Genomic DNA, 119,911 nt, shown 5'->3' with positions numbered 1-119,911 from the left:
GGTTTGGGGTTGTTGGCATATTAAATCAAAACTCAAGATATTATTATTTAGTAGTGTTTTAGTGATGTTAGGGTTTTAGGAATTGTATTAGATTCAATTCAAGTTATGGTAGTTTTATTATTCAGGAAATAGTTTGTTATTAGGAAATTTCTTGAGGTGTAAGACTTATTTATCAAATCATCTAAATCTATAAATAGTTACTCATATTAATGCGTGAGTCGAGAGAAGAGTAGAGTGAAACTTTAAGAGACTTGTTATTATGGCATGCGATTAATATATTATTGTTTATATTTATTCTTCTTTTCTAAATTGCCTCCCGTCTACATTAGTTCTATGAAATTTATCTCATCTATTTTTTTGTTAAAATGTTTTGGCTTCTACAAGAAATTGATCTTGGGGTGCCTGTGAACATTGAAAATGGTCCCGACTATGAGGTTAGTTCTGAGTGCTTTCCATTGTCAAAGTTAAAGTATAAGAATTACTGTGAAGAAATTAGTTGATCGAGTTAACCCACAAGGCTAGTCAGGGAGTATGCAGTTGCTAAAAATTGGACCATAAGATTGGTCTGAGAATTGCCAAATTGATTGTGGTTGTGAGGACAGAAATCATAAAAGAATCCTATCTGTTGAACTGTGATTATGAAAATCACAAAATGATGAGTTATTGACAATCAAACTGTCTATTGAACTATGATTATGAAAATCACAAAATGAAGAGTTATTGACAGTAAAATTGTGCGACAAAAACTTCAAAAATTAGCAGGAAAACTTAAAAAAAAAAAAATTTGAGCGTTGGTATACTCATTCCTCAATATTAGAAAACTATTTATTCTATACTTCTTTTTTTTTCTTGCTTTGAAGGATTTATCTGACCACTTTCAATATTTTTTTTTAGATTAATTTGGACTTGGAGAGATGGCTGCATTTTTTTTCCAGGTGAAAAAAGATGGTGGAGATTGAAGAGGAAGTGATGATGATTTTAATGGAGGTTTTACATTTTTCTGTTGTTCCTGATGTTTTACTGAAAGGGTGGAGGTCTTTTCCATCATTTCCTATCCCTCATTTCTCATCTCTCCTTATGTTCTCCTTGGCAAAATGGTGTTATCCAGCTTCGTGAGTCTGGTAAAATCATATTCTTCAGAGATCATAAATCACTAGCTTTTTACTATCTTTTCTTTTTATTTTAAGAAAACTTTCTCATAAAATTCATTTTTTTTTGTTGTTGCAGGATAAGAGATTAAGATCTTCGAAGATCTGTGGAATTTGAAGAATTTGTTGCATTCTTCCCTCAAGGTGAATTTTTTTAAGTCTATTTTTAATTATACTCAAAAAGTTAATATGTTATTCTTTTGTAATATTTCTTTGCATAGATACATATGTATATCTCTTCTCGTAACCGGTGTTCTTATTATAGTAAGCGCTGCAATATTCTTCTCAGAGATTTCCTTTAAAAGATGCAAAAGGTGTTGCCTATCTACATAGAAAGCTTACCCTCTTCCACACCATTACCGGTGGATGCAGGAGGTACCTATATCTACCCAGCCAGTTGTGAGTTTTTTCAGCTTTTTCCAGATAAAGGACTTTCTTTGAAAGAATCTGTCTTCCTTAGCCAGATTCTCGAGGGCGGAGCAATCCTATGGTTAGGAACATGACACATCAATCCTCTGTACCGATGGGACCTCCTATCTCGACCTTAGGAACCTATTTGCAATTAAATTAGGAACCTAATTGAAAGAAATCAAAGGTTTTAGAGCCGTAATATAATTAATGATAAGTACAGGGATCATTATGAAATTTCGTAACCAGATTTCTTCAGCAAACAGGCCTCTGGGCCATTTCTCTTTTTTATTTGGGCTGAAAAGCCTCCCAGACCAACCAAAACCCAACTCCAAAGGAGTGGGTCAGTCAACCATTCTGACCCTAAAATAATCCAACAAACAGATGGGCTTTAACCTCCATCCAAACCCAAAAACCTCAACAAAAAAAAAAACCAAACCCACTCATAAAAACCCAACCGAATATTATTACCCAAAACCTAAACCATACTACCAAAACCCAACAAGAAAAATAAATCAACTAAAATTATTAAGCCACAATTATAACCTGAAATCCAGAATTAATCTACCGAAAGACTACTTAAAAATATAAAAGGATGATTAAAATTTAAAAAGGAGAAATTGGTTCAATTGAAAAAGTGTTTGGGCCATAGTGAAATTAATTAAAACTTGGAGGGCAAAAAGGTAATTTTTGGAAAAGAGCATGCAGCCTGTACGAATAAGCTTACTTCTTCCTGCGAATTCTTCTGCAACTTTGCTTTCTCAGCCCAGACACATTTATGCGAAGGAAACTCAAACAACAGCCAACAATTTATCAACTAAATCAACACAGAGGCCTCAACCCATTTTCTCAACAAAATTTCATAACAAAAGGTTCCATTCGAGGGATTCAAAGCTAGATATTCTTTTTTTATAAATATTCTTTTAGATAATTTAAATTTTTATAATGATCATAAACCTAAAACTATATATTCACATTTAATTAAGTAGAAAAGATCTAGCAATCTATTTTTTTTCATCAATAAATATTTAGTTTCCAATAATATTGGTAATTCTGTCAGTGTAATAATTAATTCTCTTTTTTACACTAAATTATTTCAAAATTAAGGGAAGAGATGATGAGCAATTTAAATACTAATTAATGATATGGTGATGAAAGGAAGTAATTTATGGAATATGTAAGATTTTAATAATTGTAATTTAAAAAAGGCTTTACTATAGTTATATGTAATAATTTGATAGAAAGCAGATATCATTAACATAAGATTAGTTATTTTTTAAAAATTATTTTAGATATCATTAAGATAAGATTAGTCATTTTTTAAAATTATTTTAAAATTAGGGATAATTTTTAAACATATATTATAATATTCAATATGGGTAAAAGCCAAATTACCTATAACCCGTTAATTCTCATCAATTAAGCATATCACATAAGAGTGAGAAACACTCTAATTAACTACTTTCATATATATATATATATATATATATATTCCTATATACGTGGGCCACTCCTTATTTTTTAAATTCAAAAGACACGAAAGGATATGTAACAATTTAAAAAATTCAAAATTCTATAAAAAAAAAAAGGAATGAGGAGTTATAAGAATTCCGATTTAATCATCCTAAAACCTTTCCCTGCAATACATATAGATATAGATTCGCTTAGTAGTTCAAGCTATCTTTTTTCTTTTGTTAGGGTTAATTACAACTAATTTTATTGATTACTTTCTTAGTTGAATCTACGATCCAGTCAAATAGTTTCTTTTCTTCATTTTTCAGACTCGGTGCTAGGGAAAAAGTTCACCTGCAAAAAGAATATTAAGAAACTGAAGTTGGATTTCATGTGTTTTGAAGTTATTTTTTATTTTCTCTAAATATTAGATCTTATTTTTACTGCTCTATTGTAGTTTTACTACTAAGCCTCGTATTTTGATTATGAATTATGTCTAAACAAGTTGGATATAATATCAATGAACTTCCTTTCAGCATGTTCTTGGCCATTTTGGATAGGGAAAATCATACAAAACGTTCCTCACATTTTACAAAATAATTTTTTTTGTCCTTCACTTTTAAAAATGTAATTTTATATCCCTTACAAATTCACATTTGTCAAATTTGGTTCCCACTTAGGTTTTCGACTAGTTTTTGGTCGAAATTCACCACGTGCCTTGCATGTGATTATATTTTAAGGGCAAAATTGTCAAATCAAATTTTATATAATTCAATTCATAATCCCTCACATTTCATAAAATAAATTTTGTCGTCCCTTACATTTCACAAAATGAATTTTTTCAACCTTCACATTATTCAAAACGATTTTTTTCATCTTTTATTGATCATGTGTGTGAATAATTTTTTTTTAAATCCATGTATATATCTATTTGATTTCACTTTAACAGTACGAATAACATGTGAAATCAAATAGAGATATATTACATACTATTCGTAGTGCTCAAGTGAAATCAAATAGATATATACATGGGTTTAAAAAAATTGTTAGTTTTTCACTTATATTCATTTTCTTTTACTCGAAATTTGAAAATAAAGAGCACATTTAATCCTAAATATTATCGAGTGTTTATATCGAATTAAATTTGGATAGAAAAAGTAAACAAAAGAAAAGTATGACAAAAAGAAATAAGTGATTGGCACTTTCAAATTTTAAGACAATCACAAAGCAAATAATTCAACTGTTGGTCTTAAAAGTGTCGAATAGAAATTTCAGATTTAAACTAAAATTTGTCAGCACAATTATAGCATTCGAATTAGGACCCATTAATTAGATTACCTTATTATACAATTCAATAAATAAATTATTACCAAATGAGAAAGGTCACAAATATTGAATAGGTTCAAATGATGAAATCATATAAATATATACATGGGTTCCAAACAAAATTATTAGTTTTAAACCCCTATATATATCTATTGAATAACATGTGTATAACTACGATTAGCATGTTTAGATGAAATCCAATAGAGATAAATTACATGTTATTCATACTGTTCAGGTAAAATCAAATGGACATATACGTGGGTTTATAGAAAAAAAGCTATTCGTACACATGATCAATGAGGGATGAAAAAATTCATTTTGAAAAATGTGAGGGATGGAAAAATTTATTTTTTGAAATGTGAGGAACGAAATAATTCATTTTGTAAAATGTTAGGAACAAAAAAATTTATTTTGTGAAATGTGAGCGACTATGAATCAGATTATCTAAAAATTTGATTTAACAATTTTGCCCTTAAAAAATGATCACATGCAAGTCACGTGGTGGATTCCGGCAAAAAACTAGTCGAAAATCTAGGTAGGGATCAAATTTGGTCAATATGAATTTGTAATGGATGTAAAATTATACTTTTAAAAGTGAGGGATGGAAAAAGTCGTCTTGTAAAATGTGAGGGACGTTTTGAACGATTTTCCCTTGTGGATATATCAACTCAGGAATCTTACAGGTTGAATTTCCCTCACCCCACAGCTTCTAAATCTCCTTCTTTCAGTGTATATGGGTGGAAAGTTCCGTTCGCCTCCTTAATTTGGAGGATCCAATGCTTTTGGGGCTGATTCTTGTGATTTTGGACCTATATTGTTGAAATTTGGTGATTAGGATATTTGGGGATTGGTTTTGATTAATTCTTCGGTGAGTTTTGGTTAATTTTTTTAGTGAATTTTATCAATTCTGGGACCTTTTCTTTTTATGGTTTAGGGCTAATTCTGGTGAAATCCATTCCATTGTTCATGTATTATTTGGAGATCTTGTTAATTATTCGGTGAATTGCATTAATATTAATGCTTAGTTTGGAGAAATTTTCAATAAATTGGTGATATTAATAAAAGGTGGATATAATGAGCGATAGTAGTACTGATGTGTTATGTTTATTGTGGTAATTTAGTGATAAGTATTCAGTTAAGAGAGATTTTCCTTGAGGAAGGTAAGAAAAAGCGAAGAATGTTAATTTGGGAGGAATAGAAGAAAAAAATTTTAAACAAGAGCAAAATGTTTTATGCAATAAAAAATGTTTATGTTTAATTATTCTTAAAACAATATCATGCATCAAACATATTTTTGTTTCATTCATAACAATAAAAAAAAAATTAGATCAAGTGTTTCATTATATTTATGTTAAAGAACACAAATGGAAAAATATGAACATTACCAAGCAACCTGACAGTGTATACACTATCAGCGTTGGATGATTGACAGCTATGCAAAATTTGAATTTGAAATTCAACTTTTGCACACATGTTATGAATCCAACGATGATAGTATATACACCGTCAGTGTAGGAAAGATTTACTCTTAATTTAAATGGTTTCAATATTTCTAGGTGAAAAGATGTTTGCCCAGGAGTGAGAAGTCTTAGCTACTAGATTCTGAGCTCAGGCTAGAATTGGGAAATGAATTATCATTTTGCTTAAAAACTTTAAATAACCTTTTATGTTTCTGTATTCGTACAAGAAATGGTTTTGTTTGTATTTTCAAGTCATGTTTTTACTCAACTAACCTGTTTGGTATGATTCCTTTCTGGGTTAATTGAAGTGGATCATGATAAAGCTTGAAGAATTAGTGATGGTAATTCTGTTAGAAGCTTTAAGATTCGTTTAATCCACTCAAAATGCGTTCAAATTGAATAGCAAGAGGTAACATTTTTAGATTAAAATTGATTTGATTATTTAATCTGAGATATATAATTTTGTCAAAATACACAGTGAAAGCAGATTTTTCCTTCCTTTCAGATTTTTTTTTTGTTCTCTCACATTTAGCTAAATGCGAAAAATCTTCATTGTGTAGTTCATTTCTTTTTTTTCACATTTCCTGAATTCCCTGTCTCACACTTGCCAATCATTTTCTTGATATTCAAGGCATACAATGATGCATACAATTTGCTGGAGACAGATACAATGGCTAAATGGTAATTATCATCTTAAACATGTTATCTTGTTTATAGTAGAGGTAGCTTCATCTTAGAGCACCAAATTGGCCTCTCTCAAGGACATGCTCTTTGTGCGGATGATGTTGAGTTAATCTGAAGTTCATCAAGTTCATTGCTGTTCGCTACGTAATGCATGCATAAGTTTACTTTTCATTACAACTGTGTGTGTTGGTCTATTTTAGTAAACTATTTAATGTAGATGACACGAGTTAGAATTATGACCACTCAATATCTTGTTTTTTGTGTTAATGCAACTATATTGACAATTAACAATTTGCTGCTTTCTAAATAATTACATGACAATTTGTTTGGATAGAGTATCTAGTCATAGTGGTTTGTGTTAATAAATTCTCATTTGATGGGATTATCATTGATGAGGATATGTTTGACTGCCATCAGTAGATTTTAATAATTTTCTTTTGATTAAAATCTGAATTCATTTCCCTTCCCCTTTCTTCTGGTTTTGTTAGCTAGATTCTTTATGAATTTTTAGAAGAATATGAGGTTATTAAATTATATAGTGTTAATAAATTTTAACTGCTCCTTTTCTTCCCTGGGATTTTGTTTATGGTTCTCCATAATTTCTTTCTACATTTATGTTTCCTAATTTTTAACCTTTCAATTCCCCAGATTAGAGAAACTTGCACAATGTTCTCTGAAAGTTTATTTTCTTCTTGTATGTGACTTGATCAGAACTAAAAATTACAAGGGAGGTTTAATCTTTCATTGAAGGAGTATTGTTGATTGCATTATTGATATGGGAGTATTTTGTGTTCACTTCTGGCAGAAGAAGTTATTTGAGAATTTGGGGTGTCAATAAAGCACTACAAACAAGAGTACAGTTAGCCGTTCGAAATAGCTACTAGAGTACTTTTGGATCAATGTGCCTTTTATTGTATGTCTTATTTCCTCCAGACATGATTGAAATTTACATTACTAATGTGCTTTTGAATCAACGTAACTTTTATTGTGTCTTATTTCCTCGGGACAGGATTGAGATTTACATCCATAAAGCCAAATTCAATGTAACTTGTATGTTATTTAGTAAGTTTTGATTTATGCCTACAATGGTGTTTTGTTTGCATGAGTAAGATGTTTGGTGTGCTACATGCATAGGTCTCTGAGTTTTAGCTTGTATTATATTTTAAGGACCTAAGCATGTTGAAAGTTTTGCTGTTTCATTGGTGCACGAAGACTGCACTATTTAGGAAGTGACAAGTATTTGACTAATTAAGTGGATGAAATGGTTTAAACAATGTCTTTTTCTAGAAGGTGAGACATAATCAAATTATTCACCATAGAAGTTGTCATTTTCTTTTTACTACAGTGTTCATTGTAAGTTTTATTTGCCTTTCTTCTTTTCTCAAATTCTAATAAGAATTTATATACTTGTAAATATCATAATTAGGGGTACAGAAATTTGGTTGATTAATATATTGTCCTTTTCTGGGAACACAAGTGAGATTTCAAAATATGGTTTAAAGCAATTCTAGGATTTTAAAGTTCTATAACTTCAAACATGAGATACAATTTTTCTAGGGATAATTTCAGAAATCTCCCTTGAGGTTTCTGACTATTTCACTAGCATTCCTCCAGGTTTTGGAAATTACACCAATCAACATTGAGATTTATTATATTGTAACATTTTGATCCAACCACTAATTAAAAAGCGATATTAGAAGAAAGAAGATAAAATGATTCCACAATTGTCTCTCAGCTACTAAATTGTTTAGTTACTTTAATACTTGCCCAAACGTTAAAGAAAATACTAGAATTTGTTATTTATCATCAGGGATTAAATCATATATAGTATCAAAAATAGTATATTGTTTTATATATTTCACTTGATGTAAAATTCAAATTGCTATTTTTAGTTACAAAATTATTATCAAACATGATCAACAACAAATAATCAAAAAATCTGTAACCAATATATTATAAAGAGCAAACTTTCATACCATAAAAATCTGAACAACTAACCTTAATATATTAACAAAAATATTTATGATGTTAAACTTTGTTCTCTGTAATATTGTGATTACAAATTTTTGATTATTTGTTACTGATCATATTTGATAATGGATATATAATTGAAAAGAGTAATTTGGAACTTGTATTAAGTGAAAAATATAAAATGATATACTGGTTTTTGATGTTATATGTGATTTGATCTCTAATGATAAACATCAATTTTATTATTTTTCTTTAATGTGTGGGTTGGTATTAAATAATGTAGTAAATGAGGGGTAATGATGAAATTATATTACTTTTTCTCTCCTAATATCACTTTTTAATTATTAATTTGACCTAATTGTTACATGATAATTAACCTTAAGAGACGTTAGTGTAATTTTTAAAATCTGAAGAGAAGTCAGTAAATAGTTAAAAATTTTAAGGGATGTTTATGAAATTATCCCATTTTTCTACCCAAAATTTCGCTCGGCCAAATAAGTAGTTGTGTTTCCTGAGCCTCATTTTGTACTGTGAATCTTTCTACGAACAAACATAAAATTGTATCCCGCATTGCCTATTGATATAATTTTGTGCACCATAATTTTGTAGAACTTGTTGGTTTAGTTGCAAGAAAAATTGTCACGCCCCTAACTCTTACGTGTCAGTTACGTGACATCCGCCATATCCTCAAGTCACGCTCAAGAATACAAGGCCACATTGAACTAGAATAAAACTTAGAAAGTACTAAATAGAATAACTAATTATGGTGCGGTACAAATCTCAAATAGGAGGTAGTCTACGAGTATCCAATAAATTCGTACATTTATTTTTTAGACGAAACAACGTAAAAAACATTAAATAAGACTAATAACCAAAAGCAGCTAGACTGCTAATTTCTATCCACTTAGCGCTAATAAAAATCATCCTTACGGTATTCAACGTAAACCAATTCATACTCTTCAAAATCTACAAAAGCAGTAAAAATGGGTTGAGCAACAAATCGCTTAATAGGTAGCGTCTACCCTTTTGTTGGATCATGCAACCATAGGTTACATGTACATAAAATATATATATATATATATATATCAAATTATTTGCACACAATTCACATGCATAATTATTGAAAATTCATTATTCGTAAGACAGTCAATAATAATGAGTGATACAGCAACTTGTAGACATCCTATACATAATCGTACATGAAAGCCATATAGTCATAAATCATTTCATAGCAGCTCATAACAAGTACATGCAATGTCCAACTTCTGAGTACTCAGTCTAAAAATTAAATCCCTTCTAGGTGGGTGACCAATGGGTTACATGACTACCGATTGGTCTCATTACATAAATTGGTCAATCGGCCGGACTTTATACCAAATTACTATGACATTCAATCGGTAGGATTCTATACCGAACTATCATGATCGTCAATCGATCGGGCTCTATACCGAACTCCCATGGCTTTGTCAATTGGCCGGATTCTATACCAGACTACCATGATCATTAGATAGGACTATAGCCCCTACCGTCTGTTCCATGACTATTTTGAACTTTACTTGACATAAATTCATTTCACACGTCAAATGTATAGTTTTTTTATTCCACAAAAGATGCCACTTATTTTGTATATAATAACATTCCAAAATGCTTCAAATAATTCACATGGCCATCTTTATTTACCAAAAATAGAACTTGCATAAATATTCAAATAAATCATTTAATCAAGTAAATTTCAAATTGACACATCAAAATAGGATTATCAATAAAAATTTCACTTAGAACTTTTGAAATCTCAGAAAAGTAAGTACCACCTACCTCAAACTACTTAATTGAAAGGATTCTTAACATGTCCGCGAACTCCTTTCAAACCTATAACCAGTGACATATGTATACCTTGATTACTTAGTAAGTCCAACTCTTAAGGTGCTTATTCCTATATTAAATAACGCAAGGAAGCATGTCTGAACCTTTTATAAAAAGTATTTAATAAGTTTCCTAAAACAGAAAGTTTTCCTTTGTAGAAAGATTCCTAATTTAGAAGGTTCTCCCTTTTTAGAAGAGGCCATAATTTGGTATCCATAAATAAGTGCTATTTATTTATTTATTCATTTAATTTACTCATTTATTTATTTATTGTAGAAATGGCCAGCATTATTTAAAGTCAATTTAAATATATGTTTGGACCTAGAGCTGTGTCCAACCATAAAAATATATTTCTTTTTGTTCAAATAGAACTTAAAAGAAAATCTTGAATCTTTAGTATTGTTATTGGGTCTATTTGTCAAAACTTAAATTATTATAATTAAATTTGGGTTTTCAAAACTTCCTTAAGAATTAATGTGTGCAACGAGTTCAACCCTAAGATTCCATGATCAAAAGTGAGGCACGTATAGAAAATACTACACTCTTGTTTTTAAGTTTTATAAGATATGTTCATTATATTTGTTGGGGAAAGTTTAATAAGTCCAACAAAATATCCATTAAACCAATTATCCGGTCAATTATTGATTTTATCCTAACAAAAAGTGATACTAGTTTAACTAAAGCCTAATTCTCTTTTGGCCTAAATCAACCTTTATTAATAATCAACCTTAACCCACAATTTAATGTATAAGCCCATTAATGCAAGATGCCTTGTTTATTTTTTTGTATTTGGATTTAAAATTTTTATTTGGGTTATTAATAGAGTCCCTGGATTTATTTAGGTCAAAATGGTTCTGTTATAATAAGATTGGCTTTATTTGAAGAAACATTAGGTTTGATTAAATTATAATTATAGGGTCATTCTTAAAATAACTTATTTTCAATTTAAGCAGGAAGGCTATTTAATTTGAAATTAGTCCAACTCCAAAATTTTTGAACCACAATACAAGTTTTTTATATACTTTAGCTACCCTATTCTAATTGACCCAGACTTCAAGGGCTAATTTGCAATTTGCAACAATTCCGAAAACTGGACCAAATCAGCAGTCTTCTTCTTCGTCTTGTTACTAACAAACCATCCCCACGAAAACAAAAGACATGACCAATCTTTTATTTGTATTGAAAACTTAGGAACAGAATAACCTTAAGGTATTGAACTATTTAATTATTTTCTTCCTCCATTCCAGCAGTAAAACCAAGAATTAACCACCAGTACTTTGTCCTCTTAATTCATATAAATGGTGGCCTTGCCTTCAAGTGCGCCTTATGCCATAAAATTCCCTCTATTCTCTAACCAAACCCCAATGACAGGCAGAACCATAGAGGTAATTCAAAAAAGGAAATCATCAATTCCTCTCGAACATTATATAAAGCATGGTCCAGTTACTTTACCTTTTTCATTGGTTTGAGCATTCTTCTGACTTTTTACAGTCAAACTAGTAGTATTATTAACCAGAAGGAAATCGCATGGCTTATGAATTTTCATAATTTAAACAAAAACACTTAGATAACTCACAAAACTTGTACCGAATATTTCAGGATTGCTGCAATGGTTCAGACTCGTATAGTCGCAGCCCTACAATTATGGGCACAAAAGGGCAGACTTGTAGCATATAATGAAGCTAAAAATGTTGCAAGTTAAATACAAAGATTGCCAAGAATTCACGCATATACAACATTGAATATAATGTCTAGACCTCTGGTGTTTTGTCTTTCATTTTCCGCCTTCAGGTCATCTTTGAGAACATCGGTAAATATTTTGTGGGCTTTCGGCCAGGTGAGGTGTCCATTTGGAAACCCTTGATAAGCTACCTCAGGAAATGGTAAAAGGATTAAGAATTCAGCCTATCAATTTTCCAGGGTCAGCTTGTGTAGTTTTCATGTTTGCTCTTATAGTGCTAACAATGATTGTTAATCCAATATGCAGTATATGCTGCTCTTTTAAGAGGGTTAAAACCACTAGCGGAACTAGAAGTTAAGAATAAGGTTTTAGACGCAATATTAGGAAGGCTGTTCTTTTAAGAAAATACTCTTGTATATTTTTGAAAATTTGTGGGGCAAATTCTAATATTGAGATGAAACATTTTAAGGAAATGTTGAAGGATTTAAAAAATTTGGGGCAATAAAATCTAATTTCTACTAGGTATAAATGAAAATTACTATAATTTTAAGGGCCACCAATGGATTTTTGAAATCTTGGGGGGGGGGGGGGCAGCACTCCCTCCCCGGCCCCATTAGAACGGCCGATGGTTAATACCACTAACAGCTTTATGTATTACACATAAGAGAGGATATTGTTAATTCTTGACAATTAAGTATTTAAATTCTTTTTCGTCTTCCCAGTTTAGTCCAATTTGCAGTTTAATCATTGTAAATTCTTGATGCCATTTGCGTTGCAACGGAGCCAGGATTTTTTTTTGGGGGGGCTAAAAGTTTTTCCTAATAAAATTATCTTAATATATTATGTTCAAAATAATTTTCTTCTATTTAAATATATGACATCTAAAAATATCAAATATTAAATTTAATTATAAAGGTATGTCTATTCATAAATATGCATTACAGTCATAACAAAAACTATCAAAAAAATAACTTTTGATTAAATATCTTATAACATCACAAACCATCCAATTTGCATATTATGAGAAGATGCTCTCCAATATGTCACTTGTGCAATATATATATATATATATATATATATATATATATATATATATATATATATATATATATATATATATATATATATATATATATAACCATGTAATATAAATGTAAATATTTTCAATTGAAAAAAGATAAAAGTTATGATAACATACTTTGAAATTTCAACATCTTTTCTTGGAAGTAAATTGAGTTCTACGCACTTTCATAGAACTAAATTCATCTATGATTGAATCACTGCTAAATTTTTCAGCAACTTGCTTTTCTATATACACAGTTAGACAATCATTCAAAAAATTATCTTCCATCTTGTTTCGGAGCTTTGTCTTGATTATTTTCATAATTGAAAACGCCCGCTCTGTAGTTGCAATTGATATAGGAAGAGTAAGAACAAGTTTAGTCAATCTGTCAATAAGAGGATATATCACTGATTTTCTTATCTTCACCAAACCTTGACATAACTCATGAATACCAGATAATTCATGCAATTCAGGATGATTTGGAATGCCGTGCTCAAAATGTTGAAGTTCTATTCTTAGACGTACTAGTTCTTGCTCCATAAAATCATTCGGATAGAACTTCTCTGCAAGTTTACAAATATAATCAATCTTGAACAGCATAAATCCATTTCTAGGATCTAAAGCAGTGCTCAAAATAAGCAATTCCATGGTATGATCATTAAACCTGCTATGTAACTCTTGCAATTGATAATCAATTGTTGCAAGAAATATATCCACTCGATGACTAATTCATATATATATATATATATATATATATATATATATCAACTCTCGTAATATAAACTAAAATTATAAAAATTTAGGGGGGGTCAATTTTATTTTACACATATATTTACATATTATGAATTAAAATTTTCAAAACTGAGGGGGGGCCATGGCCTCCCTCTGCCCCCCTTGGCTCCAATAGTGTCGAAAGAAAGCCATAGCGATTTTCAAGGAGGAGTTGGAAAAGCGTAAGGATGGCTGGATGGAATGAGGCAAAACCAAGAAACGATTTAATGGATTATGTGGGCTGTGTATTTTATAGGCAAATATACCCCAATGTCTTGAAAAAGCTTCAGGTACATTCTTGTTATCACACGTTACTTAATTCTTTATTTTATTTTATTTTTTCTTTTATTTAAGGAGAGACTCCAAATCTTACTTAATTCCTTGTGGAACAGTCGGGATTGTCTAATAATACCCTGAAAACCCATTGAAATGCAGGAAGAGCACAAATTTATCACAAAAAATGGAGATATGATTACTAGTGATGGCATCCAAAAAATGAAATGCACAAACAAGGTAATATATCAAAAGATTGAACGGAATGTATAAAGTTTCAGAAATTCATTCCCTTCCATATCAACTTTGCTGATCATATATAGGATTATTGGTGCATTTGAGCAGGTTGTGGTAGAAGCAAATAATAAGATTAGCCAATATTGCTATAATTCCTGTTCCGGACAGCACGAAAAGAAGTTGACTACAAAGGTATTATAAATCTTCCTCAGTTGACTGTCGTCATCCGTTAGGTATATACATAGGGATTCAAATAAAGAAAAAAAAATTATTTTCCGTTTAAGGCTTTGATTACGCATGCATATAAGTAGGGGTGGAGCTGAGTCGAGGAGCTCGACTCGAGCTCGATATGTGCTCGTCCAAAAGCTCGAGCTCGATCTCGATCTCGAGCTGCTCGATAGAGCTATCGAGTCGAGCTCGAGCCCATAAATTTGATACTCGAAAGCTCGACGAGCTTTATCGAGTATCACATAAAAATTTAAAAAAAAATTATATATAAAATTACTAATATTATTAAATAAATTCTGAGGAATAATTATGGGTGAAGTGATAATTATACTAAAAAGAATAGTCAAGTTCCTACTTCCCAATTCAGTTGCTGTGGTCATTCTGCTGTTCTCAGTTGGAGGAAGCCAAGACAAGGCCATTTCGCTTGACACAAGCTATCCCTGGGTCCAAGTCCTTGGACTACAACATAGATTTAACATTCGAGGCATCAGGGCTTGCTAACTCCATGATATCAGTTACATGGGAATGAAGACAAGGTTCAGACTCAGCGGCTAAAATTGTGCCAAAAAGCCTCTGTTATTTGACTGCTGTAATCTTGTAGTATCCCTTCTTTTGTTGCTATTTCCTGACTTTTCGAGTCTCTTGGAAGGGAAGGCTGTGGAATGATTGAAGTTATACGTTGCCCTTGCGTATCATGTAAATATTGGACAGTGGATTTTCTATATTTATATACACATATATATATCTGAGAGTTTTGCTCAAAAAAAAAAAAAAATTCCTACTTCCCGCCCAGACTTCCCATCGCTAGCCTTTCTAGCTTTTCAGCCTTTCAGTTTCAGCCTTTCTAGTCTTTCTGCCTTTCTAGCCTTTCTAGCCTTTCTAGCCTTTTAGCCAGTTCCCACTTCCCACTTCCCATTTCCCATTTCCCATCGAGCCTTTCTTCCTCTTTCCAACTCCCAAGTCGTGTCTCTGTTGCTAGCTCGTTGAAGCTTCCCAGAGCAGCTATTGATTTGCTTATCCATCGCCGGTAGCTTTTGAATCCGCCTGTAAGTTCAGAATCTCCTTCTCCTTTTTGAATTTATGTATTAAGCATGCGGGTAAGAACTTGGTTGTATTATGTATTAAGCATTTAAGCATACTGGAAAGGAAAACGTGAGGAAAATTTGTATTTTAAGCTTGTTGCTGAAATTGTTGGTTATTGTATTTAGATTTGGTCACCACAACCCGTGCATCTGATATGAAAGCCTCCTCGTCTTCTCCGACCTTTTATTTTTTCTTCTCCTTCTCTTGAATCTCTGCCACCCACTGGCTGTTTAGTGAAGAGTCTTCAAAGAGAGAATTTTGGGTTAAAGATTGATTTATTATTTCTGTCTTTCTGTGCAATTTCTCATAAATTGGATACGAGCAAGGTTTTTTTTTTTTTTTTGCTAGAGGAATCACTTGTTTTCTCTTGAGCCTGTTGGCAAAGGTCTGAATGCTGCCAAGGCACGTCAACAGCATGATACCCAGCAAAAGCTAAGAAACAACCATATTGATTAATGAGCATTGCTGATTTCATATTGTTCATGTTTCTAAGAATGGAACTCCTAAAGTTTTTCTTCAGTACGTGTCATCTGACCTCCATGTTAGCATATCTAGAACAATATTTGAACTTTCTATAATTGGTTTAGTTGGTCCTAGCTAACAAAAGTATAAAGTTAGGGATGAAGCAACACAAGTATAAGGGCAGGTATGTATGGATTTGCCAAGTATGATAAAAAGCAGGGATGAAGCAACACAAGTATGAAATTTCTTTTCCCTTTAGCGTAAGTCAAAAGATATTTGAGACAGTTGAAAGTTGTTTTTATTTTAAACCTTTGAAAAAAATGTAGGAAGAGTATATCATAGCATCTGATTACTGTGATTAATACAGATTTATACATTTGTTGATGATCAAAGTGTGATTAATGAAATGTAGCAGGTTTAATCTTTTCATTACTGAAAAGAATTATAAGCAGAACCTCAAAAAATGTATTCTTTATTTAATTCATATGCCTAAAACTTCTCTAAATAATTATCAGAGCAAGTTTTTTTTTAAATAGTTTTGTTTACACCTTAAAAGTCTCTGAAATTCATGGTGAAAGCCTCCGTTAATGGATGTGTCTTTCTTTAGCTTGAAAATTTCCTTGCCCTGATTTGAAAATTTGTTGTTTTTCTTTAGCTTGGAGCCTTGGACTGCATGTGTTTATGGACTGATGTCAACCCAAGACAAGGGCAGTCAACCCGAGATTTCTTGTATCCCACTGGTTTCCAATACTGATTCATGTACTCCATTGATATTGGACAACCCAATATTTGTCTCCAATGAGTCAACGATGAATCCAGGAAACATGATGACTAATCCAATTACACAAAGTACTCCTTTGGTAATATACAAGAAGGACAAGAAGCTGTGGTTATTGACGATAACAATGAAGAAGGAGAAAATGATAAATTAGATGAAGATGATGAATTCCATATTCCAAAACGGAATAAAACTTCTGAAGCTTGGGAGGACTTCAACGAATTTGAAGAAAATGGCAATTACTATGCCATTTGCCGTTACTGCAATAAAAAGCTATCGAGGGGTAAATCAAAGCAAACAACTAGCTTGTGGCGGCACCGAAACTCATGTCCATCTAGAAAAGAAAGTTTAAGACAAGCTGCACAACAAACGAAACTGAACTTTCAGCCGGCTGATGATGCATTTCCTTCTATACCACCGTTGCATACCGGAAAATTTGACATGGAGAAAATGAGAGAAGCCGCTGCACATTGGATTGTGATGCACGAACATCCCTTCACCATTCTTGAAGAAGAAGGTTTGAATATTTTCCTAAAGCGTGGCATGCCCGAGTGGCAAAAGATCATTAGAGGAGTTGCAAAAAATGATTGTGTGGCAGTCTATGAACTTGAGAAAAAGAAGCTGAAGAAAAAGTTAAGAAATGTGAAAAAGGTAAGCCTCACAACCGATCTTTGGAAATCTAAAAATCAAAAGATCGAATATATATCGTGCTTCCCTTCATCCAGATACGGTTCAAGTGTTGTTGTGTGCAGGGGACTGGTGTAGAAAGCTTCACGGGATCTCAAAGAAAGTGAAAGTAAGTTTTATTGTTTTATCATTCAACTTTTGTGGCCAAGTTCAACAAGTTATGACTTTTTTTCTTTCTAAATTATTTGCCTTGGGTGGTTTTTATTGTAAATGCAGGAAGCTAAAATAATCAAAGAAATTGAATTGCCCAAGATTTGAAGGTCTATTGCAAAGGGCTCATTTTGAATCAGGTCTGGCATTGTGCGTTATCTAGAGTTCTCGATAATTTTGTACCTTAATTTGATTCATTTTTTTGTCTTTGGTGATATTTGACAGGACTTATATTTTTTTGGTTGGCAATAGGTGTTAGAAACTTGGAATTTTGGAATCTGAACTCTATGCAGTTAACATCTCAAATGACTTGTCTCAAATCTGTACAGCTATAGTGAATTTGGTGACTTTTTTACTCAAGCGAATGTTGACACTTGACAAGCTGTGGTTGCCAGTTGTGTTTTGACTTTTTTGACTCAAATCTGTACAACTTTGGTGAATCTGGAGATTTTTTTGACTGTTGACAAGCTGTGGCTGCCAAGTTGTGTTTTGACTTTTGACTTTGGACTCAAATCTGCATAGCTATAGTGAATCTGGTGATTTCTTTGACTCAAGTGAATGTTGTATAGATACTACCAGTTTGTATTTTGATTTTTGACTAAAATCTGTACATGAGTTGCTGTATAGAATCTTGGCAATGGATCTTAATAGAATGTTGTACAGAGAACTTGATCTCAAATGATACAGAGTTCAGTGTATTGTGACTAAATGCTATTAATATCAAGTTCTCTATTTCTTTTGCTTACATGGCTATTTTGGCTATTGAGAAACTATCATTTTTTCTATTATATTAACTAGTTTGATAATGTTGCTTTTAGAGTGCTTGAATCACATGGTTGGCATTTGCGTTGAAATGAAGCAAAATGCATGTTTTAATATGAATTGCTATATTGAAGGATAGCACAGTTTTTTGCGCTCAATTTTTGCTGAATTCTGGTTTAGAAAACAAATATTTTCGAGCTCATTTTACGAGCTTAGTTCGAGTACTCGAGCTCGAATCTTATACGAGTTCGAGCTCGAGTTCTCTTTAATTACATCGAGTCGAGTTCGAGTTCGAAGTTTGAGGCTTGTTCGAGCTCGAGCTCGAGCTCGAGCAGTACTCATAACCTTCGAGCTCGAGCTCGAGTATGGTACTACTCGAGCTCGACTCGGCTCAACTCCACCCCTACATATAAGTATGAAAAAGAATCGGAGAACTTTTGATATTTTAGTTGATTCCGTTATAAAATATAAAATTCGTCGTTTTGACATTCTAGTCCAAACTATAAAGGGTTATATATAACTTTCGAAACCATGCGAACATAATTCCTTTGTCGTTAATATAGAGCCAAAGTGTGTGATGTTTGCTTGAATTTTTTGACTACCTGTAAAGAAGCAAATTTTAGATGTAGAAGACTGTTTATGCAGCAAATTTAACTAATGATTGATATAGGTGCATTTCTCAGTGCTGTGATCAATATTAGTGGCTTTGTGATGGTTTGGCAAGTAGAAATATATTGTTCATTTTTTATGACGTACTTCTTGTTATTTTGCTGGTTGCTGTCAATAGGGTTGTGCATCGAATTCGAATTCGGTAATTCGAAAGTTTGAATTCAGAATTTTATATATGTTATAAAACGAAATTCGAAATCGAAAATGTCCGATTTCAAAAACTCCATTATTGAATTCGAACCAAATTCGCATAATTCGAAATCGAAAATTCCAATTTCAGTGCCAAATTCCAAATTACCGATTTCAAAAATTTCGAATTCGATCGTTAAATCGAAATTTTTTGATTTTGCACACCCCTAACTGTCAAGAGGGAATATATCAGTATTGTGTTTTGAGTTTTTTTTTTTTATGAGCATGAAATTTGGTTGCATGACTTTATTTTCTTCTAGGTGGTTTGTGACTTGTAATATCACGAGGGTCAAAAATATAAAACTTTTTATTGACACTACTAAGCATGTCACATAAGAGGGGATAAAACTAGGGGTTTGTTTGGATTGAGGATTATTTGTCAAAATTTATTTGCTTACATCATCATTACAATTTCCAACACACCTTTTTATCTTCCCAATTAACTTTTTATCTCACATACATCATATCACAAAAAGTGCTACAGTAAAAATATCTTAAATAATTTACAATCCAAATAATTAACTAGTGGTTTAGCAACCTTTTGTGTAGGGGTGGAGCTGAGTCGAGGAGCTCGACTCGAGCTCGATATGTGCTCGGCCAAAAGCTCGAGCTCGAGCTCGATTAATCGAGCTCGATCTCGATCTCGAGCTGCTCGATAGAGCTATCGAGTCGAGCTCGAGCCCATAAATTTGATACTCGAAAGCTCGACGAGCTTTATCGAGTATCGCATAAAAATTTAAAAAAAGATTATATATAAAATTACTAATATTATTAAATAAATTCTGAGGAATAATTATGGGTGAAGTGATAATTATACTAAAAAGAATAGTCAAGTTCCTACTTCCCAATTCAGTTGCTGTGGTCATTCTGCTGTTCTCAGTTGGAGGAAGCCAAGACAAGGCCATTTCGCTTGACACAAGCTATCCCTGGGTCCAAGTCCTTGGACTACAACATAGATTTAACATTCGAGGCATCAGGGCTTGCTAACTCCATGATATCAGTTACATGGGAATGAAGACAAGGTTCAGACTCAGCGGCTAAAATTGTGCCAAAAAGCCTCTGTTATTTGACTGCTGTAATCTTGTAGTATCCCTTCTTTTGTTGCTATTTCCTGACTTTTCGAGTCTCTTAGAAGGGAAGGCTGTGGAATGATTGAAGTTATACGTTGCCCTTGTGTATCATGTAAATATTGGACAGTGGATTTTCTATATTTATATACACATATATATATCTGAGAGTTTTGCTCAAAAAAAAAAAAAAAATTCCTACTTCCCGCCCAGACTTCCCATCGCTAGCCTTTCTAGCCTTTCAGCCTTTCAGTTTCAGCCTTTCTAGCCTTTCTGCCTTTCTAGCCTTTCTAGCCTTTCAGCCAGTTCCCACTTCCCACTTCCCATTTCCCATTTCCCATCGAGCCTTTCTTCCTCTTTCCAACTCCCAAGTCGTGTCTCTGTTGCTAGCTCGTTGAAGCTTCCCAGAGCAGCTATTGATTTGCTTATCCATCGCGGTAGCTTTTGAATCCGCCTGTAAGTTCAGAATCTCCTTCTCCTTTTTGAATTTATGTATTAAGCATGCGGGTAAGAACTTGGTTGTATTATGTATTAAGCATTTAAGCATACTGGTAAGGAAAACGTGAGGAAAATTTGTATTTTAAGCTTGTTGCTGAAATTGTTGGTTATTGTATTTAGATTTGGTCACCACAACCCGTGCATCTGATATGAAAGCCTCCTCGTCTTCTCCGACCTTTTATTTTTTCTTCTCCTTCTCTTGAATCTCTGCCACCCACTGGCTGTTTAGTGAAGAGTCTTCAAAGAGAGAATTTTGGGTTAAAGATTGATTTATTATTTCTGTCTTTCTGTGCAATTTCTCATAAATTGGATACGAGCAAGGTTTTTTTTTTTTTTTTGCTAGAGGAATCACTTGTTTTCTCTTGAGCCTGTTGGCAAAGGTCTGAATGCTGCCAAGGCACGTCAACAGCATGATACCCAGCAAAAGCTAAGAAACAACCATATTGATTAATGAGCATTGCTGATTTCATATTGTTCATGTTTCTAAGAATGGAACTCCTAAAGTTTTTCTTCAGTACGTGTCATCTGACCTCCATGTTAGCATATCTAGAACAATATTTGCACTTTCTATAATTGGTTTAGTTGGTCCTAGCTAACAAAAGTATAAAGTTAGGGATGAAGCAACACAAGTATAAGGGCAGGTATGTATGGATTTGCCAAGTATGATAAAAAGCAGGGATGAAGCAACACAAGTATGAAATTTCTTTTCCCTTTAGCGTAAGTCAAAAGATATTTGAGACAGTTGAAAGTTGTTTTTATTTTAAACCTTTGAAAAAAATGTAGGAAGAGTATATCATAGCATCTGATTACTGTGATTAATACAGATTTATACATTTGTTGATGATCAAAGTGTGATTAATGAAATGTAGCAGGTTTAATCTTTTCATTACTGAAAAGAATTATCAGCAGAACCTCAAAAAATGTATTCTTTATTTAATTCATATGCCTAAAACTTCTCTAAATAATTATCAGAGCAAGTTTTTTTTTTTTAAATAGTTTTGTTTACACCTTAAAAGTCTCTGAAATTCATGGTGAAAGCCTCCGTTAATGGATGTGTCTTTCTTTAGCTTGAAAATTTCCTTGCCCTGATTTGAAAATTTGTTGTCTTTCTTTAGCTTGGAGCCTTGGACTGCATGTGTTTATGGACTGATGTCAACCCAAGACAAGGGCAGTCAACCCGAGATTTCTTGTATCCCACTGGTTTCCAATGCTGATTCATGTACTCCATTGATATTGGACAACCCAATATTTGTCTCCAATGAGTCAACGATGAATCCAGGAAACATGATGACTAATCCAATTACACAAAGTACTCCTTTGGGTAATATACAAGAAGGACAAGAAGCTGTGGTTATTGACGATAACAATGAAGAAGGAGAAAATGATAAATTAGATGAAGATGGTGAATTCCATATTCCAAAACGGAATAAAACTTCTGAAGCTTGGGAGGACTTCAACGAATTTGAAGAAAATGGCAATTACTATGCCATTTGCCGTTACTGCAATAAAAAGCTATCGAGGGGTAAATCAAAGCAAACAACTAGCTTGTGGCGGCACCGAAACTCATGTCCATCTAGAAAAGCAAGTTTAAGACAAGCTGCACAACAAACGAAACTGAACTTTCAGCCGGCTGATGATGCATTTCCTTCTATACCACCGTTGCATACCGGAAAATTTGACATGGAGAAAATGAGAGAAGCCGCTGCACATTGGATTGTGATGCACGAACATCCCTTCACCATTCTTGAAGAAGAAGGTTTGAATATTTTCCTAAAGCGTGGCATGCTCGAGTGGCAAAAGATCATTAGAGGAGTAGCAAAAAATGATTGTGTGGCAGTCTATGAACTTGAGAAAAAGAAGCTGAAGAAAAAGTTAAGAAATGTGAAAAAGGTAAGCCTCACAACCGATCTTTGGAAATCTAAAAATCAAAAGATCGAATATATGGTTATTATTGGCCATTGGATTGACTCAGATTGGAAGCTACAAAAGAGAGTGCTCAACTTTGTTCACATACCACCTCCTAGACGAGGGGTTGAGATTGCTGCTTCACTCTTCAAGTGTGTGAAGGATTGGGGTATTGAGCAAAAAATACACACAATTTCAGTTGATAATGCTTCAGCCAATGATGTGGCTATTAGAGTTTTGCGGGATGATTTTAGTAGATCGAAGAAACTATTAGGTGGCGGCAAGTTGTTTCATGTTCGATGCTGTGCGCACATCTTGAACCTTAGGCCTTTCTGAGATTGCGGACATTGTAAACAAAATTAGGGACAGCGTCGATTTTGTCAATCGCTCAGAGACCAGATTATTGTTGTTCGCTGAGATTGCACAACAACTTCAAATACCCGGGAAAAAGTTGCTTTATGATTGTCGAACAAGATGGAATGCCACCTTCGAAATGCTAAGCTGTGCTATGAAGTTCAAAGATGTTTTTCCTCGTTTTCAAGATAGAGATCCACTCTATGATTCCTGTCCAGCTTATGAGGATTGGGAAAAGGCAGAAAAAGTGTGCTCTGTGTTAGAGAAATTTTGGGCAGCCACGCATGTGATATCCGGGAGTGAATATCCTACGAGCAATTTATTCCTTCAAGAGGCTGTGAAAATTAAGAAACTCTTAGATTCTCGAGAAAATGATGAAAATGACTTCATCCGAGCTATGATTAGAAAGATGAAGGCCAAGTTCGACAAATAATGGGGCGAATGCAATTTGTTAATGGCTATTGCTGCCATTTTAGATCCAAGGCAGAAAATGAGAGTTGTTGAGTTTGCCTTCCCTCAAATGTTTCCATCTTTTGAGGCACAAGAACATATTTTCAGCGTGAAGAAAGCTTTATTTGAGCTTTATGATGAGTATGCAGATTTGAATGCAACTGGAAATGAAAATGCAGTCCACTCATGTGCTTCAGAAGGGCCACAAAAAAATGCAACATCTTCTTCTAGGTGGGTTGACTTTGATGAGTACTGTGACGAAATGGAGACTACTGAGCCACAAAAATCTGAATTGGTGGATTATTTAGAAAAGGCTCGCCTAAAGACTGGTTCCAACCCAAATGCCTATGATTGTTTGGAGTGGTGGAAAAGCAATAGGGTTGCGTATCCAATATTGTCCGAAATGGCGGCTGACATCTTGGCTATTCCTGTAACTACAGTGGCATCTGAGGCCACATTTAGTGCCGGAACTCGAGTTATTGATAGCTATCGTGCTTCCCTTCATCCAGATACGGTTCAAGTGTTGTTGTGTGCAGGGGACTGGTGTAGAAAGCTTCACGGGATCTCAAAGAAAGTGAAAGTAAGTTTTATTGTTTTATCATTCAACTTTTGTGGCCAAGTTCAACAAGTTATGACTTTTTTTCTTTCTAAATTATTTGCCTTGGGTGGTTTTTATTGTAAATGCAGGAAGCTAAAATAATCAAAGAAATTGAATTGCCCAAGATTTGAAGGTCTATTGCAAAGGGCTCATTTTGAATCAGGTCTGGCATTGTGCGTTATCTAGAGTTCTCGATAATTTTGTACCTTAATTTGATTCATTTTTTTGTCTTTGGTGATATTTGACAGGACTTATATTTTTTTGGTTGGCAATAGGTGTTAGAAACTTGGAATTTTGGAATCTGAACTCTATGCAGTTAACATCTCAAATGACTTGTCTCAAATCTGTACAGCTATAGTGAATTTGGTGACTTTTTTACTCAAGCGAATGTTGACACTTGACAAGCTGTGGTTGCCAGTTGTGTTTTGACTTTTTTGACTCAAATCTGTACAACTTTGGTGAATCTGGAGATTTTTTTGACTGTTGACAAGCTGTGGCTGCCAAGTTGTGTTTTGACTTTTGACTTTGGACTCAAATCTGCATAGCTATAGTGAATCTGGTGATTTCTTTGACTCAAGTGAATGTTGTATAGATACTACCAGGTTGTATTTTGATTTTTGACTAAAATCTGTACATGAGTTGCTGTATAGAATCTTGGCAATGGATCTTAATAGAATGTTGTATAGAGAACTTGATCTCAAATGATACAGAGTTCAGTGTATTGTGACTAAATGCTATTAATATCAAGTTCTCTATTTCTTTTGCTTACATGGCTATTTTGGCTATTGAGAAACTATCATTTTTTCTATTATATTAACTAGTTTGATAATGTTGCTTTTAGAGTGCTTGAATCACATGGTTGGCATTTGCGTTGAAATGAAGCAAAATGCATGTTTTAATATGAATTGCTATATTGAAGGATAGCACAGTTTTTTGCGCTCAATTTTTGCTGAATTCTGGTTTAGAAAACAAATGTTTTCGAGCTCATTTTACGAGCTTAGTTCGAGTACTCGAGCTCGAATCTTATACGAGTTCGAGCTCGAGTTCTCTTTAATTACATCGAGTCGAGTTCGAGTTCGAAGTTTGAGGCTTGTTCGAGCTCGAGCTCGAGCTCGAGCAGTACTCATAACCTTCGAGCTCGAGCTCGAGTATGGTACTACTCGAGCTCGACTCGGCTCAACTCCACCCCTACATATAAGTATGAAAAAGAATCGGAGAACTTTTGATATTTTAGTTGATTCCGTTATAAAATATAAAATTCGTCGTTTTGACATTCTAGTCCAAACTATAAAGGGTTATATATAACTTTCGAAACCATGCGAACATAATTCCTTTGTCGTTAATATAGAGCCAAAGTGTGTGATGTTTGCTTGAATTTTTTGACTACCTGTAAAGAAGCAAATTTTAGATGTAGAAGACTGTTTATGCAGCAAATTTAACTAATGATTGATATAGGTGCATTTCTCAGTGCTGTGATCAATATTAGTGGCTTTGTGATGGTTTGGCAAGTAGAAATATATTGTTCATTTTTTATGACGTACTTCTTGTTATTTTGCTGGTTGCTGTCAATAGGGTTGTGCATCGAATTCGAATTCGGTAATTCGAAAGTTTGAATTCAGAATTTTTCAAAATTTTGGCATAGAAATTACCGATCGATTTCGATTTCGAATTCACCAGTTCCAATTTCGATTTCGATTCCGAATTCAATTGGGAATTCGGTAAATTCCGAATTCACCGAATTTGGAAACCTTTTTTCCTTTTTTTTCTTTTTTGTTAGATGTATTGTTATATAATATAAATTATATATTGCATATATTATAAAAAATATTATTATATATATAAATATATATTAATATACATATTATAAAATGAAATTGAAATAAAAATTATTATTATATATATAAATAAATATTAATATATATATGTTATAAAACGAAATTCGAAATCGAAAATGTCCGATTTCAAAAACTCCATTATTGAATTCGAACCAAATTCGCATAATTCGAAATCGAAAATTCCAATTTCAGTGCCAAATTCCAAATTACCGATTTCAAAAATTTCGAATTCGATCGTTAAATCGAAATTTTTTGATTTTGCACACCCCTAACTGTCAAGAGGGAATATATCAGTATTGTGTTTTGAGTTTTTTTTTTTTATGAGCATGAAATTTGGTTGCATGACTTTATTTTCTTCTAGGTGGTTTGTGACTTGTAATATCACGAGGGTCAAAAATATAAAACTTTTTATTGACACTACTAAGCATGTCACATAAGAGGGGATAAAACTAGGGGTTTGTTTGGATTGAGGATTATTTGTCAAAATTTATTTGCTTACATCATCATTACAATTTCCAACACACCTTTTTATCTTCCCAATTAACTTTTTATCTCACATACATCATATCACAAAAAGTGCTACAGTAAAAATATCTTAAATAATTTACAATCCAAATAATTAACTAGTGGTTTAGCAACCTTTTGTGTAGGGGTGGAGCTGAGTCGAGGAGCTCGACTCGAGCTCGATATGTGCTCGGCCAAAAGCTCGAGCTCGAGCTCGATTAATCGAGCTCGATCTCGATCTCGAGCTGCTCGATAGAGCTATCGAGTCGAGCTCGAGCCCATAAATTTGATACTCGAAAGCTCGACGAGCTTTATCGAGTATCGCATAAAAATTTAAAAAAAGATTATATATAAAATTACTAATATTATTAAATAAATTCTGAGGAATAATTATGGGTGAAGTGATAATTATACTAAAAAGAATAGTCAAGTTCCTACTTCCCAATTCAGTTGCTGTGGTCATTCTGCTGTTCTCAGTTGGAGGAAGCCAAGACAAGGCCATTTCGCTTGACACAAGCTATCCCTGGGTCCAAGTCCTTGGACTACAACATAGATTTAACATTCGAGGCATCAGGGCTTGCTAACTCCATGATATCAGTTACATGGGAATGAAGACAAGGTTCAGACTCAGCGGCTAAAATTGTGCCAAAAAGCCTCTGTTATTTGACTGCTGTAATCTTGTAGTATCCCTTCTTTTGTTGCTATTTCCTGACTTTTCGAGTCTCTTAGAAGGGAAGGCTGTGGAATGATTGAAGTTATACGTTGCCCTTGTGTATCATGTAAATATTGGACAGTGGATTTTCTATATTTATATACACATATATATATCTGAGAGTTTTGCTCAAAAAAAAAAAAAAAATTCCTACTTCCCGCCCAGACTTCCCATCGCTAGCCTTTCTAGCCTTTCAGCCTTTCAGTTTCAGCCTTTCTAGCCTTTCTGCCTTTCTAGCCTTTCTAGCCTTTCAGCCAGTTCCCACTTCCCACTTCCCATTTCCCATTTCCCATCGAGCCTTTCTTCCTCTTTCCAACTCCCAAGTCGTGTCTCTGTTGCTAGCTCGTTGAAGCTTCCCAGAGCAGCTATTGATTTGCTTATCCATCGCGGTAGCTTTTGAATCCGCCTGTAAGTTCAGAATCTCCTTCTCCTTTTTGAATTTATGTATTAAGCATGCGGGTAAGAACTTGGTTGTATTATGTATTAAGCATTTAAGCATACTGGTAAGGAAAACGTGAGGAAAATTTGTATTTTAAGCTTGTTGCTGAAATTGTTGGTTATTGTATTTAGATTTGGTCACCACAACCCGTGCATCTGATATGAAAGCCTCCTCGTCTTCTCCGACCTTTTATTTTTTCTTCTCCTTCTCTTGAATCTCTGCCACCCACTGGCTGTTTAGTGAAGAGTCTTCAAAGAGAGAATTTTGGGTTAAAGATTGATTTATTATTTCTGTCTTTCTGTGCAATTTCTCATAAATTGGATACGAGCAAGGTTTTTTTTTTTTTTTTGCTAGAGGAATCACTTGTTTTCTCTTGAGCCTGTTGGCAAAGGTCTGAATGCTGCCAAGGCACGTCAACAGCATGATACCCAGCAAAAGCTAAGAAACAACCATATTGATTAATGAGCATTGCTGATTTCATATTGTTCATGTTTCTAAGAATGGAACTCCTAAAGTTTTTCTTCAGTACGTGTCATCTGACCTCCATGTTAGCATATCTAGAACAATATTTGCACTTTCTATAATTGGTTTAGTTGGTCCTAGCTAACAAAAGTATAAAGTTAGGGATGAAGCAACACAAGTATAAGGGCAGGTATGTATGGATTTGCCAAGTATGATAAAAAGCAGGGATGAAGCAACACAAGTATGAAATTTCTTTTCCCTTTAGCGTAAGTCAAAAGATATTTGAGACAGTTGAAAGTTGTTTTTATTTTAAACCTTTGAAAAAAATGTAGGAAGAGTATATCATAGCATCTGATTACTGTGATTAATACAGATTTATACATTTGTTGATGATCAAAGTGTGATTAATGAAATGTAGCAGGTTTAATCTTTTCATTACTGAAAAGAATTATCAGCAGAACCTCAAAAAATGTATTCTTTATTTAATTCATATGCCTAAAACTTCTCTAAATAATTATCAGAGCAAGTTTTTTTTTTTTAAATAGTTTTGTTTACACCTTAAAAGTCTCTGAAATTCATGGTGAAAGCCTCCGTTAATGGATGTGTCTTTCTTTAGCTTGAAAATTTCCTTGCCCTGATTTGAAAATTTGTTGTCTTTCTTTAGCTTGGAGCCTTGGACTGCATGTGTTTATGGACTGATGTCAACCCAAGACAAGGGCAGTCAACCCGAGATTTCTTGTATCCCACTGGTTTCCAATGCTGATTCATGTACTCCATTGATATTGGACAACCCAATATTTGTCTCCAATGAGTCAACGATGAATCCAGGAAACATGATGACTAATCCAATTACACAAAGTACTCCTTTGGGTAATATACAAGAAGGACAAGAAGCTGTGGTTATTGACGATAACAATGAAGAAGGAGAAAATGATAAATTAGATGAAGATGGTGAATTCCATATTCCAAAACGGAATAAAACTTCTGAAGCTTGGGAGGACTTCAACGAATTTGAAGAAAATGGCAATTACTATGCCATTTGCCGTTACTGCAATAAAAAGCTATCGAGGGGTAAATCAAAGCAAACAACTAGCTTGTGGCGGCACCGAAACTCATGTCCATCTAGAAAAGCAAGTTTAAGACAAGCTGCACAACAAACGAAACTGAACTTTCAGCCGGCTGATGATGCATTTCCTTCTATACCACCGTTGCATACCGGAAAATTTGACATGGAGAAAATGAGAGAAGCCGCTGCACATTGGATTGTGATGCACGAACATCCCTTCACCATTCTTGAAGAAGAAGGTTTGAATATTTTCCTAAAGCGTGGCATGCTCGAGTGGCAAAAGATCATTAGAGGAGTAGCAAAAAATGATTGTGTGGCAGTCTATGAACTTGAGAAAAAGAAGCTGAAGAAAAAGTTAAGAAATGTGAAAAAGGTAAGCCTCACAACCGATCTTTGGAAATCTAAAAATCAAAAGATCGAATATATGGTTATTATTGGCCATTGGATTGACTCAGATTGGAAGCTACAAAAGAGAGTGCTCAACTTTGTTCACATACCACCTCCTAGACGAGGGGTTGAGATTGCTGCTTCACTCTTCAAGTGTGTGAAGGATTGGGGTATTGAGCAAAAAATACACACAATTTCAGTTGATAATGCTTCAGCCAATGATGTGGCTATTAGAGTTTTGCGGGATGATTTTAGTAGATCGAAGAAACTATTAGGTGGCGGCAAGTTGTTTCATGTTCGATGCTGTGCGCACATCTTGAACCTTAGGCCTTTCTGAGATTGCGGACATTGTAAACAAAATTAGGGACAGCGTCGATTTTGTCAATCGCTCAGAGACCAGATTATTGTTGTTCGCTGAGATTGCACAACAACTTCAAATACCCGGGAAAAAGTTGCTTTATGATTGTCGAACAAGATGGAATGCCACCTTCGAAATGCTAAGCTGTGCTATGAAGTTCAAAGATGTTTTTCCTCGTTTTCAAGATAGAGATCCACTCTATGATTCCTGTCCAGCTTATGAGGATTGGGAAAAGGCAGAAAAAGTGTGCTCTGTGTTAGAGAAATTTTGGGCAGCCACGCATGTGATATCCGGGAGTGAATATCCTACGAGCAATTTATTCCTTCAAGAGGCTGTGAAAATTAAGAAACTCTTAGATTCTCGAGAAAATGATGAAAATGACTTCATCCGAGCTATGATTAGAAAGATGAAGGCCAAGTTCGACAAATAATGGGGCGAATGCAATTTGTTAATGGCTATTGCTGCCATTTTAGATCCAAGGCAGAAAATGAGAGTTGTTGAGTTTGCCTTCCCTCAAATGTTTCCATCTTTTGAGGCACAAGAACATATTTTCAGCGTGAAGAAAGCTTTATTTGAGCTTTATGATGAGTATGCAGATTTGAATGCAACTGGAAATGAAAATGCAGTCCACTCATGTGCTTCAGAAGGGCCACAAAAAAATGCAACATCTTCTTCTAGGTGGGTTGACTTTGATGAGTACTGTGACGAAATGGAGACTACTGAGCCACAAAAATCTGAATTGGTGGATTATTTAGAAAAGGCTCGCCTAAAGACTGGTTCCAACCCAAATGCCTATGATTGTTTGGAGTGGTGGAAAAGCAATAGGGTTGCGTATCCAATATTGTCCGAAATGGCGGCTGACATCTTGGCTATTCCTGTAACTACAGTGGCATCTGAGGCCACATTTAGTGCCGGAACTCGAGTTATTGATAGCTATCGTGCTTCCCTTCATCCAGATACGGTTCAAGTGTTGTTGTGTGCAGGGGACTGGTGTAGAAAGCTTCACGGGATCTCAAAGAAAGTGAAAGTAAGTTTTATTGTTTTATCATTCAACTTTTGTGGCCAAGTTCAACAAGTTATGACTTTTTTTCTTTCTAAATTATTTGCCTTGGGTGGTTTTTATTGTAAATGCAGGAAGCTAAAATAATCAAAGAAATTGAATTGCCCAAGATTTGAAGGTCTATTGCAAAGGGCTCATTTTGAATCAGGTCTGGCATTGTGCGTTATCTAGAGTTCTCGATAATTTTGTACCTTAATTTGATTCATTTTTTTGTCTTTGGTGATATTTGACAGGACTTATATTTTTTTGGTTGGCAATAGGTGTTAGAAACTTGGAATTTTGGAATCTGAACTCTATGCAGTTAACATCTCAAATGACTTGTCTCAAATCTGTACAGCTATAGTGAATTTGGTGACTTTTTTACTCAAGCGAATGTTGACACTTGACAAGCTGTGGTTGCCAGTTGTGTTTTGACTTTTTTGACTCAAATCTGTACAACTTTGGTGAATCTGGAGATTTTTTTGACTGTTGACAAGCTGTGGCTGCCAAGTTGTGTTTTGACTTTTGACTTTGGACTCAAATCTGCATAGCTATAGTGAATCTGGTGATTTCTTTGACTCAAGTGAATGTTGTATAGATACTACCAGGTTGTATTTTGATTTTTGACTAAAATCTGTACATGAGTTGCTGTATAGAATCTTGGCAATGGATCTTAATAGAATGTTGTATAGAGAACTTGATCTCAAATGATACAGAGTTCAGTGTATTGTGACTAAATGCTATTAATATCAAGTTCTCTATTTCTTTTGCTTACATGGCTATTTTGGCTATTGAGAAACTATCATTTTTTCTATTATATTAACTAGTTTGATAATGTTGCTTTTAGAGTGCTTGAATCACATGGTTGGCATTTGCGTTGAAATGAAGCAAAATGCATGTTTTAATATGAATTGCTATATTGAAGGATAGCACAGTTTTTTGCGCTCAATTTTTGCTGAATTCTGGTTTAGAAAACAAATGTTTTCGAGCTCATTTTACGAGCTTAGTTCGAGTACTCGAGCTCGAATCTTATACGAGTTCGAGCTCGAGTTCTCTTTAATTACATCGAGTCGAGTTCGAGTTCGAAGTTTGAGGCTTGTTCGAGCTCGAGCTCGAGCTCGAGCAGTACTCATAACCTTCGAGCTCGAGCTCGAGTATGGTACTACTCGAGCTCGACTCGGCTCAACTCCACCCCTACATATAAGTATGAAAAAGAATCGGAGAACTTTTGATATTTTAGTTGATTCCGTTATAAAATATAAAATTCGTCGTTTTGACATTCTAGTCCAAACTATAAAGGGTTATATATAACTTTCGAAACCATGCGAACATAATTCCTTTGTCGTTAATATAGAGCCAAAGTGTGTGATGTTTGCTTGAATTTTTTGACTACCTGTAAAGAAGCAAATTTTAGATGTAGAAGACTGTTTATGCAGCAAATTTAACTAATGATTGATATAGGTGCATTTCTCAGTGCTGTGATCAATATTAGTGGCTTTGTGATGGTTTGGCAAGTAGAAATATATTGTTCATTTTTTATGACGTACTTCTTGTTATTTTGCTGGTTGCTGTCAATAGGGTTGTGCATCGAATTCGAATTCGGTAATTCGAAAGTTTGAATTCAGAATTTTTCAAAATTTTGGCATAGAAATTACCGATCGATTTCGATTTCGAATTCACCAGTTCCAATTTCGATTTCGATTCCGAATTCAATTGGGAATTCGGTAAATTCCGAATTCACCGAATTTGGAAACCTTTTTTCCTTTTTTTTCTTTTTTGTTAGATGTATTGTTATATAATATAAATTATATATTGCATATATTATAAAAAATATTATTATATATATAAATATATATTAATATACATATTATAAAATGAAATTGAAATAAAAATTATTATTATATATATAAATAAATATTAATATATATATGTTATAAAACGAAATTCGAAATCGAAAATGTCCGATTTCAAAAACTCCATTATTGAATTCGAACCAAATTCGCATAATTCGAAATCGAAAATTCCAATTTCAGTGCCAAATTCCAAATTACCGATTTCAAAAATTTCGAATTCGATCGTTAAATCGAAATTTTTTGATTTTGCACACCCCTAACTGTCAAGAGGGAATATATCAGTATTGTGTTTTGAGTTTTTTTTTTTTATGAGCATGAAATTTGGTTGCATGACTTTATTTTCTTCTAGGTGGTTTGTGACTTGTAATATCACGAGGGTCAAAAATATAAAACTTTTTATTGACACTACTAAGCATGTCACATAAGAGGGGATAAAACTAGGGGTTTGTTTGGATTGAGGATTATTTGTCAAAATTTATTTGCTTACATCATCATTACAATTTCCAACACACCTTTTTATCTTCCCAATTAACTTTTTATCTCACATACATCATATCACAAAAAGTGCTACAGTAAAAATATCTTAAATAATTTACAATCCAAATAATTAACTAGTGGTTTAGCAACCTTTTGTGTAGGGGTGGAGCTGAGTCGAGGAGCTCGACTCGAGCTCGATATGTGCTCGGCCAAAAGCTCGAGCTCGAGCTCGATTAATCGAGCTCGATCTCGATCTCGAGCTGCTCGATAGAGCTATCGAGTCGAGCTCGAGCCCATAAATTTGATACTCGAAAGCTCGACGAGCTTTATCGAGTATCGCATAAAAATTTAAAAAAAGATTATATATAAAATTACTAATATTATTAAATAAATTCTGAGGAATAATTATGGGTGAAGTGATAATTATACTAAAAAGAATAGTCAAGTTCCTACTTCCCAATTCAGTTGCTGTGGTCATTCTGCTGTTCTCAGTTGGAGGAAGCCAAGACAAGGCCATTTCGCTTGACACAAGCTATCCCTGGGTCCAAGTCCTTGGACTACAACATAGATTTAACATTCGAGGCATCAGGGCTTGCTAACTCCATGATATCAGTTACATGGGAATGAAGACAAGGTTCAGACTCAGCGGCTAAAATTGTGCCAAAAAGCCTCTGTTATTTGACTGCTGTAATCTTGTAGTATCCCTTCTTTTGTTGCTATTTCCTGACTTTTCGAGTCTCTTAGAAGGGAAGGCTGTGGAATGATTGAAGTTATACGTTGCCCTTGTGTATCATGTAAATATTGGACAGTGGATTTTCTATATTTATATACACATATATATATCTGAGAGTTTTGCTCAAAAAAAAAAAAAAAATTCCTACTTCCCGCCCAGACTTCCCATCGCTAGCCTTTCTAGCCTTTCAGCCTTTCAGTTTCAGCCTTTCTAGCCTTTCTGCCTTTCTAGCCTTTCTAGCCTTTCAGCCAGTTCCCACTTCCCACTTCCCATTTCCCATTTCCCATCGAGCCTTTCTTCCTCTTTCCAACTCCCAAGTCGTGTCTCTGTTGCTAGCTCGTTGAAGCTTCCCAGAGCAGCTATTGATTTGCTTATCCATCGCGGTAGCTTTTGAATCCGCCTGTAAGTTCAGAATCTCCTTCTCCTTTTTGAATTTATGTATTAAGCATGCGGGTAAGAACTTGGTTGTATTATGTATTAAGCATTTAAGCATACTGGTAAGGAAAACGTGAGGAAAATTTGTATTTTAAGCTTGTTGCTGAAATTGTTGGTTATTGTATTTAGATTTGGTCACCACAACCCGTGCATCTGATATGAAAGCCTCCTCGTCTTCTCCGACCTTTTATTTTTTCTTCTCCTTCTCTTGAATCTCTGCCACCCACTGGCTGTTTAGTGAAGAGTCTTCAAAGAGAGAATTTTGGGTTAAAGATTGATTTATTATTTCTGTCTTTCTGTGCAATTTCTCATAAATTGGATACGAGCAAGGTTTTTTTTTTTTTTTTGCTAGAGGAATCACTTGTTTTCTCTTGAGCCTGTTGGCAAAGGTCTGAATGCTGCCAAGGCACGTCAACAGCATGATACCCAGCAAAAGCTAAGAAACAACCATATTGATTAATGAGCATTGCTGATTTCATATTGTTCATGTTTCTAAGAATGGAACTCCTAAAGTTTTTCTTCAGTACGTGTCATCTGACCTCCATGTTAGCATATCTAGAACAATATTTGCACTTTCTATAATTGGTTTAGTTGGTCCTAGCTAACAAAAGTATAAAGTTAGGGATGAAGCAACACAAGTATAAGGGCAGGTATGTATGGATTTGCCAAGTATGATAAAAAGCAGGGATGAAGCAACACAAGTATGAAATTTCTTTTCCCTTTAGCGTAAGTCAAAAGATATTTGAGACAGTTGAAAGTTGTTTTTATTTTAAACCTTTGAAAAAAATGTAGGAAGAGTATATCATAGCATCTGATTACTGTGATTAATACAGATTTATACATTTGTTGATGATCAAAGTGTGATTAATGAAATGTAGCAGGTTTAATCTTTTCATTACTGAAAAGAATTATCAGCAGAACCTCAAAAAATGTATTCTTTATTTAATTCATATGCCTAAAACTTCTCTAAATAATTATCAGAGCAAGTTTTTTTTTTTTAAATAGTTTTGTTTACACCTTAAAAGTCTCTGAAATTCATGGTGAAAGCCTCCGTTAATGGATGTGTCTTTCTTTAGCTTGAAAATTTCCTTGCCCTGATTTGAAAATTTGTTGTCTTTCTTTAGCTTGGAGCCTTGGACTGCATGTGTTTATGGACTGATGTCAACCCAAGACAAGGGCAGTCAACCCGAGATTTCTTGTATCCCACTGGTTTCCAATGCTGATTCATGTACTCCATTGATATTGGACAACCCAATATTTGTCTCCAATGAGTCAACGATGAATCCAGGAAACATGATGACTAATCCAATTACACAAAGTACTCCTTTGGGTAATATACAAGAAGGACAAGAAGCTGTGGTTATTGACGATAACAATGAAGAAGGAGAAAATGATAAATTAGATGAAGATGGTGAATTCCATATTCCAAAACGGAATAAAACTTCTGAAGCTTGGGAGGACTTCAACGAATTTGAAGAAAATGGCAATTACTATGCCATTTGCCGTTACTGCAATAAAAAGCTATCGAGGGGTAAATCAAAGCAAACAACTAGCTTGTGGCGGCACCGAAACTCATGTCCATCTAGAAAAGCAAGTTTAAGACAAGCTGCACAACAAACGAAACTGAACTTTCAGCCGGCTGATGATGCATTTCCTTCTATACCACCGTTGCATACCGGAAAATTTGACATGGAGAAAATGAGAGAAGCCGCTGCACATTGGATTGTGATGCACGAACATCCCTTCACCATTCTTGAAGAAGAAGGTTTGAATATTTTCCTAAAGCGTGGCATGCTCGAGTGGCAAAAGATCATTAGAGGAGTAGCAAAAAATGATTGTGTGGCAGTCTATGAACTTGAGAAAAAGAAGCTGAAGAAAAAGTTAAGAAATGTGAAAAAGGTAAGCCTCACAACCGATCTTTGGAAATCTAAAAATCAAAAGATCGAATATATGGTTATTATTGGCCATTGGATTGACTCAGATTGGAAGCTACAAAAGAGAGTGCTCAACTTTGTTCACATACCACCTCCTAGACGAGGGGTTGAGATTGCTGCTTCACTCTTCAAGTGTGTGAAGGATTGGGGTATTGAGCAAAAAATACACACAATTTCAGTTGATAATGCTTCAGCCAATGATGTGGCTATTAGAGTTTTGCGGGATGATTTTAGTAGATCGAAGAAACTATTAGGTGGCGGCAAGTTGTTTCATGTTCGATGCTGTGCGCACATCTTGAACCTTAGGCCTTTCTGAGATTGCGGACATTGTAAACAAAATTAGGGACAGCGTCGATTTTGTCAATCGCTCAGAGACCAGATTATTGTTGTTCGCTGAGATTGCACAACAACTTCAAATACCCGGGAAAAAGTTGCTTTATGATTGTCGAACAAGATGGAATGCCACCTTCGAAATGCTAAGCTGTGCTATGAAGTTCAAAGATGTTTTTCCTCGTTTTCAAGATAGAGATCCACTCTATGATTCCTGTCCAGCTTATGAGGATTGGGAAAAGGCAGAAAAAGTGTGCTCTGTGTTAGAGAAATTTTGGGCAGCCACGCATGTGATATCCGGGAGTGAATATCCTACGAGCAATTTATTCCTTCAAGAGGCTGTGAAAATTAAGAAACTCTTAGATTCTCGAGAAAATGATGAAAATGACTTCATCCGAGCTATGATTAGAAAGATGAAGGCCAAGTTCGACAAATAATGGGGCGAATGCAATTTGTTAATGGCTATTGCTGCCATTTTAGATCCAAGGCAGAAAATGAGAGTTGTTGAGTTTGCCTTCCCTCAAATGTTTCCATCTTTTGAGGCACAAGAACATATTTTCAGCGTGAAGAAAGCTTTATTTGAGCTTTATGATGAGTATGCAGATTTGAATGCAACTGGAAATGAAAATGCAGTCCACTCATGTGCTTCAGAAGGGCCACAAAAAAATGCAACATCTTCTTCTAGGTGGGTTGACTTTGATGAGTACTGTGACGAAATGGAGACTACTGAGCCACAAAAATCTGAATTGGTGGATTATTTAGAAAAGGCTCGCCTAAAGACTGGTTCCAACCCAAATGCCTATGATTGTTTGGAGTGGTGGAAAAGCAATAGGGTTGCGTATCCAATATTGTCCGAAATGGCGGCTGACATCTTGGCTATTCCTGTAACTACAGTGGCATCTGAGGCCACATTTAGTGCCGGAACTCGAGTTATTGATAGCTATCGTGCTTCCCTTCATCCAGATACGGTTCAAGTGTTGTTGTGTGCAGGGGACTGGTGTAGAAAGCTTCACGGGATCTCAAAGAAAGTGAAAGTAAGTTTTATTGTTTTATCATTCAACTTTTGTGGCCAAGTTCAACAAGTTATGACTTTTTTTCTTTCTAAATTATTTGCCTTGGGTGGTTTTTATTGTAAATGCAGGAAGCTAAAATAATCAAAGAAATTGAATTGCCCAAGATTTGAAGGTCTATTGCAAAGGGCTCATTTTGAATCAGGTCTGGCATTGTGCGTTATCTAGAGTTCTCGATAATTTTGTACCTTAATTTGATTCATTTTTTTGTCTTTGGTGATATTTGACAGGACTTATATTTTTTTGGTTGGCAATAGGTGTTAGAAACTTGGAATTTTGGAATCTGAACTCTATGCAGTTAACATCTCAAATGACTTGTCTCAAATCTGTACAGCTATAGTGAATTTGGTGACTTTTTTACTCAAGCGAATGTTGACACTTGACAAGCTGTGGTTGCCAGTTGTGTTTTGACTTTTTTGACTCAAATCTGTACAACTTTGGTGAATCTGGAGATTTTTTTGACTGTTGACAAGCTGTGGCTGCCAAGTTGTGTTTTGACTTTTGACTTTGGACTCAAATCTGCATAGCTATAGTGAATCTGGTGATTTCTTTGACTCAAGTGAATGTTGTATAGATACTACCAGGTTGTATTTTGATTTTTGACTAAAATCTGTACATGAGTTGCTGTATAGAATCTTGGCAATGGATCTTAATAGAATGTTGTATAGAGAACTTGATCTCAAATGATACAGAGTTCAGTGTATTGTGACTAAATGCTATTAATATCAAGTTCTCTATTTCTTTTGCTTACATGGCTATTTTGGCTATTGAGAAACTATCATTTTTTCTATTATATTAACTAGTTTGATAATGTTGCTTTTAGAGTGCTTGAATCACATGGTTGGCATTTGCGTTGAAATGAAGCAAAATGCATGTTTTAATATGAATTGCTATATTGAAGGATAGCACAGTTTTTTGCGCTCAATTTTTGCTGAATTCTGGTTTAGAAAACAAATGTTTTCGAGCTCATTTTACGAGCTTAGTTCGAGTACTCGAGCTCGAATCTTATACGAGTTCGAGCTCGAGTTCTCTTTAATTACATCGAGTCGAGTTCGAGTTCGAAGTTTGAGGCTTGTTCGAGCTCGAGCTCGAGCTCGAGCAGTACTCATAACCTTCGAGCTCGAGCTCGAGTATGGTACTACTCGAGCTCGACTCGGCTCAACTCCACCCCTACATATAAGTATGAAAAAGAATCGGAGAACTTTTGATATTTTAGTTGATTCCGTTATAAAATATAAAATTCGTCGTTTTGACATTCTAGTCCAAACTATAAAGGGTTATATATAACTTTCGAAACCATGCGAACATAATTCCTTTGTCGTTAATATAGAGCCAAAGTGTGTGATGTTTGCTTGAATTTTTTGACTACCTGTAAAGAAGCAAATTTTAGATGTAGAAGACTGTTTATGCAGCAAATTTAACTAATGATTGATATAGGTGCATTTCTCAGTGCTGTGATCAATATTAGTGGCTTTGTGATGGTTTGGCAAGTAGAAATATATTGTTCATTTTTTATGACGTACTTCTTGTTATTTTGCTGGTTGCTGTCAATAGGGTTGTGCATCGAATTCGAATTCGGTAATTCGAAAGTTTGAATTCAGAATTTTTCAAAATTTTGGCATAGAAATTACCGATCGATTTCGATTTCGAATTCACCAGTTCCAATTTCGATTTCGATTCCGAATTCAATTGGGAATTCGGTAAATTCCGAATTCACCGAATTTGGAAACCTTTTTTCCTTTTTTTTCTTTTTTGTTAGATGTATTGTTATATAATATAAATTATATATTGCATATATTATAAAAAATATTATTATATATATAAATATATATTAATATACATATTATAAAATGAAATTGAAATAAAAATTATTATTATATATATAAATAAATATTAATATATATATGTTATAAAACGAAATTCGAAATCGAAAATGTCCGATTTCAAAAACTCCATTATTGAATTCGAACCAAATTCGCATAATTCGAAATCGAAAATTCCAATTTCAGTGCCAAATTCCAAATTACCGATTTCAAAAATTTCGAATTCGATCGTTAAATCGAAATTTTTTGATTTTGCACACCCCTAACTGTCAAGAGGGAATATATCAGTATTGTGTTTTGAGTTTTTTTTTTTTATGAGCATGAAATTTGGTTGCATGACTTTATTTTCTTCTAGGTGGTTTGTGACTTGTAATATCACGAGGGTCAAAAATATAAAACTTTTTATTGACACTACTAAGCATGTCACATAAGAGGGGATAAAACTAGGGGTTTGTTTGGATTGAGGATTATTTGTCAAAATTTATTTGCTTACATCATCATTACAATTTCCAACACACCTTTTTATCTTCCCAATTAACTTTTTATCTCACATACATCATATCACAAAAAGTGCTACAGTAAAAATATCTTAAATAATTTACAATCCAAATAATTAACTAGTGGTTTAGCAACCTTTTGTGTAGGGGTGGAGCTGAGTCGAGGAGCTCGACTCGAGCTCGATATGTGCTCGGCCAAAAGCTCGAGCTCGAGCTCGATTAATCGAGCTCGATCTCGATCTCGAGCTGCTCGATAGAGCTATCGAGTCGAGCTCGAGCCCATAAATTTGATACTCGAAAGCTCGACGAGCTTTATCGAGTATCGCATAAAAATTTAAAAAAAGATTATATATAAAATTACTAATATTATTAAATAAATTCTGAGGAATAATTATGGGTGAAGTGATAATTATACTAAAAAGAATAGTCAAGTTCCTACTTCCCAATTCAGTTGCTGTGGTCATTCTGCTGTTCTCAGTTGGAGGAAGCCAAGACAAGGCCATTTCGCTTGACACAAGCTATCCCTGGGTCCAAGTCCTTGGACTACAACATAGATTTAACATTCGAGGCATCAGGGCTTGCTAACTCCATGATATCAGTTACATGGGAATGAAGACAAGGTTCAGACTCAGCGGCTAAAATTGTGCCAAAAAGCCTCTGTTATTTGACTGCTGTAATCTTGTAGTATCCCTTCTTTTGTTGCTATTTCCTGACTTTTCGAGTCTCTTAGAAGGGAAGGCTGTGGAATGATTGAAGTTATACGTTGCCCTTGTGTATCATGTAAATATTGGACAGTGGATTTTCTATATTTATATACACATATATATATCTGAGAGTTTTGCTCAAAAAAAAAAAAAAAAATTCCTACTTCCCGCCCAGACTTCCCATCGCTAGCCTTTCTAGCCTTTCAGCCTTTCAGTTTCAGCCTTTCTAGCCTTTCTGCCTTTCTAGCCTTTCTAGCCTTTCAGCCAGTTCCCACTTCCCACTTCCCATTTCCCATTTCCCATCGAGCCTTTCTTCCTCTTTCCAACTCCCAAGTCGTGTCTCTGTTGCTAGCTCGTTGAAGCTTCCCAGAGCAGCTATTGATTTGCTTATCCATCGCGGTAGCTTTTGAATCCGCCTGTAAGTTCAGAATCTCCTTCTCCTTTTTGAATTTATGTATTAAGCATGCGGGTAAGAACTTGGTTGTATTATGTATTAAGCATTTAAGCATACTGGTAAGGAAAACGTGAGGAAAATTTGTATTTTAAGCTTGTTGCTGAAATTGTTGGTTATTGTATTTAGATTTGGTCACCACAACCCGTGCATCTGATATGAAAGCCTCCTCGTCTTCTCCGACCTTTTATTTTTTCTTCTCCTTCTCTTGAATCTCTGCCACCCACTGGCTGTTTAGTGAAGAGTCTTCAAAGAGAGAATTTTGGGTTAAAGATTGATTTATTATTTCTGTCTTTCTGTGCAATTTCTCATAAATTGGATACGAGCAAGGTTTTTTTTTTTTTTTTGCTAGAGGAATCACTTGTTTTCTCTTGAGCCTGTTGGCAAAGGTCTGAATGCTGCCAAGGCACGTCAACAGCATGATACCCAGCAAAAGCTAAGAAACAACCATATTGATTAATGAGCATTGCTGATTTCATATTGTTCATGTTTCTAAGAATGGAACTCCTAAAGTTTTTCTTCAGTACGTGTCATCTGACCTCCATGTTAGCATATCTAGAACAATATTTGCACTTTCTATAATTGGTTTAGTTGGTCCTAGCTAACAAAAGTATAAAGTTAGGGATGAAGCAACACAAGTATAAGGGCAGGTATGTATGGATTTGCCAAGTATGATAAAAAGCAGGGATGAAGCAACACAAGTATGAAATTTCTTTTCCCTTTAGCGTAAGTCAAAAGATATTTGAGACAGTTGAAAGTTGTTTTTATTTTAAACCTTTGAAAAAAATGTAGGAAGAGTATATCATAGCATCTGATTACTGTGATTAATACAGATTTATACATTTGTTGATGATCAAAGTGTGATTAATGAAATGTAGCAGGTTTAATCTTTTCATTACTGAAAAGAATTATCAGCAGAACCTCAAAAAATGTATTCTTTATTTAATTCATATGCCTAAAACTTCTCTAAATAATTATCAGAGCAAGTTTTTTTTTTTTAAATAGTTTTGTTTACACCTTAAAAGTCTCTGAAATTCATGGTGAAAGCCTCCGTTAATGGATGTGTCTTTCTTTAGCTTGAAAATTTCCTTGCCCTGATTTGAAAATTTGTTGTCTTTCTTTAGCTTGGAGCCTTGGACTGCATGTGTTTATGGACTGATGTCAACCCAAGACAAGGGCAGTCAACCCGAGATTTCTTGTATCCCACTGGTTTCCAATGCTGATTCATGTACTCCATTGATATTGGACAACCCAATATTTGTCTCCAATGAGTCAACGATGAATCCAGGAAACATGATGACTAATCCAATTACACAAAGTACTCCTTTGGGTAATATACAAGAAGGACAAGAAGCTGTGGTTATTGACGATAACAATGAAGAAGGAGAAAATGATAAATTAGATGAAGATGATGAATTCCATATTCCAAAACGGAATAAAACTTCTGAAGCTTGGGAGGACTTCAACGAATTTGAAGAAAATGGCAATTACTATGCCATTTGCCGTTACTGCAATAAAAAGCTATCGAGGGGTAAATCAAAGCAAACAACTAGCTTGTGGCGGCACCGAAACTCATGTCCATCTAGAAAAGCAAGTTTAAGACAAGCTGCACAACAAACGAAACTGAACTTTCAGCCGGCTGATGATGCATTTCCTTCTATACCACCGTTGCATACCGGAAAATTTGACATGGAGAAAATGAGAGAAGCCGCTGCACATTGGATTGTGATGCACGAACATCCCTTCACCATTCTTGAAGAAGAAGGTTTGAATATTTTCCTAAAGCGTGGCATGCTCGAGTGGCAAAAGATCATTAGAGGAGTAGCAAAAAATGATTGTGTGGCAGTCTATGAACTTGAGAAAAAGAAGCTGAAGAAAAAGTTAAGAAATGTGAAAAAGGTAAGCCTCACAACCGATCTTTGGAAATCTAAAAATCAAAAGATCGAATATATGGTTATTATTGGCCATTGGATTGACTCAGATTGGAAGCTACAAAAGAGAGTGCTCAACTTTGTTCACATACCACCTCCTAGACGAGGGGTTGAGATTGCTGCTTCACTCTTCAAGTGTGTGAAGGATTGGGGTATTGAGCAAAAAATACACACAATTTCAGTTGATAATGCTTCAGCCAATGATGTGGCTATTAGAGTTTTGCGGGATGATTTTAGTAGATCGAAGAAACTATTAGGTGGCGGCAAGTTGTTTCATGTTCGATGCTGTGCGCACATCTTGAACCTTAGGCCTTTCTGAGATTGCGGACATTGTAAACAAAATTAGGGACAGCGTCGATTTTGTCAATCGCTCAGAGACCAGATTATTGTTGTTCGCTGAGATTGCACAACAACTTCAAATACCCGGGAAAAAGTTGCTTTATGATTGTCGAACAAGATGGAATGCCACCTTCGAAATGCTAAGCTGTGCTATGAAGTTCAAAGATGTTTTTCCTCGTTTTCAAGATAGAGATCCACTCTATGATTCCTGTCCAGCTTATGAGGATTGGGAAAAGGCAGAAAAAGTGTGCTCTGTGTTAGAGAAATTTTGGGCAGCCACGCATGTGATATCCGGGAGTGAATATCCTACGAGCAATTTATTCCTTCAAGAGGCTGTGAAAATTAAGAAACTCTTAGATTCTCGAGAAAATGATGAAAATGACTTCATCCGAGCTATGATTAGAAAGATGAAGGCCAAGTTCGACAAATAATGGGGCGAATGCAATTTGTTAATGGCTATTGCTGCCATTTTAGATCCAAGGCAGAAAATGAGAGTTGTTGAGTTTGCCTTCCCTCAAATGTTTCCATCTTTTGAGGCACAAGAACATATTTTCAGCGTGAAGAAAGCTTTATTTGAGCTTTATGATGAGTATGCAGATTTGAATGCAACTGGAAATGAAAATGCAGTCCACTCATGTGCTTCAGAAGGGCCACAAAAAAATGCAACATCTTCTTCTAGGTGGGTTGACTTTGATGAGTACTGTGACGAAATGGAGACTACTGAGCCACAAAAATCTGAATTGGTGGATTATTTAGAAAAGGCTCGCCTAAAGACTGGTTCCAACCCAAATGCCTATGATTGTTTGGAGTGGTGGAAAAGCAATAGGGTTGCGTATCCAATATTGTCCGAAATGGCGGCTGACATCTTGGCTATTCCTGTAACTACAGTGGCATCTGAGGCCACATTTAGTGCCGGAACTCGAGTTATTGATAGCTATCGTGCTTCCCTTCATCCAGATACGGTTCAAGTGTTGTTGTGTGCAGGGGACTGGTGTAGAAAGCTTCACGGGATCTCAAAGAAAGTGAAAGTAAGTTTTATTGTTTTATCATTCAACTTTTGTGGCCAAGTTCAACAAGTTATGACTTTTTTTCTTTCTAAATTATTTGCCTTGGGTGGTTTTTATTGTAAATGCAGGAAGCTAAAATAATCAAAGAAATTGAATTGCCCAAGATTTGAAGGTCTATTGCAAAGGGCTCATTTTGAATCAGGTCTGGCATTGTGCGTTATCTAGAGTTCTCGATAATTTTGTACCTTAATTTGATTCATTTTTTTGTCTTTGGTGATATTTGACAGGACTTATATTTTTTTGGTTGGCAATAGGTGTTAGAAACTTGGAATTTTGGAATCTGAACTCTATGCAGTTAACATCTCAAATGACTTGTCTCAAATCTGTACAGCTATAGTGAATTTGGTGACTTTTTTACTCAAGCGAATGTTGACACTTGACAAGCTGTGGTTGCCAGTTGTGTTTTGACTTTTTTGACTCAAATCTGTACAACTTTGGTGAATCTGGAGATTTTTTTGACTGTTGACAAGCTGTGGCTGCCAAGTTGTGTTTTGACTTTTGACTTTGGACTCAAATCTGCATAGCTATAGTGAATCTGGTGATTTCTTTGACTCAAGTGAATGTTGTATAGATACTACCAGGTTGTATTTTGATTTTTGACTAAAATCTGTACATGAGTTGCTGTATAGAATCTTGGCAATGGATCTTAATAGAATGTTGTATAGAGAACTTGATCTCAAATGATACAGAGTTCAGTGTATTGTGACTAAATGCTATTAATATCAAGTTCTCTATTTCTTTTGCTTACATGGCTATTTTGGCTATTGAGAAACTATCATTTTTTCTATTATATTAACTAGTTTGATAATGTTGCTTTTAGAGTGCTTGAATCACATGGTTGGCATTTGCGTTGAAATGAAGCAAAATGCATGTTTTAATATGAATTGCTATATTGAAGGATAGCACAGTTTTTTGCGCTCAATTTTTGCTGAATTCTGGTTTAGAAAACAAATGTTTTCGAGCTCATTTTACGAGCTTAGTTCGAGTACTCGAGCTCGAATCTTATACGAGTTCGAGCTCGAGTTCTCTTTAATTACATCGAGTCGAGTTCGAGTTCGAAGTTTGAGGCTTGTTCGAGCTCGAGCTCGAGCTCGAGCAGTACTCATAACCTTCGAGCTCGAGCTCGAGTATGGTACTACTCGAGCTCGACTCGGCTCAACTCCACCCCTACATATAAGTATGAAAAAGAATCGGAGAACTTTTGATATTTTAGTTGATTCCGTTATAAAATATAAAATTCGTCGTTTTGACATTCTAGTCCAAACTATAAAGGGTTATATATAACTTTCGAAACCATGCGAACATAATTCCTTTGTCGTTAATATAGAGCCAAAGTGTGTGATGTTTGCTTGAATTTTTTGACTACCTGTAAAGAAGCAAATTTTAGATGTAGAAGACTGTTTATGCAGCAAATTTAACTAATGATTGATATAGGTGCATTTCTCAGTGCTGTGATCAATATTAGTGGCTTTGTGATGGTTTGGCAAGTAGAAATATATTGTTCATTTTTTATGACGTACTTCTTGTTATTTTGCTGGTTGCTGTCAATAGGGTTGTGCATCGAATTCGAATTCGGTAATTCGAAAGTTTGAATTCAGAATTTTTCAAAATTTTGGCATAGAAATTACCGATCGATTTCGATTTCGAATTCACCAGTTCCAATTTCGATTTCGATTCCGAATTCAATTGGGAATTCGGTAAATTCCGAATTCACCGAATTTGGAAACCTTTTTTCCTTTTTTTTCTTTTTTGTTAGATGTATTGTTATATAATATAAATTATATATTGCATATATTATAAAAAATATTATTATATATATAAATATATATTAATATACATATTATAAAATGAAATTGAAATAAAAATTATTATTATATATATAAATAAATATTAATATATATATGTTATAAAACGAAATTCGAAATCGAAAATGTCCGATTTCAAAAACTCCATTATTGAATTCGAACCAAATTCGCATAATTCGAAATCGAAAATTCCAATTTCAGTGCCAAATTCCAAATTACCGATTTCAAAAATTTCGAATTCGATCGTTAAATCGAAATTTTTTGATTTTGCACACCCCTAACTGTCAAGAGGGAATATATCAGTATTGTGTTTTGAGTTTTTTTTTTTTATGAGCATGAAATTTGGTTGCATGACTTTATTTTCTTCTAGGTGGTTTGTGACTTGTAATATCACGAGGGTCAAAAATATAAAACTTTTTATTGACACTACTAAGCATGTCACATAAGAGGGGATAAAACTAGGGGTTTGTTTGGATTGAGGATTATTTGTCAAAATTTATTTGCTTACATCATCATTACAATTTCCAACACACCTTTTTATCTTCCCAATTAACTTTTTATCTCACATACATCATATCACAAAAAGTGCTACAGTAAAAATATCTTAAATAATTTACAATCCAAATAATTAACTAGTGGTTTAGCAACCTTTTGTGTAGGGGTGGAGCTGAGTCGAGGAGCTCGACTCGAGCTCGATATGTGCTCGGCCAAAAGCTCGAGCTCGAGCTCGATTAATCGAGCTCGATCTCGATCTCGAGCTGCTCGATAGAGCTATCGAGTCGAGCTCGAGCCCATAAATTTGATACTCGAAAGCTCGACGAGCTTTATCGAGTATCGCATAAAAATTTAAAAAAAGATTATATATAAAATTACTAATATTATTAAATAAATTCTGAGGAATAATTATGGGTGAAGTGATAATTATACTAAAAAGAATAGTCAAGTTCCTACTTCCCAATTCAGTTGCTGTGGTCATTCTGCTGTTCTCAGTTGGAGGAAGCCAAGACAAGGCCATTTCGCTTGACACAAGCTATCCCTGGGTCCAAGTCCTTGGACTACAACATAGATTTAACATTCGAGGCATCAGGGCTTGCTAACTCCATGATATCAGTTACATGGGAATGAAGACAAGGTTCAGACTCAGCGGCTAAAATTGTGCCAAAAAGCCTCTGTTATTTGACTGCTGTAATCTTGTAGTATCCCTTCTTTTGTTGCTATTTCCTGACTTTTCGAGTCTCTTAGAAGGGAAGGCTGTGGAATGATTGAAGTTATACGTTGCCCTTGTGTATCATGTAAATATTGGACAGTGGATTTTCTATATTTATATACACATATATATATCTGAGAGTTTTGCTCAAAAAAAAAAAAAAAAATTCCTACTTCCCGCCCAGACTTCCCATCGCTAGCCTTTCTAGCCTTTCAGCCTTTCAGTTTCAGCCTTTCTAGCCTTTCTGCCTTTCTAGCCTTTCTAGCCTTTCAGCCAGTTCCCACTTCCCACTTCCCATTTCCCATTTCCCATCGAGCCTTTCTTCCTCTTTCCAACTCCCAAGTCGTGTCTCTGTTGCTAGCTCGTTGAAGCTTCCCAGAGCAGCTATTGATTTGCTTATCCATCGCGGTAGCTTTTGAATCCGCCTGTAAGTTCAGAATCTCCTTCTCCTTTTTGAATTTATGTATTAAGCATGCGGGTAAGAACTTGGTTGTATTATGTATTAAGCATTTAAGCATACTGGTAAGGAAAACGTGAGGAAAATTTGTATTTTAAGCTTGTTGCTGAAATTGTTGGTTATTGTATTTAGATTTGGTCACCACAACCCGTGCATCTGATATGAAAGCCTCCTCGTCTTCTCCGACCTTTTATTTTTTCTTCTCCTTCTCTTGAATCTCTGCCACCCACTGGCTGTTTAGTGAAGAGTCTTCAAAGAGAGAATTTTGGGTTAAAGATTGATTTATTATTTCTGTCTTTCTGTGCAATTTCTCATAAATTGGATACGAGCAAGGTTTTTTTTTTTTTTTTGCTAGAGGAATCACTTGTTTTCTCTTGAGCCTGTTGGCAAAGGTCTGAATGCTGCCAAGGCACGTCAACAGCATGATACCCAGCAAAAGCTAAGAAACAACCATATTGATTAATGAGCATTGCTGATTTCATATTGTTCATGTTTCTAAGAATGGAACTCCTAAAGTTTTTCTTCAGTACGTGTCATCTGACCTCCATGTTAGCATATCTAGAACAATATTTGCACTTTCTATAATTGGTTTAGTTGGTCCTAGCTAACAAAAGTATAAAGTTAGGGATGAAGCAACACAAGTATAAGGGCAGGTATGTATGGATTTGCCAAGTATGATAAAAAGCAGGGATGAAGCAACACAAGTATGAAATTTCTTTTCCCTTTAGCGTAAGTCAAAAGATATTTGAGACAGTTGAAAGTTGTTTTTATTTTAAACCTTTGAAAAAAATGTAGGAAGAGTATATCATAGCATCTGATTACTGTGATTAATACAGATTTATACATTTGTTGATGATCAAAGTGTGATTAATGAAATGTAGCAGGTTTAATCTTTTCATTACTGAAAAGAATTATCAGCAGAACCTCAAAAAATGTATTCTTTATTTAATTCATATGCCTAAAACTTCTCTAAATAATTATCAGAGCAAGTTTTTTTTTTTTAAATAGTTTTGTTTACACCTTAAAAGTCTCTGAAATTCATGGTGAAAGCCTCCGTTAATGGATGTGTCTTTCTTTAGCTTGAAAATTTCCTTGCCCTGATTTGAAAATTTGTTGTCTTTCTTTAGCTTGGAGCCTTGGACTGCATGTGTTTATGGACTGATGTCAACCCAAGACAAGGGCAGTCAACCCGAGATTTCTTGTATCCCACTGGTTTCCAATGCTGATTCATGTACTCCATTGATATTGGACAACCCAATATTTGTCTCCAATGAGTCAACGATGAATCCAGGAAACATGATGACTAATCCAATTACACAAAGTACTCCTTTGGGTAATATACAAGAAGGACAAGAAGCTGTGGTTATTGACGATAACAATGAAGAAGGAGAAAATGATAAATTAGATGAAGATGGTGAATTCCATATTCCAAAACGGAATAAAACTTCTGAAGCTTGGGAGGACTTCAACGAATTTGAAGAAAATGGCAATTACTATGCCATTTGCCGTTACTGCAATAAAAAGCTATCGAGGGGTAAATCAAAGCAAACAACTAGCTTGTGGCGGCACCGAAACTCATGTCCATCTAGAAAAGCAAGTTTAAGACAAGCTGCACAACAAACGAAACTGAACTTTCAGCCGGCTGATGATGCATTTCCTTCTATACCACCGTTGCATACCGGAAAATTTGACATGGAGAAAATGAGAGAAGCCGCTGCACATTGGATTGTGATGCACGAACATCCCTTCACCATTCTTGAAGAAGAAGGTTTGAATATTTTCCTAAAGCGTGGCATGCTCGAGTGGCAAAAGATCATTAGAGGAGTAGCAAAAAATGATTGTGTGGCAGTCTATGAACTTGAGAAAAAGAAGCTGAAGAAAAAGTTAAGAAATGTGAAAAAGGTAAGCCTCACAACCGATCTTTGGAAATCTAAAAATCAAAAGATCGAATATATGGTTATTATTGGCCATTGGATTGACTCAGATTGGAAGCTACAAAAGAGAGTGCTCAACTTTGTTCACATACCACCTCCTAGACGAGGGGTTGAGATTGCTGCTTCACTCTTCAAGTGTGTGAAGGATTGGGGTATTGAGCAAAAAATACACACAATTTCAGTTGATAATGCTTCAGCCAATGATGTGGCTATTAGAGTTTTGCGGGATGATTTTAGTAGATCGAAGAAACTATTAGGTGGCGGCAAGTTGTTTCATGTTCGATGCTGTGCGCACATCTTGAACCTTAGGCCTTTCTGAGATTGCGGACATTGTAAACAAAATTAGGGACAGCGTCGATTTTGTCAATCGCTCAGAGACCAGATTATTGTTGTTCGCTGAGATTGCACAACAACTTCAAATACCCGGGAAAAAGTTGCTTTATGATTGTCGAACAAGATGGAATGCCACCTTCGAAATGCTAAGCTGTGCTATGAAGTTCAAAGATGTTTTTCCTCGTTTTCAAGATAGAGATCCACTCTATGATTCCTGTCCAGCTTATGAGGATTGGGAAAAGGCAGAAAAAGTGTGCTCTGTGTTAGAGAAATTTTGGGCAGCCACGCATGTGATATCCGGGAGTGAATATCCTACGAGCAATTTATTCCTTCAAGAGGCTGTGAAAATTAAGAAACTCTTAGATTCTCGAGAAAATGATGAAAATGACTTCATCCGAGCTATGATTAGAAAGATGAAGGCCAAGTTCGACAAATAATGGGGCGAATGCAATTTGTTAATGGCTATTGCTGCCATTTTAGATCCAAGGCAGAAAATGAGAGTTGTTGAGTTTGCCTTCCCTCAAATGTTTCCATCTTTTGAGGCACAAGAACATATTTTCAGCGTGAAGAAAGCTTTATTTGAGCTTTATGATGAGTATGCAGATTTGAATGCAACTGGAAATGAAAATGCAGTCCACTCATGTGCTTCAGAAGGGCCACAAAAAAATGCAACATCTTCTTCTAGGTGGGTTGACTTTGATGAGTACTGTGACGAAATGGAGACTACTGAGCCACAAAAATCTGAATTGGTGGATTATTTAGAAAAGGCTCGCCTAAAGACTGGTTCCAACCCAAATGCCTATGATTGTTTGGAGTGGTGGAAAAGCAATAGGGTTGCGTATCCAATATTGTCCGAAATGGCGGCTGACATCTTGGCTATTCCTGTAACTACAGTGGCATCTGAGGCCACATTTAGTGCCGGAACTCGAGTTATTGATAGCTATCGTGCTTCCCTTCATCCAGATACGGTTCAAGTGTTGTTGTGTGCAGGGGACTGGTGTAGAAAGCTTCACGGGATCTCAAAGAAAGTGAAAGTAAGTTTTATTGTTTTATCATTCAACTTTTGTGGCCAAGTTCAACAAGTTATGACTTTTTTTCTTTCTAAATTATTTGCCTTGGGTGGTTTTTATTGTAAATGCAGGAAGCTAAAATAATCAAAGAAATTGAATTGCCCAAGATTTGAAGGTCTATTGCAAAGGGCTCATTTTGAATCAGGTCTGGCATTGTGCGTTATCTAGAGTTCTCGATAATTTTGTACCTTAATTTGATTCATTTTTTTGTCTTTGGTGATATTTGACAGGACTTATATTTTTTTGGTTGGCAATAGGTGTTAGAAACTTGGAATTTTGGAATCTGAACTCTATGCAGTTAACATCTCAAATGACTTGTCTCAAATCTGTACAGCTATAGTGAATTTGGTGACTTTTTTACTCAAGCGAATGTTGACACTTGACAAGCTGTGGTTGCCAGTTGTGTTTTGACTTTTTTGACTCAAATCTGTACAACTTTGGTGAATCTGGAGATTTTTTTGACTGTTGACAAGCTGTGGCTGCCAAGTTGTGTTTTGACTTTTGACTTTGGACTCAAATCTGCATAGCTATAGTGAATCTGGTGATTTCTTTGACTCAAGTGAATGTTGTATAGATACTACCAGGTTGTATTTTGATTTTTGACTAAAATCTGTACATGAGTTGCTGTATAGAATCTTGGCAATGGATCTTAATAGAATGTTGTATAGAGAACTTGATCTCAAATGATACAGAGTTCAGTGTATTGTGACTAAATGCTATTAATATCAAGTTCTCTATTTCTTTTGCTTACATGGCTATTTTGGCTATTGAGAAACTATCATTTTTTCTATTATATTAACTAGTTTGATAATGTTGCTTTTAGAGTGCTTGAATCACATGGTTGGCATTTGCGTTGAAATGAAGCAAAATGCATGTTTTAATATGAATTGCTATATTGAAGGATAGCACAGTTTTTTGCGCTCAATTTTTGCTGAATTCTGGTTTAGAAAACAAATGTTTTCGAGCTCATTTTACGAGCTTAGTTCGAGTACTCGAGCTCGAATCTTATACGAGTTCGAGCTCGAGTTCTCTTTAATTACATCGAGTCGAGTTCGAGTTCGAAGTTTGAGGCTTGTTCGAGCTCGAGCTCGAGCTCGAGCAGTACTCATAACCTTCGAGCTCGAGCTCGAGTATGGTACTACTCGAGCTCGACTCGGCTCAACTCCACCCCTACATATAAGTATGAAAAAGAATCGGAGAACTTTTGATATTTTAGTTGATTCCGTTATAAAATATAAAATTCGTCGTTTTGACATTCTAGTCCAAACTATAAAGGGTTATATATAACTTTCGAAACCATGCGAACATAATTCCTTTGTCGTTAATATAGAGCCAAAGTGTGTGATGTTTGCTTGAATTTTTTGACTACCTGTAAAGAAGCAAATTTTAGATGTAGAAGACTGTTTATGCAGCAAATTTAACTAATGATTGATATAGGTGCATTTCTCAGTGCTGTGATCAATATTAGTGGCTTTGTGATGGTTTGGCAAGTAGAAATATATTGTTCATTTTTTATGACGTACTTCTTGTTATTTTGCTGGTTGCTGTCAATAGGGTTGTGCATCGAATTCGAATTCGGTAATTCGAAAGTTTGAATTCAGAATTTTTCAAAATTTTGGCATAGAAATTACCGATCGATTTCGATTTCGAATTCACCAGTTCCAATTTCGATTTCGATTCCGAATTCAATTGGGAATTCGGTAAATTCCGAATTCACCGAATTTGGAAACCTTTTTTCCTTTTTTTTCTTTTTTGTTAGATGTATTGTTATATAATATAAATTATATATTGCATATATTATAAAAAATATTATTATATATATAAATATATATTAATATACATATTATAAAATGAAATTGAAATAAAAATTATTATTATATATATAAATAAATATTAATATATATATGTTATAAAACGAAATTCGAAATCGAAAATGTCCGATTTCAAAAACTCCATTATTGAATTCGAACCAAATTCGCATAATTCGAAATCGAAAATTCCAATTTCAGTGCCAAATTCCAAATTACCGATTTCAAAAATTTCGAATTCGATCGTTAAATCGAAATTTTTTGATTTTGCACACCCCTAACTGTCAAGAGGGAATATATCAGTATTGTGTTTTGAGTTTTTTTTTTTTATGAGCATGAAATTTGGTTGCATGACTTTATTTTCTTCTAGGTGGTTTGTGACTTGTAATATCACGAGGGTCAAAAATATAAAACTTTTTATTGACACTACTAAGCATGTCACATAAGAGGGGATAAAACTAGGGGTTTGTTTGGATTGAGGATTATTTGTCAAAATTTATTTGCTTACATCATCATTACAATTTCCAACACACCTTTTTATCTTCCCAATTAACTTTTTATCTCACATACATCATATCACAAAAAGTGCTACAGTAAAAATATCTTAAATAATTTACAATCCAAATAATTAACTAGTGGTTTAGCAACCTTTTGTGTAGGGGTGGAGCTGAGTCGAGGAGCTCGACTCGAGCTCGATATGTGCTCGGCCAAAAGCTCGAGCTCGAGCTCGATTAATCGAGCTCGATCTCGATCTCGAGCTGCTCGATAGAGCTATCGAGTCGAGCTCGAGCCCATAAATTTGATACTCGAAAGCTCGACGAGCTTTATCGAGTATCGCATAAAAATTTAAAAAAAGATTATATATAAAATTACTAATATTATTAAATAAATTCTGAGGAATAATTATGGGTGAAGTGATAATTATACTAAAAAGAATAGTCAAGTTCCTACTTCCCAATTCAGTTGCTGTGGTCATTCTGCTGTTCTCAGTTGGAGGAAGCCAAGACAAGGCCATTTCGCTTGACACAAGCTATCCCTGGGTCCAAGTCCTTGGACTACAACATAGATTTAACATTCGAGGCATCAGGGCTTGCTAACTCCATGATATCAGTTACATGGGAATGAAGACAAGGTTCAGACTCAGCGGCTAAAATTGTGCCAAAAAGCCTCTGTTATTTGACTGCTGTAATCTTGTAGTATCCCTTCTTTTGTTGCTATTTCCTGACTTTTCGAGTCTCTTAGAAGGGAAGGCTGTGGAATGATTGAAGTTATACGTTGCCCTTGTGTATCATGTAAATATTGGACAGTGGATTTTCTATATTTATATACACATATATATATCTGAGAGTTTTGCTCAAAAAAAAAAAAAAAAATTCCTACTTCCCGCCCAGACTTCCCATCGCTAGCCTTTCTAGCCTTTCAGCCTTTCAGTTTCAGCCTTTCTAGCCTTTCTGCCTTTCTAGCCTTTCAGCCAGTTCCCACTTCCCACTTCCCATTTCCCATTTCCCATCGAGCCTTTCTTCCTCTTTCCAACTCCCAAGTCGTGTCTCTGTTGCTAGCTCGTTGAAGCTTCCCAGAGCAGCTATTGATTTGCTTATCCATCGCGGTAGCTTTTGAATCCGCCTGTAAGTTCAGAATCTCCTTCTCCTTTTTGAATTTATGTATTAAGCATGCGGGTAAGAACTTGGTTGTATTATGTATTAAGCATTTAAGCATACTGGTAAGGAAAACGTGAGGAAAATTTGTATTTTAAGCTTGTTGCTGAAATTGTTGGTTATTGTATTTAGATTTGGTCACCACAACCCGTGCATCTGATATGAAAGCCTCCTCGTCTTCTCCGACCTTTTATTTTTTCTTCTCCTTCTCTTGAATCTCTGCCACCCACTGGCTGTTTAGTGAAGAGTCTTCAAAGAGAGAATTTTGGGTTAAAGATTGATTTATTATTTCTGTCTTTCTGTGCAATTTCTCATAAATTGGATACGAGCAAGGTTTTTTTTTTTTTTTGCTAGAGGAATCACTTGTTTTCTCTTGAGCCTGTTGGCAAAGGTCTGAATGCTGCCAAGGCACGTCAACAGCATGATACCCAGCAAAAGCTAAGAAACAACCATATTGATTAATGAGCATTGCTGATTTCATATTGTTCATGTTTCTAAGAATGGAACTCCTAAAGTTTTTCTTCAGTACGTGTCATCTGACCTCCATGTTAGCATATCTAGAACAATATTTGCACTTTCTATAATTGGTTTAGTTGGTCCTAGCTAACAAAAGTATAAAGTTAGGGATGAAGCAACACAAGTATAAGGGCAGGTATGTATGGATTTGCCAAGTATGATAAAAAGCAGGGATGAAGCAACACAAGTATGAAATTTCTTTTCCCTTTAGCGTAAGTCAAAAGATATTTGAGACAGTTGAAAGTTGTTTTTATTTTAAACCTTTGAAAAAAATGTAGGAAGAGTATATCATAGCATCTGATTACTGTGATTAATACAGATTTATACATTTGTTGATGATCAAAGTGTGATTAATGAAATGTAGCAGGTTTAATCTTTTCATTACTGAAAAGAATTATCAGCAGAACCTCAAAAAATGTATTCTTTATTTAATTCATATGCCTAAAACTTCTCTAAATAATTATCAGAGCAAGTTTTTTTTTTTTAAATAGTTTTGTTTACACCTTAAAAGTCTCTGAAATTCATGGTGAAAGCCTCCGTTAATGGATGTGTCTTTCTTTAGCTTGAAAATTTCCTTGCCCTGATTTGAAAATTTGTTGTCTTTCTTTAGCTTGGAGCCTTGGACTGCATGTGTTTATGGACTGATGTCAACCCAAGACAAGGGCAGTCAACCCGAGATTTCTTGTATCCCACTGGTTTCCAATGCTGATTCATGTACTCCATTGATATTGGACAACCCAATATTTGTCTCCAATGAGTCAACGATGAATCCAGGAAACATGATGACTAATCCAATTACACAAAGTACTCCTTTGGGTAATATACAAGAAGGACAAGAAGCTGTGGTTATTGACGATAACAATGAAGAAGGAGAAAATGATAAATTAGATGAAGATGATGAATTCCATATTCCAAAACGGAATAAAACTTCTGAAGCTTGGGAGGACTTCAACGAATTTGAAGAAAATGGCAATTACTATGCCATTTGCCGTTACTGCAATAAAAAGCTATCGAGGGGTAAATCAAAGCAAACAACTAGCTTGTGGCGGCACCGAAACTCATGTCCATCTAGAAAAGCAAGTTTAAGACAAGCTGCACAACAAACGAAACTGAACTTTCAGCCGGCTGATGATGCATTTCCTTCTATACCACCGTTGCATACCGGAAAATTTGACATGGAGAAAATGAGAGAAGCCGCTGCACATTGGATTGTGATGCACGAACATCCCTTCACCATTCTTGAAGAAGAAGGTTTGAATATTTTCCTAAAGCGTGGCATGCCCGAGTGGCAAAAGATCATTAGAGGAGTAGCAAAAAATGATTGTGTGGCAGTCTATGAACTTGAGAAAAAGAAGCTGAAGAAAAAGTTAAGAAATGTGAAAAAGGTAAGCCTCACAACCGATCTTTGGAAATCTAAAAATCAAAAGATCGAATATATGGTTATTATTGGCCATTGGATTGACTCAGATTGGAAGCTACAAAAGAGAGTGCTCAACTTTGTTCACATACCACCTCCTAGACGAGGGGTTGAGATTGCTGCTTCACTCTTCAAGTGTGTGAAGGATTGGGGTATTGAGCAAAAAATACACACAATTTCAGTTGATAATGCTTCAGCCAATGATGTGGCTATTAGAGTTTTGCGGGATGATTTTAGTAGATCGAAGAAACTATTAGGTGGCGGCAAGTTGTTTCATGTTCGATGCTGTGCGCACATCTTGAACCTTAGGCCTTTCTGAGATTGCGGACATTGTAAACAAAATTAGGGACAGCGTCGATTTTGTCAATCGCTCAGAGACCAGATTATTGTTGTTCGCTGAGATTGCACAACAACTTCAAATACCCGGGAAAAAGTTGCTTTATGATTGTCGAACAAGATGGAATGCCACCTTCGAAATGCTAAGCTGTGCTATGAAGTTCAAAGATGTTTTTCCTCGTTTTCAAGATAGAGATCCACTCTATGATTCCTGTCCAGCTTATGAGGATTGGGAAAAGGCAGAAAAAGTGTGCTCTGTGTTAGAGAAATTTTGGGCAGCCACGCATGTGATATCCGGGAGTGAATATCCTACGAGCAATTTATTCCTTCAAGAGGCTGTGAAAATTAAGAAACTCTTAGATTCTCGAGAAAATGATGAAAATGACTTCATCCGAGCTATGATTAGAAAGATGAAGGCCAAGTTCGACAAATAATGGGGCGAATGCAATTTGTTAATGGCTATTGCTGCCATTTTAGATCCAAGGCAGAAAATGAGAGTTGTTGAGTTTGCCTTCCCTCAAATGTTTCCATCTTTTGAGGCACAAGAACATATTTTCAGCGTGAAGAAAGCTTTATTTGAGCTTTATGATGAGTATGCAGATTTGAATGCAACTGGAAATGAAAATGCAGTCCACTCATGTGCTTCAGAAGGGCCACAAAAAAATGCAACATCTTCTTCTAGGTGGGTTGACTTTGATGAGTACTGTGACGAAATGGAGACTACTGAGCCACAAAAATCTGAATTGGTGGATTATTTAGAAAAGGCTCGCCTAAAGACTGGTTCCAACCCAAATGCCTATGATTGTTTGGAGTGGTGGAAAAGCAATAGGGTTGCGTATCCAATATTGTCCGAAATGGCGGCTGACATCTTGGCTATTCCTGTAACTACAGTGGCATCTGAGGCCACATTTAGTGCCGGAACTCGAGTTATTGATAGCTATCGTGCTTCCCTTCATCCAGATACGGTTCAAGTGTTGTTGTGTGCAGGGGACTGGTGTAGAAAGCTTCACGGGATCTCAAAGAAAGTGAAAGTAAGTTTTATTGTTTTATCATTCAACTTTTGTGGCCAAGTTCAACAAGTTATGACTTTTTTTCTTTCTAAATTATTTGCCTTGGGTGGTTTTTATTGTAAATGCAGGAAGCTAAAATAATCAAAGAAATTGAATTGCCCAAGATTTGAAGGTCTATTGCAAAGGGCTCATTTTGAATCAGGTCTGGCATTGTGCGTTATCTAGAGTTCTCGATAATTTTGTACCTTAATTTGATTCATTTTTTTGTCTTTGGTGATATTTGACAGGACTTATATTTTTTTGGTTGGCAATAGGTGTTAGAAACTTGGAATTTTGGAATCTGAACTCTATGCAGTTAACATCTCAAATGACTTGTCTCAAATCTGTACAGCTATAGTGAATTTGGTGACTTTTTTACTCAAGCGAATGTTGACACTTGACAAGCTGTGGTTGCCAGTTGTGTTTTGACTTTTTTGACTCAAATCTGTACAACTTTGGTGAATCTGGAGATTTTTTTGACTGTTGACAAGCTGTGGCTGCCAAGTTGTGTTTTGACTTTTGACTTTGGACTCAAATCTGCATAGCTATAGTGAATCTGGTGATTTCTTTGACTCAAGTGAATGTTGTATAGATACTACCAGGTTGTATTTTGATTTTTGACTAAAATCTGTACATGAGTTGCTGTATAGAATCTTGGCAATGGATCTTAATAGAATGTTGTATAGAGAACTTGATCTCAAATGATACAGAGTTCAGTGTATTGTGACTAAATGCTATTAATATCAAGTTCTCTATTTCTTTTGCTTACATGGCTATTTTGGCTATTGAGAAACTATCATTTTTTCTATTATATTAACTAGTTTGATAATGTTGCTTTTAGAGTGCTTGAATCACATGGTTGGCATTTGCGTTGAAATGAAGCAAAATGCATGTTTTAATATGAATTGCTATATTGAAGGATAGCACAGTTTTTTGCGCTCAATTTTTGCTGAATTCTGGTTTAGAAAACAAATGTTTTCGAGCTCATTTTACGAGCTTAGTTCGAGTACTCGAGCTCGAATCTTATACGAGTTCGAGCTCGAGTTCTCTTTAATTACATCGAGTCGAGTTCGAGTTCGAAGTTTGAGGCTTGTTCGAGCTCGAGCTCGAGCTCGAGCAGTACTCATAACCTTCGAGCTCGAGCTCGAGTATGGTACTACTCGAGCTCGACTCGGCTCAACTCCACCCCTACATATAAGTATGAAAAAGAATCGGAGAACTTTTGATATTTTAGTTGATTCCGTTATAAAATATAAAATTCGTCGTTTTGACATTCTAGTCCAAACTATAAAGGGTTATATATAACTTTCGAAACCATGCGAACATAATTCCTTTGTCGTTAATATAGAGCCAAAGTGTGTGATGTTTGCTTGAATTTTTTGACTACCTGTAAAGAAGCAAATTTTAGATGTAGAAGACTGTTTATGCAGCAAATTTAACTAATGATTGATATAGGTGCATTTCTCAGTGCTGTGATCAATATTAGTGGCTTTGTGATGGTTTGGCAAGTAGAAATATATTGTTCATTTTTTATGACGTACTTCTTGTTATTTTGCTGGTTGCTGTCAATAGGGTTGTGCATCGAATTCGAATTCGGTAATTCGAAAGTTTGAATTCAGAATTTTTCAAAATTTTGGCATAGAAATTACCGATCGATTTCGATTTCGAATTCACCAGTTCCAATTTCGATTTCGATTCCGAATTCAATTGGGAATTCGGTAAATTCCGAATTCACCGAATTTGGAAACCTTTTTTCCTTTTTTTTCTTTTTTGTTAGATGTATTGTTATATAATATAAATTATATATTGCATATATTATAAAAAATATTATTATATATATAAATATATATTAATATACATATTATAAAATGAAATTGAAATAAAAATTATTATTATATATATAAATAAATATTAATATATATATGTTATAAAACGAAATTCGAAATCGAAAATGTCCGATTTCAAAAACTCCATTATTGAATTCGAACCAAATTCGCATAATTCGAAATCGAAAATTCCAATTTCAGTGCCAAATTCCAAATTACCGATTTCAAAAATTTCGAATTCGATCGTTAAATCGAAATTTTTTGATTTTGCACACCCCTAACTGTCAAGAGGGAATATATCAGTATTGTGTTTTGAGTTTTTTTTTTTTATGAGCATGAAATTTGGTTGCATGACTTTATTTTCTTCTAGGTGGTTTGTGACTTGTAATATCACGAGGGTCAAAAATATAAAACTTTTTATTGACACTACTAAGCATGTCACATAAGAGGGGATAAAACTAGGGGTTTGTTTGGATTGAGGATTATTTGTCAAAATTTATTTGCTTACATCATCATTACAATTTCCAACACACCTTTTTATCTTCCCAATTAACTTTTTATCTCACATACATCATATCACAAAAAGTGCTACAGTAAAAATATCTTAAATAATTTACAATCCAAATAATTAACTAGTGGTTTAGCAACCTTTTGTGTAGGGGTGGAGCTGAGTCGAGGAGCTCGACTCGAGCTCGATATGTGCTCGGCCAAAAGCTCGAGCTCGAGCTCGATTAATCGAGCTCGATCTCGATCTCGAGCTGCTCGATAGAGCTATCGAGTCGAGCTCGAGCCCATAAATTTGATACTCGAAAGCTCGACGAGCTTTATCGAGTATCGCATAAAAATTTAAAAAAAGATTATATATAAAATTACTAATATTATTAAATAAATTCTGAGGAATAATTATGGGTGAAGTGATAATTATACTAAAAAGAATAGTCAAGTTCCTACTTCCCAATTCAGTTGCTGTGGTCATTCTGCTGTTCTCAGTTGGAGGAAGCCAAGACAAGGCCATTTCGCTTGACACAAGCTATCCCTGGGTCCAAGTCCTTGGACTACAACATAGATTTAACATTCGAGGCATCAGGGCTTGCTAACTCCATGATATCAGTTACATGGGAATGAAGACAAGGTTCAGACTCAGCGGCTAAAATTGTGCCAAAAAGCCTCTGTTATTTGACTGCTGTAATCTTGTAGTATCCCTTCTTTTGTTGCTATTTCCTGACTTTTCGAGTCTCTTAGAAGGGAAGGCTGTGGAATGATTGAAGTTATACGTTGCCCTTGTGTATCATGTAAATATTGGACAGTGGATTTTCTATATTTATATACACATATATATATCTGAGAGTTTTGCTCAAAAAAAAAAAAAAAAATTCCTACTTCCCGCCCAGACTTCCCATCGCTAGCCTTTCTAGCCTTTCAGCCTTTCAGTTTCAGCCTTTCTAGCCTTTCTAGCCTTTCTAGCCTTTCAGCCAGTTCCCACTTCCCACTTCCCATTTCCCATTTCCCATCGAGCCTTTCTTCCTCTTTCCAACTCCCAAGTCGTGTCTCTGTTGCTAGCTCGTTGAAGCTTCCCAGAGCAGCTATTGATTTGCTTATCCATCGCGGTAGCTTTTGAATCCGCCTGTAAGTTCAGAATCTCCTTCTCCTTTTTGAATTTATGTATTAAGCATGCGGGTAAGAACTTGGTTGTATTATGTATTAAGCATTTAAGCATACTGGTAAGGAAAACGTGAGGAAAATTTGTATTTTAAGCTTGTTGCTGAAATTGTTGGTTATTGTATTTAGATTTGGTCACCACAACCCGTGCATCTGATATGAAAGCCTCCTCGTCTTCTCCGACCTTTTATTTTTTCTTCTCCTTCTCTTGAATCTCTGCCACCCACTGGCTGTTTAGTGAAGAGTCTTCAAAGAGAGAATTTTGGGTTAAAGATTGATTTATTATTTCTGTCTTTCTGTGCAATTTCTCATAAATTGGATACGAGCAAGGTTTTTTTTTTTTTTTGCTAGAGGAATCACTTGTTTTCTCTTGAGCCTGTTGGCAAAGGTCTGAATGCTGCCAAGGCACGTCAACAGCATGATACCCAGCAAAAGCTAAGAAACAACCATATTGATTAATGAGCATTGCTGATTTCATATTGTTCATGTTTCTAAGAATGGAACTCCTAAAGTTTTTCTTCAGTACGTGTCATCTGACCTCCATGTTAGCATATCTAGAACAATATTTGCACTTTCTATAATTGGTTTAGTTGGTCCTAGCTAACAAAAGTATAAAGTTAGGGATGAAGCAACACAAGTATAAGGGCAGGTATGTATGGATTTGCCAAGTATGATAAAAAGCAGGGATGAAGCAACACAAGTATGAAATTTCTTTTCCCTTTAGCGTAAGTCAAAAGATATTTGAGACAGTTGAAAGTTGTTTTTATTTTAAACCTTTGAAAAAAATGTAGGAAGAGTATATCATAGCATCTGATTACTGTGATTAATACAGATTTATACATTTGTTGATGATCAAAGTGTGATTAATGAAATGTAGCAGGTTTAATCTTTTCATTACTGAAAAGAATTATCAGCAGAACCTCAAAAAATGTATTCTTTATTTAATTCATATGCCTAAAACTTCTCTAAATAATTATCAGAGCAAGTTTTTTTTTTTTAAATAGTTTTGTTTACACCTTAAAAGTCTCTGAAATTCATGGTGAAAGCCTCCGTTAATGGATGTGTCTTTCTTTAGCTTGAAAATTTCCTTGCCCTGATTTGAAAATTTGTTGTCTTTCTTTAGCTTGGAGCCTTGGACTGCATGTGTTTATGGACTGATGTCAACCCAAGACAAGGGCAGTCAACCCGAGATTTCTTGTATCCCACTGGTTTCCAATGCTGATTCATGTACTCCATTGATATTGGACAACCCAATATTTGTCTCCAATGAGTCAACGATGAATCCAGGAAACATGATGACTAATCCAATTACACAAAGTACTCCTTTGGGTAATATACAAGAAGGACAAGAAGCTGTGGTTATTGACGATAACAATGAAGAAGGAGAAAATGATAAATTAGATGAAGATGATGAATTCCATATTCCAAAACGGAATAAAACTTCTGAAGCTTGGGAGGACTTCAACGAATTTGAAGAAAATGGCAATTACTATGCCATTTGCCGTTACTGCAATAAAAAGCTATCGAGGGGTAAATCAAAGCAAACAACTAGCTTGTGGCGGCACCGAAACTCATGTCCATCTAGAAAAGCAAGTTTAAGACAAGCTGCACAACAAACGAAACTGAACTTTCAGCCGGCTGATGATGCATTTCCTTCTATACCACCGTTGCATACCGGAAAATTTGACATGGAGAAAATGAGAGAAGCCGCTGCACATTGGATTGTGATGCACGAACATCCCTTCACCATTCTTGAAGAAGAAGGTTTGAATATTTTCCTAAAGCGTGGCATGCCCGAGTGGCAAAAGATCATTAGAGGAGTAGCAAAAAATGATTGTGTGGCAGTCTATGAACTTGAGAAAAAGAAGCTGAAGAAAAAGTTAAGAAATGTGAAAAAGGTAAGCCTCACAACCGATCTTTGGAAATCTAAAAATCAAAAGATCGAATATATGGTTATTATTGGCCATTGGATTGACTCAGATTGGAAGCTACAAAAGAGAGTGCTCAACTTTGTTCACATACCACCTCCTAGACGAGGGGTTGAGATTGCTGCTTCACTCTTCAAGTGTGTGAAGGATTGGGGTATTGAGCAAAAAATACACACAATTTCAGTTGATAATGCTTCAGCCAATGATGTGGCTATTAGAGTTTTGCGGGATGATTTTAGTAGATCGAAGAAACTATTAGGTGGCGGCAAGTTGTTTCATGTTCGATGCTGTGCGCACATCTTGAACCTTAGGCCTTTCTGAGATTGCGGACATTGTAAACAAAATTAGGGACAGCGTCGATTTTGTCAATCGCTCAGAGACCAGATTATTGTTGTTCGCTGAGATTGCACAACAACTTCAAATACCCGGGAAAAAGTTGCTTTATGATTGTCGAACAAGATGGAATGCCACCTTCGAAATGCTAAGCTGTGCTATGAAGTTCAAAGATGTTTTTCCTCGTTTTCAAGATAGAGATCCACTCTATGATTCCTGTCCAGCTTATGAGGATTGGGAAAAGGCAGAAAAAGTGTGCTCTGTGTTAGAGAAATTTTGGGCAGCCACGCATGTGATATCCGGGAGTGAATATCCTACGAGCAATTTATTCCTTCAAGAGGCTGTGAAAATTAAGAAACTCTTAGATTCTCGAGAAAATGATGAAAATGACTTCATCCGAGCTATGATTAGAAAGATGAAGGCCAAGTTCGACAAATAATGGGGCGAATGCAATTTGTTAATGGCTATTGCTGCCATTTTAGATCCAAGGCAGAAAATGAGAGTTGTTGAGTTTGCCTTCCCTCAAATGTTTCCATCTTTTGAGGCACAAGAACATATTTTCAGCGTGAAGAAAGCTTTATTTGAGCTTTATGATGAGTATGCAGATTTGAATGCAACTGGAAATGAAAATGCAGTCCACTCATGTGCTTCAGAAGGGCCACAAAAAAATGCAACATCTTCTTCTAGGTGGGTTGACTTTGATGAGTACTGTGACGAAATGGAGACTACTGAGCCACAAAAATCTGAATTGGTGGATTATTTAGAAAAGGCTCGCCTAAAGACTGGTTCCAACCCAAATGCCTATGATTGTTTGGAGTGGTGGAAAAGCAATAGGGTTGCGTATCCAATATTGTCCGAAATGGCGGCTGACATCTTGGCTATTCCTGTAACTACAGTGGCATCTGAGGCCACATTTAGTGCCGGAACTCGAGTTATTGATAGCTATCGTGCTTCCCTTCATCCAGATACGGTTCAAGTGTTGTTGTGTGCAGGGGACTGGTGTAGAAAGCTTCACGGGATCTCAAAGAAAGTGAAAGTAAGTTTTATTGTTTTATCATTCAACTTTTGTGGCCAAGTTCAACAAGTTATGACTTTTTTTCTTTCTAAATTATTTGCCTTGGGTGGTTTTTATTGTAAATGCAGGAAGCTAAAATAATCAAAGAAATTGAATTGCCCAAGATTTGAAGGTCTATTGCAAAGGGCTCATTTTGAATCAGGTCTGGCATTGTGCGTTATCTAGAGTTCTCGATAATTTTGTACCTTAATTTGATTCATTTTTTTGTCTTTGGTGATATTTGACAGGACTTATATTTTTTTGGTTGGCAATAGGTGTTAGAAACTTGGAATTTTGGAATCTGAACTCTATGCAGTTAACATCTCAAATGACTTGTCTCAAATCTGTACAGCTATAGTGAATTTGGTGACTTTTTTACTCAAGCGAATGTTGACACTTGACAAGCTGTGGTTGCCAGTTGTGTTTTGACTTTTTTGACTCAAATCTGTACAACTTTGGTGAATCTGGAGATTTTTTTGACTGTTGACAAGCTGTGGCTGCCAAGTTGTGTTTTGACTTTTGACTTTGGACTCAAATCTGCATAGCTATAGTGAATCTGGTGATTTCTTTGACTCAAGTGAATGTTGTATAGATACTACCAGGTTGTATTTTGATTTTTGACTAAAATCTGTACATGAGTTGCTGTATAGAATCTTGGCAATGGATCTTAATAGAATGTTGTATAGAGAACTTGATCTCAAATGATACAGAGTTCAGTGTATTGTGACTAAATGCTATTAATATCAAGTTCTCTATTTCTTTTGCTTACATGGCTATTTTGGCTATTGAGAAACTATCATTTTTTCTATTATATTAACTAGTTTGATAATGTTGCTTTTAGAGTGCTTGAATCACATGGTTGGCATTTGCGTTGAAATGAAGCAAAATGCATGTTTTAATATGAATTGCTATATTGAAGGATAGCACAGTTTTTTGCGCTCAATTTTTGCTGAATTCTGGTTTAGAAAACAAATGTTTTCGAGCTCATTTTACGAGCTTAGTTCGAGTACTCGAGCTCGAATCTTATACGAGTTCGAGCTCGAGTTCTCTTTAATTACATCGAGTCGAGTTCGAGTTCGAAGTTTGAGGCTTGTTCGAGCTCGAGCTCGAGCTCGAGCAGTACTCATAACCTTCGAGCTCGAGCTCGAGTATGGTACTACTCGAGCTCGACTCGGCTCAACTCCACCCCTACATATAAGTATGAAAAAGAATCGGAGAACTTTTGATATTTTAGTTGATTCCGTTATAAAATATAAAATTCGTCGTTTTGACATTCTAGTCCAAACTATAAAGGGTTATATATAACTTTCGAAACCATGCGAACATAATTCCTTTGTCGTTAATATAGAGCCAAAGTGTGTGATGTTTGCTTGAATTTTTTGACTACCTGTAAAGAAGCAAATTTTAGATGTAGAAGACTGTTTATGCAGCAAATTTAACTAATGATTGATATAGGTGCATTTCTCAGTGCTGTGATCAATATTAGTGGCTTTGTGATGGTTTGGCAAGTAGAAATATATTGTTCATTTTTTATGACGTACTTCTTGTTATTTTGCTGGTTGCTGTCAATAGGGTTGTGCATCGAATTCGAATTCGGTAATTCGAAAGTTTGAATTCAGAATTTTTCAAAATTTTGGCATAGAAATTACCGATCGATTTCGATTTCGAATTCACCAGTTCCAATTTCGATTTCGATTCCGAATTCAATTGGGAATTCGGTAAATTCCGAATTCACCGAATTTGGAAACCTTTTTTCCTTTTTTTTCTTTTTTGTTAGATGTATTGTTATATAATATAAATTATATATTGCATATATTATAAAAAATATTATTATATATATAAATATATATTAATATACATATTATAAAATGAAATTGAAATAAAAATTATTATTATATATATAAATAAATATTAATATATATATGTTATAAAACGAAATTCGAAATCGAAAATGTCCGATTTCAAAAACTCCATTATTGAATTCGAACCAAATTCGCATAATTCGAAATCGAAAATTCCAATTTCAGTGCCAAATTCCAAATTACCGATTTCAAAAATTTCGAATTCGATCGTTAAATCGAAATTTTTTGATTTTGCACACCCCTAACTGTCAAGAGGGAATATATCAGTATTGTGTTTTGAGTTTTTTTTTTTTATGAGCATGAAATTTGGTTGCATGACTTTATTTTCTTCTAGGTGGTTTGTGACTTGTAATATCACGAGGGTCAAAAATATAAAACTTTTTATTGACACTACTAAGCATGTCACATAAGAGGGGATAAAACTAGGGGTTTGTTTGGATTGAGGATTATTTGTCAAAATTTATTTGCTTACATCATCATTACAATTTCCAACACACCTTTTTATCTTCCCAATTAACTTTTTATCTCACATACATCATATCACAAAAAGTGCTACAGTAAAAATATCTTAAATAATTTACAATCCAAATAATTAACTAGTGGTTTAGCAACCTTTTGTGTAGGGGTGGAGCTGAGTCGAGGAGCTCGACTCGAGCTCGATATGTGCTCGGCCAAAAGCTCGAGCTCGAGCTCGATTAATCGAGCTCGATCTCGATCTCGAGCTGCTCGATAGAGCTATCGAGTCGAGCTCGAGCCCATAAATTTGATACTCGAAAGCTCGACGAGCTTTATCGAGTATCGCATAAAAATTTAAAAAAAGATTATATATAAAATTACTAATATTATTAAATAAATTCTGAGGAATAATTATGGGTGAAGTGATAATTATACTAAAAAGAATAGTCAAGTTCCTACTTCCCAATTCAGTTGCTGTGGTCATTCTGCTGTTCTCAGTTGGAGGAAGCCAAGACAAGGCCATTTCGCTTGACACAAGCTATCCCTGGGTCCAAGTCCTTGGACTACAACATAGATTTAACATTCGAGGCATCAGGGCTTGCTAACTCCATGATATCAGTTACATGGGAATGAAGACAAGGTTCAGACTCAGCGGCTAAAATTGTGCCAAAAAGCCTCTGTTATTTGACTGCTGTAATCTTGTAGTATCCCTTCTTTTGTTGCTATTTCCTGACTTTTCGAGTCTCTTAGAAGGGAAGGCTGTGGAATGATTGAAGTTATACGTTGCCCTTGTGTATCATGTAAATATTGGACAGTGGATTTTCTATATTTATATACACATATATATATCTGAGAGTTTTGCTCAAAAAAAAAAAAAAAAATTCCTACTTCCCGCCCAGACTTCCCATCGCTAGCCTTTCTAGCCTTTCAGCCTTTCAGTTTCAGCCTTTCTAGCCTTTCTGCCTTTCTAGCCTTTCAGCCAGTTCCCACTTCCCACTTCCCATTTCCCATTTCCCATCGAGCCTTTCTTCCTCTTTCCAACTCCCAAGTCGTGTCTCTGTTGCTAGCTCGTTGAAGCTTCCCAGAGCAGCTATTGATTTGCTTATCCATCGCGGTAGCTTTTGAATCCGCCTGTAAGTTCAGAATCTCCTTCTCCTTTTTGAATTTATGTATTAAGCATGCGGGTAAGAACTTGGTTGTATTATGTATTAAGCATTTAAGCATACTGGTAAGGAAAACGTGAGGAAAATTTGTATTTTAAGCTTGTTGCTGAAATTGTTGGTTATTGTATTTAGATTTGGTCACCACAACCCGTGCATCTGATATGAAAGCCTCCTCGTCTTCTCCGACCTTTTATTTTTTCTTCTCCTTCTCTTGAATCTCTGCCACCCACTGGCTGTTTAGTGAAGAGTCTTCAAAGAGAGAATTTTGGGTTAAAGATTGATTTATTATTTCTGTCTTTCTGTGCAATTTCTCATAAATTGGATACGAGCAAGGTTTTTTTTTTTTTTTGCTAGAGGAATCACTTGTTTTCTCTTGAGCCTGTTGGCAAAGGTCTGAATGCTGCCAAGGCACGTCAACAGCATGATACCCAGCAAAAGCTAAGAAACAACCATATTGATTAATGAGCATTGCTGATTTCATATTGTTCATGTTTCTAAGAATGGAACTCCTAAAGTTTTTCTTCAGTACGTGTCATCTGACCTCCATGTTAGCATATCTAGAACAATATTTGCACTTTCTATAATTGGTTTAGTTGGTCCTAGCTAACAAAAGTATAAAGTTAGGGATGAAGCAACACAAGTATAAGGGCAGGTATGTATGGATTTGCCAAGTATGATAAAAAGCAGGGATGAAGCAACACAAGTATGAAATTTCTTTTCCCTTTAGCGTAAGTCAAAAGATATTTGAGACAGTTGAAAGTTGTTTTTATTTTAAACCTTTGAAAAAAATGTAGGAAGAGTATATCATAGCATCTGATTACTGTGATTAATACAGATTTATACATTTGTTGATGATCAAAGTGTGATTAATGAAATGTAGCAGGTTTAATCTTTTCATTACTGAAAAGAATTATCAGCAGAACCTCAAAAAATGTATTCTTTATTTAATTCATATGCCTAAAACTTCTCTAAATAATTATCAGAGCAAGTTTTTTTTTTTTAAATAGTTTTGTTTACACCTTAAAAGTCTCTGAAATTCATGGTGAAAGCCTCCGTTAATGGATGTGTCTTTCTTTAGCTTGAAAATTTCCTTGCCCTGATTTGAAAATTTGTTGTCTTTCTTTAGCTTGGAGCCTTGGACTGCATGTGTTTATGGACTGATGTCAACCCAAGACAAGGGCAGTCAACCCGAGATTTCTTGTATCCCACTGGTTTCCAATGCTGATTCATGTACTCCATTGATATTGGACAACCCAATATTTGTCTCCAATGAGTCAACGATGAATCCAGGAAACATGATGACTAATCCAATTACACAAAGTACTCCTTTGGGTAATATACAAGAAGGACAAGAAGCTGTGGTTATTGACGATAACAATGAAGAAGGAGAAAATGATAAATTAGATGAAGATGATGAATTCCATATTCCAAAACGGAATAAAACTTCTGAAGCTTGGGAGGACTTCAACGAATTTGAAGAAAATGGCAATTACTATGCCATTTGCCGTTACTGCAATAAAAAGCTATCGAGGGGTAAATCAAAGCAAACAACTAGCTTGTGGCGGCACCGAAACTCATGTCCATCTAGAAAAGCAAGTTTAAGACAAGCTGCACAACAAACGAAACTGAACTTTCAGCCGGCTGATGATGCATTTCCTTCTATACCACCGTTGCATACCGGAAAATTTGACATGGAGAAAATGAGAGAAGCCGCTGCACATTGGATTGTGATGCACGAACATCCCTTCACCATTCTTGAAGAAGAAGGTTTGAATATTTTCCTAAAGCGTGGCATGCCCGAGTGGCAAAAGATCATTAGAGGAGTAGCAAAAAATGATTGTGTGGCAGTCTATGAACTTGAGAAAAAGAAGCTGAAGAAAAAGTTAAGAAATGTGAAAAAGGTAAGCCTCACAACCGATCTTTGGAAATCTAAAAATCAAAAGATCGAATATATGGTTATTATTGGCCATTGGATTGACTCAGATTGGAAGCTACAAAAGAGAGTGCTCAACTTTGTTCACATACCACCTCCTAGACGAGGGGTTGAGATTGCTGCTTCACTCTTCAAGTGTGTGAAGGATTGGGGTATTGAGCAAAAAATACACACAATTTCAGTTGATAATGCTTCAGCCAATGATGTGGCTATTAGAGTTTTGCGGGATGATTTTAGTAGATCGAAGAAACTATTAGGTGGCGGCAAGTTGTTTCATGTTCGATGCTGTGCGCACATCTTGAACCTTAGGCCTTTCTGAGATTGCGGACATTGTAAACAAAATTAGGGACAGCGTCGATTTTGTCAATCGCTCAGAGACCAGATTATTGTTGTTCGCTGAGATTGCACAACAACTTCAAATACCCGGGAAAAAGTTGCTTTATGATTGTCGAACAAGATGGAATGCCACCTTCGAAATGCTAAGCTGTGCTATGAAGTTCAAAGATGTTTTTCCTCGTTTTCAAGATAGAGATCCACTCTATGATTCCTGTCCAGCTTATGAGGATTGGGAAAAGGCAGAAAAAGTGTGCTCTGTGTTAGAGAAATTTTGGGCAGCCACGCATGTGATATCCGGGAGTGAATATCCTACGAGCAATTTATTCCTTCAAGAGGCTGTGAAAATTAAGAAACTCTTAGATTCTCGAGAAAATGATGAAAATGACTTCATCCGAGCTATGATTAGAAAGATGAAGGCCAAGTTCGACAAATAATGGGGCGAATGCAATTTGTTAATGGCTATTGCTGCCATTTTAGATCCAAGGCAGAAAATGAGAGTTGTTGAGTTTGCCTTCCCTCAAATGTTTCCATCTTTTGAGGCACAAGAACATATTTTCAGCGTGAAGAAAGCTTTATTTGAGCTTTATGATGAGTATGCAGATTTGAATGCAACTGGAAATGAAAATGCAGTCCACTCATGTGCTTCAGAAGGGCCACAAAAAAATGCAACATCTTCTTCTAGGTGGGTTGACTTTGATGAGTACTGTGACGAAATGGAGACTACTGAGCCACAAAAATCTGAATTGGTGGATTATTTAGAAAAGGCTCGCCTAAAGACTGGTTCCAACCCAAATGCCTATGATTGTTTGGAGTGGTGGAAAAGCAATAGGGTTGCGTATCCAATATTGTCCGAAATGGCGGCTGACATCTTGGCTATTCCTGTAACTACAGTGGCATCTGAGGCCACATTTAGTGCCGGAACTCGAGTTATTGATAGCTATCGTGCTTCCCTTCATCCAGATACGGTTCAAGTGTTGTTGTGTGCAGGGGACTGGTGTAGAAAGCTTCACGGGATCTCAAAGAAAGTGAAAGTAAGTTTTATTGTTTTATCATTCAACTTTTGTGGCCAAGTTCAACAAGTTATGACTTTTTTTCTTTCTAAATTATTTGCCTTGGGTGGTTTTTATTGTAAATGCAGGAAGCTAAAATAATCAAAGAAATTGAATTGCCCAAGATTTGAAGGTCTATTGCAAAGGGCTCATTTTGAATCAGGTCTGGCATTGTGCGTTATCTAGAGTTCTCGATAATTTTGTACCTTAATTTGATTCATTTTTTTGTCTTTGGTGATATTTGACAGGACTTATATTTTTTTGGTTGGCAATAGGTGTTAGAAACTTGGAATTTTGGAATCTGAACTCTATGCAGTTAACATCTCAAATGACTTGTCTCAAATCTGTACAGCTATAGTGAATTTGGTGACTTTTTTACTCAAGCGAATGTTGACACTTGACAAGCTGTGGTTGCCAGTTGTGTTTTGACTTTTTTGACTCAAATCTGTACAACTTTGGTGAATCTGGAGATTTTTTTGACTGTTGACAAGCTGTGGCTGCCAAGTTGTGTTTTGACTTTTGACTTTGGACTCAAATCTGCATAGCTATAGTGAATCTGGTGATTTCTTTGACTCAAGTGAATGTTGTATAGATACTACCAGGTTGTATTTTGATTTTTGACTAAAATCTGTACATGAGTTGCTGTATAGAATCTTGGCAATGGATCTTAATAGAATGTTGTATAGAGAACTTGATCTCAAATGATACAGAGTTCAGTGTATTGTGACTAAATGCTATTAATATCAAGTTCTCTATTTCTTTTGCTTACATGGCTATTTTGGCTATTGAGAAACTATCATTTTTTCTATTATATTAACTAGTTTGATAATGTTGCTTTTAGAGTGCTTGAATCACATGGTTGGCATTTGCGTTGAAATGAAGCAAAATGCATGTTTTAATATGAATTGCTATATTGAAGGATAGCACAGTTTTTTGCGCTCAATTTTTGCTGAATTCTGGTTTAGAAAACAAATGTTTTCGAGCTCATTTTACGAGCTTAGTTCGAGTACTCGAGCTCGAATCTTATACGAGTTCGAGCTCGAGTTCTCTTTAATTACATCGAGTCGAGTTCGAGTTCGAAGTTTGAGGCTTGTTCGAGCTCGAGCTCGAGCTCGAGCAGTACTCATAACCTTCGAGCTCGAGCTCGAGTATGGTACTACTCGAGCTCGACTCGGCTCAACTCCACCCCTACATATAAGTATGAAAAAGAATCGGAGAACTTTTGATATTTTAGTTGATTCCGTTATAAAATATAAAATTCGTCGTTTTGACATTCTAGTCCAAACTATAAAGGGTTATATATAACTTTCGAAACCATGCGAACATAATTCCTTTGTCGTTAATATAGAGCCAAAGTGTGTGATGTTTGCTTGAATTTTTTGACTACCTGTAAAGAAGCAAATTTTAGATGTAGAAGACTGTTTATGCAGCAAATTTAACTAATGATTGATATAGGTGCATTTCTCAGTGCTGTGATCAATATTAGTGGCTTTGTGATGGTTTGGCAAGTAGAAATATATTGTTCATTTTTTATGACGTACTTCTTGTTATTTTGCTGGTTGCTGTCAATAGGGTTGTGCATCGAATTCGAATTCGGTAATTCGAAAGTTTGAATTCAGAATTTTTCAAAATTTTGGCATAGAAATTACCGATCGATTTCGATTTCGAATTCACCAGTTCCAATTTCGATTTCGATTCCGAATTCAATTGGGAATTCGGTAAATTCCGAATTCACCGAATTTGGAAACCTTTTTTCCTTTTTTTTCTTTTTTGTTAGATGTATTGTTATATAATATAAATTATATATTGCATATATTATAAAAAATATTATTATATATATAAATATATATTAATATACATATTATAAAATGAAATTGAAATAAAAATTATTATTATATATATAAATAAATATTAATATATATATGTTATAAAACGAAATTCGAAATCGAAAATGTCCGATTTCAAAAACTCCATTATTGAATTCGAACCAAATTCGCATAATTCGAAATCGAAAATTCCAATTTCAGTGCCAAATTCCAAATTACCGATTTCAAAAATTTCGAATTCGATCGTTAAATCGAAATTTTTTGATTTTGCACACCCCTAACTGTCAAGAGAGAATATATCAGTATTGTGTTTTGAGTTTTTTTTTTTTATGAGCATGAAATTTGGTTGCATGACTTTATTTTCTTCTAGGTGGTTTGTGACTTGTAATATCACGAGGGTCAAAAATATAAAACTTTTTATTGACACTACTAAGCATGTCACATAAGAGGGGATAAAACTAGGGGTTTGTTTGGATTGAGGATTATTTGTCAAAATTTATTTGCTTACATCATCATTACAATTTCCAACACACCTTTTTATCTTCCCAATTAACTTTTTATCTCACATACATCATATCACAAAAAGTGCTACAGTAAAAATATCTTAAATAATTTACAATCCAAATAATTAACTAGTGGTTTAGCAACCTTTTGTGTAGGGGTGGAGCTGAGTCGAGGAGCTCGACTCGAGCTCGATATGTGCTCGGCCAAAAGCTCGAGCTCGAGCTCGATTAATCGAGCTCGATCTCGATCTCGAGCTGCTCGATAGAGCTATCGAGTCGAGCTCGAGCCCATAAATTTGATACTCGAAAGCTCGACGAGCTTTATCGAGTATCGCATAAAAATTTAAAAAAAGATTATATATAAAATTACTAATATTATTAAATAAATTCTGAGGAATAATTATGGGTGAAGTGATAATTATACTAAAAAGAATAGTCAAGTTCCTACTTCCCAATTCAGTTGCTGTGGTCATTCTGCTGTTCTCAGTTGGAGGAAGCCAAGACAAGGCCATTTCGCTTGACACAAGCTATCCCTGGGTCCAAGTCCTTGGACTACAACATAGATTTAACATTCGAGGCATCAGGGCTTGCTAACTCCATGATATCAGTTACATGGGAATGAAGACAAGGTTCAGACTCAGCGGCTAAAATTGTGCCAAAAAGCCTCTGTTATTTGACTGCTGTAATCTTGTAGTATCCCTTCTTTTGTTGCTATTTCCTGACTTTTCGAGTCTCTTAGAAGGGAAGGCTGTGGAATGATTGAAGTTATACGTTGCCCTTGTGTATCATGTAAATATTGGACAGTGGATTTTCTATATTTATATACACATATATATATCTGAGAGTTTTGCTCAAAAAAAAAAAAAAAAATTCCTACTTCCCGCCCAGACTTCCCATCGCTAGCCTTTCTAGCCTTTCAGCCTTTCAGTTTCAGCCTTTCTAGCCTTTCTGCCTTTCTAGCCTTTCAGCCAGTTCCCACTTCCCACTTCCCATTTCCCATTTCCCATCGAGCCTTTCTTCCTCTTTCCAACTCCCAAGTCGTGTCTCTGTTGCTAGCTCGTTGAAGCTTCCCAGAGCAGCTATTGATTTGCTTATCCATCGCGGTAGCTTTTGAATCCGCCTGTAAGTTCAGAATCTCCTTCTCCTTTTTGAATTTATGTATTAAGCATGCGGGTAAGAACTTGGTTGTATTATGTATTAAGCATTTAAGCATACTGGTAAGGAAAACGTGAGGAAAATTTGTATTTTAAGCTTGTTGCTGAAATTGTTGGTTATTGTATTTAGATTTGGTCACCACAACCCGTGCATCTGATATGAAAGCCTCCTCGTCTTCTCCGACCTTTTATTTTTTCTTCTCCTTCTCTTGAATCTCTGCCACCCACTGGCTGTTTAGTGAAGAGTCTTCAAAGAGAGAATTTTGGGTTAAAGATTGATTTATTATTTCTGTCTTTCTGTGCAATTTCTCATAAATTGGATACGAGCAAGGTTTTTTTTTTTTTTTGCTAGAGGAATCACTTGTTTTCTCTTGAGCCTGTTGGCAAAGGTCTGAATGCTGCCAAGGCACGTCAACAGCATGATACCCAGCAAAAGCTAAGAAACAACCATATTGATTAATGAGCATTGCTGATTTCATATTGTTCATGTTTCTAAGAATGGAACTCCTAAAGTTTTTCTTCAGTACGTGTCATCTGACCTCCATGTTAGCATATCTAGAACAATATTTGCACTTTCTATAATTGGTTTAGTTGGTCCTAGCTAACAAAAGTATAAAGTTAGGGATGAAGCAACACAAGTATAAGGGCAGGTATGTATGGATTTGCCAAGTATGATAAAAAGCAGGGATGAAGCAACACAAGTATGAAATTTCTTTTCCCTTTAGCGTAAGTCAAAAGATATTTGAGACAGTTGAAAGTTGTTTTTATTTTAAACCTTTGAAAAAAATGTAGGAAGAGTATATCATAGCATCTGATTACTGTGATTAATACAGATTTATACATTTGTTGATGATCAAAGTGTGATTAATGAAATGTAGCAGGTTTAATCTTTTCATTACTGAAAAGAATTATCAGCAGAACCTCAAAAAATGTATTCTTTATTTAATTCATATGCCTAAAACTTCTCTAAATAATTATCAGAGCAAGTTTTTTTTTTTTAAATAGTTTTGTTTACACCTTAAAAGTCTCTGAAATTCATGGTGAAAGCCTCCGTTAATGGATGTGTCTTTCTTTAGCTTGAAAATTTCCTTGCCCTGATTTGAAAATTTGTTGTCTTTCTTTAGCTTGGAGCCTTGGACTGCATGTGTTTATGGACTGATGTCAACCCAAGACAAGGGCAGTCAACCCGAGATTTCTTGTATCCCACTGGTTTCCAATGCTGATTCATGTACTCCATTGATATTGGACAACCCAATATTTGTCTCCAATGAGTCAACGATGAATCCAGGAAACATGATGACTAATCCAATTACACAAAGTACTCCTTTGGGTAATATACAAGAAGGACAAGAAGCTGTGGTTATTGACGATAACAATGAAGAAGGAGAAAATGATAAATTAGATGAAGATGATGAATTCCATATTCCAAAACGGAATAAAACTTCTGAAGCTTGGGAGGACTTCAACGAATTTGAAGAAAATGGCAATTACTATGCCATTTGCCGTTACTGCAATAAAAAGCTATCGAGGGGTAAATCAAAGCAAACAACTAGCTTGTGGCGGCACCGAAACTCATGTCCATCTAGAAAAGCAAGTTTAAGACAAGCTGCACAACAAACGAAACTGAACTTTCAGCCGGCTGATGATGCATTTCCTTCTATACCACCGTTGCATACCGGAAAATTTGACATGGAGAAAATGAGAGAAGCCGCTGCACATTGGATTGTGATGCACGAACATCCCTTCACCATTCTTGAAGAAGAAGGTTTGAATATTTTCCTAAAGCGTGGCATGCCCGAGTGGCAAAAGATCATTAGAGGAGTAGCAAAAAATGATTGTGTGGCAGTCTATGAACTTGAGAAAAAGAAGCTGAAGAAAAAGTTAAGAAATGTGAAAAAGGTAAGCCTCACAACCGATCTTTGGAAATCTAAAAATCAAAAGATCGAATATATGGTTATTATTGGCCATTGGATTGACTCAGATTGGAAGCTACAAAAGAGAGTGCTCAACTTTGTTCACATACCACCTCCTAGACGAGGGGTTGAGATTGCTGCTTCACTCTTCAAGTGTGTGAAGGATTGGGGTATTGAGCAAAAAATACACACAATTTCAGTTGATAATGCTTCAGCCAATGATGTGGCTATTAGAGTTTTGCGGGATGATTTTAGTAGATCGAAGAAACTATTAGGTGGCGGCAAGTTGTTTCATGTTCGATGCTGTGCGCACATCTTGAACCTTAGGCCTTTCTGAGATTGCGGACATTGTAAACAAAATTAGGGACAGCGTCGATTTTGTCAATCGCTCAGAGACCAGATTATTGTTGTTCGCTGAGATTGCACAACAACTTCAAATACCCGGGAAAAAGTTGCTTTATGATTGTCGAACAAGATGGAATGCCACCTTCGAAATGCTAAGCTGTGCTATGAAGTTCAAAGATGTTTTTCCTCGTTTTCAAGATAGAGATCCACTCTATGATTCCTGTCCAGCTTATGAGGATTGGGAAAAGGCAGAAAAAGTGTGCTCTGTGTTAGAGAAATTTTGGGCAGCCACGCATGTGATATCCGGGAGTGAATATCCTACGAGCAATTTATTCCTTCAAGAGGCTGTGAAAATTAAGAAACTCTTAGATTCTCGAGAAAATGATGAAAATGACTTCATCCGAGCTATGATTAGAAAGATGAAGGCCAAGTTCGACAAATAATGGGGCGAATGCAATTTGTTAATGGCTATTGCTGCCATTTTAGATCCAAGGCAGAAAATGAGAGTTGTTGAGTTTGCCTTCCCTCAAATGTTTCCATCTTTTGAGGCACAAGAACATATTTTCAGCGTGAAGAAAGCTTTATTTGAGCTTTATGATGAGTATGCAGATTTGAATGCAACTGGAAATGAAAATGCAGTCCACTCATGTGCTTCAGAAGGGCCACAAAAAAATGCAACATCTTCTTCTAGGTGGGTTGACTTTGATGAGTACTGTGACGAAATGGAGACTACTGAGCCACAAAAATCTGAATTGGTGGATTATTTAGAAAAGGCTCGCCTAAAGACTGGTTCCAACCCAAATGCCTATGATTGTTTGGAGTGGTGGAAAAGCAATAGGGTTGCGTATCCAATATTGTCCGAAATGGCGGCTGACATCTTGGCTATTCCTGTAACTACAGTGGCATCTGAGGCCACATTTAGTGCCGGAACTCGAGTTATTGATAGCTATCGTGCTTCCCTTCATCCAGATACGGTTCAAGTGTTGTTGTGTGCAGGGGACTGGTGTAGAAAGCTTCACGGGATCTCAAAGAAAGTGAAAGTAAGTTTTATTGTTTTATCATTCAACTTTTGTGGCCAAGTTCAACAAGTTATGACTTTTTTTCTTTCTAAATTATTTGCCTTGGGTGGTTTTTATTGTAAATGCAGGAAGCTAAAATAATCAAAGAAATTGAATTGCCCAAGATTTGAAGGTCTATTGCAAAGGGCTCATTTTGAATCAGGTCTGGCATTGTGCGTTATCTAGAGTTCTCGATAATTTTGTACCTTAATTTGATTCATTTTTTTGTCTTTGGTGATATTTGACAGGACTTATATTTTTTTGGTTGGCAATAGGTGTTAGAAACTTGGAATTTTGGAATCTGAACTCTATGCAGTTAACATCTCAAATGACTTGTCTCAAATCTGTACAGCTATAGTGAATTTGGTGACTTTTTTACTCAAGCGAATGTTGACACTTGACAAGCTGTGGTTGCCAGTTGTGTTTTGACTTTTTTGACTCAAATCTGTACAACTTTGGTGAATCTGGAGATTTTTTTGACTGTTGACAAGCTGTGGCTGCCAAGTTGTGTTTTGACTTTTGACTTTGGACTCAAATCTGCATAGCTATAGTGAATCTGGTGATTTCTTTGACTCAAGTGAATGTTGTATAGATACTACCAGGTTGTATTTTGATTTTTGACTAAAATCTGTACATGAGTTGCTGTATAGAATCTTGGCAATGGATCTTAATAGAATGTTGTATAGAGAACTTGATCTCAAATGATACAGAGTTCAGTGTATTGTGACTAAATGCTATTAATATCAAGTTCTCTATTTCTTTTGCTTACATGGCTATTTTGGCTATTGAGAAACTATCATTTTTTCTATTATATTAACTAGTTTGATAATGTTGCTTTTAGAGTGCTTGAATCACATGGTTGGCATTTGCGTTGAAATGAAGCAAAATGCATGTTTTAATATGAATTGCTATATTGAAGGATAGCACAGTTTTTTGCGCTCAATTTTTGCTGAATTCTGGTTTAGAAAACAAATGTTTTCGAGCTCATTTTACGAGCTTAGTTCGAGTACTCGAGCTCGAATCTTATACGAGTTCGAGCTCGAGTTCTCTTTAATTACATCGAGTCGAGTTCGAGTTCGAAGTTTGAGGCTTGTTCGAGCTCGAGCTCGAGCTCGAGCAGTACTCATAACCTTCGAGCTCGAGCTCGAGTATGGTACTACTCGAGCTCGACTCGGCTCAACTCCACCCCTACATATAAGTATGAAAAAGAATCGGAGAACTTTTGATATTTTAGTTGATTCCGTTATAAAATATAAAATTCGTCGTTTTGACATTCTAGTCCAAACTATAAAGGGTTATATATAACTTTCGAAACCATGCGAACATAATTCCTTTGTCGTTAATATAGAGCCAAAGTGTGTGATGTTTGCTTGAATTTTTTGACTACCTGTAAAGAAGCAAATTTTAGATGTAGAAGACTGTTTATGCAGCAAATTTAACTAATGATTGATATAGGTGCATTTCTCAGTGCTGTGATCAATATTAGTGGCTTTGTGATGGTTTGGCAAGTAGAAATATATTGTTCATTTTTTATGACGTACTTCTTGTTATTTTGCTGGTTGCTGTCAATAGGGTTGTGCATCGAATTCGAATTCGGTAATTCGAAAGTTTGAATTCAGAATTTTTCAAAATTTTGGCATAGAAATTACCGATCGATTTCGATTTCGAATTCACCAGTTCCAATTTCGATTTCGATTCCGAATTCAATTGGGAATTCGGTAAATTCCGAATTCACCGAATTTGGAAACCTTTTTTCCTTTTTTTTCTTTTTTGTTAGATGTATTGTTATATAATATAAATTATATATTGCATATATTATAAAAAATATTATTATATATATAAATATATATTAATATACATATTATAAAATGAAATTGAAATAAAAATTATTATTATATATATAAATAAATATTAATATATATATGTTATAAAACGAAATTCGAAATCGAAAATGTCCGATTTCAAAAACTCCATTATTGAATTCGAACCAAATTCGCATAATTCGAAATCGAAAATTCCAATTTCAGTGCCAAATTCCAAATTACCGATTTCAAAAATTTCGAATTCGATCGTTAAATCGAAATTTTTTGATTTTGCACACCCCTAACTGTCAAGAGAGAATATATCAGTATTGTGTTTTGAGTTTTTTTTTTTTATGAGCATGAAATTTGGTTGCATGACTTTATTTTCTTCTAGGTGGTTTGTGACTTGTAATATCACGAGGGTCAAAAATATAAAACTTTTTATTGACACTACTAAGCATGTCACATAAGAGGGGATAAAACTAGGGGTTTGTTTGGATTGAGGATTATTTGTCAAAATTTATTTGCTTACATCATCATTACAATTTCCAACACACCTTTTTATCTTCCCAATTAACTTTTTATCTCACATACATCATATCACAAAAAGTGCTACAGTAAAAATATCTTAAATAATTTACAATCCAAATAATTAACTAGTGGTTTAGCAACCTTTTGTGTAGGGGTGGAGCTGAGTCGAGGAGCTCGACTCGAGCTCGATATGTGCTCGGCCAAAAGCTCGAGCTCGAGCTCGATTAATCGAGCTCGATCTCGATCTCGAGCTGCTCGATAGAGCTATCGAGTCGAGCTCGAGCCCATAAATTTGATACTCGAAAGCTCGACGAGCTTTATCGAGTATCGCATAAAAATTTAAAAAAAGATTATATATAAAATTACTAATATTATTAAATAAATTCTGAGGAATAATTATGGGTGAAGTGATAATTATACTAAAAAGAATAGTCAAGTTCCTACTTCCCAATTCAGTTGCTGTGGTCATTCTGCTGTTCTCAGTTGGAGGAAGCCAAGACAAGGCCATTTCGCTTGACACAAGCTATCCCTGGGTCCAAGTCCTTGGACTACAACATAGATTTAACATTCGAGGCATCAGGGCTTGCTAACTCCATGATATCAGTTACATGGGAATGAAGACAAGGTTCAGACTCAGCGGCTAAAATTGTGCCAAAAAGCCTCTGTTATTTGACTGCTGTAATCTTGTAGTATCCCTTCTTTTGTTGCTATTTCCTGACTTTTCGAGTCTCTTAGAAGGGAAGGCTGTGGAATGATTGAAGTTATACGTTGCCCTTGCGTATCATGTAAATATTGGACAGTGGATTTTCTATATTTATATACACATATATATATCTGAGAGTTTTGCTCAAAAAAAAAAAAAAAAATTCCTACTTCCCGCCCAGACTTCCCATCGCTAGCCTTTCTAGCCTTTCAGCCTTTCAGTTTCAGCCTTTCTAGCCTTTCTGCCTTTCTAGCCTTTCAGCCAGTTCCCACTTCCCACTTCCCATTTCCCATTTCCCATCGAGCCTTTCTTCCTCTTTCCAACTCCCAAGTCGTGTCTCTGTTGCTAGCTCGTTGAAGCTTCCCAGAGCAGCTATTGATTTGCTTATCCATCGCGGTAGCTTTTGAATCCGCCTGTAAGTTCAGAATCTCCTTCTCCTTTTTGAATTTATGTATTAAGCATGCGGGTAAGAACTTGGTTGTATTATGTATTAAGCATTTAAGCATACTGGTAAGGAAAACGTGAGGAAAATTTGTATTTTAAGCTTGTTGCTGAAATTGTTGGTTATTGTATTTAGATTTGGTCACCACAACCCGTGCATCTGATATGAAAGCCTCCTCGTCTTCTCCGACCTTTTATTTTTTCTTCTCCTTCTCTTGAATCTCTGCCACCCACTGGCTGTTTAGTGAAGAGTCTTCAAAGAGAGAATTTTGGGTTAAAGATTGATTTATTATTTCTGTCTTTCTGTGCAATTTCTCATAAATTGGATACGAGCAAGGTTTTTTTTTTTTTTTGCTAGAGGAATCACTTGTTTTCTCTTGAGCCTGTTGGCAAAGGTCTGAATGCTGCCAAGGCACGTCAACAGCATGATACCCAGCAAAAGCTAAGAAACAACCATATTGATTAATGAGCATTGCTGATTTCATATTGTTCATGTTTCTAAGAATGGAACTCCTAAAGTTTTTCTTCAGTACGTGTCATCTGACCTCCATGTTAGCATATCTAGAACAATATTTGCACTTTCTATAATTGGTTTAGTTGGTCCTAGCTAACAAAAGTATAAAGTTAGGGATGAAGCAACACAAGTATAAGGGCAGGTATGTATGGATTTGCCAAGTATGATAAAAAGCAGGGATGAAGCAACACAAGTATGAAATTTCTTTTCCCTTTAGCGTAAGTCAAAAGATATTTGAGACAGTTGAAAGTTGTTTTTATTTTAAACCTTTGAAAAAAATGTAGGAAGAGTATATCATAGCATCTGATTACTGTGATTAATACAGATTTATACATTTGTTGATGATCAAAGTGTGATTAATGAAATGTAGCAGGTTTAATCTTTTCATTACTGAAAAGAATTATCAGCAGAACCTCAAAAAATGTATTCTTTATTTAATTCATATGCCTAAAACTTCTCTAAATAATTATCAGAGCAAGTTTTTTTTTTTTAAATAGTTTTGTTTACACCTTAAAAGTCTCTGAAATTCATGGTGAAAGCCTCCGTTAATGGATGTGTCTTTCTTTAGCTTGAAAATTTCCTTGCCCTGATTTGAAAATTTGTTGTCTTTCTTTAGCTTGGAGCCTTGGACTGCATGTGTTTATGGACTGATGTCAACCCAAGACAAGGGCAGTCAACCCGAGATTTCTTGTATCCCACTGGTTTCCAATGCTGATTCATGTACTCCATTGATATTGGACAACCCAATATTTGTCTCCAATGAGTCAACGATGAATCCAGGAAACATGATGACTAATCCAATTACACAAAGTACTCCTTTGGGTAATATACAAGAAGGACAAGAAGCTGTGGTTATTGACGATAACAATGAAGAAGGAGAAAATGATAAATTAGATGAAGATGATGAATTCCATATTCCAAAACGGAATAAAACTTCTGAAGCTTGGGAGGACTTCAACGAATTTGAAGAAAATGGCAATTACTATGCCATTTGCCGTTACTGCAATAAAAAGCTATCGAGGGGTAAATCAAAGCAAACAACTAGCTTGTGGCGGCACCGAAACTCATGTCCATCTAGAAAAGCAAGTTTAAGACAAGCTGCACAACAAACGAAACTGAACTTTCAGCCGGCTGATGATGCATTTCCTTCTATACCACCGTTGCATACCGGAAAATTTGACATGGAGAAAATGAGAGAAGCCGCTGCACATTGGATTGTGATGCACGAACATCCCTTCACCATTCTTGAAGAAGAAGGTTTGAATATTTTCCTAAAGCGTGGCATGCCCGAGTGGCAAAAGATCATTAGAGGAGTAGCAAAAAATGATTGTGTGGCAGTCTATGAACTTGAGAAAAAGAAGCTGAAGAAAAAGTTAAGAAATGTGAAAAAGGTAAGCCTCACAACCGATCTTTGGAAATCTAAAAATCAAAAGATCGAATATATGGTTATTATTGGCCATTGGATTGACTCAGATTGGAAGCTACAAAAGAGAGTGCTCAACTTTGTTCACATACCACCTCCTAGACGAGGGGTTGAGATTGCTGCTTCACTCTTCAAGTGTGTGAAGGATTGGGGTATTGAGCAAAAAATACACACAATTTCAGTTGATAATGCTTCAGCCAATGATGTGGCTATTAGAGTTTTGCGGGATGATTTTAGTAGATCGAAGAAACTATTAGGTGGCGGCAAGTTGTTTCATGTTCGATGCTGTGCGCACATCTTGAACCTTAGGCCTTTCTGAGATTGCGGACATTGTAAACAAAATTAGGGACAGCGTCGATTTTGTCAATCGCTCAGAGACCAGATTATTGTTGTTCGCTGAGATTGCACAACAACTTCAAATACCCGGGAAAAAGTTGCTTTATGATTGTCGAACAAGATGGAATGCCACCTTCGAAATGCTAAGCTGTGCTATGAAGTTCAAAGATGTTTTTCCTCGTTTTCAAGATAGAGATCCACTCTATGATTCCTGTCCAGCTTATGAGGATTGGGAAAAAGCAGAAAAAGTGTGCTCTGTGTTAGAGAAATTTTGGGCAGCCACGCATGTGATATCCGGGAGTGAATATCCTACGAGCAATTTATTCCTTCAAGAGGCTGTGAAAATTAAGAAACTCTTAGATTCTCGAGAAAATGATGAAAATGACTTCATCCGAGCTATGATTAGAAAGATGAAGGCCAAGTTCGACAAATAATGGGGCGAATGCAATTTGTTAATGGCTATTGCTGCCATTTTAGATCCAAGGCAGAAAATGAGAGTTGTTGAGTTTGCCTTCCCTCAAATGTTTCCATCTTTTGAGGCACAAGAACATATTTTCAGCGTGAAGAAAGCTTTATTTGAGCTTTATGATGAGTATGCAGATTTGAATGCAACTGGAAATGAAAATGCAGTCCACTCATGTGCTTCAGAAGGGCCACAAAAAAATGCAACATCTTCTTCTAGGTGGGTTGACTTTGATGAGTACTGTGACGAAATGGAGACTACTGAGCCACAAAAATCTGAATTGGTGGATTATTTAGAAAAGGCTCGCCTAAAGACTGGTTCCAACCCAAATGCCTATGATTGTTTGGAGTGGTGGAAAAGCAATAGGGTTGCGTATCCAATATTGTCCGAAATGGCGGCTGACATCTTGGCTATTCCTGTAACTACAGTGGCATCTGAGGCCACATTTAGTGCCGGAACTCGAGTTATTGATAGCTATCGTGCTTCCCTTCATCCAGATACGGTTCAAGTGTTGTTGTGTGCAGGGGACTGGTGTAGAAAGCTTCACGGGATCTCAAAGAAAGTGAAAGTAAGTTTTATTGTTTTATCATTCAACTTTTGTGGCCAAGTTCAACAAGTTATGACTTTTTTTCTTTCTAAATTATTTGCCTTGGGTGGTTTTTATTGTAAATGCAGGAAGCTAAAATAATCAAAGAAATTGAATTGCCCAAGATTTGAAGGTCTATTGCAAAGGGCTCATTTTGAATCAGGTCTGGCATTGTGCGTTATCTAGAGTTCTCGATAATTTTGTACCTTAATTTGATTCATTTTTTTGTCTTTGGTGATATTTGACAGGACTTATATTTTTTTGGTTGGCAATAGGTGTTAGAAACTTGGAATTTTGGAATCTGAACTCTATGCAGTTAACATCTCAAATGACTTGTCTCAAATCTGTACAGCTATAGTGAATTTGGTGACTTTTTTACTCAAGCGAATGTTGACACTTGACAAGCTGTGGTTGCCAGTTGTGTTTTGACTTTTTTGACTCAAATCTGTACAACTTTGGTGAATCTGGAGATTTTTTTGACTGTTGACAAGCTGTGGCTGCCAAGTTGTGTTTTGACTTTTGACTTTGGACTCAAATCTGCATAGCTATAGTGAATCTGGTGATTTCTTTGACTCAAGTGAATGTTGTATAGATACTACCAGGTTGTATTTTGATTTTTGACTAAAATCTGTACATGAGTTGCTGTATAGAATCTTGGCAATGGATCTTAATAGAATGTTGTATAGAGAACTTGATCTCAAATGATACAGAGTTCAGTGTATTGTGACTAAATGCTATTAATATCAAGTTCTCTATTTCTTTTGCTTACATGGCTATTTTGGCTATTGAGAAACTATCATTTTTTCTATTATATTAACTAGTTTGATAATGTTGCTTTTAGAGTGCTTGAATCACATGGTTGGCATTTGCGTTGAAATGAAGCAAAATGCATGTTTTAATATGAATTGCTATATTGAAGGATAGCACAGTTTTTTGCGCTCAATTTTTGCTGAATTCTGGTTTAGAAAACAAATGTTTTCGAGCTCATTTTACGAGCTTAGTTCGAGTACTCGAGCTCGAATCTTATACGAGTTCGAGCTCGAGTTCTCTTTAATTACATCGAGTCGAGTTCGAGTTCGAAGTTTGAGGCTTGTTCGAGCTCGAGCTCGAGCTCGAGCAGTACTCATAACCTTCGAGCTCGAGCTCGAGTATGGTACTACTCGAGCTCGACTCGGCTCAACTCCACCCCTACATATAAGTATGAAAAAGAATCGGAGAACTTTTGATATTTTAGTTGATTCCGTTATAAAATATAAAATTCGTCGTTTTGACATTCTAGTCCAAACTATAAAGGGTTATATATAACTTTCGAAACCATGCGAACATAATTCCTTTGTCGTTAATATAGAGCCAAAGTGTGTGATGTTTGCTTGAATTTTTTGACTACCTGTAAAGAAGCAAATTTTAGATGTAGAAGACTGTTTATGCAGCAAATTTAACTAATGATTGATATAGGTGCATTTCTCAGTGCTGTGATCAATATTAGTGGCTTTGTGATGGTTTGGCAAGTAGAAATATATTGTTCATTTTTTATGACGTACTTCTTGTTATTTTGCTGGTTGCTGTCAATAGGGTTGTGCATCGAATTCGAATTCGGTAATTCGAAAGTTTGAATTCAGAATTTTTCAAAATTTTGGCATAGAAATTACCGATCGATTTCGATTTCGAATTCACCAGTTCCAATTTCGATTTCGATTCCGAATTCAATTGGGAATTCGGTAAATTCCGAATTCACCGAATTTGGAAACCTTTTTTCCTTTTTTTTCTTTTTTGTTAGATGTATTGTTATATAATATAAATTATATATTGCATATATTATAAAAAATATTATTATATATATAAATATATATTAATATACATATTATAAAATGAAATTGAAATAAAAATTATTATTATATATATAAATAAATATTAATATATATATGTTATAAAACGAAATTCGAAATCGAAAATGTCCGATTTCAAAAACTCCATTATTGAATTCGAACCAAATTCGCATAATTCGAAATCGAAAATTCCAATTTCAGTGCCAAATTCCAAATTACCGATTTCAAAAATTTCGAATTCGATCGTTAAATCGAAATTTTTTGATTTTGCACACCCCTAACTGTCAAGAGAGAATATATCAGTATTGTGTTTTGAGTTTTTTTTTTTTATGAGCATGAAATTTGGTTGCATGACTTTATTTTCTTCTAGGTGGTTTGTGACTTGTAATATCACGAGGGTCAAAAATATAAAACTTTTTATTGACACTACTAAGCATGTCACATAAGAGGGGATAAAACTAGGGGTTTGTTTGGATTGAGGATTATTTGTCAAAATTTATTTGCTTACATCATCATTACAATTTCCAACACACCTTTTTATCTTCCCAATTAACTTTTTATCTCACATACATCATATCACAAAAAGTGCTACAGTAAAAATATCTTAAATAATTTACAATCCAAATAATTAACTAGTGGTTTAGCAACCTTTTGTGTAGGGGTGGAGCTGAGTCGAGGAGCTCGACTCGAGCTCGATATGTGCTCGGCCAAAAGCTCGAGCTCGAGCTCGATTAATCGAGCTCGATCTCGATCTCGAGCTGCTCGATAGAGCTATCGAGTCGAGCTCGAGCCCATAAATTTGATACTCGAAAGCTCGACGAGCTTTATCGAGTATCGCATAAAAATTTAAAAAAAGATTATATATAAAATTACTAATATTATTAAATAAATTCTGAGGAATAATTATGGGTGAAGTGATAATTATACTAAAAAGAATAGTCAAGTTCCTACTTCCCAATTCAGTTGCTGTGGTCATTCTGCTGTTCTCAGTTGGAGGAAGCCAAGACAAGGCCATTTCGCTTGACACAAGCTATCCCTGGGTCCAAGTCCTTGGACTACAACATAGATTTAACATTCGAGGCATCAGGGCTTGCTAACTCCATGATATCAGTTACATGGGAATGAAGACAAGGTTCAGACTCAGCGGCTAAAATTGTGCCAAAAAGCCTCTGTTATTTGACTGCTGTAATCTTGTAGTATCCCTTCTTTTGTTGCTATTTCCTGACTTTTCGAGTCTCTTAGAAGGGAAGGCTGTGGAATGATTGAAGTTATACGTTGCCCTTGCGTATCATGTAAATATTGGACAGTGGATTTTCTATATTTATATACACATATATATATCTGAGAGTTTTGCTCAAAAAAAAAAAAATTCCTACTTCCCGCCCAGACTTCCCATCGCTAGCCTTTCTAGCCTTTCAGCCTTTCAGTTTCAGCCTTTCTAGCCTTTCTGCCTTTCTAGCCTTTCAGCCAGTTCCCACTTCCCACTTCCCATTTCCCATTTCCCATCGAGCCTTTCTTCCTCTTTCCAACTCCCAAGTCGTGTCTCTGTTGCTAGCTCGTTGAAGCTTCCCAGAGCAGCTATTGATTTGCTTATCCATCGCGGTAGCTTTTGAATCCGCCTGTAAGTTCAGAATCTCCTTCTCCTTTTTGAATTTATGTATTAAGCATGCGGGTAAGAACTTGGTTGTATTATGTATTAAGCATTTAAGCATACTGGTAAGGAAAACGTGAGGAAAATTTGTATTTTAAGCTTGTTGCTGAAATTGTTGGTTATTGTATTTAGATTTGGTCACCACAACCCGTGCATCTGATATGAAAGCCTCCTCGTCTTCTCCGACCTTTTATTTTTTCTTCTCCTTCTCTTGAATCTCTGCCACCCACTGGCTGTTTAGTGAAGAGTCTTCAAAGAGAGAATTTTGGGTTAAAGATTGATTTATTATTTCTGTCTTTCTGTGCAATTTCTCATAAATTGGATACGAGCAAGGTTTTTTTTTTTTTTTGCTAGAGGAATCACTTGTTTTCTCTTGAGCCTGTTGGCAAAGGTCTGAATGCTGCCAAGGCACGTCAACAGCATGATACCCAGCAAAAGCTAAGAAACAACCATATTGATTAATGAGCATTGCTGATTTCATATTGTTCATGTTTCTAAGAATGGAACTCCTAAAGTTTTTCTTCAGTACGTGTCATCTGACCTCCATGTTAGCATATCTAGAACAATATTTGCACTTTCTATAATTGGTTTAGTTGGTCCTAGCTAACAAAAGTATAAAGTTAGGGATGAAGCAACACAAGTATAAGGGCAGGTATGTATGGATTTGCCAAGTATGATAAAAAGCAGGGATGAAGCAACACAAGTATGAAATTTCTTTTCCCTTTAGCGTAAGTCAAAAGATATTTGAGACAGTTGAAAGTTGTTTTTATTTTAAACCTTTGAAAAAAATGTAGGAAGAGTATATCATAGCATCTGATTACTGTGATTAATACAGATTTATACATTTGTTGATGATCAAAGTGTGATTAATGAAATGTAGCAGGTTTAATCTTTTCATTACTGAAAAGAATTATCAGCAGAACCTCAAAAAATGTATTCTTTATTTAATTCATATGCCTAAAACTTCTCTAAATAATTATCAGAGCAAGTTTTTTTTTTTTAAATAGTTTTGTTTACACCTTAAAAGTCTCTGAAATTCATGGTGAAAGCCTCCGTTAATGGATGTGTCTTTCTTTAGCTTGAAAATTTCCTTGCCCTGATTTGAAAATTTGTTGTCTTTCTTTAGCTTGGAGCCTTGGACTGCATGTGTTTATGGACTGATGTCAACCCAAGACAAGGGCAGTCAACCCGAGATTTCTTGTATCCCACTGGTTTCCAATGCTGATTCATGTACTCCATTGATATTGGACAACCCAATATTTGTCTCCAATGAGTCAACGATGAATCCAGGAAACATGATGACTAATCCAATTACACAAAGTACTCCTTTGGGTAATATACAAGAAGGACAAGAAGCTGTGGTTATTGACGATAACAATGAAGAAGGAGAAAATGATAAATTAGATGAAGATGATGAATTCCATATTCCAAAACGGAATAAAACTTCTGAAGCTTGGGAGGACTTCAACGAATTTGAAGAAAATGGCAATTACTATGCCATTTGCCGTTACTGCAATAAAAAGCTATCGAGGGGTAAATCAAAGCAAACAACTAGCTTGTGGCGGCACCGAAACTCATGTCCATCTAGAAAAGCAAGTTTAAGACAAGCTGCACAACAAACGAAACTGAACTTTCAGCCGGCTGATGATGCATTTCCTTCTATACCACCGTTGCATACCGGAAAATTTGACATGGAGAAAATGAGAGAAGCCGCTGCACATTGGATTGTGATGCACGAACATCCCTTCACCATTCTTGAAGAAGAAGGTTTGAATATTTTCCTAAAGCGTGGCATGCCCGAGTGGCAAAAGATCATTAGAGGAGTAGCAAAAAATGATTGTGTGGCAGTCTATGAACTTGAGAAAAAGAAGCTGAAGAAAAAGTTAAGAAATGTGAAAAAGGTAAGCCTCACAACCGATCTTTGGAAATCTAAAAATCAAAAGATCGAATATATGGTTATTATTGGCCATTGGATTGACTCAGATTGGAAGCTACAAAAGAGAGTGCTCAACTTTGTTCACATACCACCTCCTAGACGAGGGGTTGAGATTGCTGCTTCACTCTTCAAGTGTGTGAAGGATTGGGGTATTGAGCAAAAAATACACACAATTTCAGTTGATAATGCTTCAGCCAATGATGTGGCTATTAGAGTTTTGCGGGATGATTTTAGTAGATCGAAGAAACTATTAGGTGGCGGCAAGTTGTTTCATGTTCGATGCTGTGCGCACATCTTGAACCTTAGGCCTTTCTGAGATTGCGGACATTGTAAACAAAATTAGGGACAGCGTCGATTTTGTCAATCGCTCAGAGACCAGATTATTGTTGTTCGCTGAGATTGCACAACAACTTCAAATACCCGGGAAAAAGTTGCTTTATGATTGTCGAACAAGATGGAATGCCACCTTCGAAATGCTAAGCTGTGCTATGAAGTTCAAAGATGTTTTTCCTCGTTTTCAAGATAGAGATCCACTCTATGATTCCTGTCCAGCTTATGAGGATTGGGAAAAAGCAGAAAAAGTGTGCTCTGTGTTAGAGAAATTTTGGGCAGCCACGCATGTGATATCCGGGAGTGAATATCCTACGAGCAATTTATTCCTTCAAGAGGCTGTGAAAATTAAGAAACTCTTAGATTCTCGAGAAAATGATGAAAATGACTTCATCCGAGCTATGATTAGAAAGATGAAGGCCAAGTTCGACAAATAATGGGGCGAATGCAATTTGTTAATGGCTATTGCTGCCATTTTAGATCCAAGGCAGAAAATGAGAGTTGTTGAGTTTGCCTTCCCTCAAATGTTTCCATCTTTTGAGGCACAAGAACATATTTTCAGCGTGAAGAAAGCTTTATTTGAGCTTTATGATGAGTATGCAGATTTGAATGCAACTGGAAATGAAAATGCAGTCCACTCATGTGCTTCAGAAGGGCCACAAAAAAATGCAACATCTTCTTCTAGGTGGGTTGACTTTGATGAGTACTGTGACGAAATGGAGACTACTGAGCCACAAAAATCTGAATTGGTGGATTATTTAGAAAAGGCTCGCCTAAAGACTGGTTCCAACCCAAATGCCTATGATTGTTTGGAGTGGTGGAAAAGCAATAGGGTTGCGTATCCAATATTGTCCGAAATGGCGGCTGACATCTTGGCTATTCCTGTAACTACAGTGGCATCTGAGGCCACATTTAGTGCCGGAACTCGAGTTATTGATAGCTATCGTGCTTCCCTTCATCCAGATACGGTTCAAGTGTTGTTGTGTGCAGGGGACTGGTGTAGAAAGCTTCACGGGATCTCAAAGAAAGTGAAAGTAAGTTTTATTGTTTTATCATTCAACTTTTGTGGCCAAGTTCAACAAGTTATGACTTTTTTTCTTTCTAAATTATTTGCCTTGGGTGGTTTTTATTGTAAATGCAGGAAGCTAAAATAATCAAAGAAATTGAATTGCCCAAGATTTGAAGGTCTATTGCAAAGGGCTCATTTTGAATCAGGTCTGGCATTGTGCGTTATCTAGAGTTCTCGATAATTTTGTACCTTAATTTGATTCATTTTTTTGTCTTTGGTGATATTTGACAGGACTTATATTTTTTTGGTTGGCAATAGGTGTTAGAAACTTGGAATTTTGGAATCTGAACTCTATGCAGTTAACATCTCAAATGACTTGTCTCAAATCTGTACAGCTATAGTGAATTTGGTGACTTTTTTACTCAAGCGAATGTTGACACTTGACAAGCTGTGGTTGCCAGTTGTGTTTTGACTTTTTTGACTCAAATCTGTACAACTTTGGTGAATCTGGAGATTTTTTTGACTGTTGACAAGCTGTGGCTGCCAAGTTGTGTTTTGACTTTTGACTTTGGACTCAAATCTGCATAGCTATAGTGAATCTGGTGATTTCTTTGACTCAAGTGAATGTTGTATAGATACTACCAGGTTGTATTTTGATTTTTGACTAAAATCTGTACATGAGTTGCTGTATAGAATCTTGGCAATGGATCTTAATAGAATGTTGTATAGAGAACTTGATCTCAAATGATACAGAGTTCAGTGTATTGTGACTAAATGCTATTAATATCAAGTTCTCTATTTCTTTTGCTTACATGGCTATTTTGGCTATTGAGAAACTATCATTTTTTCTATCATATTAACTAGTTTGATAATGTTGCTTTTAGAGTGCTTGAATCACATGGTTGGCATTTGCGTTGAAATGAAGCAAAATGCATGTTTTAATATGAATTGCTATATTGAAGGATAGCACAGTTTTTTGCGCTCAATTTTTGCTGAATTCTGGTTTAGAAAACAAATGTTTTCGAGCTCATTTTACGAGCTTAGTTCGAGTACCCGAGCTCGAATCTTATACGAGTTCGAGCTCGAGTTCTCTTTAATTACATCGAGTCGAGTTCGAGTCCGAAGTTTGAGGCTTGCTCGAGCTCGAGCTCGAGCTCGAGCAGTACTCATAACCTTCGAGCTCGAGCTCGAGCTCGAGTATGGTACTACTCGAACTCGACTCGGCTCAACTCCACCCCTACTTTTGTGACTGGCACCCATTCAAGTCATAAAAATCCAGATATATTTATTTTCTTTGGTAAATCAAAAAAGAAATATATATCCAACAATAGAATAGCGAAATAGAAATTGAGAATCCGGGGAAACCAAAAAATGGAAATAACGCATGAAACTCTGGTGATAAAATAGAAAGCGTATAGGAAGCATTTCTTCTACCCTCTTTCAATGTCTCATTTTGGGTTTTATCTTTTCCTCTCCGTCCGTGTCAATGGCCGTATCAACCTTTTTCAATCTCTCTCTTTTTCCTCTTAGCATTTTCCAATTTTCCCTCCGTATCAAGCTCTGAGAGTTTTTCAATTTTCCTTTGACCAATTTAGCTTTGACTTCGAAGTGAAACCATTGCAGTGGACACTTGGGAATTTTGTTTGCTCTGAGAATTTTCCAAAATCTGGATAAGGATCGAGATTCTTCAGGTTTTTAAGCTCATTTTTTTATCAATCCTTTTTTACTTGTTTTGCTATTTTTTTTTCTGGAATTTTGAACTGTTTTTCTTTACATTGTATCTCACTGTAAATTTGTAAAGTAGGAATTTGTTATTTCCTCATAATTCATGATTTTGTTTTCGGATTTTTCAGTTCGATGATCTTGTTTGTTTGTTTTCCTAATAAGTTGATGAAGTTTGATTTATTTTCAACAAAATTGATGCGGTGAAATTAGGTCTTCGATGCAAGTACAAGAGCTTAGGTTTAGTAGAAAAACCATGGTTGAAATTAGGTCTTGGATCATGTGTATGAAATTAGGTTTAGTACAAAATTGTTCCAAAGTTCTATTTCTTGCTATATACTGTACAAATATTTGAATGCGATACAACGGTTCTATCAGTTGTTTCTTAAAGTTAGAGATTGTCAATAGAATTGATACTACTCTATTATTTTTGTATTTAGTAGGCAATTTATCATATTGTCATTGTATTAATGGAATTTGGCACAAATTTACTTTAAATTTCAGAATTAGTAGTCTCTTATGTTCATATAGGTAAACTCATGATAGATTACTACCACATGTCTCTATGCTTGTTTGAGCAATGTATTAAGTAGTTGTGCATGAGCTATCAAATTCAGACTCCTGTGGTTATTTTTTGTTGATTAGGTGTGTACCTATGTCTTTGCTTTTACAAATTTTTTATGAAAAAAATTGAAAATTAAATCAGTGATCTCCATTCCTAATAAATCTTAGAATACAAATATGAACCGGTGATTACTAGCACTCATAATTTGGAGTAGTAATATCAGTTACATAAGAATTAAGGTACCATTTGTTCTTTATAGATGGAATTTGACTGATTGCTTGAATTTGGAAAAATATAATTTTAAGACTCAAAACATATTCAAAATGATTAACTGTTCATGCTACTGTTTTAAGATTTTAACTCAAATTTTCGTCGATTTGTTGGATTATATTTTAAAGTTTGGTCCTATATATTATTAGCCTTTTACCTTGTTTTTTTTTTGGTTTGTACATATTTGCTTATATATATTTTCCTTTATGAATTCAAAACAGATTGGCTCTCCTATTATTAGCCTTGGGTTGTCTAGTATTTATGGACAACGTTTGAGTGTGACTCTGTTTATTTAGGTTATGCTATCAGATCTAAGTTTCCGAAGTCTTTAGTTGCCACTGTTGCAGTTGTACTGCACTTAAGTGTGGTCTTATGGACTGTGAGGTATATTTTCATAGCCAGTTGGTTTTCGTATCATAGATTGACAGTGGCTCTGTTTTGTATTGAATGTTTGTTCATATGAATACTTTGATTCTTCTCATATGTTTGATCTAATAATTCGAAAAATTGAAATTCAATATTTTCTGGTAAACTTAAGGATGCTCCTTGATTACTTTAGTACTTGTACAAAAATAGCCCAGAAATTAGACATTAGGATACTTTGTTTACATCTTTCTTTCTGTTAACTTGAATTCTATTATTAGTCTAGTCTTCACAAAACATTTTGGTTGGCACTCATTTGTAGTTTTTATGAAGACGTGTTTCTGCGATTTGCTAACAAGTGCTAGCTGTGCAGGATTAAAGGTGTCAATTTTGATGTTTTGTTAGGTCCATTAGCTTGAACTTGGCATTTGAATTGTTTATTTCTGTGGAATCTGACCTCTAGGGACTAGTTCATGATTATCAATGGAAATATTGTCAAACTGACTACGAACATGGAAAATTTTTGACAGTTGAATTTAGCGTGAGATATAGCATGCTGAATTTTCTATAGATGCATAATCTTCTGCACAAAAGGGTAGCTTGTAGCTTCAGTTTATTGTTCAATACAGAAGTGTTGCCAGCTTGTACTATGAGTTAGTGTAAGCAGCGGTTATGGTGATCGGGTTTCTTTAGAGGGATCTAAAATGAGGGGACTTGTAGGGATCAGGGTGGTGGGGAAGGGAAATGTGTACCCATTTATGGAAATTGATGAATGCCATTTGTGTTGTCAATTTTCAATTTATGTTAGTTTTCATGAATTTGGTGTTTTTGTTTTGTGTTCTATGGTGATTTGAATCATTTCTATAAGTGGAATTTTACATATATGTTTTTTTAATTGTGAAAATTTACGGTTTTCCTGCCATGTTTTTCCCTCTCTTCGAACAAGTAATATTGTTTTTGCTGCATAATGATGGTAAAAATGTAGAGCCAAAGTGTGTGATGTTTGCTTGAGTTGTCTGATTACTTATTAAGAAGCAAATTTTAGATGTAGAAGACTGTTTATGCAGCAAATTTAACTAGTGGTTGATACAGGTGCATTTCTCAGTGCTATGATCAATATTAGTGGCTTTGTGATGGTTTGGCAAGTAGAAATATTGTTCATTTTTTATGACATACTTGTTGATATTTTGCTGGTTGCTGTCAAGAGAGGATATATCAGTATTGAGCTTTGAGGTATTGACCACGAAATTTGGTTGCATGACATTATTCCCTTCTAGGTGGTTTGTGACTCGGGGAGACCCTGGTGTCCTGCAGTGGGAAAAATTTCCTGCAACTGCATAGGGAATTACTGCAGATAGAAGTATTCCTAGAATCATTGATGTTCTCATCATTGTGGATCTATTTTGTTCAAGTCGAAGTTACACTGAGGCTATTAGATTGTTTCTTTCCTATTTGTTATAATGTAGGAAATGCACTTATCAATGATGTTTTCAGAAGCAATTTTACTGCATTGTTGATTCTGTCCATGTGATTTGCCTCTTTGCAAATGCGAAGCAGAGCATAGCAGAGAAAGATATGAGGACGGGGATCAGTATTTTAGTGCCCTTTTCTGTAGACGAATCTTCCTTGGATATGTTATTATATTTGCTTATGTTATATGAAGCAAAGCATAGCGGCTGTGAAATTATATTTGCTTTAGTACTATGTTCTTCCTTTTCTCTAGTTGTTGATGGGTGTTGTGTATTGGTTGCAGGTTTTCTTTCTTTTTATCAGTTTCTAGGACTTCTGTAGCTGCAAAAAAGTAAGCTGATTATCTGATGGCAGAGGTAACCATGCAACTTTCTAGTTCGTTCTTTCTGGTTCTAAGATACATGTCATTGACATCATTAATTGTCTATTTTATTCAAAGTATGAACCGGCGTTCATAGATGATGTGTCTGTGCCTGTACCACATGAACCAGCGATCATAGATGATGTGTCTGTGCCTGTGCCTTTGGAACTTGAAGGTGTTGTCGATGATGCGGAAGCAGGTGAGACCAGAATGAACAGTTCAGGCCATGGTAGAACAAAGGGTTCGGGCCAAGCATCCAAGAAGGAAAATGAAAACGGCCAAGCCATCTTACCCTGGGTCATATTTGGGGCAATGGCACTTGGCGTGGCTGCTGCAGCTACCATCTGTGGTGCTGTAATTTTCACTAAAAAGAGTGGTGAGACTCTTGAAAGTGCTGATAAGCTCTTCAAGAGTCTCACTGCCTTGGCTAAAAAGTGGGCAGCGGCACCTCCTGCTGATGTCCACATTGACAAAGTATTTGACAAAGTATTTGTCAATGTGGACTACACGTGGTATAAGCGGGGCTAATTGGACACTACATAGTTCCATTTCTTAATGTACTGTTTACCTATGCTGCAAAACCTTTGAGGTTATATTTTTGTAGTTTTATTAAGCAGTGAAAATAGTGGATTGCTGAGATCATTGAGAAAGTTTGATATACCATTTGGTCTTCAATTCGAAGGTGCTATCTGGAATATATGATTCCTGTTTGGTTGTACTACTTTGTGAGTAGTAGATAAACATCGGAATGCCGGTGACTTAAAAAAATTGTCCTTCAATTCTTATGATTTACGTAAGACCAAATTTTTTGTTTTAAGTTTCAATTATAGCATAAAACTTTGAGGCATATTTTCAGTGCTATGACTTAATCAACAAGTAATATAAGATTATATGTGTACTATTTGAATGATTTAATAGATTGCCAAAACCATTGGCCTAAATATTTTGGAACAAAAGCTAGACGGAATGATCTAAGAAACAGAAGACTATTCCAAACTTAAAAAAGTTAAAAAAAGGAGCAAATCAGTTTGCTATAACATGAAAAAAAATATAGAACTATTTATGATTCAATTGGCAGTTTCGGAGGAAAGCTTTAGCAATTTTCAAGAAGAGAGGGATAAGCGCAAGGCTGAGAAAAATGCTAAGAAAGATATGTAATGGATGGTCTAATCATGCAGCCGAAAGATGAGAAAGGCTAGCAATTACACGAGAACCCCAGAAACAATTAACTAGTGAAATGCTCCAAATATTAATGCACATTTAATTCAAATGCAAATCATGTTAATTTAATTGAACCCCAAAACAAAATCATGAGCTAAGAATATGACTTGTGAGACCAGGAAGTGGTATTTTAGCGTACTTGTTGGCCACAATCCTTTTTTTTTTTTTTTTTTTTTTGAGTCTATCAGGATACATTTTTAAGGAATTGGAAGAGGTGGCATTGTTTAATAGAAGGTATATATGCATGTATATACCTTTTAAGGAAAATAGAAGGTATATATGCATATATTTAATACTATCAAGCGTATTTATATCTATATTTACTTATTTTTTTATATAATTATATATGTGCTCATGAACCTAATCAAATAGTTCACGAACGAATTCATGTTCAACTCATTTGCGTTCAAAAAAAGATTCAATTGTATAATAAACGAATCAAACTCAAACACAATATTAGGTCGTTTTGCTATTTTATTTTGCCCTCTTCTCTCTTTTCCTTACGAGTTAAAGCCACAGATGAAAACGAATAAAGACAAGTTAAACCAGTTAAAATGACAAAGATAAGAGGAAAAGTTGGATTGAAACAGTAGAAGAAGAAGAAGACTTTTAAATGGAACTTAATCCATGCAAGATCCAATTTGCAAAAGGTATGGACTTTAAATCTTTAGTAACTAAAATGTAATAAGCAGCAAGATGTCAGCACCATGAACACTTTTTTTTTTTTTTTTTTGTAAATATCACACTGCAAACATGTACTTATTAGATCATATCAAGGTTGATGAACTCTCCAAAGTCATTATGAAGTTCAGTTCTACTGAATCCTCTGCTGCTATCACAAAATAACTTATGCTACAAAGGATTGAGACTCCTTAGTAAAGCACTTAGCTGGCCACATGTAAATTACAAACATGGGCATTGATAATCAATCACCTTCACCAACACCAGGGAATGCCGGAACAACAATACAACAGTAGAGGAGAAATAACTCGGTAGGCAGCTCTCCTGAATGGAAGAGATTTGACCTTTTTATGTTGCATAGTGATACACCAGGAGGCATACTTGTAACATTGTTCCGTGCACACTAGTTGCGAAAAATCACCTGCACTTTGCTAGAAAGGGCATGCTCCACTAGTTGTTTATAGATCAGCTGGCGCTCCGCATCATCCATCACATAATCTATGTACCGTGTCCATTTGTATTCTGCAGAATAAGTACTGTACGCCGAGCCAATAAACACTCGATCCAAAGCCGGAGCACTTTGTAGCAAATAAACAACAAATTCAATCTCACAACCGGTTCCATGAAACCCTTTGTATTCCAGTTCTTTCAAGTGACCATAATGCCTTGCCGGCCATGCCCCTCCTAAATGTTCACTAAAACCAGGCCATCTAGCCTGGAGCCACAAGAAAATAACCCCATTAATTTATGTGTCAAACTAACAAAAATGTTGTGCACATATTTAATTTGCTGCAGCAAAAAGATTAGCTTCATAGCAAATACTCTGCAAACACAATCTGCCTAGTTCTAGCAGACATTCAGAGATTCACTGCATCAAACAGACATTGTTTCCATGTAAAGCTAAGCAACTTTCCAGCACATAAATGTTTCAAACAAAACCTTGAAAAGAATTCCAAGAATAGTTCATGATCACTTCAATCTTGAACAAGCTGAGACCTGAGACATGTACAAGTAAGAACCTTATCCTGCCAACAGATGGGGGCGTGGAAAACAGAAGGTAGATGGGTAAGACAACCACTTTCAGTTGTCAGTTAAATCTCCAAGTCAACGTTGAAAACCTATAAAACTGATGTTGCTCTTATAAATTCTCTGCATTTTTGTCAGCTCAAATGCATAGCTTGCTTGCAAGATAGTAAATTATCTCAACACTAGTCATCGGTGTTTATAAAGAGAATGCACTAAGATAATAAATAAACAGCAACTACAAACAAGCATTATGTTTAGCATATAAAATACCAAAGGATGTGCACGCATGTGCATGCTCTTTTAAGTAGACATCCTTAGGTTGCCATCCCCCAACATAGAGTACATTAAAGGTCCCAATCTTTGTTCAGGCTGTGTGGTATGTTTTGAAGCCTGAGAACCATAATTAGTTTCCAACTACTAAAACATGCACATCCAAAAAAAAGATTTGACCTAAGACAGATTACACTTAGCAGAAAAGGTAGGAACAAAGCCAAGTTTCCAACCCCAGCAAGAACAACTTCAGCAAAGAAAGAGTTGGCAAGAAAGGGGGAAAAAATCGGTTCTCTAGGTTAACAGAACAGTAACAGTCTAACTGCAAACCAATTGAGACAGGAATGATTAGTTTTCGACAACACTAAATACTAATTGAAGGCTACATATTTACACTGGCATCATTTACCTAACATTGGGAATACACTTAATAGTGATATACAGATATCTCAAGGAAGTTTTACTCGACAACTAGTGCCTCATTTCACAATGCAGAGTGCTAAGTTGGTACAATTCATCATGAAAAAGTGTGGAATCAAGTTCAGTAACCCATTTGAAATGTTGTTACAAAATCTTATCATTAGTTTCTGAGGTCTACTTAATAATACTAAGAACACAAGACAGAGAGAAGCAAATCCCAAAACTGAAGCACGACACTCATAATATTTTCTTTGAGCACAAGGAAACTACCACGCTTCAATTTTGCAAATTTCAACCAGTGCTTTTCCTTCTACAGATTCAAAATTTTATACAAGCAGTATATAGTGAAGTACCAGACCCTAACAAAGGGAGATGCAGTTCCCACTACAGGGTTTTCAAAAGGCTAGAACTCACCAGGAGATACAGTTTCTCTAAAAGTGGGCATGCGTCCAGAATAGTGGCAACACTTTGTAGATCCGCTTTACACTCAAATATCATCAACAAATATAACATCCTCAGGTTTCTGAACATATTGATCGTGGCAGGCATGTGTCCTAGCTGAATCAAACAAAGGGAAGAAGTGTCAGCATTTAAACATGCAAAAATGTAGCAAAGAAGAACAATTATAGATGGTGTCCATACGAACCTCATTAGCTTTAGTCTGGAGCATAAAAAGTTCTAACGCTGGACAGTCCTTTACAACTTGACCAAACAAATAAGGCACTACGCCAATGCCATTACCACTGACTAACAAGTCTTTCAGTTTGGGAACATAATGAAGCGACAATTCCACCATTTTATCGCTATATAGGTAAAAGAAAGACAGGTTGACAGCATGGATATCTATCTCTTTCACCCCAATGCACAATTCAACATGCAGTCTCTGCAATTGAAGACACTGACCAGAGATGCGTAACTTTGGAGGAAGTTTACAATTGCACAATGACAACTGCAGAAGGTTCACACAGGAAGCCAGAATGTGAGGCAATTCTCCATTGTCTAAAGGAACACTTATCATATTTAGATACTGGAGGGAATTAAATTTGCCTTTGAAACTTGGTTGAAGGACACAGTTTAATAAATTCAATATTTTCAATGAAGTTGCTTCAAACAGCAGCTGAAGAGGCAAAGGATAAAGGTCCACAGAGCTATAGGGACCATTTTCATCATGACAAATAGGAGTACAAAACTTGAGGAGGAGTGATTGTACGCCTAAAGTGGCTATAGTTTGCATCCATCTATCATAGCTAGGGGCAACTTCGTTTCCCAAACAACATATCAAATGAATATGAACTATCTTTTGACCAGAATAAAGCTGTAAAGTTTGATCTACTGCTTTCAAGAACCTATACTTGTGGCGACGGCTGCCAGTATGAATACGCTGACTCTCTCCACAAATCTTGCGGCAATCAAGGAGTAGCCTGGACCTTACTTGGCAAATATTGTTCCACCTTCTTGCTAAAATCCTAGTCCTAATGGCTTCTATCAAGTCCAGCCGTGAAAGGATCTCGGAGAGAAGATCATCTGACAGTTGACTGATTCTATCCTCTTGTGCATCACCATAGGCAACCTAATTAAGACATGATCAGAAAATAAAATTGGGTGTCAAGAGCAACCAAACAAACTCACCATTAACCCTATGCCTACTAGATGAAAAAGTTACATATCACAGCTTTTTTCCCCCCCTGACGGAATACACTTCCAACCAAACGTGACACTGTAGCAATAGCTTTATATAAGGAAAACATTTTCGTTTAAACAAAATTAGCAATGAGTATGAAAACACAGTAATCCATACAAGTGAAAAAAAGGAACAGAAATTGCTCAAAAATTTTAAAGTATCAAAGAGCACAATATAAGTACCTTAAGAACTTCTTGCTGATGATGGTTTTTTAAGAAAGCTATTGTTTTCTCCAACATGCCCGAAGAAGACATAATTGCCACTCCAATAGCAGCTGCTCCGGTCCCTGCCAGCACCAGTAAAGGTAGAAAAGCTTTCTGTCCAGAGCACCCCATTGCAGTTGCTAATACAACAAGAACCAAACCAAAAGAGTTATAAAGTAAGAATAATATAACTTACTGACATAATCAACCTCCAAAACACACGATGATCAAGTATGTTCATCGAATTTACTTCCAAAAGGCCAAAGGATGTGAATTTGCAGAGCCAGTTAAATTACCCGAAAGTAGAGGGAGGCTTTCCGCCTGGGGGTGGGGGGTGGGGGGTGGGGGATCCACCATCAGATTTTTTAATACTCATTAGCTACCCTGAGAGTAACACTCATTCCACACTCAACCCAGAAAAAGAAATTACGAAAAGATGGGATTTTTCTATGTTGAAAGCATAATCTAATTGCAATACCACCGGACCATCACCAGTTAACTATCAAAACGAACCATTTAGTTCTGATATACTCACATGTTGACATTATGAACTTCTAAAGACACTGTTTTACCTCCAAAATATATATTACCAAAAGTAATTCAGGAATTAAAAAGAAGAATAACCAAAGATGTGGTTTTTATCAGTTCATAGGCATGTTTGACAAACATAAACCACCCTCAACTGCAAAACGCAATGAGATCGGGGAAAAAAATTCCAACACAAACACAAGCACACATTAACAACTTCCGAATTGGGATCCAAACATTGAAAACCAATCAAGATTCAATTTTTATCGGGTAACAGGCATAAAAACGTAACATAAGCCACCCCCAACCCCCAATTTATGAAAAAGAAATAACTTCAATATCTTAAATAAGAACAAATGTCCAACAGTTTCAGCTGCTGTTATAATTTGCCCTCCTCTTGGGATTATTTGAGCAGAGAAAAAAAAAAAAGAGAAACACGAGAGAGAAATACCTCCATATAACATCTAGAAATTCATCTGCATAAATATGATACTCCCACTGGCCTGTGATTATTCTGCGAATTTATGTTTGGAGTACAACACAACCAAAAAATAATTAATTAATTGACTGAATACAGTAGTCTGCTTTGAGCATAATTAGGAGAGAAAGAGGATAGGAAAAAAACATGAGCACAAGAAGTTGGACCGTAGAAGAGAATCAACAACAATGGGAAATTAAGGGGTGTTTATTTCAATTGCACAAGTACAAAGCAGGGGAAACCTTAAGGAAAAGGGATTCCTAAACAACGTGAACTGGAATTAATATGGTTAGAAAATTTTTTTTTTCCATTTTTTTGGTGATTTTTGTGTACTCTCGGTCTGTGACCCTATCCACAGACCGATTGGTTCACGTCATCACTTTAATTAAATATTGAGACGACCACCAAACTAAACCTTCTCCTGTCATGATGTCATAAATATATTTAATTTTAAAAATTAACATATTATATAAAACTTTTAAAAACATAGTAATATTAAAAAAGTTAGGTTCAATGTATGTTATGTTTGATATTTTTAAGATACTTTACAAGAACATACAAATAAAGTAGTATAATTAAGTAGCAATTTATGCAATTTACAATTTTATGCTTATTCAACAAGTTTAGAACCAATTGGAGGGCATATTTAAAAATAGTATAAGAATTTAGGGCTGTATCTATAAGTTCTAAAATGTTTCTAGGTGTAATAATAGTTTTTTAGTACTTTAGGGGTCAAATCATAAAATTGATAAAATGTTTCTGGGTAAACTTTTTACTTTCTTTTTTTTATATATTTTATCCCTTTTGAACTTAGATCTCCCATTGGAGTTGTTTAAGAGAGATTTATGGTAGGTCATGTGAAGAGATTTGAGAGTAATTAAAAGAAAAAATCAAAAAAGGAAAACAAAAAAGGTCAAAAAGGAAAAGATGGAAAAAACCTGATTCAAAATGATTCTTCCGATTTTCAGTCAAACTCGATTATCGAATTTTTGTTTGACGGGTTTTTAGAACAACTCGGACCAGATGCCTACGCAGTTCTTAGTTCACTGGTTGAACCGATTGGTTCGGTCCAAATTTCAAAACACAGGCGATGACAATGAGGCAATAATTATAGTGGGAGGGAGGAGGGGTGGTTTTTGTGATGACTTAAAAATTCGCTTATATTTTCTTATAATTCCCTCTTATTTTGTATAAATTAATTTATAATTCCTTTTATAATTAATTTTATTCTCTCAATAGTTGTAATATATAATAGAATCGAGAGTTTTATTTTTACTTTTATAGTTAGAACAAATTAGATTTTTACACATTTTGGTCGTGTGATCACTTGGTGAGGTGTGTATACTAATTTGGTGGATAAGAGTGAGTATTAGGTAGGAGAAAGTGTGTGATTAGAAGTTCTAATAATAAGTGAGTGAATCACAAGTTAAAACACAAGTACGAGAGAGTTAAGGAAAATAAGGTTGAACCGACGTGTACTGTTTGCTACCGATTGAGTACACTACTTGAACACTACTTTATTACCTTAATTTCCTTGCTTTTATTTCAGCAAAAATCAATCCTATAGTATCCCCTAAAGCAGCTGAAATTCTTGACTAAAGAAAGGGAAAAAGAAAAAAAAATGAGATTGAATCTTGGTGAGACATTTGTCGGAAATCCAAAGAACTTTGACTAAGCTAACTTTCTTTCTTCTTATCTACCAATTTGGCTCACTTTCCTCTTCTTTTCTTCATGGTGGCCGAGACATAGAGGAGAGAAAAGAGAGAAGAAACTTTCTATTTCCAACCTTGATTCTAGCCTTATTTGAGTTGAATCGAAAAAACTAAACCGATTAAACCTTCATCTTGGTGTTTGGGAAGCTTGATGTGGTGAAAGTTTTGAGAGAAATTGTTTGGTTCCTCACTTTAAGAAGGTTTTGTAAGGTATAAGTCTAGAACTCCCTTTTTCTTTCTTAATCTAGCTAAATATGCTATAGAAGCTTTTAATCTTGGCATATGATGGATGATTTTCTAGTTTTTGGTGGTGCAGTGAAATTTTCAGTTAGGGTTTATATTTTTCAGCTTTGATTATTGATGTTTAACTTGCAAATGTTGTTATTAAGCTTGGAAATAGAATTTGTGAAATGATTAGTGGCATGATTGTTACTTTTTAGAGTTGAAAGTTGAATTCCCAACTTTGGCAAGTAAATTTTAGCATTGGTTGTGATTGAGTAGTTGCTAGAAATGAGTTATATTTGGATGTTATTTAGCCTAGTGGAAGGGCGATCTTGATATACTTGCTTGTGTGTTTGAATTAGGCTGATTTGAGGAAAAAAATGAAGCTATAAATGGCTAAAAAATAGATAAATACAAAGGGGCATGCTGCCCAAATTTTTGCTCGAAGGATAAGCGAGTGAACTTGAAACTTGAGCGACGATTTGAGGTCGAAGTGAACTTGGATTGTCTATGGTATTCAAGTTTCCGTTAGTAGAGGTATATAAGTTGAAATTTTGCCAAAACTCGTATCCTTTAAAAGATGAAAGTAGCGACCCTTATAACTACGATTTTCTCAATCTTTCATACCAAGTGCGAATTCAAAAGTTTTAATCGCTTCTGTATCAAAACTAAAAGAGCTAGCATGAATTTTCTGGAGTTTGATAAGTAACATAAATACTACTTAAATGAGTTTCATTTATTTGATTTTCTTTAAGCGAAACTCCTAAGTTTCGAACCCTAATTGATTGCAAACTATTAAACGGTATTTTATCGCAGATTTGGACTCCAGTCAAGGAGTTGAACTAGAGCGTGGTTTTGAAAAGCAATAACTCATTGGTGAGTGTTTCCAAGTGCATGATTGAACTTGATATTTGAAAAAAAAATACTTGACTTGTTTGGATAGGCAAGGATATACTTTATCGCACTTGCCCTAATGTGATTTATTACTGTTTATTAGTTATTATTGACTTGATATACATGTGTACAACTTGAATACTATTTGAGATCTTGTACTTGACTTGTAAGTGCTGAGCGGTAGTATGTATCACACTCAATGCGAGTGGGAGGTGCCTCTTATCCCATCTCACTATTTTTATCCTCACCCTATTGGCTAGTCAGTCGAATCGAACCAGTAAGGGTTTGGTCGAGGAGACTGGCGAACCATAGGTACTGTTTATTGTTTATTATTTATTGTTTATTACATAATCCTTTGAATTTGGTCCACTGGATTCGGTATATTCGAGTATTACCATCACTTTTACTTTGGAGTTCGGGCTCGGTAAGGGGGTTGATTGGTGGATGAAAATTGGTGTAAAGTGGAGATCTAAGGTCATGGTTTTGCTTCTTTAAACGTTGACGGAGTGTCAACGGATTCGGATCAAGTAATGCAACGGGAATTTGGCTTTTGAGAGTCACCTGTATCCTTCTACTTGGAAATGTTGTATAGTTAGTCAAATTGTTACTTGTGGTGTTATTGTTTCTTTTTATGAACTTTTATACTCGCTTATTTTGAGATTTCAAATTTTACATATGGCCAACTTGCTACTTGGGTCTGCATGAAGTTATAGAATTTCACTGAGTTTTGGTTCACTCTATTACCTTTTGTTTTCCTTACAGGGGGTACGAGCATAAGCGTGAAGCTGTAAAGGCTAGTTTTGTCTAGACTTTTAACTTTTATAATTCTTCTAGTGCTAGTGCTTAATTAGGGTTAAAAGTGTAACTAAAATTTGAATCTTTTGTTATATTCGGATATATATGAATGATTGAGATAGAAATGAATGTACACGTACGCTCCAAACTTGGGAACAATTGTTTCCTTTACTTTTGAAGTTGCAACTTATTTTCTTGACGTGAGTGAGTGAGTTCTAACGAGAGTTGGGCAGGCGGTCCGTTAAACCCTGGGGTACGCCTTAGGGGAGAGGTGGGGTCGTCACAATTTGAAGTTGTTGGCATATTAAATCAAAACTCAAGATATTATTATTTAGTAGTGTTTTAGTGATGTTAGGGTTTTAGGAATTGTATTTGATTCAATTCAAGTTATGGTAGTTTTATTATTTAGGAATTAATTTGTTATTAGGAAATTTCTTGGGGTGTAAGACTTATTTATCAAGTCATCTAATCTATAAATAGCTACTTATATTAATGCATGAGTCGAGAGAAGAGTAGAGTGAAACTTTAAGAGGCTTGTTATTATGGCGTGCGATTAATATATTATTGTTTATATTTATTCTTCTTTTCTAAATTGCCTCCCATATACATTAGTTCTATGAAATTTATCTCATCTATTTTTTTGTTAAAATTTGTTGGCTTCTACAAGAAATTAATCTTGGGGTGCCTGTTAACATTGAAAATTGTCTCGACTTTGAGGGTAGTTCTGAGTAATTTCAATTGTTAAAGTTAAAAGTATAAAAATTACTGTGAAAAAATTAGTTGATCAAGTTAACCCACAAGGCTAGTCAAGGAGTATGCAATTGCTAAAGATTGGACCATAAGATTGGTCTGAGAATTGCCAAATTGATTGTGGTTGTGAAGACAGAAATCAGAAAAGAATCCTATCTGTTGAACTATGATTATGAAAATCACAAAATGATGAGTTATTGACAATCAAATTGTCTATTGAACTATGATTATGAAAAATAAAAAATGATGAGTTATTGACAATAAAATTGTGCGATGAAAACTTCAAAAATTAGCAGGAAAACTTCAAAAAAAAATTGAGCTTTAGTATACTCATTCTTCAATATTAGAAAACTATTTATTCTATACTTCTTTTTTTTCTTGCTTTGAAGGATTTATCTGACCACTTTCAATATTTTTTTTTAGATTAATTTGGACTTGGAGAGATGGCCGCAATTTTTTTCGGGTGAAAGAAGATGGTGGAGATTGAAGAAGGAATGATGATGATTTTAATGGAGCTTTCGCATTTTTTTGTTGTTCCAGATGTTTTACTGAAAGGGTGGAGGTCATTTCCATCATCTCTCATCCCTCATTTCTCATCTCTCCTTATGTTCTTCTTGGCAAAATGGTGTTCTCCAGCTTCGTGAGTCTGGCAAAATTATATTCTTGAGAGACCATAAATCACTAGTTTTTTACTATCTTTTCCTTTTCTTTTAAGAAAACTTTCTCATAAAATTCCTTTTTTTTCTTGTTGCAGGATGGATGGAATGAGGCAAAACCAAGAAACGATTTAATGGATTATGTGGGTTGTGTATTTTATAGCCAAATATACCCCAATGTTTTGAAAAAGCTTCAAGTCATTCATATCCAAATCTTATTTAATTCCTTGTGGAACAGTGGGAATTGTATGATAATACCCTGAAAACCCATTGAAATGCAGGAAGAGCACAAATTTATCACCAAAAATGGAGATATGATCACTGGTGATTGCATCCAAAAAATGAAATGTACAACCAACATAAAATATCAAAAGATTGAACGGAATGTATACAGTTTCAGAAATTCATTCCCTTCCATATCAACTTTGCTGATCATATATAGGATTATTGGTGCATTTGAGCAGGTTGTGGTAGAAACAAACAATAAGATTAGCCAATATTGCTATAATTCTGTTCCGGACCACTCGAAAAGAAGTTGACTACAAAGGTATTATGGATCTTCCTTAGTTGACTATCGTGATCTGTTAGGTATATACATAGGGATCCAAATAAAGAAAAAATAAATAAATAATTTTCCGTTTAAGGCTTTCATTACGAATGCATATAAGTATGAAAAAGGACTGGAGAACATTAGACAATCTTCACGATAGTAGTCATTAAGATTCATTTTAGGGTAAAGTAGACTTTACTCTCCTATGGTTTAACTATTTTTCACATAACATCTCTGTAGTTTTAAAAGTTATACATAACTTTCTTATAATTTAGATTTAAGTGTTGATAAAAATGATTCTCTGTAATAGAGCCCACAAAAATGTCGAGATTATCTTTGTTTAAAAATTAAAATGGTTAAAATAACCAAAATATATAAATATAGTATACTTGACACTTTAATCCTTTATGATTTTGTGTTTTATTATATAACCTCTTTATAGTTTAGTACTTTACCACATAATCCCCTAAAGTTTTCAAAATATATACATAATTCCCTTGTCTTTAATAAATAATTTCCAACTTTAATGGGAGCACTTTTGATATTTTAGTTGACTCCATTATAAAATATAAATTTCATCATTTTAACACTCTAGTCTAAACCATGAGAGGTGTAGTGAGAACTAGAAAGGGAAAAGAGAGAGAGAGAAGAAGACTGGAGCAAGAAGGAACTGAGATTTTATTCAAATGCCAAAAGTCTGTTTCCCCTCCGGATCCTCATGCTTATATACAGCTCAGATAATATCTAGCTGCATGCAAATGATGTCTTGGCTGCATGTTGGCTCAGCAATAACAGACTAACAAACTAATTATAAGAATATTCCCTCTAACTAGCTCAACGGACTGCATGGACTGCATCTCATTCTTTCCTAAAGGCTGAGTTAGCTAGTCATTACATTTCTCCCCCGTTAACCAAATCCTAGTCTCTAGGATTGAAGGGAAAAATATGGAAACTGAGACCTGATGACTGTTGCGTCTTCCAAAGTTGCATCATCCTGGCTCAGGTTTTCCCACAAGATCAACACCTGCTCCGTAGCCTGACCTCCCCCCTTTTAGTCCTCCTCTCCAGCACAGCTTGGGGTGCTACTCGAACCTCTTCTTGTTCATTTAGTGTGGGTAGAGAATACTGGACTGGTTCCTCCTTAGTAGAAGGGTTCAGCTGAGAGACATGGAACACAGGGTGGATGGCTGAACCTGATGGCAGCTCTAGTTTGTAGGCCACTGGTCCTATCTTCTGCAGCACCTTGAACGGTCCATAATACTTAGCAGACAACTTAAAGTTCCTCCTCAGGGTCACAGTAGTCTGCCTATATGGTTGTAACTTGAGGTAGACTAAGTCTCCCACCTCAAAGCTCCTATCAAACCTGAGCCTATCGGCATTCTGTTTCATCCTATTCTGTGCCTTTAACAGATTATCCCCGAGCATCAAATTCCAGTTTACTCTTCCTGACATCCAATCATTCACTGCTGCTACCAACGATGCCCTCGGGGTGATGTTGAGTTGTGTAGGTGTATAGCCATACAGAGCTCGAAATGGAGACATCTACAATGCAATGTGGAAGTTGGTGTTGTACCACTACTCTGCTGCTGCTAGTAATCTTTTCCATTTGCGAGGTTGTTCAGAGCTCATGCACCTTAGATATGTCTCTACACACCTGTTCACTCTCTCTATCTGACTATCAGATTGGGGGTGATAGGCAGTAGAGAAATTTAGTTGAGTCCCTAGCCTTGAGAATAGCTCCTGCTAAAATATGCTAGTAAATGTCCTATCTCTATCTAACACAATACTGGAGGGTAAGCCATGCAATTTGAATATCTGATCAAAGAACACTTGTGCTACACTCTTAGCAGTATAGTGGCTTGTTATAGGAATGAAATGTACAAATTTTGTGAATCTGTCAACCACTACAAACAGTGTATCACACCCCTCAGATTTAGGGAGCCCTTCAATGAAGTCCATAGATATGTGCCGCCAAGCTTGTTCTGGTACGGGTAGGGGCTGCAACAGCCCAGGGACCTTACAATTTTCTCCCTTATTCCTTTTACATATGTCACAGCTCTGTACAAAGTCTTCTACCTCCCTTTTCATGCCAGGCCAGAAGAAATATGCCTTAACTCTCTTGTAGGTACCCAGATTTCCTGAATGTCATCCAACAGCTGACATGTGCATGCAGGCAATGAGTTGTTGCCTAAGTGAAGTAAAGGCTCCTACATATACCCTTCCCCTGTACTTGATGGCCCCACCATTGTAGGAATATTCAGGCATTTCTGTGCCATTGATGGCTAATGCAGTGAGCAACTCCTTAACTTTAGGATCCTGCTCATAACTTCCAGCTAAGTCAGTGATCCATACTGGCTTTATCATGGAAATGGCACTGAACTCATGAGTGTCCTTCCCCCTCCTGGAGAGTGCATCTGCCACTACATTCTCCCTTCCCCTCTTAAACTGAATCTCATAATCATATCTCATCAGTTTAGTCAACCATTTCTGTTGCAGTGGAGTCCAAATCTTCTGCTCCAACAAGTACTTTTGGCTGTGATGATCAATCCTAATGATGAAGTGAGACCCCAGTAAGTAATGCCTCCACTTGTTAACAGCAACAATCAAGGCTAGTAACTCCTTTTCGTAGATAGATAAAGCCTGATTTTTTGCACCTAATGCCTGACTCATATAAGCAAGGGGTTGTCTTTGCTGCATAATGATAGCTCCAATAGCTTGATTGCTGGCATCTGTCTCCAACACAAAAGGCTTTGAGAAGTCTGGCAATGCTAGTACAGGTGTGGTACTCATAGCTTGTTTGAGTTCACGAAATGCAGCACTAGCTTCCTTGTTCCAGCCAAAACCATCCTTCCTTAAAAGATCAGTAAGGGGCTTGACTATGGATCCATAGTTCTTGACAAACCTCCTGTAATATTCAGTCAAGCCCAAGAACCCCCTTAAGGCCTTGACATCAGTCGGTTCTGGCCAGTTCACCATGTACTCCACTTTTGAAGAATCAGCACTCACCCCATCACCAGTAACCACATGCCCCAAATATTCTATTTGATTTTGTCCAAAAGAGCATTTAGTGAGCTTAGCAAAAAAGGTATGAGATCTTAAGGTCTCCAAGACCTATCTAAGATGGATGATATGAGAGTCCATGTCTGGACTATATATCAGAATATCATCAAAGAAGACTAAAACAAATTTTCTGAGGAAAGGTTCAAATACTGAGTTCATGAGGGCCTGGAAAGTAGCTGAAGCATTGGTAAGCCCGAAAGGCATGACTAGAAATTCATAGAGCCCACAGTGAGTTTTGAAAGCTATCTTAAGGATGTCCAAAGAGTTCATGCAAATCTGGTGGTAACCAGATCGTAGATCAAGTTTGGAAAAAACTTTAGCTCCATGAAGTTCATCTAGAATATCATCTATAATGGGAATTGAAAATTTGTCTTTAATTGTTAGGGAGTTAAGTTGCCTGTAGTCTATGCAAAATCTCTAGCTACCATCTTTCTTTTTGACCAGTAGGACAGGTGAAGCAAAGGGACTGTGACTAGGTTGGATGATGCCACTGTGCAATATCTCCTTGACTTGTTTTTCTATCTCAGTTTTCTGGACATGGGGATATCTATAAAGAGCTAATTTGAATGGTTTTGCATCAATTTTCAAGGGAATTTGATGGTCAAATGATCTCGTTGGGGGTAATTGTTTAGGCTCACTGAACACATCTTGGAACTCAATCAACAAAGGCTCTAGAATATTTGGAGTGGTGTTTACCTGTGACTGAGCTGTACTGATTGTGCAGGCCTGCACAGCTTGCTTGAGTTTCTTCCTCATGTATCTTTTGGCCACCTCTCTTTTAGTCATCCTGGTGTTTGCAGTACCTTGATCCCCTCGCAGTGTCACCATGTCACTATCCTTACTGAAAAAGACCTGCAGTTGCTTAAAATCAAATGTTAGGGGGCTGTAGGCATTCATCCAGTCCACCCCTATGATCAGATCATAGGGCTCCAAATCCAACAGGTACACATTATGGCAAAATTTCTGTCCTTGCATGCTCCATTGGAAATTGGGTATCCATTGACTGCAACACAGTTCCTGACCATTAGCAATTCTAACTTTGAAAGGTTTGTGTTGCCTGACAAGCTCCTGCCACCTTTGTGCAACTGACTTCTTAAGGAAACAATTAGAACTGCCTCCATCTAGTAGGATAGAAATTTCAGAGTCTCTAACTTTCCCTAACAACTTAATGGTGCTAGAGAGCAGATTCCCTATGAGTGAATGTAAGGATAATTCTACCTCCGGTTTGTTCCCACTATCCATGTATTCTATCACCTCTTCCTCATCTACCCTGTCCTCTAGATCAGTAGCAATAATCATGTGTACCCCCTTGTCCTTACACATATGGCCTGGCCTAAACTTTGCTCCACATTTAAAGCACAAATAGTTATCCTTCCTGTATTGAAAGTCAGTGGGGGTGATTCTCTTGTATGGTTGAGACATATTACCTTGCTTCGTAGAATCTTCCTCGCTGACTGTTGTTGCCTTGGTCACAGGTGGTCTGTGTGTAGATATTTCTCTACTAGAGCTCATCCGTGTAGGAGGAAAAAGCCTGTTAGATGCCCTGCTCTTCTTGAAAATCACCTCCAGTGCCTTTTCCTTCCATTTTGCAACCTCAAAGGCTTCTTGTAGGGTCTGAGGTTTGTGCATTTTGACCAGTGCCTTGAGCTCCTCCTGCAATCCACTCAAATAGCTGGAAACAAAATAACTCTCACTCAACCCCGGATTCTTGAGCAGTACTATGGCTCTCAACTCCTCAAACTTCTCCTGACATGCCATTACTGTGGAGGATTGCTGCAGTTTGTTGAATTCCTCGACTCCATCTTCATCCCCTAGGTCCCCAAATCTGTGACTCACTCCCTCCTTGAACTCTTCCCAACCAAATGTCCTCTTATCACGTTTGAAACTTTGGAACCAGACATTTGCTCTCCCTTCCAAGTGCATTTCTGCAATCAGCATCTTCTGCGAACCCAATATGCCATACAGATGGAAGAAAGTCTCGCATTTCTGAATCCAATCCCTCACGTACTCTCCTGCGAACCTGGAGAACTCTAGCTTAGGCACTCCTGGGATGAAGGCATTTCATTCTCCTCTTTCCTGATGCACCTGCCCTTGCTTGAAGTTGCCTTGCAAAGAACTTGTAGGGGGGCTAGGAGTCCCCTTTCTTGCTATGGATTCCTGCTACTCCCTCCATTCTGTGCAGCAATGCCGGCTACGAGAGTCTTTAGCTCTGTGGAGTTGGCCAGCATCTTCTCCTCCATAGATTTCGGAGCCTCGCTGGTAGACTCCATGAATGTCTGCAACTTAGCTTCCTGCTTTCGGACATTCTCCTCGATTGTTTTAAGGCGTGTATCTTCTGCCATGGCTGTGAATCAAGCTCCCAAACCAAGGATTGGAAGCTTTGATACCACTGTAATGAGAACTAGAAAGGGAAAAGAGAGAGAATAATACTGGAGGAAGAAGGAACTGAGATTTTATTCAAATGCCAAAAGTCCCTTTGCCCTCCGGATCCTCATGCTTATATACAGCTCAGATAATATCTAGCTACATGCAAATGATGTCTTGGCTGCATGCTGACTCAGCAATAATAGACTAACAAACTAACTATAAGAATATTCCCTCTAACTAACTCAACGGACTGCATGGATTGCATTTCATTCTTTCCTAAAGGCTGAGTTAGCTAGTCATTACAAGGGGTTATATATAACTTTCGAAACCACACGAGGATAATTCCCTTGTCGTTAATATAGAGCCAAAGTGTGTGATGTTTCCTTGAATTGTTTGATTGCTTATAAAGAAGCAAATTTTAGATATAGAAGACTGTTTATGCAGCAAATTTAACTAATGGTTGATATAGGTGCGTTTCTCACTTGTGATCAATATTAGTGGATTTGTGATGGTTTGGCAAGTAGAAATATTGTTCATTTTTTATGACATTGCTGTCAAGAGGATATATCAGTATTGAGTTTTGAGGTATTGAACATGAAATTTGGTTGCGTGACATTATTCCCTTCTAGGTGGTTTGTGACTTGTAATATTGTGAAGGTCATAAATACAAAACCTTTTATTGACACCACTAAGCATGTCACACAAGAGGGGATAAAACTAAGTCATTTAGCAACATTTTTTGACTAGCACCCATTCAGGTCATAAAAACCCAGCTATATTTATTTTCTTTAGTAAGTCAAAAAATATATATATCCAAGGATAGAATAGTGAAATAGAAATTAAGAATCCAAGGGAAACCAAAAAATAGAAATAAAGTATGAAACTCTAGTGATAAAATATAAAACGTATAGGAAGCATTTCTTCTCCCCTCTTTCAATTTCTCAGTTTTGCGTTTTGCCTTTTCCTCTCCCTTCGTATCAATCCCCATATCAACCTCTTTCAATTTTTCTCTCTTTCCCCTTAACATTTTCCAATTTTCCCTCCGTATCAAGCTCTGAGTGTCTTCCAATGTTTCTTTGACCAATTTCGCTTTGACTTCGAACTAAAACCATTGCAGTGGACAGTTGGGAATTTTCTTTGCTCTAAGAATTTTCCAAAATCTGGATAAGGATCGAGATTCTTCAAGTTTTTTAAGCTCATTTTTTTATCAATCCTTTTTTGCTTGTTTTGCTGTTTTTTTTAGGAATTTTGGACTCTTTTTATATACTTTTTATCTCACTGTAAATTTGTAAAGTAGGAATTTGTTATTTTCTCATATTTCATTATTTTGTTTTTGGATTTTTCAGTTCAATGATCTTGTTAGTTTGTTTTCCTAATAAGTTGATGAAGTTTGATTTTTTTCAACAAAATTGATGTTGTGAAATTAGGTCTTTGATGCATGTACAAGAGATTAGGTTTAGTAGAAAAACCATGGTTGAAATTAGGTCTGGATAATGTATATGAAATAAGGTTTAGTACAAAATTGTTGTAAAGTTCTATTTCTTGCTATATACTATACAAATATTTGAATGCGATACTACGACTCTATCTTCTTAATTACTTTTTGCGTTAGGGCTTCTTTAGGTCTTTTTTTTTTTTTAATTATTGATAGGTCATAATTTGTTAATAAATTTATAATTATTTTTCCCTTGATTTTAGCCAAATATTACTTTAATTGTCGGATTCTACTTATATTTGGTGTTTTATATTAATTGCAGGGCATTGGAGTAAAAAGTGCTAAAAAGAGATAATTTTCTTGAAGTTGATTGTCAAGCGCAAGTGTTCCAATTCAAGATGGAGTCTACGTGGAGCATTGGTTGAAAATTAGGAAACTGCCATATTTTATTAGATGTTTTATTAGGGAATAATTAGTATTATGTTTTAGAAGATTTCCCTTTTTCAATTAGAATTGGAGTTTTTTTTCTTTTGCGAGCCTTTAGTTAGTGGAGGCCGAGGTATTTGTACTTGATAGGAAACAAAGCAAATAAGAGGAGAGAAAGCCTGATCCCGCGGGATTGCTACTTGGCCAGGGCTCCTGTTTGACTTCGGGCAGGAAACAATAAGAGACGTGAGGGCACTAGACTTGGTCTCCACTTTTGTCTCCTTTGGCCGACTTTGAAAAGGAGAATTGCTTTGGTTTTTATTTTGGGGTCTTTTACTTTTCTTCCTTGGACGGAATTTGGGAGACAACAATTGTAAGTTTCGAATAGGTTGGTTCTCCATTAATGGAGAACTAGCCTCTTATTTCTAATCAAGGGGGCAACTGACGAATTGGTTCGGCAATTACTGTGAGATCGAATTTATTTTAATCGTTTCCTCATTTATTGGTATTTATATGATTCCTGCTTTTAATCGTTATAGCTCGTGTGTATGATTGATTAGTGCGCAATAATTAATTATTCATATAGGCTATTTTGCTAAATAGGGGTAATTGAATCCTTAATTGTTCGTTATCTCTATCTTAGTAGCAACTGGCGTAATTGGGTTTATGTCAGGGGAGCATACGATCTAGTTTAAACAAACCCTCGTAGCGTGTTTGTTAGTTAGGATTGGGCCTTTTTAATTAATAATGCAATCTAAGAATTAAATCCTACGGTCGTACCTAGGGTTGTTCTCGGGTTAGAGAAATAGTTGACGGTCGTACCTCAACTATCGAAAAATTAAGGAAGGGTTGGTTGTTTATCGCGTGTATGACAACTATAACTGATTTATTAATAAATATTGGAATTATCTGTGAATCGATGATCAGTGCCTGAACCATTTCTGAAGTGTACCCTTGGCTACAGTTTCTCTAATTATTTCTTTTAATTAATTATTTTTTGCATTTAATTTATTTAGTTAGCATTTAATCCTAAAAACCCTCATACTTTGAATTCTAGAAGAAACGAATTATCCTCAGTCCCTGTAGATTCGACCCTACTCACCGCTATATACAAAATCTGTATTTCTCTTGAGTAGGTAATTATTATTGTACAGGTTCGGCACCTGTCAATTATGAACTGAATTGCAATTTGTTACTAAGAGAGCTGAATGTGTAGTGCCTTTAAAGAGGTAAATACTAAATTTTTTTTTTGTTAATTTTGATTTTGATATGCTTTTTTAATTCAATTTCAATGAAATAATCAGGTGTACTATTAGGTAAGCATGTATTATGCATCTACAATTTGTTGTCTATTTGGGAAATTCATTTTGTTTGATCGTGTGTTTAGTTTCTCTTCTTAAATGTGTAAGGCTCCATGGATGTCTATAGAGGCATGCAATTTGTTTTGATTGGTTGTTTCTTAAAGTTAGAAATTTTCAATAGAATTGATACTATTCTATTATTTTTGCAGTTAGTAGGCAATTTATCATATTGTCATTGTATTAATGGCATTTGGCACAAATTTACTTTAAATTAAAGAATTAGTAGTCTCTTATGTTCATATAGGTAAAGTACTACTATATGTCTCTATGCTTGTTTGAGCAAAGTATTAAGTAGTTGTAAATGAGCTATCAAATTCAGACTCCTGTGGTTATTTTTTGTTGATTAGGTGTGTACCTATGTCTTTGCTTTTACAAATTTTTTATGAAAAAATTGAAAATTAAATCAGTGATCTCCATTCCTAATAAATCTTAGAATACATATATGAACTGGTGATTACTAGCACTCATAATTTGGAGCAGTAATATCAGTTACATAAGAATTAAGGTACCATTTGTTCTTTATAAATGGAATTTGACTGACTGCTTGAACTTGGGAAAATGTAATTTTAAGACTCAAAACATATTCAAAATGATTAACTATTCATGTTAATTTATTCGTTTAGATCAGTATAACTGTGATAGTCTATAAATATGGCAAACATGACAAAAGTTGGGCCTTTCAGTTTCAATGTTTAGCTTGTTGTGTCAGTTGTTGCATGGGGTAGATTTTTATTTGTCCCTAGTCTTAAATCTTATCATGATTAATTTTTTGATGTTGACTATCTAGTAATGCATATTTTTAAGAGTATGGTTTGTCTTGATAATTAATCTCTTCTTGGTGCTTAATTATTTACTAGATCCACTTTTCAAGATTAGGTAAGGCAGGTTTTGTAGGCCTATTGTTGTAGACAAAACCATTTCTGTGGAGAATGTTTAGATTCAAGACTTTGAAAAAGATCCACAAAATTGATTTAGCTTTAGTAATTGCTTAATATAATACTTCTTGGTAAGACGTAGACGGACATCAATGCTGTCGTAGAAGTAGAATTTGTAATGTAAAATTCATGAAGAACATTTGCTTTTGCTGGTTTATGGGTTACATCATATTTGCAATCCTTTTTTTATTCTTGCATATTAAAAATAACAACTCTGTATTTAATACTTTCATAAAATGCTCTGATTCTATTTTTTTATGCCTTATGTTAATCACAAATGGTTTTGAAATCTTGCTATATGAAAATCTTATTTTATATTAGTATCGGTGATTTACCTTTATTTTTTGATTGAACAGGACAACCTGAAGTGCTAGAATTTCAAATCCTTGGGTGGTCATCCCAACTCATATCTAGCTGCCTAAGAGAGTTTTGCACTGGTAGGTTTGCCTTTTACTCATCAACTTGATATTTATATGCTTATAGAATTGTAAAACACTTGGACATGAAATTGGAATTTGGGCGCTAGTTTCTTTATTTCTTGTTAGTTTAAGATAACCTCATTTCATATGGTGATTAAATAAGTAAAGAATCTGTTGAAATTTGCTGAATGGTGATGATTCTATTAAAATAACCTCATTGCATATTTCAAAATTTGAACCTTGAATATTTCATCTATGTCTTGTAAATATCTATTTTCAAAATGGTTGGCTTGAATCTAGCCATGATATGAGCTAAAAAATGTTATTATTATTTTGCTATGTTCATCTCTTTATTGATAGTGATGTGTTGCAGGAAGCTATTTTAGAAAGGTTTTTAGCTTTTTGTTGCTCCAAAACTCAGCTTCTTAGTTCTATAAATTCATGTAGGTTGTTGTGCTTTAGTTTTAAATGGGTGCATGAATTGATATACAAAGTTATATGGTAATGAGATGGATCTACAGTATGTACTGGTTCTATTTACAAGACATAAAGAAAGGGATATAATTTATTAATATATTTATTGTTGCTTCAACAAAAAAAAAATACGAGCCTAAGAATGAGCAATTGATGAGTTGCATGGTACTTAGATGTAGGTAGTTGAGGAAATTAGATTTTGTTGGTTTAGTATTTTGGTGCCCTTTTCTGTAGATGAATCTTTCTTGGATATGTTATTATATTTGTTCATTTATTATATTTGCTTATGTTATGTGAAGCAAAGCATAGCAGCTGTTCAATTATATTTGCTTTAGTATTATATTCTTCCTTTTCTCTAGTTGTTGAATTATATTTGCTTTAGTATTATATTCTTCCT

The 119,911-nt window shown here is 35.5% G+C and overlaps 25 protein-coding genes across 26 annotated transcripts; 23 read left to right on the top strand and 2 right to left on the bottom strand.

The window, feature by feature from the left end:
* Window positions 1-22,179: 22,179 nt before the first annotated feature.
* Window positions 22,180-23,602, top strand: LOC140005678 (zinc finger BED domain-containing protein RICESLEEPER 2-like). The gene is made up of 2 exons (XM_072046703.1): window positions 22,180-23,095; window positions 23,142-23,602. Exons 1-2 carry the CDS (start codon window positions 22,180-22,182, stop codon window positions 23,600-23,602), a joined length of 1,377 nt encoding a protein of 458 aa, XP_071902804.1.
* A 21-nt stretch (window positions 23,603-23,623) lies between these two features.
* On the top strand, window positions 23,624-27,168 carry LOC140005677 (zinc finger BED domain-containing protein RICESLEEPER 3-like). Its single transcript, XM_072046702.1, has 2 exons — window positions 23,624-24,199; window positions 27,034-27,168. Exons 1-2 carry the CDS (start codon window positions 23,624-23,626, stop codon window positions 27,166-27,168), a joined length of 711 nt encoding a protein of 236 aa, XP_071902803.1.
* A 1,819-nt stretch (window positions 27,169-28,987) lies between these two features.
* LOC140005676 (zinc finger BED domain-containing protein RICESLEEPER 2-like) lies at window positions 28,988-30,410 on the top strand. Its single transcript, XM_072046701.1, has 2 exons — window positions 28,988-29,903; window positions 29,950-30,410. The coding sequence occupies exons 1-2, from the start codon at window positions 28,988-28,990 to the stop codon at window positions 30,408-30,410; spliced, it is 1,377 nt and encodes a 458-aa protein (XP_071902802.1).
* A 21-nt stretch (window positions 30,411-30,431) lies between these two features.
* LOC140005675 (zinc finger BED domain-containing protein RICESLEEPER 3-like) lies at window positions 30,432-33,976 on the top strand. The gene is made up of 2 exons (XM_072046700.1): window positions 30,432-31,007; window positions 33,842-33,976. The coding sequence occupies exons 1-2, from the start codon at window positions 30,432-30,434 to the stop codon at window positions 33,974-33,976; spliced, it is 711 nt and encodes a 236-aa protein (XP_071902801.1).
* Window positions 33,977-35,795: 1,819 nt separating this feature from the next.
* LOC140005674 (zinc finger BED domain-containing protein RICESLEEPER 2-like) lies at window positions 35,796-37,218 on the top strand. The gene is made up of 2 exons (XM_072046699.1): window positions 35,796-36,711; window positions 36,758-37,218. The coding sequence occupies exons 1-2, from the start codon at window positions 35,796-35,798 to the stop codon at window positions 37,216-37,218; spliced, it is 1,377 nt and encodes a 458-aa protein (XP_071902800.1).
* A 21-nt stretch (window positions 37,219-37,239) lies between these two features.
* LOC140005673 (zinc finger BED domain-containing protein RICESLEEPER 3-like) lies at window positions 37,240-40,784 on the top strand. The gene is made up of 2 exons (XM_072046697.1): window positions 37,240-37,815; window positions 40,650-40,784. Exons 1-2 carry the CDS (start codon window positions 37,240-37,242, stop codon window positions 40,782-40,784), a joined length of 711 nt encoding a protein of 236 aa, XP_071902798.1.
* A 1,820-nt stretch (window positions 40,785-42,604) lies between these two features.
* Window positions 42,605-44,027, top strand: LOC140005672 (zinc finger BED domain-containing protein RICESLEEPER 2-like). Its single transcript, XM_072046696.1, has 2 exons — window positions 42,605-43,520; window positions 43,567-44,027. Exons 1-2 carry the CDS (start codon window positions 42,605-42,607, stop codon window positions 44,025-44,027), a joined length of 1,377 nt encoding a protein of 458 aa, XP_071902797.1.
* Window positions 44,028-44,048: 21 nt separating this feature from the next.
* Window positions 44,049-47,593, top strand: LOC140005671 (zinc finger BED domain-containing protein RICESLEEPER 3-like). Its single transcript, XM_072046695.1, has 2 exons — window positions 44,049-44,624; window positions 47,459-47,593. Exons 1-2 carry the CDS (start codon window positions 44,049-44,051, stop codon window positions 47,591-47,593), a joined length of 711 nt encoding a protein of 236 aa, XP_071902796.1.
* Window positions 47,594-49,413: 1,820 nt separating this feature from the next.
* LOC140005669 (zinc finger BED domain-containing protein RICESLEEPER 2-like) lies at window positions 49,414-50,836 on the top strand. The gene is made up of 2 exons (XM_072046694.1): window positions 49,414-50,329; window positions 50,376-50,836. The coding sequence occupies exons 1-2, from the start codon at window positions 49,414-49,416 to the stop codon at window positions 50,834-50,836; spliced, it is 1,377 nt and encodes a 458-aa protein (XP_071902795.1).
* A 21-nt stretch (window positions 50,837-50,857) lies between these two features.
* Window positions 50,858-54,402, top strand: LOC140005668 (zinc finger BED domain-containing protein RICESLEEPER 3-like). Its single transcript, XM_072046693.1, has 2 exons — window positions 50,858-51,433; window positions 54,268-54,402. Exons 1-2 carry the CDS (start codon window positions 50,858-50,860, stop codon window positions 54,400-54,402), a joined length of 711 nt encoding a protein of 236 aa, XP_071902794.1.
* A 1,810-nt stretch (window positions 54,403-56,212) lies between these two features.
* On the top strand, window positions 56,213-57,635 carry LOC140005667 (zinc finger BED domain-containing protein RICESLEEPER 2-like). Its single transcript, XM_072046692.1, has 2 exons — window positions 56,213-57,128; window positions 57,175-57,635. The coding sequence occupies exons 1-2, from the start codon at window positions 56,213-56,215 to the stop codon at window positions 57,633-57,635; spliced, it is 1,377 nt and encodes a 458-aa protein (XP_071902793.1).
* Window positions 57,636-57,656: 21 nt separating this feature from the next.
* On the top strand, window positions 57,657-61,201 carry LOC140005666 (zinc finger BED domain-containing protein RICESLEEPER 3-like). The gene is made up of 2 exons (XM_072046691.1): window positions 57,657-58,232; window positions 61,067-61,201. The coding sequence occupies exons 1-2, from the start codon at window positions 57,657-57,659 to the stop codon at window positions 61,199-61,201; spliced, it is 711 nt and encodes a 236-aa protein (XP_071902792.1).
* Window positions 61,202-63,012: 1,811 nt separating this feature from the next.
* LOC140005665 (zinc finger BED domain-containing protein RICESLEEPER 2-like) lies at window positions 63,013-64,435 on the top strand. The gene is made up of 2 exons (XM_072046690.1): window positions 63,013-63,928; window positions 63,975-64,435. The coding sequence occupies exons 1-2, from the start codon at window positions 63,013-63,015 to the stop codon at window positions 64,433-64,435; spliced, it is 1,377 nt and encodes a 458-aa protein (XP_071902791.1).
* A 21-nt stretch (window positions 64,436-64,456) lies between these two features.
* On the top strand, window positions 64,457-68,001 carry LOC140005664 (zinc finger BED domain-containing protein RICESLEEPER 3-like). The gene is made up of 2 exons (XM_072046689.1): window positions 64,457-65,032; window positions 67,867-68,001. Exons 1-2 carry the CDS (start codon window positions 64,457-64,459, stop codon window positions 67,999-68,001), a joined length of 711 nt encoding a protein of 236 aa, XP_071902790.1.
* A 1,810-nt stretch (window positions 68,002-69,811) lies between these two features.
* On the top strand, window positions 69,812-71,234 carry LOC140005663 (zinc finger BED domain-containing protein RICESLEEPER 2-like). The gene is made up of 2 exons (XM_072046688.1): window positions 69,812-70,727; window positions 70,774-71,234. Exons 1-2 carry the CDS (start codon window positions 69,812-69,814, stop codon window positions 71,232-71,234), a joined length of 1,377 nt encoding a protein of 458 aa, XP_071902789.1.
* A 21-nt stretch (window positions 71,235-71,255) lies between these two features.
* LOC140005662 (zinc finger BED domain-containing protein RICESLEEPER 3-like) lies at window positions 71,256-74,800 on the top strand. The gene is made up of 2 exons (XM_072046686.1): window positions 71,256-71,831; window positions 74,666-74,800. Exons 1-2 carry the CDS (start codon window positions 71,256-71,258, stop codon window positions 74,798-74,800), a joined length of 711 nt encoding a protein of 236 aa, XP_071902787.1.
* Window positions 74,801-76,610: 1,810 nt separating this feature from the next.
* LOC140005661 (zinc finger BED domain-containing protein RICESLEEPER 2-like) lies at window positions 76,611-78,033 on the top strand. Its single transcript, XM_072046685.1, has 2 exons — window positions 76,611-77,526; window positions 77,573-78,033. The coding sequence occupies exons 1-2, from the start codon at window positions 76,611-76,613 to the stop codon at window positions 78,031-78,033; spliced, it is 1,377 nt and encodes a 458-aa protein (XP_071902786.1).
* A 21-nt stretch (window positions 78,034-78,054) lies between these two features.
* LOC140005660 (zinc finger BED domain-containing protein RICESLEEPER 3-like) lies at window positions 78,055-81,599 on the top strand. The gene is made up of 2 exons (XM_072046684.1): window positions 78,055-78,630; window positions 81,465-81,599. The coding sequence occupies exons 1-2, from the start codon at window positions 78,055-78,057 to the stop codon at window positions 81,597-81,599; spliced, it is 711 nt and encodes a 236-aa protein (XP_071902785.1).
* A 1,810-nt stretch (window positions 81,600-83,409) lies between these two features.
* Window positions 83,410-84,832, top strand: LOC140005659 (zinc finger BED domain-containing protein RICESLEEPER 2-like). Its single transcript, XM_072046683.1, has 2 exons — window positions 83,410-84,325; window positions 84,372-84,832. The coding sequence occupies exons 1-2, from the start codon at window positions 83,410-83,412 to the stop codon at window positions 84,830-84,832; spliced, it is 1,377 nt and encodes a 458-aa protein (XP_071902784.1).
* A 21-nt stretch (window positions 84,833-84,853) lies between these two features.
* LOC140005658 (zinc finger BED domain-containing protein RICESLEEPER 3-like) lies at window positions 84,854-88,398 on the top strand. The gene is made up of 2 exons (XM_072046682.1): window positions 84,854-85,429; window positions 88,264-88,398. The coding sequence occupies exons 1-2, from the start codon at window positions 84,854-84,856 to the stop codon at window positions 88,396-88,398; spliced, it is 711 nt and encodes a 236-aa protein (XP_071902783.1).
* Window positions 88,399-90,204: 1,806 nt separating this feature from the next.
* Window positions 90,205-91,627, top strand: LOC140005657 (zinc finger BED domain-containing protein RICESLEEPER 2-like). Its single transcript, XM_072046681.1, has 2 exons — window positions 90,205-91,120; window positions 91,167-91,627. Exons 1-2 carry the CDS (start codon window positions 90,205-90,207, stop codon window positions 91,625-91,627), a joined length of 1,377 nt encoding a protein of 458 aa, XP_071902782.1.
* Window positions 91,628-91,648: 21 nt separating this feature from the next.
* On the top strand, window positions 91,649-92,373 carry LOC140005656 (zinc finger BED domain-containing protein RICESLEEPER 3-like). The gene is made up of 2 exons (XM_072046680.1): window positions 91,649-92,224; window positions 92,332-92,373. Exons 1-2 carry the CDS (start codon window positions 91,649-91,651, stop codon window positions 92,371-92,373), a joined length of 618 nt encoding a protein of 205 aa, XP_071902781.1.
* Window positions 92,374-93,538: 1,165 nt separating this feature from the next.
* Window positions 93,539-97,668, top strand: LOC140006149 (uncharacterized). Its single transcript, XM_072048022.1, has 3 exons — window positions 93,539-93,890; window positions 96,873-96,945; window positions 97,029-97,668. The coding sequence occupies exons 2-3, from the start codon at window positions 96,937-96,939 to the stop codon at window positions 97,476-97,478; spliced, it is 459 nt and encodes a 152-aa protein (XP_071904123.1). The 5' UTR covers window positions 93,539-93,890; window positions 96,873-96,936; the 3' UTR covers window positions 97,479-97,668.
* Window positions 97,669-98,870: 1,202 nt separating this feature from the next.
* LOC113742194 (F-box/FBD/LRR-repeat protein At1g13570) lies at window positions 98,871-103,834 on the bottom strand. Of its 2 annotated transcripts, none has more exons than XM_027269954.2 (6): window positions 103,701-103,834; window positions 103,432-103,494; window positions 102,432-102,592; window positions 101,215-102,138; window positions 100,983-101,126; window positions 98,871-99,567 (listed from the first exon to the last, which is right to left on the bottom strand). In XM_027269954.2, exons 2-6 carry the CDS (start codon window positions 103,442-103,444, stop codon window positions 99,256-99,258), a joined length of 1,554 nt encoding a protein of 517 aa, XP_027125755.1. In that variant the 5' UTR covers window positions 103,445-103,494; window positions 103,701-103,834; the 3' UTR covers window positions 98,871-99,255. The 2 variants fall into 2 exon arrangements, with proteins under 2 accessions (XP_027125755.1, XP_071904122.1); XM_072048021.1 differs by having other exon boundaries at window positions 98,912-99,567; window positions 103,606-103,743.
* Window positions 103,835-111,182: 7,348 nt separating this feature from the next.
* On the bottom strand, window positions 111,183-114,439 carry LOC140005655 (uncharacterized). Its single transcript, XM_072046679.1, has 3 exons — window positions 114,262-114,439; window positions 112,523-114,142; window positions 111,183-112,075 (listed from the first exon to the last, which is right to left on the bottom strand). Exons 1-3 carry the CDS (start codon window positions 114,437-114,439, stop codon window positions 111,183-111,185), a joined length of 2,691 nt encoding a protein of 896 aa, XP_071902780.1.
* Window positions 114,440-119,911: the final 5,472 nt, after the last annotated feature.

The sequence above is a fragment of the Coffea arabica genome, chromosome 4e (assembly GCF_036785885.1).
Source record: "Coffea arabica cultivar ET-39 chromosome 4e, Coffea Arabica ET-39 HiFi, whole genome shotgun sequence".
Lineage (NCBI taxonomy): Eukaryota > Viridiplantae > Streptophyta > Magnoliopsida > Gentianales > Rubiaceae > Coffea > Coffea arabica.
The sequence above is the reverse complement of the archived record's forward strand: the minus strand, read 5'-3'. Positions and strand labels throughout refer to the sequence as shown.

Bases quoted from the DNA above. Each gene is read 5' to 3' on its own strand.
- LOC140005678 (XM_072046703.1), top strand. From the start codon at position 22,180: ATGAATCCAGGAAACATGATGACTAATCCAATTACACAAAGTACTCCT. The intron at 23,096-23,141 runs GCAAGTTGTTTC...CTTGAACCTTAG, and splicing joins GAAGAAACTATTAGGTGGCG to GCCTTTCTGAGATTGCGGAC.
- LOC140005677 (XM_072046702.1), top strand. From the start codon at position 23,624: ATGGCTATTGCTGCCATTTTAGATCCAAGGCAGAAAATGAGAGTTGTT. The intron at 24,200-27,033 runs GTAAGTTTTATT...TGCTGTTCTCAG, and splicing joins GGATCTCAAAGAAAGTGAAA to TTGGAGGAAGCCAAGACAAG.
- LOC140005676 (XM_072046701.1), top strand. From the start codon at position 28,988: ATGAATCCAGGAAACATGATGACTAATCCAATTACACAAAGTACTCCT. The intron at 29,904-29,949 runs GCAAGTTGTTTC...CTTGAACCTTAG, and splicing joins GAAGAAACTATTAGGTGGCG to GCCTTTCTGAGATTGCGGAC.
- LOC140005675 (XM_072046700.1), top strand. From the start codon at position 30,432: ATGGCTATTGCTGCCATTTTAGATCCAAGGCAGAAAATGAGAGTTGTT. The intron at 31,008-33,841 runs GTAAGTTTTATT...TGCTGTTCTCAG, and splicing joins GGATCTCAAAGAAAGTGAAA to TTGGAGGAAGCCAAGACAAG.
- LOC140005674 (XM_072046699.1), top strand. From the start codon at position 35,796: ATGAATCCAGGAAACATGATGACTAATCCAATTACACAAAGTACTCCT. The intron at 36,712-36,757 runs GCAAGTTGTTTC...CTTGAACCTTAG, and splicing joins GAAGAAACTATTAGGTGGCG to GCCTTTCTGAGATTGCGGAC.
- LOC140005673 (XM_072046697.1), top strand. From the start codon at position 37,240: ATGGCTATTGCTGCCATTTTAGATCCAAGGCAGAAAATGAGAGTTGTT. The intron at 37,816-40,649 runs GTAAGTTTTATT...TGCTGTTCTCAG, and splicing joins GGATCTCAAAGAAAGTGAAA to TTGGAGGAAGCCAAGACAAG.
- LOC140005672 (XM_072046696.1), top strand. From the start codon at position 42,605: ATGAATCCAGGAAACATGATGACTAATCCAATTACACAAAGTACTCCT. The intron at 43,521-43,566 runs GCAAGTTGTTTC...CTTGAACCTTAG, and splicing joins GAAGAAACTATTAGGTGGCG to GCCTTTCTGAGATTGCGGAC.
- LOC140005671 (XM_072046695.1), top strand. From the start codon at position 44,049: ATGGCTATTGCTGCCATTTTAGATCCAAGGCAGAAAATGAGAGTTGTT. The intron at 44,625-47,458 runs GTAAGTTTTATT...TGCTGTTCTCAG, and splicing joins GGATCTCAAAGAAAGTGAAA to TTGGAGGAAGCCAAGACAAG.
- LOC140005669 (XM_072046694.1), top strand. From the start codon at position 49,414: ATGAATCCAGGAAACATGATGACTAATCCAATTACACAAAGTACTCCT. The intron at 50,330-50,375 runs GCAAGTTGTTTC...CTTGAACCTTAG, and splicing joins GAAGAAACTATTAGGTGGCG to GCCTTTCTGAGATTGCGGAC.
- LOC140005668 (XM_072046693.1), top strand. From the start codon at position 50,858: ATGGCTATTGCTGCCATTTTAGATCCAAGGCAGAAAATGAGAGTTGTT. The intron at 51,434-54,267 runs GTAAGTTTTATT...TGCTGTTCTCAG, and splicing joins GGATCTCAAAGAAAGTGAAA to TTGGAGGAAGCCAAGACAAG.
- LOC140005667 (XM_072046692.1), top strand. From the start codon at position 56,213: ATGAATCCAGGAAACATGATGACTAATCCAATTACACAAAGTACTCCT. The intron at 57,129-57,174 runs GCAAGTTGTTTC...CTTGAACCTTAG, and splicing joins GAAGAAACTATTAGGTGGCG to GCCTTTCTGAGATTGCGGAC.
- LOC140005666 (XM_072046691.1), top strand. From the start codon at position 57,657: ATGGCTATTGCTGCCATTTTAGATCCAAGGCAGAAAATGAGAGTTGTT. The intron at 58,233-61,066 runs GTAAGTTTTATT...TGCTGTTCTCAG, and splicing joins GGATCTCAAAGAAAGTGAAA to TTGGAGGAAGCCAAGACAAG.
- LOC140005665 (XM_072046690.1), top strand. From the start codon at position 63,013: ATGAATCCAGGAAACATGATGACTAATCCAATTACACAAAGTACTCCT. The intron at 63,929-63,974 runs GCAAGTTGTTTC...CTTGAACCTTAG, and splicing joins GAAGAAACTATTAGGTGGCG to GCCTTTCTGAGATTGCGGAC.
- LOC140005664 (XM_072046689.1), top strand. From the start codon at position 64,457: ATGGCTATTGCTGCCATTTTAGATCCAAGGCAGAAAATGAGAGTTGTT. The intron at 65,033-67,866 runs GTAAGTTTTATT...TGCTGTTCTCAG, and splicing joins GGATCTCAAAGAAAGTGAAA to TTGGAGGAAGCCAAGACAAG.
- LOC140005663 (XM_072046688.1), top strand. From the start codon at position 69,812: ATGAATCCAGGAAACATGATGACTAATCCAATTACACAAAGTACTCCT. The intron at 70,728-70,773 runs GCAAGTTGTTTC...CTTGAACCTTAG, and splicing joins GAAGAAACTATTAGGTGGCG to GCCTTTCTGAGATTGCGGAC.
- LOC140005662 (XM_072046686.1), top strand. From the start codon at position 71,256: ATGGCTATTGCTGCCATTTTAGATCCAAGGCAGAAAATGAGAGTTGTT. The intron at 71,832-74,665 runs GTAAGTTTTATT...TGCTGTTCTCAG, and splicing joins GGATCTCAAAGAAAGTGAAA to TTGGAGGAAGCCAAGACAAG.
- LOC140005661 (XM_072046685.1), top strand. From the start codon at position 76,611: ATGAATCCAGGAAACATGATGACTAATCCAATTACACAAAGTACTCCT. The intron at 77,527-77,572 runs GCAAGTTGTTTC...CTTGAACCTTAG, and splicing joins GAAGAAACTATTAGGTGGCG to GCCTTTCTGAGATTGCGGAC.
- LOC140005660 (XM_072046684.1), top strand. From the start codon at position 78,055: ATGGCTATTGCTGCCATTTTAGATCCAAGGCAGAAAATGAGAGTTGTT. The intron at 78,631-81,464 runs GTAAGTTTTATT...TGCTGTTCTCAG, and splicing joins GGATCTCAAAGAAAGTGAAA to TTGGAGGAAGCCAAGACAAG.
- LOC140005659 (XM_072046683.1), top strand. From the start codon at position 83,410: ATGAATCCAGGAAACATGATGACTAATCCAATTACACAAAGTACTCCT. The intron at 84,326-84,371 runs GCAAGTTGTTTC...CTTGAACCTTAG, and splicing joins GAAGAAACTATTAGGTGGCG to GCCTTTCTGAGATTGCGGAC.
- LOC140005658 (XM_072046682.1), top strand. From the start codon at position 84,854: ATGGCTATTGCTGCCATTTTAGATCCAAGGCAGAAAATGAGAGTTGTT. The intron at 85,430-88,263 runs GTAAGTTTTATT...TGCTGTTCTCAG, and splicing joins GGATCTCAAAGAAAGTGAAA to TTGGAGGAAGCCAAGACAAG.
- LOC140005657 (XM_072046681.1), top strand. From the start codon at position 90,205: ATGAATCCAGGAAACATGATGACTAATCCAATTACACAAAGTACTCCT. The intron at 91,121-91,166 runs GCAAGTTGTTTC...CTTGAACCTTAG, and splicing joins GAAGAAACTATTAGGTGGCG to GCCTTTCTGAGATTGCGGAC.
- LOC140005656 (XM_072046680.1), top strand. From the start codon at position 91,649: ATGGCTATTGCTGCCATTTTAGATCCAAGGCAGAAAATGAGAGTTGTT. The intron at 92,225-92,331 runs GTAAGTTTTATT...TTGTAAATGCAG, and splicing joins GGATCTCAAAGAAAGTGAAA to GAAGCTAAAATAATCAAAGA.
- LOC113742194 (XM_027269954.2), bottom strand. The intron at 101,127-101,214 runs GTTCGTATGGAC...TGTTTGATTCAG, and splicing joins TCCAGACTAAAGCTAATGAG to CTAGGACACATGCCTGCCAC. The intron at 99,568-100,982 runs GTGAGTTCTAGC...TTGTGGCTCCAG, and splicing joins TAGAGAAACTGTATCTCCTG to GCTAGATGGCCTGGTTTTAG.
- LOC140005655 (XM_072046679.1), bottom strand. From the start codon at position 114,439: ATGGCAGAAGATACACGCCTTAAAACAATCGAGGAGAATGTCCGAAAG. The intron at 114,143-114,261 runs GTAGCAGGAATC...CCTTCATCCCAG, and splicing joins TGCTGCACAGAATGGAGGGA to GAGTGCCTAAGCTAGAGTTC. The intron at 112,076-112,522 runs GTAGCTAGAGAT...AAAATCAAATAG, and splicing joins ACTGGTCAAAAAGAAAGATG to AATATTTGGGGCATGTGGTT.